Raw genomic sequence first — 105,892 nt, forward strand, 5'->3', positions numbered from 1 at the left:
GAGGCTCAGTGCCAGGACGTGCTTTCATCAACCGTGATCGAGTGAGTGCAGACCATCGACTATTCAATGATTACTTTTCAGAAACCCCGATGTATGATGAAGCCATGTTCCGTCGGAGATATCGGATGTCTCGCTCATTATTCCTCCGCATAAAGGATGCTGTTCAAGGTCATGACAACTACTTCGAGCAACGGGTGGATCGCGCCGGCAAACTAGGTTTGTCACCCCTTCAAAAGATAACAGCTGCATTTCGGATGCTGGCATACGGTGTTCCGGCAGATGCCACAGACGAGTACGTCAAAATAGGAGAGTCAACGGCGATTGAAAGCATGAAGAAGTTTTGCCGGGCAATCGTTGAGGTATTTTCTGAGCAATATTTAAGATCACCAACAACCAATGATATTGCTAGACTTCTGCATGTTGGTCAACAACGTGGTTTTCCAGGAATGTTAGGAAGTTTAGATTGTATGCACTGGAAATGGAAAAATTGTCCCACTGGATGGGCCGGCCAATACACGGGTCGCGGTGGAAAGCCTACTATTATACTTGAAGCTGTAGCAGATTATGATCTTTGGATATGGCATGCTTATTTTGGTATGCCAGGGAGCAATAATGATATCAATGTGCTAGATTCTTCCCATTTATTTTCCAATCTCACTCAAGGTATCGCTCCTCCTGCCCATTATGTCATACAAGGAATAGAGTATAATATGGGTTACTATTTGGCTGATAGTATATATCCAAAATGGTCAACCATCGTGCAAACTATCCGAGAGCCACGTGGCCAAAAAAAAAAGTATTTTGCAATGAAGCAAGAAGCGTGCAGAAAAGACGTAGAACGTGCATTCGGGGTTCTCCAACAACGATTTGAAATTGTTGCCGGACCGACACGATTTTGGAGAAAAGACGTCTTACAAGATATAATGACTGCATGCATAATTATGCATAACATGATAATTGAAGATGAACGAGATCTTAGTGCTCCAATAAGAGTTGCGGGAGAAACACCACCAGCGAATGTTGAAATGGTGGGGGATGATGACACAAGATTTGAGCAATTCGTTAATCGTTATAGACAAATAAGAGATAAAGATGCACACATCGCACTTCGGAATGCATTGATTGAGCACTTGTGGGAAGAGTATTCTAATTCCGAGTCATAATTGTTTGTGTTAAAGTTACTTTTATTTGTTGTGTTGTAGTTTGTTTTACTTTATTTTAATTGAGTTGTGTTGTAATTTTTTTATTTTAATTGTATTGTGTTGTATTTTATTTTTTGTGTTGTGATTTTTATTAAATAATTTTTTTTTTTATTTAATGTGTATTTATATTTATAATTTTAATTAATTTATAGACTAATATTTTACTCATTATCATAATTCTTCTAAGTTATCTAATTAGTAATAATAATAAAAAATATAGGGGTATAAGTATAAATAGGAAATAAAGGGGGAAAAAATAGAGTGAAAAATAGAGTGGAAAATAGAGTTCGGTTGGAGAGAAATCACTGTTTACAGAAAAATAGAGTGAGAAATAGAGTGAGAAATAGAGTGATCGGTTGGAGATGGCCTAAATTGGTCCAATATTCCAGAAGAGAATAGTGATTTCACTTTTTCTCAAGTAAATGCAGTACTTGAAGATGGGTTTTCTTTTGCTGATGGGACCTATTGTAAAAGACATGATTTTATGAGGCGTCCAAAGAATAAGATGGCTAAGTTAGCTTCTCATCTTTTGCAACTTGATAGCATGAACATCAGCGACTTCACATCACTTTTCTTAATTATCCTTGACAATCACTGACTTCATTTTACCTAAAAAAACAAACAAAACAAAATGGCCTAGAATAAATTTTTCTGAGTGTAACAAGATGAAGTATTAGTGTAACGAGTTACAAAATGAGAAGTTTCCTAAAACGAAAGGAAGTCTCCTAAAATAAACTTTTTAAGGGATATTTAATTCACTTATTGAAGATGTTTTATGACGCTTAAAGACGCCCCACAACGCTTAAGGGGTCTTTATATTTTATTTTATCGTAGGAATGGTATATATGTCTAAATGAAGGATGAAACTGAAATTTAAATAAAAGTTCAACTAAGTGACATACTACTAAGATTATTCATGAAAAAATACCGCTTAAAATGTTTATTTTACGAAGTGTGCCTTTTGCACTGTCATGATAATTATTGGAGCATTAGGCCTGTTTTAGACTTAGTCTGTTCTTGTAGCTCAAAGTTCTCTGGTTGGGTCATTTCGCTTTGCTTATTTTTCTTGAATGTGTGCTTATTTTCCTTGTATGTGTCGTTTAATTTTTATTCAGTATACCTATTTTGTTTCCCTTCTTAAATGTTGTTTAGTAGTTTTCATTTTTTTTATAATAAATTTTACTATTGCCCTCTGAACTATGACGTCGGTAACAATTTGTCTCTGGTATTCTGATTTGTGCCAACTGTTTACCTTGAACTTATGTTTTTTATCAAAAGTAATCTTTCCGATAATTTTCGCACTGGTCTGTTAGTTTTTTCGCCACGTGAGTTTATTTCTTTGTGTAATGTCTAAAATATCCTTAATGAACTTATCATGAAAAAAAAACTTACTGAATACAAAGAACTTTTTATTCCCATTACATTATGATAAACAATCAAATGATCAATAAAATAAATTAAATAATAATACAATGTCAAAGAATCCACGCCCAACTAAGAAACCTGACGAGCTGGACGAGGATGCCGTCTTCGAGGGCGGCGGAGACCGTGACAGCGAGGTACGACCGGCGCAGGTCTCCACTCATGATCTTTCTTGATTTGATTCTGTTGTTCTTGAATTTTTTGGGTTTCGGTTTCGTTTCCTTGGTTGAGTTCATCGGCGAATTCTGTAACTTTAAATTCCTCTTTTCACATAACCTAGAAAGAAATAAATAGAAAAAAATTGAATCCTTTTTTTTATTTATACAGGAACAACTCTTCTTGATCCTCGTTTCAAAATGTTCAGGTTCACGAAATCCCCGGCGACTGGAATCTTCAAACAGAAACCAGTAGACCCGGGATTCACAATCTCCCATAGCACAAACCCATTCGACGACGACGACAAGCCCAAGAACGCGCTAAATCCCTCGCGAATAATCTCCTCGGAGCCGATGCTGGTTCCGCCGGAGTTCGAGGACGACCTCAAGAGGGAGAAGTATAAGAACGGGTTTCGAGACTCGAAGAGAGGGAATTTCGCATCCGAGTCGGCCGAGTCGAGCCCGGACTCGTCGTCTGCGCCTTCAAAGTCCCTCCTCGGCGATCGCGAATCTGGTGGACGAGGTCGGAGGCGCGTTGAACCACGCGGAGGGGCTTCCGATGAGCCATCAAACCAAATGAAGATGATCATCACATTGAACTGCGATTTTGGGGTTTTTGATATTTGGGGTTTCCAATTTACGAGTTAAACAAAAGAAAAAGAAAAATCCTCACCTGTTTTCATCCTTAAATTATGGAACCTCCTTCGATTCAGATTCATGGATTTTGTTTTTTATGGAACTTAAATTTAACGAATGAAATTGTGTTAAACAAATGATAAAACAAAATTGTGTTAAACAAACTCCTCCACTGAAAGTGAAACAAATGATAAAACAAAATTGTGTTAAACAAATGAAAAAATATATATATATATATTAGGATTACGATAATACCCTCTTAATGAGGTACACGTGTGTCACACGTGTTAAAAAAACTAACTGACCAGTGCAAAAATTAACAGAATGATTACTTATGATAAAAAACATAAGTTCAAGGTAAACAGTTGACACAAATCAAAATATCATGGGCAAATTGTTACCGACGTCATAGTTCAGGGGGCAATAGTGAAATTTATTCTTTTTTTTTTTACACAACAGGTATGTCGTTTGTTAGTCTGTTGTTTTTACTCTTTTGTTGTCAAATGACTCAGCTATATAAGCTGATATCATGTACAAAGTTCAATGAATCGAATGAATTCATATTCACTCTAATTCTCATTCAAAGAACAGAGTTTCTAATTCCGCAAATTCGATTATCTAAAACCTAGAAATTCAATGATAATGAATGAATCGAAAGTTGTTGACATCCAGACTCACATACGCAGTAACAATATTTTATCGGCTTATGTTGTATATATTCAATATTACCAACTCCAAATGTCACAACCTCAAATATTTTTATCACAAACTTGAGTTTCTTTTAAACTATTATACAATTCAGTATTGACATAGTAATTATTTGTCGTTTTTTGTTAATGTAATGAACTTATCATTGTATGTATGAAACTTGTTTTTGTATTCAGTTTATGAATACTCATCGGTAACGTTTATTTGTTATTTTCTCATTCACGTGGTAGGCAGTTTACTAATATATAGAGAAATATGATATATTCATCAGTGTTGTCGGTCGTTCTCAAAAAATCTGATAACATTTAATTTTGTGCGACTTGCATTGAATTCTGAATTTTAAGACTCAACGGGCCGGGTCACTAAAAAACCCATCAAAGGCCCGCTCAAAAAAAGCCCTTCAAACTCACGCGAAGCAGAGCTCACATGCGCACGGCGCGCAAAGGGCATGGCGTGCCGCGCCTCCCCTCAGCGCGCCGCGCCATGTGCTCTTCAAAAGAGCATCGTGTGCGCCTCTAAAAAGAAGTGCGCACGGCACGCATTAACGTCGGCGCACCGCGCCTTCTACGTGACGCGGTGCGTCGAGCTCCCTGCTCCCGCGCTCTCCAAATCATGCCGCACGCCTCATAAGATGCGTCCAGAGGCCTTCCGCAGTCTCCACATCCACTATAAATACCTCTCCTCAGAGAGGGTCAAGTACAAATTCATTATCTCTCAAGATCACTCGATTCCAGAGTTCTAAAACGCTTCTGATGACCCTCCGCACTTCGTTTCCTCTGTCGATGACATCTATATAAAAACATTCAAGTAACGAATATTGGTCCCCCCATCTCACATAGCAATCAAATTAATGTTAAGCGTCGGAGCACGTGACAGAGGCACTGTCTCTGCGCCCCTCTAAGCTTGATTTTCCTTTCTTTTTATTCTCAAATCTCCGCGACGAGCGAAGAACACCTTCGAGCTAGAGGAGCGACGTGACTTTTGAATTCCCACCTTGATCCGGCCTTGGGTCGAACCGCCTGAAGTTTTAAATCGGTTTTCAATTCCATGTGACAACAATCAGTAACGGAAATTCCAACCTTGGTAAAAATATTATAATAAAATTTGATATTAAATAAATCGTATTTTTTTTATCTTTAGTTTATAACTTAGTTAAGTAAGCTTGGATAATGAGTATGCACCTTTTTTTTTTAAATCTTGTTTTTTTTCATTCTTACATTCATGTATAGTGTAAAATTGGTTACTTGAATATATAAGCACATATTGCAAAAAATCAATGATGAAATTCTTTTTTCTGTCTTTGGTATTGAACCCATACACTTATGTATAAGAGGAGCTCATGGAGAATGGTTGGAGCTACCTAATTTAAGGCGTACGCACTTCACGAATAGTTTGGGAACTAAAATAAAAGAACATGCAGAGAGACACAGGAAGGGTAGTAAGTTGACAACTGCATACATCTTGTATCACTTAATGGGGTTTGGGAATGATCATTCATGGGATGTGCTTCGTACACATAAGAAAACATTAATGATTATTTTACCATTCTACATGAGATTGGCATGATTTTGTGAAACAGTGAGTTTGGTACTCCCTTATATGCCAGAGTTTTCCAAGCTAAAAGTTTGGAAATCATATCCGTATTATCAACTACGTAATTTAATAACAAATGAGAAAAAAAAAAAGGAAAGAAATAGAACGAGGCTTTGTACAACATAATATGTTAAGAGTAACCCTTTAATTAGTGGATTTTCCATGTGCTTCATTCATAACCATGTAGAACGTTACTTCACTTCCGCCATCATATCAATACACTTCCGAATCATCAATCCCTCAAAAGAAAAGCCTCGTACACCTAGAAAACAAAATATGCAAAACTAGAAGAAATCACAAGGATCTCTGTTTGCGTGTATATTTCCTGAACCTGTACCCTATCTACTTCTCTCAGTTCCAAAACCCACGTAAACTATTTTTTTCCCATATGGTCAAGGTCTGCACTGAGAGAGCAACTTTAAAAACCGCCGTGTTAGTCTAATTGCTTGGTAACTTAACTAATCTCAAACCAGACGTTTTTTTCGAATATAGAACTTCGAGAACAAGTGCCCATCATCTAGCCTCCTCGCCGAGTTTGTGCACAAATCTTGGTTGCTTTTGATAACATCAAAATACGGCTTGATCATGCAATTCTGTTTTTTCCTCACCTACACGTAGAAACGATAAAATAAGTTAACCATAAAGGAAAATAAGCCTAGTGTTTCAGGAAGAAATGTTCAGTACCACCAGAGCGATATCAGCGAGGCTAATTTCGGTATCAGCCTTGTCAGCCGTAGAACACCTTGTTGAGGGGAAAAAAACGATTAGATCTCAAGTCAGTAAAACAATCACAACGCTGGATTATAAAAACTTGGAGAAGAAAGGGAACGTAACAGTAATATCATATTTGGGAAACATGGCATTTGCATCACCTTTTCCTTTGTTGGAAAGGGGAAAACTCTAAAAAAAATCGAAAGCGCTTGTCCCAACCATTTTCTCGTAGAAAACTATTGCTAATTACATCCCAGTGGAACTACATCAATGTCTCTATACGTCAACAGCTACAGTGAAGTTTGGCCATTTTGTGGGACTTCTATGCCTAAGGTATAAAGGATGTGTTTTGTAATAATAAAAAGCCTCTCTTTGAAACTAGTGTACAAATTATACACGATCAATACTAAGCACTTATATAAAGATGAGACATGCGATTAAAATTCTCGGCAGTTGGACTGGACATTATTTACAAGCTTTTATCATTACAATTAGATTATATTTATCAGTAATCGGGAGAGAATACATATACACTGCTGACGAGATTAATTATCACAAAATTCTTCTCTGCATCTGAATAATATATTACATCTGAAGGAATAACAGCAATCCTTTTTATGGTCTAAAATACGCCGATTAACCTGAGATTAAAAGGCATAAGTCCTCTCTTTGGAAAATGTGAGTTACTTTGACAAATTTATTATTCGCCTTCCATTTTGTTAGAGCAAGTGAGAAGTAAGACATACTCTGGCTGTCCTTGTGATGCAAATTGGTCATCTTCAGTTTGTTGAGCCTGATAAACTTCAGAAACGGCACTTGATCTATCAATGTCAGCATTCTCTCCGTCATCACAGACAGTTCCACTTAATCCAGGTCGCACCACTGCATAGTAGTGCACCGGATTCAGTTTTATATCAAACAATTAGCAAACTAGCCATATTTACACTTTAGCCAACCTTTGGTAAATATTTGGTAAATAGCCAACCTTTATTACGGTTACAACTATTTACATTATTATTTACAACTGATTACACAAAAGTTGGCTATTTACCAAATATTTACTGGCTAAATAGCAAATCATACATGTAAATATGGCTATATATCTACTGGACCCTTTTTAGTTTTGAAATAGACAAGTTCGTTTTTCCGATTTTTCTCATCATCCAGAGGTGGAGAAGCAAATAATTACCATTTAGCGGACGTAATTCAGTCAGACGGTCGTTTGTTAGTCGTTTCTGACACATGGTAGTACCCTGAAAATCCAGAAATGTATAATCCAGAAAGTGTAGCCTCTCAGAAGCTGTCATCTCTGAGAATCCGAATGAACCGGTCCAGGTGCTTAGCACACTAGGAACAGCAGGCAAAACCAATCTTTCAACTCCTAATTGTGTGAGCTTCTGAAAGGTTAAAAAAAATGGGGACAGTGATGAGAAAATTAACAAAATGATAAAACAAATCCATGAGTTGCAGCTTAATTAAGGAAAGCATTTGATAACTTTCTACAAAGCAGAGAAGAAGAAAAAAAGATACATCAGCTCATACAAGATAAAGGTAGGATAAGGGGGGAAATAGTAAGATTTTTTCAGTTAACTGACCAAAAAAGAAACATTAATAGACTAGTAAAGAAATGATATCTTGACCTTGTATGCACAGTGATCACATTTATAACCTATCCACAAGAGATGAAAAATTTAATTTCAGATTACTTAACTAAGCCAGAACTAATAACAATTCTCTACTAAAGGAAAAAAAAAAAAAAAAACACACACACACACACACACATAAGATCTTTAACCTACTTGGTAAACTAGATTCACAAAACCACTATAGTTTTGGTAAATTAGGTTCACAAGTTCAGTATTCCTTACCTGGGAAGGTCACATCTTTTGTGTGTATCATAAGATTTAGAAAAGATTTGTAATTATTGAATGAAAATGTGTGAATAGCAACTTCAATTTTTAAGATCTTTTACATGCTACGTGGGGCTTTTGAATCCATCACAATGTTATCATAATCCTGAACAGGTGAAATAGTTTCGCTCCATATTTGGATTCCAAGAAAAGTACCGAGTATTGTTTTTCAACAGATGCACAAAGACACACTCTGATACCTTTTCAAGCTCCTCCATTAGTATGCGACACATTCCAAGTCGACGGTATTGAAATCGCGTACCAACTAGAGGAACTTCAGCTACTTCCTTCCCATGGATTCTTTGGCAAAAGGCAGATAGAAGAGCTATTAATTACATACTAACAGAAGAAGGAAACCGCAATGTTCCGTTTTATATTAAGAGTAAAAAGATGTGAAACAAACAAGAGGCTAGGATTATTCTAAACCAAAGGCAGAGGAGGAAAAAAATTTAATAATGGAAAAGAAAGCAGAAAAAGGGAGATATAAAGCATACCTTACATTAGCCACAGATATTAATTCATCATTTCTTGTTAAGATGGCCGTATAAAAGCCTTTGAAGTTCAGACGTTGAAGCTCCGACCTGTAGTTCCAAAGAATAAGGAAAAAAAAAAGGTTAAAATAGCCAGTTTGGCGCAAGAGTGGAGTTTTTTTTTTTTTGGATTATAGCACTTGAACAGGGTAATCAAGCACTTCAAAAGTCCAGTAGTTAAAGATATTACTCGATACACATCAACAACTCTAAACAGATTGGCTTTCAAACGCACAATGATCAGATCTTATGGAATGTGACATAAGAACCTGAATCTGATATCCTAAATGAAACCTTGCATTATTTAAAAAAGAAGGAAACAAGATTCAACTTCAAAAAGGTAAGTTTAGCAACAACAGTAAGATAATTGAACCGTGAAAAAAAGATATTAAATTATCCAGGAACAGTATAAAGTTCAACTCAAATCTCTGTGATTATAAAGCACTTCAAATCACGCATCGCGCGAAGAAACACCTATAAAGAAAACCAAGATCAAAATGAGAATAGCAGTTGCAAAAGTAGGAAAATAGGTATTTCTCACTCTCTGCTGAAAATAACATCTTCCATTAGATCTCTCCTGGTACGAGCCTCTCTAACAGGCTTAAAGCACTCGTGCATCACAGTAAGGGCAACATCAAGTTTGATATGAGTCTCCACGGCGTCGATTTCAGAGTCAGTTTTGTGGCTATTGGTCTTCGTGGTTTTCAATAAAGACCAGGTTAGGTTGTTTGTATCCAAATCGGTCTGCTTTCCTAGAAGCTTTTGTAGTTTATAATGTATCTGAAAATGTGAACGTAAAAAATATCTCAGAAGAAAGAATGCGACCGATAACAGAAAAAAAAAAAAAAAAAAAACACTACTTCAAGTGGGCACAATGCTTTCTATTCTTCTAGCATCCTGAAGCATAAGAAAAAAATAAACCAACTACTTCAAGTGGCCTGTATTAGATTATTTGTACCAAGCAAATAAGATGTAATGAAAACAATAGCGAAACTGCCAGCTTTTTATCAGAGATTTAAGCAGCCATTATGAAAATGTTATGATGAACAATGAACTGCAGATTCATCTCTTTTTACCATCACTTCCCTGAAGATTAATTTGTATGTGAGACCAAGGAAGCCAAATTGTCTTTCCTCAGTGGTACTAACTTAAGAAATGCTACAGGTTTTATGACACCCAATTCTAGAACAGTTAATTTGGGCTGCAGAAAATTCTTGAGCAACAAAGACTTTATTATAGTCCTCGTCCATTAGTTTACAGTCGAATATTGCCAGATGATAAATCCAACATATATAAATTCGTAGCTGAGAATCAGTTTTGAAAAAGAAATTAACACTAACGCATCTAGGGAATACCTTTTTACAAGTTTTACCGCAAAACCAATTTTTCGGAGGATCGTCTTCTATTTTTGCCAGTTGTCTGGTATTCAAGCACCCAATGTGATCTATCAAGTAAATGGAAACAGAAATTAGAGGTATTGCAATATACAAATCCAGTTTAAAAGGTATGTAACATACATTTGAGCTCGCATTGACTGCAAGTGAGAATACTTTCATCCTTAGTATGCTCCTTATCCTTTTCGAAATTGCTTGCTCCACATTTCCTACAATGGCACGATCGACAGAACCAATCCCCTTCAGGAATATCCTATCAAAATGAAACAATATTCGATTCAAGTCGATATAGAAGCCATATAAATATCTCAGGATAACAATAAATATAAAAACAATAATAACGAGGCGTAGAAAGCTACCTTCAGTCCCAAACAATTCTTATGAAAAGCGGCCGGGCATCGATCGCACAACATCAATTCCCCTCCATATTGGCATACAGAGCAAATGTGGTCATTCTCACCCTTACGCCACTCGCTCTTCATTTTAGCGTGCGATTCAGTTGCGAAGCTTTTTCTCTGAGAAACGGATAGCTTTGCGCAATCGTATATAGACCGGCCATCATCCAAAAAAATATTGGCCGCGGCTTTGCGGCGATTTTTTTTGCCAGCATGGACTACAAAGCCGCTCAAAGTAAATATCTTCATGCAACAGCTACACTTGATCCCTACACCATTTATTCTTCCTTCCACCGACTTACGCTTATTCTTTCTGCTGACGCAACGTACTTTCGTTCTTGGCAGTATCGAACCGTTGTCTATCAGCCAAGAGAGTACACTCAGTCGATTCCTGTGGGAGGAACTCGGTATAACCACATCTCGGACACGTTTGCTTGACCTCAAAACACAAGTCGGGCGCGTTTCATCCTCTGCAACTTTCGGTTTGATAGCTGTGGATGATGTTGAATTTCGACACTTTGGTTGACTCCGAGATCCGCTCTTCATGGGACCATTTTGCGCAACATCTCTTTCGGCGTGCATGTTTATTCGCGATTGAAACAAATGAGTTGCAAAATCATATAAATAACTGTCTCTTTTCCTACGGGCCTTCCGAATCCCTTTGACCTTCACTTTCCGAAGACCTAGGGAAGCCTCTTCTGATAACGCTTTCGAGTGGGTTTGTGCATTGCCAGTAGAAGCACCCTTACTTCCAAGGATGAACTTTATTCGAGAGGTACGCTTACAGGCAGAAGTGGTAGTGTTCTTCATTTCACACCAAGCTTTGCAGGCAGATTTAAGGGAGTATATCCTACTTCCCACTGGAGGTATGTACACATCATACTTTCTCCCATTCTTAATAGCACATTTGCTGATAATCCATCCATATGCCAAAAGTTGTGCCTTCGCTTTTGGTCCAAGATTACTATATATGCTGGGAGGAACAGTACCCCCATTCCGGCAATAATCCGTGTATAGTTCCAAGCAATAATCTGGGTCCGGTGGAGAGGCAGGGAACGGTGCAGCTTGAGGACTAATATTTGGGTTTCGGCTCTCCCGTGGTTCTTCAAGAGGCCGAAGAGCGCTTGGTGAATCTTTTATTATCCTAGGTTCATCTCCGTAGGGTGAAGAAATTAGATCGGCGGTGGATGTGGTCAAGTGATTGCACACTTCAATCAGAGAATACAAACATTTTCCACCTGGTGGGGTGTACCGTTTTCTAGCCATTCCATTCTCCTTTGAATGCTCGATTTTCCAGCCCAAATACGAAATATGCTTCCAAACATCTTTGAACAGAGAAGCACGCTTTTTTAATCTCTGCGATTTTTTTCTAAACCAGTTGAGGTACTCGTCAACGGCCCCGGGGCAGAACTCGGCAGCGGGAAGCATATCCGAGCTGACAGGTTTATAAGCTCCAGTTTTAACAGACACTGAATTTCCACGCCCTGCAATGATCTCGCTGGAATACTTGGTATTAATGTCCTCCATAGGACTCTCGTCATGATTGCATTGCGAGCTCGGCGAAACCTGAGTTAGATTACCCAATCCTTCTATAGGCTGAGATGTATTTGAAGCAATCGAACAAATCACAGCTGACACATCAAAGTTCGCAAGAGAAGCTACACCGCTCATCACATCGGGTTGTCGAAGCCAATCATTGGTAATTTCATCAACAGGTACAAAAGCCTCGGAACCATCCAAACCAGTCCGAGCCGATCCCGACACATCACGCGCAACCGAGTCCATCAAATTCGGCACCAAGCTCCTGGAACATTTTAATATCCGACACAGCTCTTCAGCCAAAAGCTCCAGATAAAAATCACAAACCTCCATCACCATGTCCTTCCACAACTTTCTCGCGCCGCAAGTCCACTCTCTCACCTTCTCGAAGTCCCTTCTCTCCCTCACCTCGTACCAAATCTGCTTCATGGAGACGGGAAGAGCGTGGCCGTGCTCTTGCTCGAACTCCTCGACCACCTCGAGAAGAGCCCAACTCCCGCGCCGTTCCCATTCCCCGGTAGCCTCGTCCCAGTCCCAAGTGATCCTCAAGAGATCGATCTCCATCACCAGCTCGTCCCCCAAGTCGGGGAAGAAAACTCTCCTCTTCGACGCACCGTCTTCGTGGTCGAAAACCACGCCTTCCCACCAAGCGTCATTATACTCGGCGTCCACACAGAGGCCGTAATGGAGGTCCCAAATCCGCACCGGAGCCGGGGGAGGCAAAGGCCTGATTATCCCTCGGCTGTGAAGAAGACTATGCCATTCTTCTCCGGCGCCGTCGAGGACCGGAGACACTCTCACAGTTTCTATGAGCTCGCCGGAATTTTCGTCAGAGAGGAGGTGGTCGTACCTGATGCTGCGGTGGCGTTTCTTGTCACATGCAACGACAATGCCTGAGTGCCACGACCCTCTAAACCCGTCCTCAACGCTTCTCACCTGTGAATTTTGGTCATCGGTGTGGTGTACGGACATTTAAAGTCATGATTAAAGCAAGCAAACAGTATAGCGAGTGATAATTTTGGAAAGAACGAAATAGCTTTCATTTTTATATTAAAAAAATGTTGCCTTGGAATCGGAAACCTAGAAATTAAAAGAGTCCGAAAGAATTCTCTAACACAGATGCCATGAATGAGAAAGGAAAAATCGTCGAAGAATATAATAATGAGGTTTAATAATGATAACGAGTAATGATTACATGAAAAAACGACGGCTGTGTGTACGATACTACGATTAAAAAAATCGAATAAAAAATTCAGAAAGAAATAACGAGAGCAAGATAAAGAACTTGATTTTCGTGAGATAACGACAAACGGAAAATATTAAAAAAGAAAAAAAAAAAAAAAAAAAAGAAGGAAAGAAAGATACCTCGACTCTTTCATCGAGAAGAAGCTTTCTATGATCATTCAAGGCCTCGCGCTTTCTTTTCTTCCGAGAAATTCGTGATTCTTCAGAGTCCACGACCGCCATTGAAGCACAGGTACAGAGCTGCAAGCGATATGAGTATTAATATTCTTAGAAAGTCAGGCACTGCGTAAATTTGTCTTGTTTTAGCTTTAAAGCGGCGTGGGTTCAGGGAGGACCGAAAAGGAGAGAGAGAGAGAGAGAGAGAGAGAGAGAGAGAGAGAGAGAGAGAGAGAGAGAGAGAAAATCGGAGCGAGAGAGAGAGAGAGGGAAAATCGGAGCGAGAGAGAGAGAGAGAGAGAGATTTCGAAAATGAGAATGAGGCTGAAATAGTGAGGTGTCTCTACATCATTCGTGGAATAAGTTTGGGCTCTCTCTCTCTCGCTCTCTCACAAGTCTCTGAACTCAAAACTTTCTCACCAAGCAAGAGAACTTTATGCCACGTGGCAAAAATTAATGTGTGTGGGCAACTTCAGGGTTTCACTTTATTATACATCCCCAAAAAGAAAAATAAGAAACCCTACCGCTGCTTTTTTTTTTCTTTTTCTTTTTTGGGATAACACTTCAGCTGCTCATTATGGTTCAACTCAAAAAATAATTTTATTTAATGCAACTCCGTAAAAAGCTGATTTGTTTTTCTTTCTTTTTATAGCATCATTAAACTTTATTCTGAAAAAAAAGTCCATTTTGCAGAATTGAAGGGCTATCTTGCAATTGCACGTCGTTTACATGTTTTCTTCTTGAAAATTCACGTTGCAGGAGTGACTTGCAACTACATGAAATTTGTCTGTAAATTGTTTACAAAATTCTCAAGAAATGACCACTATTTTTTTTGCTCAAAAGAAATTACCACTATTTAGTCATGGATATAAAGATGAAGTTGTACTGGAAATATTTTATGTCTAAAATTCATTAATCGCTTCTAATTTCAAAACTATAATTATTTATTAACAAATTTATAAATAAATATCTGTGTTTATTAACAAATATGACAATAAATAATTATATTTATTGAAAAACTTTATCATAGTTTTAGAATTAGTATAAATTAATGAATTTTTGTAAAAAAAAAAATTTTAAATGGTCATAGTTTTTTAATTCTCTCTTAAAAATATGTTGACTATTTAATGTTTTGATTTCCTTGTTTGTTTCACAAATGGATATTTGGTTTGAACTTGTGCTTTCTAATATTTTTATCATCATTATAATGATATTAAGATTGGATTGAGACCAGGAGATGATAATAATTGTGTAAAGTTTGAAGAAGTAGTGCACTAGTTCAAAGAAGGGAGTTTTCCAAAACTAGGAGTAAAAAAAATGCAAATGACTTTTTTTTTAAAAGGTCACAAATAGGACCTCTGACACTTTTTTCATTTATGTAATTACCATTATATCCTTATTTATTTACTTTTTGAAAATATCAATGTCTCATGGACCCCACTCTCACCTACCCCCTCTCTCTCTCTATTATTTGTCCTTATATGTTATAATAAAGTATACAAAATAATTAATATAATAGACACATTTTTTTATCACGAAATTCTGAGAATTCTGAGAATTCGTGGCGTATTTATCACGAAAATGAGAATTCGTGACCTTTATGTCACGAAAAAAATTAGAATTTCGTGACACTTTGATGGAATTTAATGATAAAACTCTTGTATTTCATTAAATACGGCGTAGAGGACCAATGATTATTATAAATATAAAAATGAAAATTTGAAAATAATAAAGTACACACATAAATAATTAATAAAATAGATACATTTTTTTATAAAATTAGTTTTTAATAAATAATTAATAAAATAGACACATTTTTTATTTTTTAAAATAATTTTGTGTTAATTTTCATGAAAATAATAAAGTACACACATAAATAATTAATAAAATAGACACATTTTTTATTTTTATGAAATTAGTTTTTAATAAATAATAACACGAAACAATAAAATATTGTGACTTTCCTGTCACTAAACAAATGGATTTGTGACTTTTCTGTCACGAAAAATGGGGATTTCGTGACTTTTCTGTCACGAAAAATGGGGATTTCATGAATTTCCTGTCACGAAACATTGGGATTTCGTGACGTAGCTGTCGCGAAAAAAACTCTTCAAGTCACGAAACAGTAAATTGTGAATGAGGTTTACTTACCTAGAAGATTACAATTTCATCATTTCAAATGGGAAAAGAATGTTAATACTCTAAACATATGAACATAGGTGAATGAGGTTTACTTACCTAGAAGATTATGAGGACATAAGTGTCCTTTATTGTGAAGTGTTGAAATGACACACATTAATTTGTACAATTTCATCATTTCAAATGGACAAAGAATGTCAAGTAGTCTAAACATATGAACATAGGTTAATGAGGTTTAACGTCATGTCGTCCGACATGTCGTTTTCCCCGCTAACTTATCTTTAACGTGGAAATTGATTGATAACTCATGTATTAGCATTGTTAGTCCTCCAAATCAACTCATCTAACAGTCTAGAAGCAAGTTTATGAGGACTAAACGAGATCAAATGAACAAAAGAGAGCATGTTTCATGTAATTGACACGTATATCTGCCACGAAAAATTGGAATTTAGTGACTTCTATGTCACGAAAAATGGGGATTTCGTGACTTATCTGTCACAAAAAATGGGGATTGCGTGACTTTCCTGTCACGAAAAATGGGGATTTCGTGACTTTCCTGTCACGAAAAATGGGGATTTCGTGACTATCCTGTCACGAAAAATTGAGATTTCGTGACATATCTATCACGAAAAAAACTCTTCAAGTCACGAAACAGTACGTTTTCATGACATTTCAATCACGAAATTGGATACTTTGATGAAATTTAATGAGAAATCTGTCCTTTATTTCATTAAATACGTCTTAAGGGACCAATGTTTGTTATAAATATAAAAATAAAAAAATTGAAAAAATACACGGTAAGTCAAACTCTACTTACTTAGAAGATCATGATGAAAGAATGTGTCATGTATTGTGAAGTGTTGTTGACATACATTAATTTGTACCATTTCATCATTTCAAATGGGAAAACAATGTTAATAGTCTAAACATATGAACATATGTGATGACGTTTAACGTCATGTTGTCCGTTATGTCGATTTTCCGTCTAACTTCTCTTTATTGTGTGGATTTTATTGATAACGCATGTATTAGGATTGTTAGTCCTCCCAATTCCATTCATTTAACAGTTTAGAAGCAAGTTTATGATGACCAAATGAGATCAAAGGATCAAAATATAGCATGTTTCACGTAATTGGCTCGGATTTCGTGAATTCTCTTCCACGAAATTCTGAGAATTCGTGACGTATTTGTCACGAAAAATGGGAATTCGTTACCTTTATGCCACGAAAAATTAGAATTTCGTGACTTCTATGTCACGAAAAATGGGGATTTCGTGACTTATCTGTCACGAAAAATGGGGATTGCGTGACTTTCCTGTCATGAAAAATGGGGATTTCGTGACTTATTTGTCACGAAAAATGGGAATTCGTTACCTTTATGCCACGAAAAATTAGAATTTCGTGACTTCTATGTCACGAAAAATGGGGATTTCGTGACTTATCTGTCACGAAAAATGGGGATTGCGTGACTTTCCTGTCATGAAAAATGGGGATTTCGTGACTTTCCTGTCACGAAAAATGGGGATTTCGTGACTATCCTGTCACGAAATATTGAGATTTCGTGATGTATCTATCACGAAACAAACTCTTCCAGTCACGAAACAGTACATTTTCATGACATTTCAATCACAAAATTGGATACTTTGATGAAATTTAATGAGAAATCTCACTTTTATTTCATTAAATACGTAAATATAAAAATAAAAGAATTGAAAAAATACATGGTAAGTCAAACTCTACTTACTTAGAAGATCATGATGAAAAAATACATAGTTAGTCAAGCTCTACTTACCTAGAAGATATTGAGGAACTAATGTGTCTTGTATTGTGAAGTGTGGTTGACATACATTTATTTGTCCCATTTCATCATTTCAAATTAATGGGACAAAGTGTCAAGTAGTCTAAAACAAATGAACATAGGTAAATGAGATTTACTGTCATGTCGTCTGGCATGTCGTTTTTCCCTCCAACTTCTCCTTAATGTGGGGATCTATTGATAACACCTATATTAGCGTTGTTAGTCCTCCAAATCAACTCATTTAACAGTCTAGAAGCAAGTTTATGAGGAACAAACGAGATCAAAAGAGCAAAAGAGAGCATGTTTCACGTAATTGACTGAGAATTCGTGACGTCTTTGTCACGAAAAAAAGGAAATTCGTGACTTTTATGTCACGAAAAATAGGAATTTCGTGACTTCTACGTCACAAAATATTGAGATTTCGTGACTTATTTATCACGAAAAATAAGGATTTCGTGACTTATCTGTCACGAAACAAAGCTCTTTAAGTCACGAAATAGTACGTTTTCGTGACATACCATTCACGAAATGAGATACTTTGATGGAATTTAATGACAAATCTCTCTTTTATTTTATTAAATACGTCTTAGGTGACCAATATTTGTTATAAATATAAAAATAAAAAATTTGAAAAAATACGTAGTTAGTCAAGCTCTACTTACCTAGAAGATATTGAGGAACTAATGTGTCTTGTATTGTGAAGTGTGGTTGACATACATTTATTTGTCCCATTTCATCATTTCAAATTAATGGGACAAAGTGTCAAGTAGTCTAAAACAAATGAACATAGGTAAATGAGATTTACTGTCATGTCGTCTGGCATGTCGTTTTTCCCTCCAACTTCTCCTTAATGTGGGGATCTATTGATAACACCTATATTAGCGTTGTTAGTCCTCCAAATCAACTCATGTAACAGTCTAGAAGCAAGTATATGAGGAACAAACGAGATCAAAAGAGCAAAAGAGAGCATGTTTCACGTAATTGACTGAGAATTCGTGACGTCTTTGTCACGAAAAAAAGGAAATTCGTGACTTTTATGTCACGAAAAATAGGAATTTCGTGACTTCTACGTCACAAAATATTGAGATTTCGTGACTTATTTATCACGAAAAATAAGGATTTCGTGACTTATCTGTCACGAAACAAAGCTCTTTAAGTCACGAAATAGTACGTTTTCGTGACATACCATTCACGAAATGAGATACTTTGATGGAATTTAATGACAAATCTCTCTTTTATTTTATTAAATACGTCTTAGGTGACCAATATTTGTTATAAATATAAAAATAAAAAATTTGAAAAAATACGTAGTTAGTCAAGCTATACTTACCTAGAAGATATTGAGGAACTAATGTGTCTTGTATTGTGAAGTGTTGTTGACATACATTTATTTTTCCCATTTTATCATTTCAAATTAATGGGACAAAGTGTCAAGTAGTCTAAAACAAATGAACATAAGTAAATGAGATTTACTGTCATGACGTCTGGCATGTCGTTTTCCCCTCCAACTTCTCCTTAATGTGGGGATTTATTGATAACACGTGTATTAGCGTTGTTAGTTCTCCAAATCAACTTATTTAACAGTTTAGAAGCAAGTATATGAGGAACAAACGAGATCAAAAGAGCAAAAGAGAGCATGTTTCACGTAATTGACTGAGAATTCGTGACGTCTTTATCACGAAAAAAGGAAATTCGTGACTTTTATGTCACTAAAAATAGGAATTTTGTGACTTCTACGTCACAAAATATTGGGATTTCGTGACTTATTTGTCATGAAAAATAAGGATTTCGTGATTTATCTGTCACGAAACAATACGTTTTCGTGACATACCATTCACGAAATGAGATACTTTGATGAAATTTAATGACAAATCTCTCTTTTATTTTATTAAATACGTCTTAGGTGACCAATATTTGTTATAAATATAAAAATAAAAAATTTGAAAAGATACGTAGTTAGTCAAGCTCTACTTACCTAGAAGATATTGAGGAACTAATGTGTCTTGTATTGTGAAGTGTTGTTGACATACATTTATTTGTCCCATTTTATAATTTCAAATTAATGGGACAAAGTGTCAAGTAGTCTAAAACAAATGAACATAAGTAAATGAGATTTACTGTCATGTCGTCTGGCATGTCGTTTTCCCCTCCAACTTCTCCTTAATGTGAGGATTTATTGATAACACGTGTATTAGCGTTGTTAGTTCTCCAAATCAACTTATTTAACAGTTTAGAAGCAAGTATATGAGGAACAAACGAGATCAAAAGAGCAAAAGAGAGCATGTTTCACGTAATTGACTGAGAATTTGTGACGTCTTTATCACGAAAAAAGGAAAATCGTGACTTTTATGTCACGAAAAATAGGAATTTCGTGACTTCTATGTCACAAAATATTGAGATTTCGTGACTTATTTGTCACGAAATATAAGGATTTCGTGACTTATCTGTCACGAAACAAAGCTCTTTAAGTCACGAAATAGTACGTTTTCGTGACATACCATTCACGAAATGAGATATTTTGATGGAATTTAATGAAAAATCTCTCTTTTATTTTATTAAATACGTCTTAGGTGACCAATATTTGTTATAAATATAAAAATAAAAAATTTGAAAAAATACGTAGTTAGTCAAGCTCTACTTACCTAGAAGATATTGAGGAACTAATGTGTCTTGTATTGTGAAGTGTGGTTGACATACATTTATTTGTCCCATTTCATCATTTCAAATTAATGGGACAAAGTGTCAAGTAGTCTAAAACAAATGAACATAGGTAAATGAGATTTACTGTCATGTCGTCTGGCATGTCGTTTTTCCCTCCAACCAGGGCCGGCCCAATATAATTTGAGGCCTTAGACAAAATTTAAAAATGAGGCCTCTTAAAAAATACATTATATAAAATAGGTTAATATTGATCAAATTATGAGTCTTCAATATTATGAAAATGGGCCTTTTTTTAACCTATATCATTGTTGAAAATTTGGAGGCCTTAGGCATAGGCCTAACTTGCCAAGGGCAAGGGCCGGCCCTGCCTCCAACTTCTCCTTAATGTGGGGATCTATTGATAACACCTATATTAGCGTTGTTAGTCCTCCAAATCAACTCATGTAACAGTCTAGAAGCAAGTATATGAGGAACAAACGAGATCAAAAGAGCAAAAGAGAGCATGTTTCACGTAATTGACTGAGAATTCGTGACGTCTTTGTCACGAAAAAAAGGAAATTCGTGACTTTTATGTCACGAAAAATAGGAATTTCGTGACTTCTACGTCACAAAATATTGAGATTTCGTGACTTATTTGTCACGAAAAATAAGGATTTCGTGACTTATCTGTCACGAAGCAAAGTTCTTTAAGTCCCGAAACAGTACGTTTTCGTGACATACCATTCACGAAATGAGATACTTTGATGGAATTTAATGACAAATCTCTCTTTTATTTTATTAAATACGTCTTAGGTGACCAATATTTGTTATAAATATAAAAATAAAAAATTTGAAAAAATACGTAGTTAGTCAAACTCTACTTACCTAGAAGATATTGAGGAACTAATGTGTCTTGTATTGTGAAGTGTTGTTGACATACATTTATTTGTCCCATTTTATCATTTCAAATTAATGGGAAAAGTGTCAAGTAGTCTAAAACAAATGAACATAAGTAAATGAGATTTACTGTCATGTCGTCTGGCATGTCGTTTTCCCCTCCAACTTCTCCTTAATGTGGGGATTTATTGATAACACGTGTATTAGCGTTGTTAGTCCTCCAAATCAACTCATGTAACAGTCTAGAAGCTCTACTTACGTAGAAGATATTGAGGAACTAATGTGTCTTGTATTGTGAAGTGTTGTTGACATACATTTATTTGTCACTTTTTATCAAGAGATCAGAAACTGAATTAAGACATCAAAGCTTAACTCAGGGGAATTCATAAAATATATATATATATATATATATATATATATATATATATATATATATATATATATAGGCCTGCAATTGACTAAAGCATGGAATACTAGCAATATAGGCCTCTGCCGAGACTGTATTTCTCAATCTTGTATCTGTTCATCCACATAAAAAAACAGTGCTCGGAATATATAAATATGATCAAGTAATTCAACATAAATTATATAATTGGGTGGACAAAGAAAATACAAGACGCACCTTGGCACAGCCAGACTGATGACATTGTGACCTTTCCGATTTGCCCTAAGCAAATAACTAACAGAGTTAAATACGATAATCTATTTAAGTTCAATAAAAAAAAATGTTCATAAAACCATACGTGTGAAATTATCCAATGAAAACCTTTTTTTTTCTTTCTATTATCTGTTTTTTTTTTTTCAAGGGAAATTCTGTTATCTGATTTTCCCAGTGGCTTACTCAAAAATTTAATCTGGCGTCTGTAGATAGGCAATCTACCTGTTGCAAATATCGAGTGACCGAACAATGAATCCTTAAAGCGAAATGGCCATTTGAGAATCGGAACCAGAGCGGTAATGGATGAGGTTTTTTTTGCTTTGAACTCGAGTGGAGGTTGACTGTCACTGGAAAGAGAGAATGTTCGAACAGTGAAAATGGATAAAGTAGTCCTTTAACAAAACCTCTCGTCTTTGGCCCCTGGGGTTTATCCTTCTAAATTGGAGAGAGAGAGAGAGAAAGGTGAGACAGTCAGAATTAATAAAAGGAAAGAAAAATAAATATGAAATAAAACATAGGGAACTGTAATTAAAAAGTAAAAGTAAGGATAAAATTGTAATTACATAAATAAAAAAAATGGCTAAGGTCCTATTTGTGACCTTTTTGAAAAAAAGTCCAAAAAAGTAAAAACCCTTTTTTTTACTCCTATTTAGGGCAATTTCCCTTCAAAGAATCGTTTTGTAGGTCGATTGAGCTTCAATGTGGAAACTTTTGAAAGTGAAGCCCAATATATTCAACATTTAAGCCCAAGCCCATACGACAAGGATGGGTGGGCAGCGTAGCTTGGTACTGAAAAAGACACATGTAGATTAATTTAAAAAATTGGACAAAATAGCCATTTGAAACTTATTGATTAGCAAAATAGCCAAAGTTTCGACTCTTCAACAAAATAGCCAAATTTACGTTTTCAAAATTTTTATGATAGCCATGATTAAAATTTTTTACAATTATTATGAGCAATTTATCACTTTCAAAAAAATTAATCTTTGGGTCAAATTTTTTTTTTAAAATCAGATTACTGCACATTTTAGTTATTCCACTCATTTTAAGACAAACCTTAGCTATTTTGCAAATTCATAACTTCAAATTTGTTATTTAGCTACATCATCCTTAATTTAATAGAATCCATTCCAATCTGTCCAATAGATCAGAAGAAACCCGCTAACCTGTATAAAGCTTAGGATTTGCAAACATTGAGCGATTTCTTTTTCCTATGTGTAATCTTGAGTGTTGTGAATATTGTTTGGAGACTCGATTCAATCTCCTTAAACAAGAAAATTAGTTCTTTGCGTGGGTTGTTGTGAGTAAACGTTATAAACACTCTGAGAAATTATTGTGGTGAAATTGTAAGGCGAGTTTATGATTTCTGATAGTGTAATTGATTTCAAAATCTAGCGCACGGCGTTTTTTCGATAGTACCTTAATATGGATATAGTTTGAGCAAACCACAGTAAAAAAAAAAAATGTTGTGTTGCTCTTTTCTTTGTTTAATATTTTTAAATATGACAACACGATAATACTTAGAATATCTAGGACGAGAATTTACAACTGTTTCAAAAAAAAAAAAAAAAAAAAAAAAAATGCACCACAAGGCAACTTCTACTATTTAAACAATGTAGTGTAGATCACATTTACGAAAAATAAAGATCTTATTATTAACAAAATCCAAACGGTTTATACGCCTCTATCCCAATACTCCGTGACTGACTTCTTGCATTGTTTAAGCATATGCATGGCTTGTGGGAATCAGTACAGAGTCCAGAGAGATATAATTATATTTTTTACATTCAAACAATTACGAAATGAGAGCAATAACATTAAGTAGCATTTTGTAGTGATCAAGACCCAATTATTAGGTCCCCACTTGTTATTGGATCTTCGCAGAATAATAACACATACGAACATGAAAAAGAGCAACACTTTTTTTCGTTTTTCGAACTACAATTTCACTACAGACTTTACATTTCTCGATATCATCTTATCATGATTTTAACGTGATATCTAAAAGGAAAAATCTTATAATTTAAAACATGCATCACTTTCGGGGAGGAGGACGCTGCGACGATCCTGAGCATTCCGTGTGGTGGTGAGGGTACTCCTGATGTGCGTCGCTGGCATTTCACTGAGAACGGAGAGTACTCCGTCAAGAGCGGCTACCGTGTCGCGATGGAGAGAGCCAGTACCCCGGTCGCCAGCTCTTCAGATCCGACGGTGATGGAGAAGTGGTAGACGAAGTTCTGACAGTTGAGAGTTCCTCCTAAGGTGAAACTCTTCTGTTTGCGAGTCTGTTTAGGCCAGATCCCGACCAGAGCAGTCTTAGCCAAGAAGAGGATCACCTCTGACGACAGCTGCCCTGTCTGTCAGGAGGCGAGATAGACTGTTTTCCACGCGTTTTGGGGTTGCAGGTGGAGCAGGAGAGTCTGGAAAGAGGTGGGCTTCGGCCACATTCTTCCGCCTTTCAGAGACGGCGACGTTTTCGACGCTATCCTCAGAGCGGTGGAGACCCTTGAGGTTCGTTTCCATGAGTTTTTCATTACTATTATTTGGGAACTTTGGAACCACAGGAACAATGTCTTGGCCGGGAGATCAGCTTGGAGCCAGCCACAGCTAGTCCAGTGGACGGTGAGCTTCCTCGAGGAGTACAGAGCGGCTGCGGTTGGGGAGACTCCAACGAGCACGAGGGTGACTACGACCCACAGATGGACCCCCCTTACGGACGGGACCCTCTCGATTAACGTCGACGCGGCTCTCGCTCGCGACCGTGGAGGCTTCGGTGTCAGTTGTATAGTTCGAGACCACTCCGGAGAGGTGATCGCCTCGCAGACGCTTTTCCTGGCTAGGGGGTTCTCCCCCCTGCTTGCGGAAGCGTATGCTGTCCTCCAGGGCATAGAGCTAGTTCGCAGCGTCGGCGACAGGAGAGCGGAGATCCAGTCTGACTGCTTGGGATGGTGAGGATGATCGATGAGGGCGTGACGCCTGCGACAGAGCTTGGGACGATCTTGCACCGCATCTTCAGAGAGGTGAGGGAGCTTGAGGTTTTTCGCATTATGCATATTTCTCGCCTTTGTAATGTTGCTGCGCATAATCTAGCGCGCTATGCGGTCAACCATCACTCGTCCTCGACCTGGTTGGGTTTAGTCCCGCCTTGTTCGGAAGAGGCCATTAGGGCCGATGATCGCGAGTTGAGGTCCCGCACGGCCTCCTAGGGCCCTGTTTGTTTGTTTGAGCTTATTTCTGTTTTCTTTACCGTTGGTTTCTGTTTCTTTCTTATCTTTGTAACCACGGTTTTCCTCCGCCATACGTGAGGGTTTTTATGATATTCCGTGGCACCGACCACGTTTCCTCAAAAAAAAAAAAAACATGCATCACTTTTTATATTTCACTCATAATTTCAAAACATTTAATTAATTATTTTTCTTTTTTCAAACAAAAATTATTCTCATATTTCAGAAATTTAGTCAACAATTATTGAAATTTGACCGCCAATTATTGAAATCTGATCAACAACTATTAAAATATGATTAATTGTTATTAAAATCTGGTTAAAATATACAAAATATTGAAATTTGGTCAATAGTTATTAAAATATGATTAATAAATATTGAAATTTTGTTAACTGGTATTAAAATCTGATTAACTATTAGTAAAAATAATTTATGAAAAATTAAAATGTTCAACGGTTAATATTAAAAAAATTTACAAAAAATGGTTATTTTATAGAATTTGCACCCCCTAAAAAAAAAAAAAAAAAAAAAAACAACAACATGATTGTGCTCGCTTCACTAACATACGACAAATTTTTGGACGATTTTTAATTTGACACTAGGAATGTCAGTTTAATCCGAAACCCGTTAACCCGTCGGGTATCCGAGTTAAACGGGCCAGGTGATACCCGTTCAAATGGGTTAACGGGTTAACGGGTAATACACGTTATCATTTTTAGCGGGTACGGATCGGGTGACGGAAATAACATACCCGATCCGTTAACCCGACCCGTAAACATTAAAAAAAACCCTAGAATTTTGATATAACTTATACGTACTCTCACACGTATAATTTCAGCTTTTATACTACTATATAACTTATGTAGTAGTGACAATTTTTTTTCTTATAATATGAGTCAATTTTTTATTAAAAAAAACGGGTTAACGGGTTAACAGGTGCATATTTTTGGCACCTGTTACCCGCCCCGTTTAAATAAACGGGTTAACGGGTATGGGCTAACGGGTATTTTTTTTTGCCAAGTACGAGTATGATAATGGTGTACCCGTTAAAACCCGTATCCGTTGCCATTACTATTTGACATCACACCACCATATAATGTTCTTCCTGTGTCGTACAACGCGCACATATAGAGGTGGACCTAGCTTAGGTACTGGGGGGAATGCCGACATTTAAAAAATTAAAAATTTTACTTTAAAAGTCTGATATTTTTGCCTAAAAATATATAATATATTTTTTGTTTTTTTCTGAATTTTTTTTTTCACATACTCTTTATAAAATTGAGAATAATATTTCTAAATCAATATACCCTCCTGCTAGTGCGCATATACTATATTATATATTATAAAAGTGTATATATATTATGTATCTATATTATAAATATAATAAATAGAGTGATTTTGTGAGGGAAAAAAAACAAATATCAGAAATTCATATTATAGAAGCTAAAGTCGAGGACATAAATAAAGCTTATAGATCAAACAAAAACAATTTTTATTTTTTATTTTGTTTTTTGTGTGTCTAGCTTTTTCCAATCCCAAGGACTAGATATTAAAAAGAAAGGGAAAAAAAAGGTTATATAAGTTAAAACAGTGGAGTAGTCACACCATGCACCCACTTTATAGTTTTTGTTTGTTTTGGATGATTACTGACAAGAAGAAAATATGCAAGCTTTCTTGAACCTTTGAAGGCCAACCTTGTAGCCGAGAGTCTTGATGTCTCGTTGAACTTGCGCTTGAAAGTCGGTGTATGTGAATGGCCTGTATTTTGAGCTTTTTATCACACTTCCTTCGCCTGGGAATACAAAATAGCATATCGATACTCGCTCTTTGCCTTTGTTCGCCCTCACTCTGTGTTTCACACTCTTGTATTTATCTTCGCTAATCGCCTACACAATAATTCAAAAATCATATGAAAAGAAACAAAGAACCAAAAATGCTAAACCCTTTTGATTGATTCTGCATCTGATCTAACAAGATTTATTTTCCCACCTTTGATTGATAAGCCAATATTTTTCTTATACATGTTAAGGAAGCACTTTTAATAGACTCATAATATTCGTGTTTATTATCGTAATTTAGCTTTAGATTTGGAAGCACATTTTATTTTGAAAATTTACAAGAATTATATAGTGTTTTTTAAAGAGCAACACTTTAAATAAAATATTGATTATTTTAAATATTTACAATTTTTTTTAAAAAAAATGTATATAGTTATTTGATATTTTATTCACTATAAATAAAACAGTAAACAGTAAATTAATTTAAATAGAACCTCAAACAAACAGTATACAATTTTTAAAAAGATACTAATGAACATCTAAAAAGATAATAGTTTACAACTTATTTTAGACATGCTGTTCTTGCTGTAAGTTTAAAAAAAATGTCTTAATTTCCATTTTTTATGTATACTTTTTTTACTTGAACTTTTGAGGAGTTCTAAGATATAGTGACCAAATAAATAAATAAATAAGTAATCTGCGCCAGAAAGGGCATAGGTTCAAAATTCATTACGGTTATTAGTATCTTACCTGCATCATATCTCCGAGATTAACGATGAGAGTGTTGGAGAGAGGTTTGACGCTAAACCATTGGTCGTCTTTGAAGACTTCAAGCCCACCAACTTGGTCTTGGCTTAGTACGGACAGAACCGAGCTGTCCGTGTGAACGTCCATTCCCCACGACGAAGGTCCTCCTTCGGCTTCTTCGCCGGAGTTGTTAGGCGGGTAACGATAAATCCTCAACAGCCCTGTCGATTCGCAAAACAAGTTGGTTTTCGATTCGCCAAGATCGAGACTCTCCGACATGGCTTCGTATATGGCTGTCCCAACCCTCCCAAGGTGTTTCCCGTACTCTTCAAGCACACCTCTAGTGCGTATAAAACTATAAAGATATGTTGTCGTTTTTCATCATAAAGTCGAAAAAAAAAGAAGATAATTGCACAGAGTAAGTGGACAAATCTTGCTGTCATTTCCCATGCATATATATAAATCAAAAGCTTTCAAGGAAAAACATAGATATTATTATTTGTAAAGTATATAGACCTGTAAGAAGCGAGAGCATTATTGTCATGGTGTCGATTATGAGGAGGTTGAATCTGAGAGAGTTGAGAGACATTGACGCTAAGTCCTTCCACCCAATTGATATTCCTTCCGTTGGATAGGGCAGTCCCTGACGGGGTTAGAGCTGGGGTGCCCCAGAAATACGACATCGGAGTGGCCGAGAACATGTCGTTTTTGTCCTCAAACGACAGAGATAGCAGATCTCGGGTACGCTCTTGGAGTTGACTCAGAAGAGTCAGAGGAATCCCATGGTTGACCAGCCTGAAGACACCCCAGTCTCTACACGCCTCTCCAAGCCTCGCCATGCCTTCCTCGTCGCGCTCAACGAGGCTTCGGAGATCGATGCAAGGTATTGTGTCCGAAACGACGACGTTGGAGTCGCCGGAGTTCAGGGTCTCCGGCGACGGTTTGGATTCGCCCGGGAGGCGAAAAATCGGAGGGTACGACTCGAGGCTTGTGGTGGTCATGTTGGTTGATGATTTTGTGCTCTGAGTGTGTGTGTGTGTGTGTGTGTGTGAATAATCCACACACATATATGAAACTTATTATTACGAGTGCGTGTGACCAAGGAATATGTTCTATTCACGTTTATATCTGTTGCACTGAAACTACGTGCAACTTGTCTCTTAGATCAACACGTGTCAGTCCCTCGCTCGTCGTCCAACCTGGCCCACGTTAATTTACAAAACAACAAACGTATTATTTTTCTATTCCTTTCATGATACTATAAATAACAACAAACAAATGTAAACAGAATCACGGAGATACACGGAATGTTGAGACTAAACAAAAAATTATAAAATCAAAACCTCAATAGGAAAAAAAATAAATAGAAAAAATTTCTGAAGAAGATAAGAATGAAGGCTTGTTTCGGTGGTCCGAAATGAGAGATGCCCTTTGTCTTTTATAGACTCGGTCCATAACGATTTTGGACAAAACCGTTGCAATATGATGTCAAGTTAATAATATACCCATCAGGTTAAAATACTAATATCTTTGATAACTTGGAGGTTGCAAACGTTTAAACTTTCAAACATTCAAATTTATTAAGGAAAAATTCGGGGAAAAAACTTAACTTCGGATAGGACCAAATCAATTTATCGAGCCCACCTAACATGGACTTGTGTGCATCATAGCCCATCAGGACTCGAACCTTTCATTAAGTGAAGTCTATATATTCATTATAAAATCCACATATGTGAGATTTTATTGCTCTCCAGGACACATTAATTTATATCTTGTGGTGTTTTTTCACACCATCAATTTTCATTCATGCTATTATGTCGATTTTAGAACATAAATAATTGATATTATATCTTCTCTAAAAAGAACAAAAATTTACTCTAGAATCCGTATCTCATGAGTGGATATGCCACTCACATATTTTCTATAAATCAGTCACATAATTACATAATAAAATATCTTTATAACGGGCTGTATAAATTGAGATTCCTAATAAGCGTGTAAAGGTATACGATTCATGAACGACGTAAATAAATAGATACGTTGGCTATTATCAAAATAAATATTTTCTATAAATATTTTCTAACAGTTTATTTTGATAAATAAATAAATTACAAAATTTATCAGAGGTCGGCTATATCCTTAAAATCAAATTATGTTTTAAATTGGATAATTGTTGTTGGATTACTCTATTTTAAATTGGGATACAGACTTACTTTAAGACCTTTTTAGCGCAATGGCAGTGCTTCTAATATTGTAACTGATGGTCTGATATCATCATGTGCGATATTATTGAGCAAAGAGTTTGTATTCTTTTATTGGAATGTGTATATATATATATATATATATATATATATATATATATATATATATATATATTTAGTGAATGAATGTATACTTGTATATACATATACATATTGGGGACTTGGGGGTAGTATTTTCACAAAGTTATTCGGATAGAAATAGAGATGTAGAATAATTAGGTCATCAAAAGAGTTTTGATAGTTTTTCTGGGTCATTCATGCATTTACTTTTTGGTTCGGTGGTGGAACTAGATGTATACATAAATGGATATACATAGTGGTTATGGTATAAATTTCTTGAGCCTTATCAACATGTGCTATATATAGCAATAATACAAAACTTACACGTTGCCACTTTGACTTTCGATATTCCCAAACATAGAGTATATTTTGTGTATATTGTATGGTATCCCTTGTTGCCAAAAGTAGAAGACTAATGCACCCACCATAGGATAATGTTTTTAAAATATATCGAGTTTTAAATGTTTTTAAAATATTTTTTTTTAAAACTATAAATATTATTTTCTTTTATAAATGATACTACAAACAATAAACAAAATTGATGATGAATAAAATAATAATAAAATTTTCAAAAAAACTATTTAAATATCAAGAAAATAAATGTTTACCCCTTAAAAAAATTATTTCGCGATAAAAATTATAAGCACGTTATTCTTGTGATTAGTTTAAAAAAAGGGCATTGTAGCGAAATAGCCAAAATGAAACTATAAAATTTGTTTTTAGCCTATGTTTCACAACTTTTAGGAAAATAGCCAACATGATTATGTGGCAATAATTAAGGTCTTATTTACCCTTATTTATTAATAAATTCGTCATTTTCTCTCTCCTATTTTTTTCCTACACTTTTTTTTACATAAAAACTTCAAAAAATCATATCTATCTCATATGAACTCGAAATTGAGTGATTACAAATCCTACGGATTCGTGATGCCGAGATCTTCAAAAATAGATCCATTGTGTTTGATGAAAAATAATTTTTAATACCATAGATGTAGAAAAATCTACCTTAAATATGGAAATAATTGACATTTTTTGAAATTATCAAAAAATAAATGGAAATGTAAATAAGATGCATTAAAAATAATTTTTATCAAACACAATGGGTCTATTTTTGAAGATCTCGATGCCACGAATTTGTAGGATTTGAAATCAGTCAATTTCGAGTTCGTATGAGAAAGATACAAATTTTTGAAGTTTTGATGCAAAAAAAATTATTTGAAAATAAATAGGATAGAGAAAGTGACGAATTTATTAATAAATAAGGGCAAATAAGACCTTAATTATCGCCACATAAGCCATTTGACTATATCCTTAAAAATTATCAAACATAGGCTAGATCCAAAATCACATGTTTAAAGTGGCCTAATTAGTTACAAATCTCTTAAAAAAATATCATCGTATGTAATATTACCTTTAATTTTTTTTAGAGTTAGCCATAGGCTCATTTAGAGCAAGGCTTTACCATTATAATTTAATTATATAATAATTAAGAAAATAACTCAAATTATACGCCATATTAATTATGAGAGAGTTAGATTGAGTTGGACTGTAATTTTAGTATCAATAGTTAGACTGTAATTTTTAATTGAGAGTAGCTATACTTCATAATTTTTTTGCTACGCACAATTAAATTGATACTTTATTTTGTTTTTTCATCTATTCATTCTAATAGACCTTTTTTGTAATAAAATTTATAATTGATTCGAAAACTAAAAACGAGGAGTATGAAATATTCCCATAAACGCAATACACTGAGAATATTTATAGAATATTCGTAGGATTAAATCTCTAACAATAGGATTATCCTTTAGTGGACATTAAACATTCACCCCTACTAACAGATCTTATCCATAATATAATATTTTTACTTGAATTTGTTTCTAGAAGAAAAAGTCTCAATAAATAAAAGAATAAATGACATATATTCCCCCTGTATTCCAGTTCTTATTACAACATACCCCTCGCAATATAAAAACTCGATCTTTACCCCTCAATATCATGTTTAGTGGCATTACAGTTCTTCTGTCTATTTTCAGTGTTAAACGTCAGTTAAAAAGACACGTTTTTGTCACGTGATTCACTCAACGTATGAAATTATCAAATTACCCTTTAATAAGGACTTCTCTTATTTAAAAAATATATAAAAAAAATTACCTTTTAATTATCAAAGTTCTTCTTCTTCTACTTGAGAGGGAGAGAGCTGATAATGAATTTCTTTTCTCTCCGTCGAGTCTCCGACGATGCCCAAGCCACGTCTTGGTTTTTTTTTTTTTTTTTTTTAATTTCTTCACTATTTTTACCCAGAAAAACTATTTCCCCTCATCATCCATGGTTACCCAGAAGAACTTGAGGGATTTTATTTCTTAGTTCCCAAATTTCAATGTATACTCTTTCATATAATCATCGCCAAGGGGATCGTTTGTGTAAGCTATGAATGAAATTACAATATATTCTACATCCTTTTGAAACATCGTCGACATCGAGGCTGTAGTCTTCGATTTTGGTGGCAACGGTGTCTCCGCTCTTCTTCTCTACCGCACGATGCTGTTGAAGATTCCGATCAGTAGCGCAAATCCATTTTGACACCACGTATTGAAGAATTTGGATTCTCTTCATTGACCTCTAATCTAGAGCTTTTGTTGTGTCGAAAAAGGGTAAGGTTTTTGGGTATGGTAGCGGTGAATTGGCGCGTGCGGTGAAATTGACCGGAGAGATATTTGGTGGCTAAGTTAGACTTATAAAAATTTGGTCGCTCTCCAAATGATCAACTATGCGTTCTCTAACGCCAGGTCCAACAAAACAGGTCTCGCAGTCATACCCGATTCGAAACTCCCATTTTTATATTTGTTTTTTTTTTTTTTGGTTTTCTATATGAATTTCGTAGATGATTTGTACGGACAAACTCAAAGGCGCTTGTGTTCATGGAAATGTCCACATTATCCTCTGAAAGGTTCACTTTTTATTTTCCTAATTAGCATAACATTTCTTCTCTTCCATTTTTTTTTCTTCTGTGAAAAAAAATGAATGTGTTTGTCAGGGGTAACTCTGAGACTTTAGAAAAGCTCAAGGTAATTCAAGGTTTGAAAATTTCTTCACTTTGGGGTTAAAGGTAATTCTATATTCGAGTTCGGGTATGGCGACGAGCTCGACGAGGAAGTGAATGGTGGTGTTGAACACAACCGGGCGCTTTGAGCGACGAATTTTTCGGGCTCGAATGGGCAAGGGCAAATCTGGGCTCAGTGACGGTGGATTCGGGTTGATGAGGTTGGGCTCGTTGACGGTGAGGCTAGAGTTTTCGATTTTGGCGACGGCGGTGTCTCCGCTGACGGATCTGGATTGGTTGAACTCGACGGAGATGAACGCAACGGCGATAGTCAATCTCTCGAGTGAAATGATAATCTCAATAAGTGATAAACTTATTTAAAATATCTAGTTTTATATTCTTTATTAAACTTATTTTCTTTATTTTAGAATATGTAATCAGATAGTATTTGGACTTTACAAAAATGTTCTTCACTTAACTTCAGTGATAAACACGTGGTCAATTAATTGACGGTGGGAGAGAAACCGTCAACAAAAGGACTATAATGCCACGAAGCATGATATTGAGAGGCAAAGATCGAGATTTTATATTACGGGGGGAACATTGTAGCAAGGACTGTAGTTCAGGGGGCAAACTTGTCATAGGTTTAAATTTTAGAATAAATCTCATTTTTACCCACTGGACTCGTACCTTCGTTACATTTTGCCCCCTGGACTTGAAAATGTTGCAAAACTCAACTCAAAACTCAAATACGTGTTACAAGGCCTCACTTCCGTTAGTATTTGGACGTTAAGTTATCACGTTTTGATGACGTGGCATGATTTTAAAGGATATAATAGTATTTTTGGTTATTCTAAATACTTTTGATATTTAAAATTGTTTATCAAATTGTTATTATATCAGTTCGTGTCACAACATAGGATAAAGAAAAAAAAAATGAGGACGCAGAAGAAGAGGGGTCGGAGAAGGAAGCAAACCCATTCACTTCACGCGATTTCCAGCGTTTCTCTTCTTCTCCGACGTGAATTCTCGGCCTCCCTCATTTTCTCGCGAGTTCTCACTTTCTTCTTCTTGATTTCGCTCAGCCCTCACCCATGCTATCTCTCCTGCTCACTCTCTCTGTCGCTCTCTTCTTCTTTCCCTCTCGCTCATCTTCTTCTTCTTTCTTTCTTTTTTTTTTCTTCGGTCGTGGTTCTTTATTCATTCTCTTCTGCATATTTTTTTTTTCTTTTTCCTATGTTTCTTCTCCGGGGCGTGACAGTTTGATTTTGATTGTTCATCAAAGCTTCACCGTGAATCCATGGACAGAGGGAAGTGATTTTCGCCTGATATCTTCAGTGATTCACATAGCTAGGTAAAAACCCATGAAAATCCCCGTTTTTCCTTCGAAAATGAGGGTTTTCTTATTTCATATTTGGGGCATTTGCTTCTATGTTGATTCTGCGATTTATAGTATTTACTTGAGTTTGGATTTTTCTCGAATTTGTGGAAATTGTGAGAAAGGAATATCAGTTTCCAAAATTGTTTGTTTGGTCCGAATGTCTCTGTGTTTATATGATAGTTTAAATTTTGAAATCGGGGCTTTAGTTTCATCGAGTTGATTTCTTAATTGTGATTCTGTTGGGCTCGGGTTCTATTTGATTACGTGAGATGGAATTGTAATATCTTCGGTCGCTGACTTAGGTGGCGAGTCACGCTTAGAAATACTTTATCCGGAGAAGTAACAACAATCGTCAGCGACGCAGAGCTAGTTTCTTCGGTGAATAAGAGCAGAGCTCGGATTGCTATTGGTGTTGCGATTTGGGGTTTTCTTTGTGTTTTCATATGGAAAGCTCTAGAGAGGCGAGCAATAAGGTCATCAATGCTTCGGTGGGAGGGTTGGTTCAGGAGAGAAGAAAAAGAAGAAGAAATGGAGGGGAGATGCCTCAGAGAAAGAGAAAGAGAAGAAAAGAAGAGAAATAAGTTTTTTTTAATTTATTATTATAAAAATAATAAAACGAGGGTATATTGATAATTGCACATATTTTAAATCTCACGTGACAAAAAACGTGACATTTAACGTCCAAAATTAGACAGAAGTGGCAACGTGTAATAACGTCATTAGTTAAGAGATTCTCAATTTAACATTTTCGAGTAGATGAGATGAAATGTAACCGAGGTACGAGTCCAATGAGTAAAAATGAGATTTATTTTAAATTTTAAATGGACTCCGAGCCCATATTAAAATAGGTAAATAGTTTATTACTTAATAATTAATTCGTAAAATACCTTTGACGAATCTAAGACATGCGTTATTTGAATTGTAAAGTCAACATGTAAGTAACCGAACATTATTACGTAACATCTCTATTTATCTTGATAAAATTGACCCGATGACTATCAACCTAATAAATCAAGCTCAAATTAATACGACTAAAAGCTGAAAGCTCTTTCCACTTTTAAAGATTTTATCTATCTCATTGTTATTCCTCTAAAAACTAGGATTGCACTATTGAAATGATTTAAAATACTTTACTCCATATAAGATTGTGCACTGACCAAAAGTTGGTTAATTACAATTCTAACGTCTCTAAAATACTATTTAATTACAGTATTCTACCATATATTCCTCAATAATAGCTTATTAAGATTAAGAGGTAGTATATAATTGTTAACTTAAATCTAATGGTAATTCAACTCCACCTCAACGTATATAGCGAAGTCGCAATATCAAATCTCATAAACTGCAAATACCAATTTTTTTTTTTAATTTTACATTTGTTCTGCAAGTGGTTTATCATCTCTTAAGTCCATTACACTTTAAAAATAACTTTGAACCTCATGTATTGATAATAGGTATATGTAATGTAATTATAACTTATAATGCCCCGTAGATATTTTTTAAAAGCGAGTGACACACACACACGTCATATCTGAAAGTCAATATAGTTGGCCAATATAAGCAAAATTCTCGCACGATACTGGAGCTTCTTCCGATTTCCGCGGAATTTCAATCTTTGAATGTGACCCACTCAAAATATTATTTAAATTACATAATCAATTTAATAATTATGCTATTATAATTAATGAATGCAATAGCATAATAAAATTGATAAACTATAAAATTTGATATTACGCGGTTGAAGACTTGAAGTTATCAAATTATGTCTGACTTTGCTTAACAGCTTGTCTCTCTTCGACTTAGTGGGTTGCCAGTCATCGAATGGCATTTTTGTAATTTTTAAAGGGCTAAAAGATAGTGGCAAATTTTTAATTTACTGAGTTCTCAATGTTATATTCTTATTCAATCAGAGTTGTACACATGTAACTTTGTAACCTTGAAGGGCAACATCGTCCGTAGATTGAATAGTAAATTGTGTTTGGGTGGACAGTGAAATTTATCCTGCCCTTTACAATAGATTAGATGGATCAGGGAAACAAAGTGAATAAATTCACGATGACACTAAATGCTAAAGTCAAGAAAGAGATACGGACATGCCTATGGATCATCACACTAATCAAAACAATTCTAGTTCTTCCATTATTCGATGATTTTATAGGACTATATATATGATGTAAATAAGGACATAGTTATATAAGTCAAAACAAAGACAGTGAAGTCACACCCACTTTATAGTTTTTGTTTGTTTTGGATAATAACTGACAGGTTCAAGTTTATATATGAGCTTGCTTGAACCTTTGAAGGCCAACCTTGTAGCCAAGAGTCTTGATGTCTCGTTGAACTTGCGCTTGAAAGTCGGTGTAAGTGAAAGGCTTGTATCTCGAGCTTTTTATCACACTCCCTTCGCCGGGGAATACAAAATAGCATATCGAAACTCGCTCTTTGCCTTTGTTCGCCCTCACTCTGTGTTTCACACTCTTGTATTTATCGTCGCTAATCGCCTACACGGTAATTAAAAAATCATTGAAACTATACGAAGAACAAAAAAATGCTAAACAAATATATAACTAATTATACATAACTCATAGAGCCACAGTTTATATAAAAAAAATATATGACAAAGTACAAAGGATCTAGCAAGATTTATGACATAATACCAACTCAAAAAGTTAAAAAGAGCTAGCACCTTGCTCAATTAAGGATCTTGATGATACATGTTAAAAAGTTTATATAATATAAAATCTTAAATTAATTATTAACTGTATTTTAGTTGCAAACTGGAAGCTCGTAACAATGAAGCCTAAAAACAAATTATAAGAGTATATAAGGAGACGACTTTGAATCACGGCAAAATAAAAAATCATCGAAAAAAATAATTTTATGCAAAGATGCTTTAAGCTTGTAGTACACCGGTACAAAGTTAATTTATGTGAGTGGAGCTTTAGGCCCCTTGAATTTAGATGTGCTTTGTTCATTTTTAGTATAAGAAAAAATGAATTTTATATATATATATATATATATATATATATATATATTAAATCATTTGAAGGATATTCATGAAATAATAAAATCCCTTGAATAAGATACTTTAACGTTTCAAGGAGTTAAGAATTTAATATTGACTAGCTATATTATTTCTTGACAAGTTGATGGAATCATGGAAGTAATTATTTTTATTATAGACTTTCAGTTATTTTCTTGACAAGTTGATAGAAGTAACTTTTTTTATGATATACTTTTTGTTATTTGTTGACAAGTTGATGCATATGGAAGTAATTACATTTATGATATGCTTTTTTTCTAAAGTGAAAACGGTGTCAATAAAAAATAAACAAATATATAACATTAACCGCCCTAATAAATGTATGCCTTCGTTTATGTGCTAGTAATATGTATGTACTTACCTGCATCATATCTCCGAGATTAACGATGAGAGTGTTGGAGAGAGGTTTGACGCTAAACCATTGGTCGTCTTTGAAGATTTCAAGCCCACCAACTTGGTCTTGGCTTAGTACGGACAGAACCGAGCTGTCCGTGTGAACGCCCATTCCCCACGACGAAGATCCTCCTTCGGCTTCGCCGGAGTTATTAGGCGGGTATCGATAAATCCTCAATAGCCCTGTCGATTCGCAATACAAGTTGGCTTTCGATTCGGTCGCACGACCAATTTTATCGAGATTTTCCAACATGACTTTGAATATGGCCGTCCCAAGCCTCCCCATGTGTTTCCCATACTCTTCAAGCACACCTCTACAATTGCATATTCAATATTTGTGAAGTTATTGTCGTTTGTTTTATCACTAGATGCAAATGATTATTGGGAAAAATGAAACAAATAAATTAATTGATATAATTGACAAATAATTTAATGAATAGTCATTTATATTCAAACGCACACACATATAAATATATCATTACACATTTCTCATGCATAACCCACATGTCAAACGAACGCTATCATAAGAAAAACTATTAATAATAAAAAAGCTAAAAAAGATAGATCCAAATCAAAATATATATCCCAACCCCGTCAATATATATTGATATAAAGTTGAACATCAATTTTATATATAGTAAAAAAAATATAAGAAAACTAATTTAATATACCTGTAAGAAGCGAGAGCATTGGCATGGTGTTGATTACGAGGAGGTTGAATCTGAGAGAGTTGAGAGACATTGACGCTAAGTCCTTCCACCCAATTGATATTCCTTCCGTTGGATAGGGAAGTCCCTGACGGGGTTAGAGCTGGGGTGCCCCAGAAATACGACATCGGAGTGGCCGAGAACATGTCGTTTTTGTCCTCAAACGACAGAGATAGCAGATCTCGGGTACGCTCTTGGAGTTGACTCAGAAGAGTCGGAGGAATCCCATGGTTGACCAGCCTGAAGACACCCCAGTCTCTACACGCCTCTCCAAGCCTCGCCATGCCTTCCTCGTCGCGCTCAACGAGGCTTCGGAGATCGATACAAGGTATGGGGTCCGAAACGACGACGTTGGAGTCGCCGGAGTTCAGGGTCTTCGGCGACGGTGGTTTCGATTGGCGGAAGATAGGAGGGTACGACTCGAGGCTTAGGGTGGTCATCTCGCTGTGGGTTCTTTTTGTGTTTGAGTTTGAGTTTGTGAATAGCCACACGCACTGACGCACATATTTATAATGTATCGATAATGTGAGTAAAAAATAAAAATCATTTTAGGGGTGTGTGAGTGTAACTGTAAACCAAGGAACACATTTTTTTTTTTTTTTTTTTTAATTGTTCTTTCGAGAGTAACGTTTTTTGTTTGTTGCACTGTAATTAATATGTGCAACTTGTCTCTTAGATCGACACGTGTCAATAGGTCCCTCCCTTTGTTGTCCAACCTGGCCCTACAAATCAACCACGTGATTTAGACACAATAACTAAAAAATATATAGCAGCCAGAGATTCCAGTCCCAATCTGGTCGCCTTGTTGATGTCTTTGTTGGGGGCGGAGGTTGGACGGCGGCAGTGACGAAGCCAGGATTTTCATTTAGGGGGGCTAATTTGTAAAAAAAAAATTAGGGGGGGTTAATTTGTAAATTTTAAGAGTAAAAAATTGTAAAAAAAAAATGAAAAGTGAGTAAAAAATGCAAAAAAAAAAAATTGAGGAGGGCTTACAGCTGGCTTCGTGCCTGGACGGCGGTCAACATATCCTCTCATCCGTCGGCCGCTGATTCATTCATCGCCTCCCTTTGCAAGGTGGACAGCCACCGCCATCAGATGGATGATTTATGGAATATTCCGATCCTTTTTAGTTGGATTTTTCGTTTAGTTTTATGGTCTCTTATTTTATTTTTATAGGATTAATTACATAAATTCCACGTGAACTTAGGTCGAGTCAAAAACCATCTCATCAACTTCATTTAGCCACAAAAATGACTCTGAACTCTCGTTTTGCTATAAGAGTTCCCCTTCCGTCCAAGAAATTCCATTACCATCCACATTTTGAGCATCTGACTCTCACGTGACCAATATTTAAAGGACAAATTAATAATCTTGTTAAAATAAATAAATAATTTTTTTTAAAATTAAATAAAAAATAAACAAATTAAAAAGAAAAGTAAATCATTATTAAACCACTTCTTTTTTTTTTTTCTATCTCTCTCTCTCATCGGCAAACACATCTTGGACTTGGGACGAGGCAAGTCAACGACAGTTATGGCAACTCTGGTGGACGATCGTTGGCTATATAGCAATCCCAAGCATTTTAGTTGGCTAGTTACCTAATTTTTTTGTTTTTTTAATGAGTTACCTAAAGCTTAAAAGTTAGGACATTTGTATATCAGTTGATATTTTATTTTATTTCAAAAATCAATCTAGTTACTTAATTAATAAGATAAATCTTGTATAAAATAATGGACTTCACTTGTCACGTAGTCGAATTGACTATTTTGTGACTTTATTTGAAAAATATAGTCAGATACAATTAATAAGTTTTATGTGGTTTAAATCGTTATAATTTTTTAAAAGCCAAACACATATTTATAAAGAGAAAAAAAAACAAGTAGTTAAAATATTGATAATATCGTAAAAACCGAATCCAATAAACCGTCACCTTTTGACAATTTAGCTTATTTACAAAATAAGTAAAAAAATTATTATCTGAACAACTAAGAACTTTAAGGTTGTATATATATTGTGTAGATTCTCTTATTTATATTTAGAACTTTCATTTTCTATAGACTTGGTAGTAAATAATCATAAGTAGACTTTTTGTTTATACGCTTTTTAAGAATGGACTTTTGCCATGTTATTTGATAAAATTGTCCCTCCAACACCCTCGTTTGACAACCTCCGACGATCTCTAACAAACTTGCAGATAATTTTTTTTAAATCACATCTTAAATTCTCTCAACTCTATCAATGAAGAAAATATTGAATTTCATCGAATTAATCGATTAAGGGGATAATAACTCATTGGGAAATTGAATATGTTCTTCAATAATAGAGTTCAAAATAAATAAAAATATCTCACTCTTGTTCGTCTACGGTCGTCAGAGATTTTCGAAAATCGCCGGAAGAGTGAAAACCAAAAGAGTTAGAGAGAGGAAATGAGACTACGAGGAAAAATATTTAGAGAGACAACTAAAAACATTATAAAAGTTCTCATTAAAAAAATATTATAAAATATATTTTTGAAAGTGTATAAATAATATGTTTGTAATTATTTACTACTTAGGAAAGTAAATTGTTATTTATGTTTAGTAGTCATGTCGTGGACGTGTGTACGCTTCATGATTTATGAATATGAAGTAATGGGAGGGACCATTTTATAAATTCTCACATGATTGCAAGAGCCGAATTTTAATTCATTTTAAATAGGGGAAATGGTGGCAAAAATACTTAAAGTTTAGACAAAACACTACTTATATACTCATTCTTTTTTTTCTTGGGCAAAAATACTCAAAGTTTCAGATTTAGTTACACGTAAGTACTTTACCGTTAAAATTTCCGTTTGAACTTAACGGTCCAAGTAGTAACGGACCCAGAATAACGTAACATGTGGTATTTTTGCCAAAGAAAAAAAACTTTGAGTATTTAAGTAGTATTTTAACCAAACATTGAGTATTATTACCACCATTTCCCCTTTTAAATATAGTATCTGGATGGGACAAGTTGAAGTTGTCCTATTGTTTGTTGTTTCCTTCTATTTTGGTGGTCATCTTTTCAGTTCATCTATAAAAATCTAAAAAGCGTCGTATAGTTGCCTGATATTGGAGAATATATACTACGGCTGTCAATTGTTACTCATTATTGGCGAGAATCCCTAAAAGGGCCTTTATGTTACATTATGTTTCAAAAGAAAAGAAGAAGAGAAAAAAAAAAAAAAAAAGCTAAGAGACTACGTAGAAGAGAAACTAGTTGTTTGTTTGGTATATCATACGAAGGAAGCATGAGTGGATGAAATGTTTTACTTTTAGGTTAATTTAATATTTTCCCAAGTAAAATAAAAATTAATTAACAACATTTTCAATCAATCAACGTCTTCTAAGTTTTAAGTAAATTTTAAGTAAATAGTCAACATTTTGATCAGACATTTCAGTCAATATAAACGTGTAAATATTTGATAATAATGACTATTTATCAAAAACTTTTTAAAAATTGGTCGAGACTGTAAATAAAGTTATATATCTAATTAGCAAACTAGTCAACTAAAATTAGATGAATTTCTAATTAACCAACGTTTTGTAAATTTTAGATAAATAGCCAATGTTTTCTAAGTTTTAAGTAAATTTTAGGTAAATAACCAACATTTTGGTAAGACATTTCATTCATTTTATGCGTGTAAATATTTGATAATGACTATTTATCAAAAGCTTTCTAAAGATTGGCCAAGACTGTAAATAAAGTTATGTATCTAATTAGCAAACTAGTCAACTAAAACTAGATGAATTTTTAATTAGCCAACGTTTTGTAAATTTTAGATAAATAGGCAACGTTTTCTAAGTTTTAAATAAATTTTAGGTAAATAGCCAACACTTTGATAAGATATTTCAGTCAATTTACGCGTGTAAATATTTGCCCATGACTATTTACAAAAACTTACTAAAAGTTGGTTAAATGACAAACTGAAACTGTAAATAAAGTTATATAACTAATGGACCCATTAATTAATTTTCATAATCTAAAACCTAGGTCTTCTATCAGCCCTCTTTTCCCATACCACACAAGGCCCTTAAGAATGATGGAAGAGGAATAAAAAAAGTGATGTGTATACTATTGTACACAATAATTTTATACTAAATGTTATCATTTCTAGCAAACAACTTTATAGTCATTTTCTACCGCAAAATATACTTCTAGTATCTCCTAGCTTCCCAATCTTTCCCACTAGCAATGATATAGTGTCATTGTCTTATTTCCCTTGAGAGTTGAAATTGAAAAAAAAAAAAAAAAAAAAAAAAGTTACTGGAAGTTGGAGTCGTGTCTTGATTATAATAGCACACACTTTGAATCTAGAGGAACTGCTTTTTTGCTTATTATTCTTCTTGTTGTTCCTTGAACTGCTTTTAAACGCTTGTGGTTTATTCTTTTTTGTTGTTCTTTGGATGAATGAAAGTTGTAGAATCCTTCCGGAATTCATTTTCTGTGGCCCTTGCTTGTTCTTCTCAATAGTTCTCGACCTCTCAAGCAAAAGCAAGATAGTAATGTCTTGATATTTTGCCGTACCAAAAGCGAAAAGGAAAACCTCTTTATGTCTTTACAGATGTTCGTTGCAATAACATTCTGTTGTATAATAGCCAATAGGCATTATTTGTAGTAGTGCTATTATAAGCTTATACAACTGTATTATTACAAATATTTAGCTAAAGTTAGTTAAATAACTACAAAACTATAAAGTAAGAAGTTATTCTCAATAATTTTTAGATAAAATTTAATAATTATGGTTGAATATCAAGATGTTAAAAATTGGACCAACACCTCAAAGCCAAATATCCTACTTGCATTCAAACTCTCAAATGGTATTTTACGATGATAATCTGAAAAATGAATAAATACGTACTAAAGGGCATTAGAGAGAGCTTATGTTCGGGCACTTTTATGCTCAAGTCAATTATCAAATGTGCAATTTGCTTTATAGGGAACACACAAGTAAGTTGGTAAGCGTTTTAATCTCAAATTATTTATATAATTAGAGTCTACGTTTTCTCCATGCGGACTGGTAGATTCATTAAACATGCGGGTTTTTTTGTTTTTTTTAAGGCAACTTTGCTATTTGTGGAGATTGAACCCACGACCTCCACTTTAAAATTTGTGTGAAATTACCAACTAGACTATGTTTGAAGACCCGAATGTTTGCACGTAATTGTGGATATCATCATAACATATCTTATATCTTGGTGCACTTGTGGATGTAACCGTTGCTCAAAATTGAAAGTCTACTTGAGTTACTCACTCAATTTATGGATGATTTCAATAGGTTTAAAATAGCGTGCTAAAAGTTTTAGTTGTCGTTTGATCTTCCACGTTAAAATATTCTTTCGCGCGTTTTTTTATAAGGTCGCTTATTAGGGAGGTGATGCCCAATAAAGCGGACGAGCTTTTTTTTTATTTTAATAATTATATTTCCATGTTTTGAAAAATTGATGTAAATGAAGAATAATTTTCTTCTTGTATTGTTGGTGCAGTAACTTTTGAGATGGTTTTCTTTTTTCATTTTTTTTTTATAAAAAAAAAAACAACAAGAAGTTCACTTCATTATGCAAAGACCCTCATTTTGTTGAGCTTTTTTTTATATGCGAGATTAACCCACAATTTACATAAAATTTTGAAGCTATTTAATGCTCAATGTCCAAGTTACCCTCTATTCTAAACCAACTTATCAAAGACTCAATGAACTTGAACTTGGGGCATCGCATCATTAGATGCTCTTTTGCGCATTGAGTGTCGTTTTGTTTTATCTAGGTTCGCGTGTGTCGCATGCCGGATTTTTAAGCTCCATAAATTTTCCAAATATTACTCGGATTAAAGTGTTGAAACATTTGTTGTCAATCGTATTCAGATTTGATGGGGGAATTGGTAGGATGTTTTATGTCTCATTAAAATTATTTGTAATAAGTTTTTTTTGTTTAATTATGATTGAAACAATATGATAGTAAAATTTTAATTTGAAGTTATTGCGTTGAAATGAATCCGATCTATATAAATTACTACATATTTTTAACAAGCAATAGGCTCCGACGTTGCTCGGGAGGTTTGATAAATTTTAATTTAGATAATAATGTAAACAGTTTGTAATTGTTGATTGTCACTTGTCATATGTAAAAGTTAGCATTTTTTTACCACTTTTTAATATATATATTTAAGCCATTTTAATTAAATAATAACTTAGATATAAAAAAAATTAGAAATAGTAAGTTGTAATTATGAACACACTTTTTTTTAGCAATACAAAAATTATGATTAACCAACATCATTACTTATATGTTCATTAGTTTTAAATAATTATACTGATCATAAGTAATTTGAATTATAAAACTATTAATCGGCTAATAATTTTATCGTTTTCAAGTTAGTTTAGAGAATTTTCATTTTTAGAGTCGTTTATGGAATTTTCGTTTTTTAGAGTTGTTTCTGGAATTTTCGTTTTTTAAAGTCGTTTTTGGAATTTTGTTATACGGTTATTTATGTAATTTTAAAACTTAAATAGGTATTTTTGGAAAATTAAGAGTTACTAGTAAAATCCTTAATGTCCAATTATTTATTGACAAATTATAAATAATACTTTAATTTATTAAATGAAATGTTAATCATTAGTGGGCTCAGATTGACTGAAGTGTAAAGGCCCAATTTTTATATTTGGGCTTTGTCTTCTCCGGATGCCTCTGGTTGATTATTGGCGATTCATAACCAAAAGTTGCACAGAAACGCCATTAACGCCGACCACAATTCTTCCTTCCCCGCCAGACTTTAGCCCGACATCAACTCTTCACTCTTCACCTCAGGTCAGCTCTCTTTATCTTCAGCAATCAATCATCTTTTTCTTCTTCATTTCCAACATACTTATGTGTATCATTTTCGCGTTTTAGGGTTTCTTTTTTGTTAGCCTGAACTATCTGCAAAAAATAAAAAAAATCGTAGCTTAAAACATCAACTATTTGTTATTCTTACTGTTGTATAAGCATTTATTTCTCTCACACATGAAACCGACCGCAAATTGTTCGATGAAATGCGTGATTTAGGTTGGATTAGTTGTATTGGTTAGGTAAATGCATTTGCGAAGAAGACCATATGTTTATACTGTCCTATAGCCGTATAGAAATAGTTTGGCGGTGCAGCTAGAAGAATCGAATGTGCAGTGAAAGAGAATTGAAAGTAGATTTAGTACAGGAGATATTGTCATCTTCGTCCATGAGTTGAGACATTTCGCTCTAACAAAAAAAATAAAAAATATTGAAACCAGAGTCAATATAGGCTATTTTATTGCTTGATTTCTTTATATTCTTACCGAATGATCAGAAACATGAGTGAACTTTACATTGCCAATTGGCTATCATCGAGCTCAGAGAACTTGACATGGTCTATAAGCTTGCTCATCTCATTTCCAATTGATTTGAGATGGAGCTAAATATGTGGTTTCAGGTTAACCTCGATTGAGACTAACCTTACACTGAAATCCTTAAAAGAAAAGAAATTGACATCGCTTAATCAAATGAACAAATAAATAAAAATTAAATCGTCCAAGTTAAAAGTCTGTCAGACCCAACAAAATTCCACGAGTCCCTGGCATTATCGGCATGGAAACTACTCTAGCAGCCCCAATTTTTTTTTTTTTTTTTTTTTTCTGTTTCGGGGGAACTGAACCGGGGATTGATAAGGTCCTAATAATCGCCCTTACCACTAGACCAACCTTTAGGGGTTAAAACTCGGTAAATAAGATGGAATTACGAGAAATAAAATCAAATTATGGACCCACTAGACCCAATTAAAGACTGACCCAAACTTAAGCCAGACAAGCCATTCTACATAAGAAGTTTCTGGGGTGTAGAAGAACATATTGTTATGCATTAGTTACTTCATAAACCATAACATAGCAAGTTATATATATAAAATAAAATAAATAAAAAAACTTGTCCCATAACACGGATCAAGTTGTGTGTGTGTCTAGTGATGGCGAAGCATCACCCGGATCTGATAATGTGCCGGAAGCAGCCGGGGATAGCGATCGGGCGGCTGTGCGAGAAGTGCGACGGGAAGTGCGTGATATGCGACTCGTACGTGAGGCCGTGCACGCTAGTTAGGGTGTGCGACGAGTGCAACTACGGGTCGTTCCAAGGGCGGTGCGTAATCTGCGGCGGTGTCGGAATCTCCGACGCCTACTACTGCAAGGAGTGCACTCAGCAGGAGAAGGACCGCGACGGCTGCCCCAAGATCGTCAACCTCGGCAGCGCCAAGACCGACCTCTTCTACGAGCGCAAAAAATACGGCTTCAAAAAAAGATGATTCAAATTTTATTTTTATTTTTATTGTTTTTGTTATTTGAGAGTAAAAAGAGAGTACTGTGAGAGAGACAGACCTGTGATTGTAGAGATTGATATTTGCATTGATCTTCTATCTCCATAATATGGCTTTATGGTACACGCTACTACTATTACTCTCGTCCTTGCTCTTTTTCAGATTTGCTATGCAAGATTGTGGTTTGCCTTGAATGTCTGAGACTATCCCAAATCCAAGGTGCTTTGTAAAAAAAAAAAAGGTCTTTGTGAAATAGCTATTTATTTTTAATTTTTATCTCATAGTATAATGTATGCGCAGGCCGTCTAATGTATTATTAGGCTTTAGGCAAGAATGAAAAAATTAGGACCTTTTAAAATACATATAAAATTTATTAGAAAGAAATTGGGATTGGACGTAGAGTTACCTTTCTATATATATATATATATATATATATATATATATATATGAGACATTTTTTCCTAAAATTTTGGGGTTTTTTTTCCACTAAAAACTTGAGGCCCTATGTCATTGCCTAAATGACCTAATGGTGGAGCTGGCCCTTGCGTATACGTCATGTTTTAATTTGAGTTATTTTCTTAATTTTTAGATTGTTAGGCTAGGATTTTAATGTTTGGAAAAAAATCTCATGACGCATTTAATTTAATATTCACAGATAAACGATTGGTAGCGAAAGTTTGTTCAATTTGTAAGATATTTCCAAAAATCACTCCTGGCATTAAAAAATGTTCTGTTAATTTTGTGATAATCACCTGATTTAATTAAAAAAATACTAAGTAAAAAAACTACTAGTCCAAAATTGCAATGAATAGATGCGGAATAAGGGTGATGTAGTTAAACAATCAATTTAAAATTATGAATTTAGTGAAATAACTAAAATGTGCAGCAATTTAGTTTCAAAAAAAAAAAATTGATCCAAAAATTAATTTTTTTGAAAGTGATAAATTTTTTCATAAAAAATTTTAATCTTAACTATCAAAACAATTTTGAAAACGTATATTTGACTACTTTGCTGAAAAGTTGAAACTTTGACTATTTTGCTAAACAATAAGTTTCAAATGGTTATTTTGTACCATTTTTCTTAAAAAAATATTATGTAATGTAATCAAAGTAAATCAAAGGAAAGAAAGGAAAAAAGGGAAAAAAAAAAAAAAAAATTGTTTGTACTGACCCATTGAAAATGTTAGAGTACATTGCATTGCTTACCACGAAATCATTGTTTTACATTTTTCTATTGATCATATCTATCTCATTAATTAGAACGGATGTATCTCATTGAATGAATAAGATTTATCCCATTCAATAGATTGATCTTTTTAAATCAATCATATTTTTATTTCCAAACACACGTATAAGTACAAGCCAAATGTGTGTACAATTTGCAAGTGTATCAAACATTGATAGCGTTGAGAGAGAGTATGGCTAAAGTCGCTCACTTGTTGTTCATCATTGCCGTCGCTTCTTCCGCGACACTGTCTTTCGCTCGTAACACAGGTTTTTATTATATTACTGTTTCTCACTATTTGTTTTGAATTATTTCTTTCTTACTTTTTACAATCTATGGTTAATCAATTGCAAATATAAAATTTGTTAAAGACGTGGGTGTGGGTTCGGTAGAGGTGACAGACAATCATTATTCTCGACCCGACCCGACCCCTAATACTCCCCGTCCTCAAAAGCTTATCCACGAAGGTTGAAAATTTTCCCAGTCACTATTGGGAAATAAGTATTTTTTTTATCCCCCTAAAAAAATTGGTCATGTCATGTTAATTAAAATACACTAATAATACATGATTAATTTTTTGCTATACTTATTTCATCAGACTCCGTGGCGGTGGATGATTATCGACCCGACCCGCCACCTAGTCGCCCTCGTCGTCCTCCAGGGTCGCCACCAAAAATGCTTATTAATAAAGGTTAGAAATGTCAATTTAATTTTTTTTCTTACCAAAAAAAAAAAAGATATTTGGTCACAGTGATTTTTATCTCATCGTATGGCATATGGGATACTAGAACTTTAATTAAGCTAAATAGTTATGCTAAAATTTTAACATCATGTATACGTTTATTCTCCCGTAAGATTTTCATATAAAGATACAAAATTTAAAAAAAAAATCATATCGTTGTGACGCATTTAATTTAATATTCATTATTTAATCATATTTGCTGTATATATACTTATTTTAACAGAGTCCGTAGTGGTGGATGATTACGCAGAACCCGGCCCAAATCCAAGGCACAACCCAAGGCCTAACCCGCCACACCGCCCTCCTTCTGCGATGACTAAACACATAGGTTGATCTTTTTTCTCCATGGAAAGTGTATAGACATATATATAAATTTTAGTGATTCTGATCATAATATATATTCTATAGGAAAATAGTTTTAGTCATTATAATTTATGAATGTTATTAGTATTTAATTTTCAATTTTGTAGGAAATAAGTTATGTATATGGTTGTAGACACATATGTCATATTATATTGACTAATTAATTTTTTTTTTTTTTTCGGTAGTGAATGGTCACAAAGTTGCATTAGAGCCGGTTGTCGTTGAAGATTACCATGATCCTGGTGAAAACCCTAGGCACGATCCGCGCCATCCTCCACCGGCTAATCACAACTGAAACCTAATTATCAGCGTTGTAATACATGGCATGAAGACAAATAAAAATGTCCCAAATCTACCCAATAATACATATATGTAATGGCCTTTATTAATACATATGTGCAATTTTTATCCCATCGTTTAACATTGTGTAATCTTATTAGCTTTTTCATTCAGATGCTGAAGCTTTTAAATTTTAGATAAATTTTGAATAAATCATAATCTAAATGGCTATTTTCATTAAAATTTAAGTACGAAGAATCCGGTATGCTTAGATATATTCTTTTATGGATAAATGATGTAATGGATAAAGGAGAAGTAAAGATAAACTGAGTTTTTATACTGTAATAAATAAAATTTATGCCACTTAAAGTGTCCAAAACATTGCGAGTATTGTGCCTCTTGTAAAGGAGATATTTTCGTAGATTCTATTCTATAAATCTATAAACTTATATATAAGATCTAGATAATTAGGGCACTAGCTAATTTGAAACGTGATAATTTTAATATAGTCAACATTTTAAAAGTTTTAATTAACTAGTCATGAGATTTTAGTATTATACTTAAATACCCTTAATTATTTTCGAAAAAAAATAAGTAACCACTTCCCTAATTACAGTTAATTAATTCTTTCTCAAATTTTAAAAAAAAATCGTCATACTTCAATCCATCCATTTTCGAAAAAAAATAGAATTTGTATTGCACCTATATCTCAGAACCAATACATTTATTAACAAAAATTAACGAAAATTTACAAATTCAGACGTAAAAAAAAATCTAAACATCATATGAAACTAATACTTATTAATGTAAATTAACGAAAATTTACTTAGATTTAAAAGTAAAAAATATGAAACCATACAAAACAAACTACTATTAACGATAATTAACAAAAATATATTTAGAAAAGTGATGGTGTTCAAAAGCATTAATACAAGTGGTGGTGTTCACATATACACGTCGTTTTAATTTTTTTTTTTTTTTTTTTAAGGTAAACATCATTTTAAAGTTTTTTTTTAAAGATAAACATCGTTTAAAAGTTACGAAATAAATACTCAATGTCGATTTTTTCATCTCTCAGAGACATTTAATAGTATGAAATGACACGTGTCAACATCTGCTAATTTTGATAAAATTAAAAATTAATTGATTAATTTTTATTATATTTAAATATTAAATCTCTCTCTCTCTCTCTCTCTCTCTCTCTCTCTCTCTCTCTCTCTCTCTCTCTCTCTCTCTCTCTCTCTCTCTCTCTCTCTCTCTCTCTCTCTCTCTCTCTCTCTCTCTCTCTGTTTTCAAATATATATTGAAGAGTTTGACCTCTACGTTTTTTTCTCATACTACATACATGACTAGGACACAAAAAATAGAACTAATATAAATTAAATCTGATATCTGTTTGGTGTTCATTATCCCGTTAATTTTTTTTATCAAAATTATTCCCGTCATATTGTAATGTTGTTTTAATTCTATTCCATAAAAAATTAGCTTCTATTGTTCTTTATATATAAAAAAAGGGTAATCTAGCAACGTAGCCAATTTCAAACATGGTTTTATGGATGTAGCCAACGTTTGGTACATTTTGTAATCTAACCATTTACAGAAATAAACGGTTAGAAAATATCGAAAACATCCTTATGTAACATAAATCATAGAAACCAAATACTAGCCAACGTTTCAGCCAGCCGAAGTTTATCGTGCGGAAAATAAACGGAAATTAACTGAAATTAACTAAGCAACAGAGATTAACAAAAAATTAGAAAGAAATAAACGCTCAATAACCAACTTTGCCAAATATAGAATTTTTTTAAAATTCTAAATATATACACGTGTATTAACTTCGAAAATTCGTTTTGAAAATTTGATCGGCTTGTGAATAACACCGTATTAAATGCGTATTAAAGGAAAGGAAAGAAATATCGATTGATAACACCATCGACCTCTACCTGCACATATGTAAATTTATCATAATTAACATAAATTAACAAAGCAGCGGAGATTAACAAAAAAGAAAGAAATATCAATTGATAACACCATCGACCTCTACCTGCACATATGTAAATTTACTATAATTAACATAAATTAACAAAGCAGCGGAGATTAACAAAAAATTAGAGAGAAATAAGAAAACGCTCAATAACAAACTTTGCCAAATATAGATTTTTTTTTTAAATTCTAAATATATACACGTGTATTAACTTCGAAAATTTTGGTTGATCAAACGTGGGCTACAAGTTTTGTAAGCAAATTCTAGTAGAGGATATTATAGTAATTAACATCTTACATAATTAAGACACGTCATCATTATTGGCTAGAGTGAAAATTTGGACGAAACGTTGGCTAGATTACAATTTCAACGTTTCAGATGGCTTAGTTTGACTAATTTTTTAAAAAAAAATAAAACTTGCGAGGGACGGCGAGATTCTGATCGGAGCTCCTAAAGCAAAGAGCTCTTCCATGGACACTCTGCTTTGTGTCCTTAGCGAGGACAATAAGAACGTCATGATCGCCGCTGCTCAGACGAGTGGTTATGGCGGTGGTCCAGACCCTAGATTCGCCGAGATCTTCGCCACAGTTGAATGAGAAGGCCATGGCGCCGATCGCTAGAGTTTAACTCGTCGAAAGCAGAAAGCAAGTCATAGATTGTCATAGTCTGAGCTCCTCTGTTTTTTCGGTCCTCCTATCTAATTTTTTTATTTCATCATTCATGTGATGGAGAGAGAATGATGTGTTTTCTTAAATAATATATCTTTAAATTATCAAAATCACTAAATATTGACACGTGTATACCATCCAAAGTTGACACTCTTGATAATAACAGAGAGACAAAAATCGACATTGTGTATTTAGCCCGCAATTTTAAAACAACATATATATAAAAGTGATACAATTCGCAAACATCAAGTATTTTTTGCCGCCATTTTTTCATAAAATTATTTAGTAAAAGTTGTTTTGCTTTTTTTGGAATTTATATAGATTTTACAAAATATATGCAATATATGCAGCACATAGGGGAAACAAAAAAAAAGTGTAAATTAATTGTATTAAATGTTTGATACTCATTTAATTGTATTAAATGTATATGTTTGATACTCACTTAATTGTATTAAATGTTTATGTTTGATACTCATTTAATTGTATTAAATGTTTGATACTCATAAATGAATAAATCCAAGTTGATAAGTTTTCCAGTTACATGTATGTATTTATACTTTTGGGTGGTAGTACTATATATATAAATGAGCTACAATATATAGTGATATGAATTTCTTGATAGGCTTATCAACATGTGTCATATCTGACTTTGAAACCTCTCAAGTATATCCAATAATCCAAACATAGAACACATTTAATATGATATTGATCCCCTATTGCCCAACGTAGAAGAAAATTTCAATATAGGAGACAATAAAATCATGACATTAAAAGGTTTCCAAATGCAATCCCTCCCAGATTCTAAAAATTACCTATATATATGTATAAGTAATCACGTAGCTTATTGTATATTGTTTTAAACAGAAAAAAGACGGTTATCATATTCAAACCGATCTAGAGATGGCTTTTGGATCTCGCTCCTTCTCTTTTGCGTGCTCTTTAGAGGTGATTTTGCTTCTACTTTGTACTTCGGCCTTTGTTTGCTTCGCACGCAACACACCTTCAGGTCCGTACAACATTATGTACATTCGTTAAAGCTTTATGATGAATCGCTTACCATTATTCAACAATATAATACGTAAAAAATTTATTGTTAGTGAAGCATTTCGTATAGAGCAATGCTATTTGTCCAGACTCGTGAACCGTGACGATCCACTCACGTGTTGACACGTGGCAGTTCGTTGCCACGTGTCAACGCGTGAGTGGATCGTCACGGTTCACGAGTCTGGACAAAAATCAATTCCGTTTCGTATATGTCCTACGATGATAAATCTATTATATTAAAAAAATAAACTAATCTTGTCAATCCCTATATAATTTCTCGTTTCATCCATAGCTCTTTTATAACTTGTAACAAAAAAATAAAATTAATTTGAAAACCTTCTCATATATATTGACTTGAACTTTTTATTATTTATTATCATAATTATTACAAAAATTATATGCATCATTGGTCAACGAACCATTGATGTGAAACATGCGTAAGTCGCACTTGCTATCTCACATTAGTGGTCCGCTGATCGATGATGAATATCATAGTTCTCTAATTATTAATAAGAAAACATGATTTTGCGCAGACGATGAGATGTCGAGTGTGGTCCTAAATCCAGACTACGATGGGCCAAGAACTCATCCTCCATATGGCCCGCCGCATAAAGAAGGCCGTTCAACTTTAGATGATGGGCCTAGTGAAATGCTAAATATGGTGGACTACGCCGGGCCTAGAACTCACCCTCCTCACTTTTCGCCTCCGAAGAAACACTCCAACATAAACCACCATGGACCCAAATCTCAACCAAAGCCCAATTTCAGTCAGTTAACCATACCATCCCAATCAAAAAAATTTGATGCAGACGATGAGATGTCGAGTGTAATCATAAATCCAGACTACGATGGGCCGAGAACCCATCCTCCACATGGCCCGCCGCATAAGGAAGGCCGTTCAACTTTAGATAATGGGCCTGCTGAAATGTTATATATGGTGGACTACAATAAGCCCAAAATTCACCATCCCCACTTTTCGCCTCCGACGAAACACTCCAAGATAGACCACCATGGGCCCAAATATCACCCCAATCCCGATTTCAGTAAGTTAACCATACCATCCAGATCACAAGATTTTGACGCAGACGATGAGATGTCGAGTGTGATCATAAATCCAAACTACGATGGGCCGAGAACCCATCCTCCACATGGCCCGCCGCATAAGGAAGGCCGTTCAACTTTAGATAATGGGCCTGCTGAAATGTTATATATGGTGGACTACAATAAGCCCAAAATTCACCCTCCCCAATTTTCGCCTCCGACGAAATACTCCAAGACATACCATCACGGGCCCAAATCTCACCCAAAGCCGAGTTTTAGTTAGTTTATCATATCATCTAGATCACCTCCGCTGCGATCAAAGTAGATATAATTTTATATGCATAAATAAATATTTTAATAATGTAAGGACTATGTTTGAGCTATTTCTATATTTGTGTGGATTCTACATATACCACATTTAATTGTGTTTACATGTCGAGAATATATGTATTAGTTGTCAACCATGTTGGAACTTTGAAAGTAATAATTTTATTTACCTAGTAAGATATTTATGATCGATAGTTGATCAAGATCTACGTACACAGGTTGTGGATGTCTTTACTTAAGTTGGAAGTAAGATCCGAGCGAGAAGCATAAAATATTATAGAGAAATAGCGTTTTTCTTTTGGCCAATTACAAGACTCTGTATTTAAAATTATCCCAAATATAAAATATTTTAAGAAATTTTTTATTACAATTAGTCAAATTCTTTTAGCTTTTAATAATATATTAGCAAAAGTTTGATTTTATTAAGAAAAATAGTCGATCAGGTCGAAGTACACTTAATATAATTTACTACAGTGTGCTGAGCTATTGTTTTTAATAAAATAAAACTGTAACTATTTTTTTTAAATAGATGAGTGAGTTATTATACCACGGATTTAATAATAATATTATTTATATAGATTAAAGTTATAGATCAGAACTTGGATATACCACTGTTAAGATTAAGGACACAGAATCATAATTAAATTTGGCTTTAAAACTAGAAAATGGTGAATCAAGTATTTTATTTTCCTATCATTGAGACATTAATATAGATCTTTGTCACAAGAATCCAACATTGATCAATATTCCGAGAAAAAAAAAACATTGATCAATATATTTAAACAAACATCTACCTAGAAAATATTCTTTGACATTTTAATTATTAATGAAATATAAAATCATATCGTAGGTATATTCATTCATATACATATATAATAGTCTATCTTATATCTATTAGAGACAAGTCTCTCTCCTTAAGTCAAACTTAAAGGTGAACAGTGCATACAGGACACAGCCTGTTAAGTTTATAAAATAGGTTTTGATTTTACGGATATATAGAGTATCGACGGATATTCTATAACAATTTTAATACCGACTACCGATTATATCGGTGATATATCGATGATATATCGATTATCGACGGATATATCGACAAAAATCTTATAACAAAATATAATAAAATATGTACAACTATTTATCTTTTTAAATTTCTAATAAAACAATCAAATTTAATATATACCTATAACTTTTTTCTTATAGATATACATTATTAATATTTACATTACTTTCTCAATATTAAAAAATGTAATAAAATATATTTATTTCAAAGAAATTGTAATATTTTTTCTACTACATTACAAATATTCTTTAAAATACTAAAAAAGAATAGTATTATATATATAATTATTTAGTCTATTAGTAATTTAGTATAGATATTATATCTATATATAATACGTTATTTGTCATACATATATTTATATGTATTATAAAATATAAATAAGGAAATATTGATAATATCATTATACTAAGTAAAATTAATAAGTAAAAGATATAAATAATAAGAAATAATAAATAAAAAATAAAGAAAAAAATAAAAATAAAAAACAAACAAATAAAACGATATTTTCAAATTTGAACGATATTTTGTCGATATTTTTAACTACTAAAAATAAACGATATTTTATCGATGTATCATTGATATTTTAACGATTTTATAAAACGATAACGATTACAATGGATATTTTACCGAGACTCTTTAAAAAACGATATATCACCGATATTTTGAACATTGGTTTGAAGTGATAAAATACAAAAGAGATGCGCCAAAGTCATAAATAAATAATCACTTTACATTTATGGAAGTAATAAAATACAAAAGAGATGCCCCAAAATCATAAATAAATATAGAGAATTTGACAGCAATAATATATTTATCAAAATCCAACAAAAACTAAAAAATTAACACATCTATTACTACTTGAGGTATACAAAGACGCATATACCCTTCTTCCTCTTTTCATTTTCTTGATTTAAAAAAAAAAGTCCATCTCTCCCTTTCATCTTTTGGTGCTTTTGAGAAGAAAAAAAAATGAAACGAACAAAACGCAAAAACGAGAGAGAGAGAGAGAGAGAGAGAGAGAGAGAGAGAGAGAGAGAGCTCACATCGGAATCAAACCTAAATCTCTCTCCGACTGGCTCCGATTGCGGATCCCGACGGAGAGCTTTTCTTCATTGGGAATCAAAACAGGTACGAAGAACGTCCACAATCTCGGGCTCGAAAGCCCAGAAGGAAAAACAACGCTCGCCGATTCGGTTCCTCCGAAGGAAAAATCCCGCTCTCGTTAACCTCAGATCCCGTGGCACTGGCGGTGAAGTGCCTTATGAGAGATTTCGGGATCTAAGGTTCACGCGAGAGAGATTTCTCCTTCGGAGGACCGAATCGGCGAGCGTGGTTTTGCCTTCGGAGATTTTTAGTCAGAGATTGTGGATGTTCTGCGTACCTGTTTTGATTCCCCATGAAGAAAAGCTCTCCGTCGAGAGCCTCGGTCGGAGAAAGTTGAAGAGGGAGTTAGGTCAGTTCAGAGGTGAGGTGATAAATGGAGAAAACCTCTCTCTCTCGATTCTGCGTTTTTTTTTTCGTTCTATTTTACTTCTCAAAAGCAACAGAAGAATGAAAGAGAGAGATTGACTTTTTTTTAGATCAGGAAAATTAAACAATGGAGAAGGGTATATGAGTCTTTGTATAACTCATTTAGTAATAAATGTGTCATTTTTTTAGTTTTGATTAATTTTTGATAAGTTGACACCAAATGATATTATTGCTATCAAATTCCCATAAATAAAATACTCCATTTCTTTTCTCAAAGCAAAAAATAAATAAATAAAATAAAAAGGTACTCCATTATTTTTAGAGGCAAAACAGAGGAAGAGCGAGAACGTGATCGCCATCAAATATAATAAATTGAAATTGTCAACTCCTTAGTTGAGTTTTAGAAAGTGATCTCGGTTTATCTTTTAGCTGAATTAGCATTTTCGCTGTGTACACGTTTTGACCCACCACACATATACAAATACTGCAGAAATACTTACAGACATGTTGTCATAATTTATCTCTCTCCTGCTTCCTCCTTAAATATATGTTGCAGAGAGAGAGAGAGAGAGAGATGGGATTCGGAGCTCGGTTCTTCTGCTTGTGTCTCTTGCTTTGCTATTCATTGCTGATCGGTTCTGCCTCTAGAACCACTTTTCATTTATCAGGTATTTTATACAATTCGAAATTTCCTAATCGTTATTTTGTTGCCGTTTATATAATTAACTTCAAAGCTCAAAACTTTTTAGGTTTCCGATGAGAAAATTTCTATATATTTATACATTTGTATCCAGCAAATTACTTAAATTTGAAGATAGCTGTAAGTTTGATTTGTAAATGTAAAACTAATTCAAACCTAGAGAATCGGTAAATGTAGCATAAATATGCTGCTAATCGACTAGCTATAGTCCGTTTAAATTAAGAAATAGGATCTTCAATATCAGGTGACATTCAAGAATTTGCATTGAAGTTTGTGGATGCTCACATGATTACTACTTCATATTCATATCGCATGGTGCATATTATAAATCTCATATATATAATATATATATATATATATATATATATATGCCTTCCGTACTTGTCTTCAATATCTATCCCTGTCCGTGACTCTTCAAATCAAATTCAAAGCACTCGTGAGTGTCAATTCCAGATTATATAAATTCAGTATGATTTTAAAACATAAAACACTAGTCCGTATTCTGATTAACTTAATTAATAATTACCTCGAATATTAAGATCAAAATGATGACTCCTAATATTATGTGCATTGTAATTGTTATATAAATACAGGAAGTGAAAGCTTAGGGGTTGGATCAAGATCACTACTTGGAGTGAGAGTGAACGACTATGATGAGCCCGCGGCGAATAGCAACCACGATCCTCGGGTTTCTTCTAAACCCAGACATAAGCCCAAATCCACCCGGAGAACTTAGCTAGCTAGCTAGCTTACTGTGTGTATGTATCTATGTATATTATATACACACAATGTCCCGCTACGTACTTTGGCTACTACTCGTCTGGTTGCTGTTATTACTTTTTTACGCACCATACGTGTGATATTAATGTATTTGCTAACAAAATATTTCTCTACCTGGTTATGTTTTTTGTAATAAGGCATGATAGCTAATTGTCTTGTATAGACTTCTGTTAGCCACATATTACGTATTCGTGTAAGACATTGATCAAATATGCGAATGCCATGCCACGATCATGTGCCATGATATATGTGTACATAAATGCATATGTGTACAAATGAGGTGGTTATTCAAGCAATAACTAAAATAATTAGTTGAACGATTAACTACTTACGCAAGATTAATAAAGCAAGCAGTCGTAGAAAAACATTAAAAGAAACCGAAAAATGATAACTTAATTAAGTCACAAATCACTTAATCTGGAGCACGATGTGAGCCTGATCGTGAAAATAAAATTCACTAATGATGAATCAGAGGTACAAGGATTCATGTATATTGAAATTATTTAATGTTAACGTTAACATTGGATCAATACTAAGAGTATGTGATTCGGTTTAGAGTCGGATCCAATAAACACATGTCTGTTGAGATATGGAGAAGTCTTATATTCTCACCGTCTTTGTCTCGATAATCGTCCGGTTCCTCGTCGCTTCGTCAATGGTTGGCCTTTATCTTCTTGTTGTTTTCGAGTCTTTGAGTTCCTCGTGCTCTTTGAATCGGGCCTTCGATTTTTCACATTTTTTGTGTTCGCCGTGTTCTTGCTTCCTACTGTTCGTCGTTTTCTTCGTGAGTTTCGTGTTCTTCACCCGAGTAGCAAGCAACATGAACTAGAGGGGTATATAGGGTTTTCCCTCGACGCATGCTCCAAGCTCAACATTAGTCAAGATAGAGGGTCTAAGTCTCGACTCGAGTGTCGAGAGAGAAAATATTTCTCTAGTGAGAGAAAGTGAGATGAGAGAGAGGCATATGTTTTTCAAGTCTATAAGGATTTACATTGCGTATGAGTAAATTGGATATTTATAGTTTTTCGCCTTGAGATATGATTGGCCTTAGAGTCATAAGATACTTTTGCTAGTGAGAGGTATTCGACGCGGATACTCCGCGTAGGTGCTCGGTGCGGGTGCTCCCAGTGGGCACCCGGCGGTGGCATCTTGGTGTCGCACTTCAAGGATTCGGCTTGCGAACTTCATTCGATAATATGGCTCAAAGATATGGTCATGAGTTATTGTCATTCTCAAGGACTTAACTCAAACCTAGGTCCTCATTGTTGTTTTTGGATATGAGAGCCATTTTTCTACCATAGAAAAATGACATCATAACACTTAATGTGTAATGAGATGGTTATTCTAATAGGCGAAGCAATTAGTTGATCACCTAACTACTTATGCGATATTAATGAAGTAAACTGTAAAACGATTGAAAAATAGTAAAAGATTAATTTGGTCCAAAATGTCACTGATATGTCAACAATGTTGACATCTATGTCAACAATGTTGACACCTAATAGTGAATGACAAAAATAGATGTCAACATTGTTGACATAGATGGTAGCATTTTGGGTCAAATTAGTCTTTTGGTGGAAAGTGGAAAAATGTTATGAAATTGGTGGCAAATGAGACAATTTTTCAAGTTTTAAATTCTAATAATTTTTATATTTATTTATTTTTAAATATATATCAGTCAGTCCATTAATGCCATATTTAGCTGTTAATATGGTAAATAATTTTACCAGTAACTCAAGAGATTGAGATTCGACATAATTAGCGACAATCTTCCAAATAAATGGCTGGTCTAAAAAAACCTTAGAGCATCTTTAATGGTTTGTAGCTTAACAATTGTGAGGACTTGCTAGCAATTAGCAAAAATTGTAAACTAGTTGCTTACCATTGTTTTGCACTTTATCTACTAGCTTAACTAAGCTACTTTGCTTAACTAAGCTACTAGCTTAGCAAAAAAATGGACCAATTTTTTAATTTTTTTTTATTTAATAAGTGGGAATTGAATAGAATATAATAATAAAATATTAATTATTGACATGTGGGATAAAGTTAAGCTAAGATAGTGATTTAGCTTACCAATAGAGAACAAATTTGCTTAAATTAGTTGTAGCTTAAATTGCTTACGTGGCAAGTTAAGCAAATATGGTATTTGCTTACCACTAAAGATGCTCTTAGCCGCCGAAAAAAAAAAAAAAAAACACTATATTATTAAGTGGAGCCTCTCAGATTCATTTCTGTAAGAAAGTCCCAATCACAATCAGCAATAAAGAGCAGACTCGGTCTCTTTGTCTTTATCACACGAGCGCACGTGTCACTGCCACGTAATCACCACTCCCACTCTCTCACACAACACCAAATCTTTTCCCTTTCCTTCCAAACAACTCACCGCCACCAATCAACCACTGCACGACCTTTTTCATTCTCTTCTTTCACAGATCTCGAATCTCTCGTCAAACCAAAACCATGGCTTGGGTGAGAAGCCTCGCCAAGAGAGCCGCGAACCCGTACGCCACGTCGCCGGCCTCGCTCCTCCGCCTTCTGTCATCCTCCACCGCCGCTGCGCCGGAGCCGCCGGCGGTGTCGGCGTGCGCGGGGCTGGGACCGACGAAGGCCGGAGAGAAGCCGCGCGTGGTGGTGGTCGGGTCGGGATGGGCTGGCTGTCGTCTGATGAAGGGCTTGGACACCGAGAAGTACGACGTGGTCTGCGTTTCGCCGAGGAACCACATGGTCTTCACGCCTCTCCTCGCCTCCACCTGCGTCGGAACTCTCGAGTTCCGCTCCGTCGCCGAGCCGATCGCCAGGATTCAGCCAGCCATCTCTCGCGAGCCTGGCTCGTTCTTCTTCCTCGCCAAATGCACCTCCGTCGATCCCCAATCTCACCAGGTAGGTACTCACTCATTGCCCTTGCTCTGTTTCCACGGTGTCTGAGTCGTGGATTGAATCGGAACCGAAGGTGCAATGCGAGACCGTAACCGATGGACTGTCTGAGACTACATTGGATCCGTGGAAGTTCAACATCTCCTACGATAAGCTCGTGATCGCATTGGGAGCCGAGGCTACGACTTTCGGGATCCGCGGCGTGTTGGAGCACGCTATCTTCCTTCGCGAGGTTCACCACGCTCAGGAGATTCGCCGGAAGCTCTTGCTCAATCTCATGCTCTCCGATGTCCCCGGTACGTTTCGACTCAAAACTTTGAAGCTACCGCCGACACTGAATTTTTCGAGCTTTCTTTGAAGGCGTTTCGGAGGCGGAGAAAGGTAGGCTCTTGCACTGCGTTGTCGTGGGAGGCGGTCCCACGGGTGTGGAGTTCAGCGGAGAGCTCAGCGATTTCATCACCAGGGACGTTCACCAGAGATACTCTCACGTCAAGAACTATATCCACGTCACCCTCATCGAGGTTTGTTCGCTGTGGCTTTACTAAATAGCCTTTTCTTGTTTCGACGATGCTTGTCTGTCTGCGCAGGCCAACGAAATCTTGTCTTCGTTTGACGATCGGCTACGCCACTACGCCACCAAGCAGTTGACAAAGGTGAGCGATCCCTGATCCGCGAGGCGTAATTTTCTTCTGATGAATCTGTGATCGTAAATTGTTAATTTTTTTTTTTTACCTCCGCAGACAGGAGTTCGGCTTGTTCGGGGGGTCGTGAAGGATGTCCAAGAACGGAAAATAATTCTGGACGATGGCACGGAGGTCCCTTATGGGCTGTTAGTGTGGTCAACGGGCGTTGGACCATCGGCTTTTGTGAAAGCCCTGGATCTTCCTAAAGCCCCTGGTGGAAGGTTATTCGTTGTTCCCTCGTATAAAAGAATCTATCTTTCCATGCAGTATCTTAATTCTTCTTTGCCTGCTATGTATGGAAAAGAAAAAAAGAATGAGTCTTTCTTTGAAAAGTCGAATTTCTATGAATGCTTTTTTCTTTCTTTTAACATGTGTTTGCTTGTTTGTTGCGTTCATATGTTTTTTACTTTATTTTTTATACAGGATTGGAGTGGATGAGTGGCTTCGTGTTCCTTCTGTGGAAGACATATTTGCAATCGGTGATTGCAGTGGCTTCCTTGAGAGTACTGGAAAACCGACCCTACCCGCTCTGGCTCAGGTAAGTTATATTAACATGAGGATGAGTTCAGATTTTTTTTTTTTTTTTTTTTTTTTTTCTGTTTCGTTTCGTCGTTCAGCATTTATATTAAGACATGCTTTTATGTTAAAAATAAAAAATAAAAAAAGGTAGCAGAGAGGCAAGGAAAATATCTAGCCAAGTTACTGAACCACATTGGTCAATCCGGTGGAGGTTACGCCAACGGCACAAAGGAAATGGAACTTGGTGACCAGTTTGTTTACAAGCATTTAGGAAGCATGGCTACTATTGGCAGATACAAGGCTCTTGTGGACCTCAGAACAGCCAAGGTAATTTTATTTTTTATTTTTTCGAGCGGAGTTGTATTAGTTTTGCCCTGGTTGTGATTCGGAGTTTAGATCATGTTTCATCAATGGTTGTGAATGTACAGGAGGCAAAAGGTATATCAATGGCTGGTTTTCTTAGTTGGTTCATTTGGCGTTCGGCGTATCTAACGCGGGTGATCAGCTGGAGGAATCGATTCTATGTGGCGATTAACTGGGCTACCACTTTTGTGTTCGGTCGCGACATAAGCAGAATTTAAATTTCAAGAAGGTTTTTTTTTTTTTTTTTTTTTTTTTTTTTTTTTTATCATGCTGCAGAAAAAATCACTATCTGCCCAGACAAAAAGTTGCATTTTACATGAGATGTTATTGATTTTGTTTTTTTAACTAAAAGTTTATTTCACTGCTTGCAGGGAAAACGATCACATGGGATATTCCGAGCTTGGTGTATCATACAAAATGAAACGAAATATGACTCGCACTATTCCATGGAAAGTTTTTCTGAAGTTTTTAAGTTATGACTAGTTCCTCGAACTGTATATGTCAGTTTTATTTTCTTAATTTAATCCATCCTTTTTGTTTAAGCTCTCATCTCTGATACCACGTTCGTCTGTAAATGTATTACTAAGAAACAAGTCAGATAACTCTCATTTATATAATTATAGCGAAGCAACAGCTACAGATACTTCGAAGCTCGAATCTTACTTTGTTTCTGATTTTTTTTTTCTTCCCCTTTTTTCGACTTTGAATAGTATCACTGTTTTTGCACGCAAGGTCATCAGCCATTTTTTCTAAAATCAGAGAAGGTTAAGAAGCTAATTTATTAAACTGAACTCGTCTCAGGGAATGAGGAAGTTCTAATTTCAGCTAAAAATTTATCATACAACAACGGAAATCCAGCATCATAAAATTTCCTTCTATTCTTACATTTATATCAATCTCTAAGTGAGTTATCATGTAAAGAGCAAATCATTGGTGTGTCACACTCAAGAGTTGAACGTGTGTTTACATTGCCATTTTTGAATTAACAAGCCTTTTTGCAACAAGGTCCTTCAGTTCGATCTCTCCTGGGAATCTACCCTCCTTTAGTTTTGAGAAAACCTGCAACGCAAACAGTAATGAATGATCAGAGGATTTAGAGGTCATCAATAGTCTTTATGACGGATAGAAGCAAAATATTATGATGCTGACTCTTAAATTAAGAACACACGCCATGTCTATTATCAGTAAGGATTATTTCCTGAAAGCCCAACCAGAAAACATCAAGCATGACTAGTCACTATACTCGACCCCAAAGAAAAACATTAAGAGTTCGATTTAAGATGGTGGTAACTTAAAACCAACTACCTTATGCTAACACCTACGCACAGGAGGCACATAAACCATAAAGTTCGTTTAAATATCGAATTTGATTCAAATAAAAGTTAGCGGAATTCACAGCATTAACCCTTTGGGTTTTAAGTTTAAATATCGAATTTGATTCAAATATAAGTTAGCGGAATTCACAGCACTAACCCTTTGGGTTTTATGGGATCATATATAACAGATTTTCAAGCACAGAATCAATATCTCATGCCCATACTAGCATCTGCCAAAGTAATATGCTGCACCTTTTTCAGTTTTGTTCTCTTTCTTTCTTTTCAGATTTCTACTTATGAACTGCTAAGAGTTAAAAACCTGTTCCTTTTAAGATTATGCCTTCAACAGGAATAGACTAACAGACAAAAAATTAACCACGTTAGAATCCAGACCACTTACTACACAAAAATACCCGGCAGTACAGACTAGCACCAATTCTGCTAGTAGGTTTATGTTAGGTGGTTAGGTCTTGGTCTCAGTTATAGTATCAAGCTAATCCTGTAGTTATAACTCTTAGTGAAGAAGTAGTGAGGTTTTCTCTCTGAAATCTCCCAGACACTATTTCCTTCTCTTCCGCATTTTATCCCACCAAGCACCAACTATAGAGCACAAAACGAATAGAAACAAAATTTCTCTTTCTTGCAAATTTGGTGTCCATAGGATATCGTCCGACTCGTAACTCGTGTCATCATACACATTCATCTGATCTATCACACACAACCCAAGTATATAATAAGAGAGAAGAGATTACTTACCAACTCATCGTTGAGGAACACTTCAAAAGCACCAGTATTCTGGAGGAAGGACTGCACGGCATTGCCGAGAAGCCATGAGGTGGCAATGGTCCCGAATCGATTTGCGCGCAGAGAGTAGAACCACGCCGGAGGAGCCATGAATCCCAGCATCGGAAATATCTGATCGCCGGCAAGAACAAGCCCTACGACCCCGACCTGCGCAACCGGAACCAGCTTGCTCACTAATCGCTTGGGAAGCGGTGGAGGGTGATTGGCGAGACCAATCTCAATCCCGGGAAAAGCCGTCTCCAACATCTTTTGCATCGTCACAGCATTTCCCCTGAGATCAAGAAAACAACATATAAAAATAAAAGAAAAAAGCACGGCCTGGTCATCGTAGGTCTGGATTTTGCTTCTAATGATAAACTACAGTTTCAGCGGGTAGGAATTTAAAATGAGGTTAACCAAGTTCGCGATCCTAAAAACTGGTTGCGAAAAGCGATCTTTTACACACATTATTGAGCTATCGAGTAATCAGTTTTGATTGCGCAAGTTTATTATATATCAGAAAGAAAAAAAAAATTTCAAAGAAACAAACCACCATGGATCGATTAAATTCCCTTTGCAATTCAATAGAGATCCCAAAACACGGGAAGTCAAACGAAAATAAAAGTTGACAAGTACCTATACGAACAAGAAGAGCAGAAACTGATGTCGATCCTGTTTTCGAGTCCGATATCGGCGATGACAGTTTCCTCCTGATATTAAAGGCATAAACAATCAAGCGAGCTAGAACACTCATAATATTGCTGTGACAACATTGCCTGGGAATAATCGTAATTACCTTAAGAGGAAAATTTAGGGCTTGCTGAGAAACTGAGGATTGTTGTTGTTTCTGGTGGCGGAGGTGCGGTGGAACATGGTCGGGGTGGTGCGGTGGAACATGGTGGTGGTGGTGGTGCGGCGGACCATGGTGGTGGTGGTGCGGCGGACCATGGTGGTGGTGGTGCGGCGGAGGCGGCCGCGGAGAGAAGAGGCTTACGAGATCGGAGAAGAAGAGAAAGAGAGGTAGTCCGACGAGAAGAATTTGAGCTCGATCCATTTCTGATTCTCCCACTGATCGATCAATGGAGAAGAAAGACCAGAAGAGCGTAGGAAGAAGGGAATCAAAGAATCCAAATTCGGGCGTGTTTGGCTGCATGGATACTCTTATTCCACCTTCGAGTGGGCTATTTTGCTTCTTTAGGCCCATTGGGCTTCAAGGGTTTAGTGGGAATTGAACGCAAGCCTGATTGACTGCAGAATTCAATGATCACCATGTTCTGTTGAAGCATCGTTCTCAAAAAGAACCTCTAATTCACTTTTCTGACCAAATGCAATAAACATCTTCACCACTATGCACGTTTTTCAGGGGATATTTCACGGTAACTGTAGGAAATACTAAAGAAAATAACAATTTTATTTTCGAGTAAATAAGACAACCTTTGGAAGAAATAAAAGGATAACTAAAAAGCATGTTCTAAATTATTATTGAGAAATAAATAGAAACGTGATGAGAAAATTTTTGATTCATAATTACATGAACTAAAACCCAAAAATTAGAAATAGATTCTAAACAATAGTTATAAGAAAAACTAAATTAAAAAACTATATTATATAATAAACCGAGAAATAAATTATGTAGATGAACAACGTTATAAGAAGAAGTAGATAAAAACAGGAATCGTTGAGGACCGTTAGACGGTTTTCTTAAAGCAATATTACTCTCCCACGGTGTTTGGATCTAGAGCAATTTACCTCTCAGGATACAATAAAGTTATTAGAAGAATAAGGCACCAGAATGTGCTTCTGACAAGCTAAAAAATAGTAACCGAAGCAATCAAAGAAAAACAGACAGAATATCACAAACGTAGAGGAAAGTATAGAGAGAATGAGTGAGTAGTACTTCTATTTTTTGTGTGTTCTGAATGATAGAGGAGAGCTGTATTTATAGGCTGAAGCTCACCGATTTGAACAGCCAAAAAACGTCTCCATAATGGCTAATTGATGCACTTTATTTGACTGTTACACAACAGTTCAGATAACATTTCTTGGCTGTTTATACAACAGCAAAAAACGTTTTGATCAGGGAAAAACTGTAGGGTTTAATGCATGGATATGATTGCTATTTAATTAAAATATTTAACACATAAAAAATAAGGCAATCAGCCCAAGCCCAAATCCAAACCCAAAGCCTGAGACATTCCCGAAACCCGAAACCCGGACCCGGTTCGACTCGGCGGCGGCGCGTGTGAGGGGTTAAGAGATAACCCACACACACTATCCTCTCTTGCACTTGGATGACCACTAAATAAAGATGATAGTAGAAATACACTACGCAACTCATCTCCCCAATCAATGTGAGACTTTTTCCCTACACATTCTACACACAACTTATTTACAATAAATGTGTGTTAATTAACATAATTTAAACATCAATTTCTCATTCATTATATATCTGTTTTTGGCAATTTAATACATTAATTCATACTCCTATCCGCAAAGAATACGAATCCGCAAGAATTATTAAATTTCGTTGTGTGGACCCCACTCAAATCTTTATCACAAAACACTCTCTCAAATTGATATTTCTATCAATTCTTCCAACAGTAACATCAGATTAGTTCCATCATGGATTGTCCGAGCAGTTATGTTTTGACACGCAACCAGTTTGGCCGCTTTAACTTTTGTAAGGACTTCAGGTACAGGTCAAAGCCATTTTAGATATTTATGTATTCTTTTGTTTTCAAACCAGATATTTGTTATTACAGGCTTCAAGCATAATGGCTGTGCTCTAATCGCAATAATGCAACCAAATTAACATTTTGTGTGTGTGTATATTTCACTGTTTCGTTGATGAAGTATACATAAGTGACAATACACAAGTACAACAATCTTTAAGTAAGACAGATTAATCCACCACAAGGTTGTTCAGGAAATGAGAAGCCGCGGACAAAATTCTATTTACCTTGGCACAGTTGAGGTGTTTCAGGTGATGAACGAAAGGGAGCTCTTAAAGCCCCAGGCAACTCTGTGTCTCAAGCATTTCGAGGCTCCTCTCTTTATATTAAAATTTATAGAAATAGTCTTCAAGAGTTAAATATTTGCAAAAGTTCTTAACAAACCTTAGAAAAATCCTATAATTTGTTTCAAAGTAAATTAAAACATATTTATGGTCACATGGAAATTTTTTAATTCAATTGAACATGGAACCGATAGATTTTCGGTAAAAATTGAGAACTTGCCACATTTACTACCATTTCAATAATATTTTCTAATAATTCACTAAAAACTAATTTTGGCAAAAAATACTACTTGACTTTGTTTGGAAAACCCAAAATATCATTCTCTTTAATATTACTTACATTTTGATCAAAAACTAAAACTCAATTAATATTTATCTTTATAGGAAGAAGGTATAGGAAGAACTACCATAGTATAAATATAAATACTAGTAAGAACATGAGCAGAGTGATCTTACCTCCCGCCGATAAAATTAGCCTTCCAACCAGCAAGCTTTTTCCGAACATTAGCAATCCGGCTAGTGAAATACTCGGATTTTCCTCTTCCCTTAAAAAGAGGAACGCCCAAACATTTGAAAGAAAAAGTGGATTGAGTGAAGCCAATCGTCCTCTTAATATGGTCACCATAGGAATGATTCATTTTATCACTAGCAATGAACATACTTTTCCCAACATTAACCAAGCTGCCCGAAGACATGTTCATAATATTCAAAAATTATTTTAAGGCGTTGAAGTGAGCTTTTAGAGCTATTAGTAAACAGAATCATATCGTCTGCAAACATTAGATGGCTTACTATAATAGAGGAACGAGGAACATGGTAGCGAACCTTGAACAATCTCATGATGGATCCTTCTATTAAGAGCTTCTTGAACAATTATGAAAAGACTAGGAGATAATATGTCTCCTTGTTTTAACTCCGGGTGGATTTAAAGGAGGTAGTGTTTTCCCCTTTTATGAGAATGAAATAGACTCTGTTATATTTTAGATATCATTAGACTAGAGCTCAAGTAATATGAATGATAATTTATTTTTTTAATTTAGCTATACATTTTTTTTTGTATATAATTTATAAAAGGTGTTTTTCTCTCCAAGAACTTTAGTTCCTCTTTCCGCCATCACTCCCTGGGACCCGGAGGTCAGTCACACGACTCTGACCCGGGGGTAGGCGTGGGTCACATTCCTTTCGCGAGTGTTGTTCTTTCTTCCCCGACGTTCTCTCCATATATCCGAGCTTTCTTCGGAGGTTTATCTTGACGCCGTTAGTTTTTCGGTCAGGGCCGGCCCGAAGCTTAAGCCACTTAGGGTATGGCCGAAGGCCCCAAAATTGTGGTGGAAAAAATGCCAAAAAAAGGCCTTTAATTTTAGAAGGAAAAAAAACCTCAAATTTTTGGGAAAATAAGCCATTATACCTAATTTATTTTTAATTTATGTTTAAAAAATCCTAATTTTCTTACTCGTGCTTAAGGCCACATAATAGTTTGGGCCGACCAGCCCGGAAGGAGTTGGCGCGGTTCCAAATATTGGGATTCGGCTCAGGGTCTGAGTTTTTTGGTACGGGCGTGGGCACGTGGTTGAAGGAGTTCATTATGGCTCGGTCTCATATCTGGAGTTTTCGTATATGGGCTTGGTCAACGGTAGGGGCAAGGGTCTCGATTCCGGGCGCTTCAATCCCGTTCTCATAAGGATGTGGCTCCGATGTGGGTTTTTTTCTTTGTCGACTGCGTAGATGTAGAGGCCGGCTTTTTCCGGTGCTTATGGATAGGCTTCGAAGGTGGGGGGATGGGTTGGCCGAAGGTAACTGCAATGGACGGGTGATGAATAGTTTTTAAATTTTCAGTTTTATTTGTGCTAGTTTAGCAATTTTAGTTTGTGTATCCGTTTGAGTAGTTTTATTTGTGCTTGTTTAGTGTTTTAGTTTCTGATTTGTGAGGTTGTATGGTCATCATGTGGGTATTTTTGAGTTCCAAGTCGAGTTAGTCTTCTTGGTTTTGATTTCTAAAAGGGAAAGAAGGAAGGAAAATGTGTCCTTCCAGATTCTAGTTCCTCGAGGTTGAAGTTGGTTTAGGTATCTGAAAAGGAAAAACAAATTTCTTCTATAATACGAGACATATTATTATTTTTCGAAAAATGCATGCAACTTGGGTACTCAATTTTTTTTCTCTTATATATTATATCAAACAAATAAGGATATCATACATATTGTATTTAAATATTAAAATTGTTGACAGACAGAATTAGTACAACAATTGTCTCACGAAGAGCATTTGGTTTCAAGCATGCGCAGTCTCGAGAATTTCAAGTGTCTAAGTAAGATTATCTCTAAATATAGATGAATCTAATACAAGAGAGCAAGTAATAAATGATGTTAAATGATAGGTGAATCTTTAGGTGAGTGTTGGTGTGTGTCGAAAATTGTCCTTCCTTTTAGCCATCTCTTCTTGTATTTATAGGTCTTGGGATCGAGTACGTAGGGTGATCAATCCCACGTCCCAGGCGGTTATCAGGTAACCGCTTACAGAACATGCGTAATGGGTGGTTATTTTCTTACCGGTTCAGCATAACCGTTGAGGTGAGTGTTTTACTTAAGTTTAAATTTGTTTACACAAATTTGTATTTGGTTTTACTAGTTTTTGACCTATCATATTATCTTCTCTCCAAAGTTCTGCTTGATAGAGTTCGTTATTAGATTATGAATAGATTGTTCCTCCTTTTTAGTGAATCTTTGAACTTATTTGACTCGAGTTCGGTGCCGAATTTTTTATGTTCTCGATGCCTCCGTGCTCATGTTCATACTCTGGTAACAACAATCATTTTCATTAAACAACAAAAACACCGAGTCATCATGTTGTCTAAAAAAGTTGCATCTTTCCCATCATAGGACAATTTTCACCAACCAGAAGTCTCATCCAAAGTTTTTTTTTTGTTTTTTTGTTTTTGTTTTTTTTTTGGGAGTCTCATCCTAAAAGTTGAATGAAGTTATATAGAACCACTCCAAAAGTTAGATAGTTATAATTATGTCTATCTAATGCTCTCTCTCTCTTTTATATTTGTCCGAAACCGTGTAAAATTACCCAACATTTGTACAATTTATACATCAATGTCGTAGCCCTATAATCATCGCGTTGAGCTTAAGAACAGACAAGATAGCCAACCTAAACCTCATGTCAGCACACATACAAATCCATCTCGATATATATATATATATATATATATATATATATATATATTAAGAGTAAATATATATATTTATATTTATATATATATATATATATATTAAGAGTAAATATATATATTTATATATATATATATATATATATATATATATATTTTGAAGAGGAATGATACAAGAGTAAATATATATACGAATATAAAATTCCAAAAAATATGAGAATTTTATTATGTTACCACACAAACATACCCCAGAATCAAATAAATATAAACAATGTGTCAGGTGGGATTCGATCTGCGTTCTATTCGTAGGAGAAAAAGTGGTTTTAGCATTTGCCCCAAACAAATTTAGGTTGTAAATTATTAATATTGTAAAGAGTAAAGTTTGGTTTTAAATCATAAACCAATTATTAATTTATTATCTAGTGAAACTTTCCATTTGAAAGCACGTACAAACCTGATCAACAAATAGTTACACAATTTTAAGTTTATCGCTTCATTTCCATTCAAATTGTTTGTACATATATGTCAAATTTCGTTATCATCTTTTTTTTTTGGAATAAGTTGCATTATATTTATATCTCTATCTAATATAAGACGTATACGTAAATCCTAATAGAGTAGACTGTCTATGATTAATAGAATCTTAGCATCTAATGGAGAGAACATCATAATTGTTTCAAGGTTAACTGCAAGATGCTTAATATTTATAATAAAAAGTCAGAATATATTTTATACATTAACATTTGTGATCCAAAAAATACAATAACATGACGAAAAGAAGGAGAAGCTGCCATACATCTGTGACTAAACGTGGCTTAACGGGAGTTACCGCGCCTCCCGTCCCGCCCCCGCCCGGACTCCCGTTAATTCGCCGAACGGGAGTCCCGTCCCGTTATATAACGGGACGGAGGCGGTAAATGTCTAACGGGATCCGCGGATCCCGTTAGGCATTAAAAAAAAAAATTTAAAAAAAGAATTTAATAAATAAAATGAAAGGATTAAAGTGAAAAGATTTGGAATAAGTGGGTAGAAATGAAAAATATGAATGTTGTTAAATAATTAAAAATGGGTAAAAAAACAATAAACAAGAATGTGAAATTAAAAATTGGCCTCCTAAAAAACCTCACCGACCCCTAAAAAGGTGCGACGGCGAGGAAAAAGAGCACCCCTTTCCTCGTTAAATGTTTGAAAATGTATCCCGGACAAGGGCCGGGATATCCCTTTGTTATACACGATACTTTAACCATTTATGTTTACGTTTGCAAAATCAACTTCAAAATCGTCTAGAATATCGAAGCACATGAATGTTTCTTGTGCTCGATTTCGATGTTGAATCCAATCTTTTCCGCACGTCAATGCTTCGACCATCTCCGGTTTCAGGCTGCATCTTCTATCGTCGATGATCCGGCCCGCGCTGCTAAAAGCCGCCTCAGAGGACACAGTTGAAACTGGGATGATGAGGATGTCTTGTGCCATAGATGACAAGATCGGAAACCTCCTCACATTCTGCCTCCACCAAACCAAGAGGTCGATGGCTTCGTCGTCCGACCTAACCCAATCGTTCCTATCGTACTCTTGGATCTCCGGATGGGACCGTGCGTCGGTTGCGCTTGACCTCGTCTGACTTGTCCCAGCTTCTTGTTGTTGAGGAGACGGGCTGTACGCGGGCGCGTTGACGAAGACATTCGTGTATTGGTGTCCTCTCGGATATTGCGTCTGTGATTGAGAAGGTTGCGCTCGGTATTGCGGTAGAAGTTTCGCCTCGTAAACCTTGAAAAGATCAAAAAAAGCTTGCACGATCCTCGGAAGATCAAGTGCAACGTAATCTTGGTCCACAAAATGGTTTCTTATGTATTTCAAAAAAAATTTTAAACCTCCAATTTTACATCGGACGTCTAGAATGGCTCCAAAACCGTATAGTAATGGAACCTTTCCAGCCCCCCAATATTAAACTTTGCTGTCATTGCTTGAATAGAATCTTGAAAAATAGTTTCGTTTTTATTTTTATCAAGATGCACAGCTATTGCGGTCATAGTATGAAGACCGAGAAAAGAAGTGGGAGTGTAAACAGCAGAAAGATAACAAGTTTCTTTATAAAAAATGTCGAGAAAAGAAACAAATGATTCAGCCATCCTAATATCCAAATCAGATATAGCGTTTTCGCCATGTACGCTGTTAATGTAAGAAACAATAACATCGACGTAACGCTCGGATAAGAAGTTGGTCAGCATAAGAAAGGTTGAATTCCACCTAATTTTGTTATCTAGGTGAAATGTGCGTTCTTGAAGGCCGTTTAGTCTAAGCCGTCTCTTAAGCTCATCTACTCTAGAGGTTGAACTATTTATCCAACTTATGTAATTCCTAATCTTGTTTATCGAAGGGTCGTAACTAGCGGCTCCGGCTTGAACTATGAGGTTGATGATGTGGGTAGCACAACGTTGATGTATAAGGGTTTCGTCTGCGTTAAGTTTTTGGGTCAACTCCCTAATCATGGCGTTGTTGCTAGTGACATTATCTAAGGTCACAGATATAACCCTATTGTTCAAACCCCACTCAGCTAAAACACTAACTATGGTATCTAAGATGTTCTCACCAGTGTGAGAACCTTCTATCCTCCTAAATGCTATGATACGTTTGTTCAGGTTCCAATCGTCGTCTATGTTATGGACTACAACGCTCATAAAGTCCATCTTAGATTGACCGGTCCATATATCCGATGTTAAGGCTACGCTATATCTACCAGAGGATATTGAGTCTTTCATTTGTTCCTTTTCTCCTAAAAACCATTTTAGGATATCGGATCTCAAGGCTTTCCTAGACATTAGTTGTACGTTTGGAATAAAAGAACTAATGAATCTAACAAAGCCTTGAGATTCGATATGACTAAAAGATTGATCGGTTGATACAAAATATTCAACTAAATCACGTCTAAATCTTAAAGGATCGATGTTACTTACTTGGGTTGTAGAGGCTCCAGATTGTGTCCCCCCCTGGCAGTGTCTGTGATGACTCCACAATAGCGACGTCCCAACTCTAGTGTTATGAGCGCTAAAGATTTTGCCACAAACGTGACATTTTCCGGCTTTTTCACCGTTGGCAACCACCTCTTCAAAGAACGTCCAGACAACAGACCTCGCTCGACGTCGTGATGCTTGTGCTTGTTGAGGTTGTTGTTGTTGTTGCGGTGGTTGTTGTTGTTGAGGTGGTTGTTTTTGTTGTTGTTCTTCTCGGGCACGTCGTCTTTGTCGGGTATCCTCTTGTTGCTCACGTTGTCGAGGTCGTGGAACTTGAGTTCGAGGCTGAGGTGGTGGCGGTGGGACGTCTTCTTCTTCATCCTCCTCCTCTTCATCATCATGTTGTTCATTTGGATCTTGGGTTTCGTCGTCGTCTTCTTCTTCATTTGGATTTTGGGATTGATGATAATGTTCCTCGAACACTTGAAACTCTTGAAAAGCGGCTTCGGATGGCGGTATTTGTGCTTGATATGCTTGCTCGGGATCCATTTGAGGATAATATGGCATTTGTGTGTTTGGAATTTCGGTGAATTCCGTATTGTGGAAAGTAGGAGCAACATAATTTGGATCGAAAGAGTATTGGGTGTTTGGGTCGGGGGCGTTTTGAGACAAATGCAACCAATTTTCTTCAAAACGGTGCATTCGTTCACCTCGGGAAGCTCTTCCCCTTCGACCTCCTCGGTTGTGGGATGATGATGCCATGAGAAAATGAAAGCTTTAGAGAGTAAAATTGAGAGAGTTTGAGAGAATTAGAGAGAGAGATTGAGAGAATTTGAGAGAGTTTGAGAGAGTTTGAGTGAAAGGTGTGAAGAAAATGAATGAAATGGGGGGGTATTTATAGATTTTAGAAATAAGTGGGAAAAAAAAATATAAAAAAAAACCTCATTTTCGGCTCCAACGGCTAAAATCCAACGTTCATATTCAAACGGCTCTTTTTTTTCGGCCGTTGGATCTTTGATCCAACGGCCGAGATTAAAAAAAAAGAAAAAAAAAGCAACGGTCGCTAACGGGATCCGCGGATCCCGTTAGCTACAGTAACGGGACGGGACTCCCGTCCGTTAAGGTTAACGGGACCTCCCGTCCCGTTACCTCTATTACCGGTAGCGGGGATTCCGTCCCGTCCCGCTACCGGTAAGCCACGTTTATCTGTGACCAACATGATCTGTCATTTATCTGAGGAAGCTCGCTTCATTCTTTTAGTCCAGTTTTATTAGTTCGTCTCCAATTGCAAAATGCTAAATAGATTGCAGTAAACTATTTATATATATATATACACACATATATATATATATATATATATATATATATATATATATATATATATATATATATATATATGTACATGTATTCATGACTTGAATGGATTGTTGTTTCCCAGCTCATAAAATTTCAATAAATATTTGGACCATTGAAGTTGCTTCCTCGTTTTTTCACCCTATATAGTACGTACCAGACAACGTTGTCAAAAGAAGGACACTGATTATCAATCAACAAAATTACAGTTCTACCACCGGACCGGACAAAGGTAAAAATAATATTAATAATAATTAAATCATAAAGTAATCTGCGTTAACCAGTCTATTTATAGAGAATGGCAGAAAAACAATACATCATCATTAATAACATGCGACGACTGTGATAGTAATTACTTTCGATGGTCAATTAATCACAAGGTTTTTTTTTTTTTTTTTTTTTTTTGAAAATAGTAGGTCGAGGCTTTCTAATAGAATAATGGCATAACACCCAAAGGTACAAACATCGTACATCTTTTGACAACAAATGACGATACCTCAAGATAGTGATGATTCAAGATTAGAATCGTGTGAACGCACATCGTGTGTGAACTTCCATCAAGCGGAAGATTTATCACACTGAATTTCGAGCAACTTAATAGCTCTTTCAACATTCCCTCAGAGGTTATTGGATGAACCAAAACGCTCGAGGACCACCGATTGTGGACAAAGACGTTCGAGAGTTCATACCACCAAAAAGCTAATAGAAAACTCGAACTCCTAACCCGCAAGGAGACTAAGACCTCTTCGGGACACAAAAACACACTCAACAATAGTGGACATAACAACACAATCTAGAAAAAACACAGGTTCAAAATAAGCTAGTCTAAGCAAACGAACATTCAAACAGAGCAGAGAAATTAAAAGACTACTTTGACTCAACCCATCTCCTTCCCGCCACAAATCAGCCACATTTACGAAGCCTTCAATGAGCGAGAAAAGGCCCAGTGAGAAGCTCCGCCACGTCCGGAGAGGTGCGTCATCGTGAACCTCCATATGAACCGAGCACCAAAGTTTCAATGCCTTGTTGAGGAGCGACGTGAGACCGGGATCGGCGCGGCGGACCAACACTCCGGAACTTCCTCCGATGGGAGTAGGGCTCCCCACCGGAAACACCAGAAGAAGCACAACCACAAGGAGTGTTGTAGAGAGCCCGCCGAACCAATCTGAAAAGGATATCCACAACAAAAAGAGGCTTTCGGGCTCATCCACGAGGAGAGGCTCAGAGAAACTCACAGATCTCAAATCTTGAGAGGGACACGCCGGCGAGTCAGAGCAACACCGCGATAACGTAACCGGAGATCTGGAGAAGTTCAGAGGCGACGCCGACAGCACAACCAAGGAGGCAGCGGTGGTCATGGTCGGAGAGGTGGAGAAGGAAGCCAGAAGAAAACAAAGAAAAAACTCAAATTTGTTTCGCCGGAAAAGCTCCGAGTCCGAGAAGCACCGGAGATGGACGAGGCTCCCCCCAGGTTGGAGTGGCGCCGCTGACGACGCCGGCAACCCGGGGAAAGCGGCGGCCGAGCTCGATGTGAAAGGGTTTGAAAACCCTAGTAAAATTATATCTGGGTTTTTAGAGAGAGAGAGATGGATAGAAGTTTTTTGTTCAAAGAATTAATACCCTACTTTTCAACCAAAATAATCGCAAGGTTTTTTATTTTAATTAGAATTGAACTTCTTTTTTCTTTTCTAAGTATTGACTAAATTTTAGTAAATAGCCTATTTAATGTCACAAATTTTAGGTCGCTCGAGATGAGTTGCAAATGAGCTGGAAAGACGACAAGTTTACCACTAAAGGTGGCCATATAAAGTCCTGCAGCAACTCATCTTTCGTATTATTAGTATCATATGAAAAATAAAAGATAAAAAATCATTTATGAAATATGGTATCGAGATTTTTGTCTCAAAATCATCCGAAAAATGGGACAGATCGAGATCTCCATTTAGCATCATCTAGTACCATTTTTTAAAGTTATTTTTTTATTAATTGTAAATATGAGATTTTTTTTTAATTACATTCATGATTAAAGTAAAAGAAACAAAATATGAAAATTCCGGAACCGCGAAATATGGTACCTGGAATTGTTGGTACCGTAGAAAATGGTTCCGGATTTTTTGGTATCGTTTTTTACGGTTCCGAAAGTCTTATTTCTCGCAAAATATGAGACGGGATCAGGAATCTCACTTCTCGGGTGTCACGTAGCCAATTTTATCTACCAAAAAAAAAAAAAGAGGACAAGTTTATATATGTTTTATTGAGCTGATTCTTAGATATATATTGCTTGTTTGTCAATTTCTGAACGTAATTTTCAGCTCTCGTTTAAAATCCATGTGCTTCTTTCGAGCATTTGACCATCATATGTTCTCTTTAAACACATTTATTTTTCCATAAATAGATTCTTGCGTGAGAAGGAGAGGGGCTAAAATGAAATTTTCCTAATTAAATTAATGACAAAACAACAATAGTACTAAAAATAAAATAAAATAACTCAAATTTGAGGAGTACCTAGATTTTGTCCGACGGACTCCGACCTTATCTAGACCTTGGTATTAGTTTATATTCAGGCACATTTGAGGAGTACCTAGATTTTGTCCGACGGACTCCGACCTTATCATCTAGACCTTAGTCTTTGATCCTATATTTTGAATGATAATATACTTATAGGTATTTTATGCATACAAATACTGTGCTATACTGCTATATAGACTACACAATCAAAGAAGATTTAGGTGTACTCAGGCCGGCTTATCCTCAAGAGAGAAAATGAGTAATTGTTTTTATGGATAAATTTTACAAATATTTTATTTTTTAAAGAAATTTTTAACTAACTAGGTCATTCCAAACATCACGTTTGGGATATAATCAACGTTTGAATTTTTTTAAGAAAATAGCCAAACAGATGAGGTGTCATTTGAATAAGTCAGTCAAATTTTCTATTTTGTCATTCCACCCATTTTTTTTATATAGTGATTCGTCACTTTCTCTCTCATACAATTTTGTTTTCCTCATCAAAACTTCCAAAATCTATATCTTCCTCATATGAACTCGAAATTGAGTGATTCCAAATCATACAATGGAGAAGACGTGGATTTTTGAAGTTTTGATGAGAAAAAAGCTGTATGAGAGAGAGTGACAAATCACTGTAACAAAAAAAAAACGGCTGGAATAACAAAATTGAAAATTTGCTGGCTTATTCAAGTGTCACCTCATCTGTTTGACTAATTTCTTATAAGTTTGCAAACGTTGGCTACATTTCAATTTTATAATTTAGTTTTGAGTACAAATCTACGATGTCCATTTTTAAATATCTTCAATTTTGAAATATCCCATAAATACCCTATATTATTAACTTCCAAGTAATTTGGCCGTTATTTTTACTGATACTCTAAACTACTAGGAAAAAGTTAAATGAAACTCTACACACTAAAAAACATAAAGTAAAATCATAAACAAATAAAAATCTGTAAAAGAAGATATTCTCAAAATAAGAAGAAAAGGAAAGGTATTTTCGGAAAATGGCTCTAAAGTTTATAAGATCGAGATACAGGAATTTAAGAAACGGCCTCAATCTTATTGATCAAGATCTGTTTTTAGCTAAAATATGTGAGAATATGCTACATTTAAATTCTTAATTAATTATTGTATTGCCAAATAATCGTACGTGGCTTATTTCCTTAACTTTGGAGGGCCAAATCTTAATATTCTTGGGTATACGCGTCAAAGCCTTAATTGATCAGTCTAACTCAGTTTATGGTTTGTCTTCCTTTTGGAATTCCTTTCGGACCCTTGTTGTTGGAAATTTTTCTCGCCATACCTAATCCTTGGATTACCAAAGTCTAGTTTCCTTTTTGGCGCTTTCCCAATTAGTTCATACTTGGAGATTATCAGCACTAACAAGCGCCTGATTACATCAATGCTGTAAAATTAAATCCACTTAATTGGTACAAAACGTTTACCACTCATATCTATATTATTGTTCTTCTTCAAGTTATATGTTTAAGTGGGTAGGTTTCACTCTTCAACATAGTTTCATAAGTTTTCAAGTATTGTCATGCATAATTTTTTTTGGTTCGTGTGTGTTCTTGTAGATAAAAGTTCCCATAATTTTTGGTAAAAAGTTGAAATTTTCGCCTAAAGTACAAGCAATTTTCAACAGTTCTTGTTAGTTTGAACTTTGAATTCTTCCGTGTGGATTTTATCAGATTCTAATGGTTTCTTTTAATTTTCGATGATTTTATCAAGTCTATAGTGGACTTTTCAATGAAATGTTAATATTTTGATGACTTTATTCATTTAAAAGTATTTGAGTCTTTGTGTGTGTGTGTGCGTGTGTGTGCGTGTGTGTGTGTGTCAATTTGTATGCAATAGTGTTTCAATTAGAGGCTATATGGTTTATTGAAGCTCAAGTTTCTCATTATAAACACCTATTTACGGCAGGACCCAAAAACACGAAAGATGATTATAATTAATTGTCAAATAAAATGTATAACCACATATTTTAATAATAGTAATATATTAAGGAAGTATATTATATAATTTTTATTATTTTAAAAAAGATACATCCCAATTTTTATTCCTAAAAATACCTATTACTTTTTTATGCTTTCAACTTCATTGATCACATTAAAAATATATATATATATATATATAAAAACCCTTCTCTTAGCACATATTAAGTGTTGATTATCAACACACGTATCACATTGTACCATTTAAATCATGAATTCTCCACCGCCCACCATTAATTAGCATTACGATGTGATTCTAAGTCGTTATTTTGATGATGTACTCTCGGGGAGGCATAAAATAATGTTTTAAAGTTAAACAACGAAAACATCAAAGACTTAATTGATCATATGAAGGCATAAAAAAAATGTACTCTCAAATACATTGCATGAAGGTCACGCATTGAAGACCTCGTGTGAAATGTAATTACGTGCACAATATTCGACTTTCCTCATTGGCTTTCGTGTCTCGCTCTCTCTCCACGCGTATATAAAGACACACACACGCACATATATACATACATACATGAAGACCTAAAACGGCACACAACATTTGCACTGAAAGACCGTACTAATACCAACTCGAACAAACTTCTCTCTTCTCTTATCGTTCTTCACAAACCTAACCCCACACACGGAGAGAGAGACCCCATTGTTGGTATTTCAAGTCAAGAATGGGCGAAATGACGGAAAAGGACAGCTTGGAGTTCAACCCCGGTGCTCCACCGCCGTTTCGTATAGGAGAGATCCGAGCCGCGATTCCTAAGCACTGCTGGGTCAAGAATCCCTGGCGCTCTCTCGCCTACGTCATCAGGGACTTTTTAGTCATTTTTGCTCTCGCTTACGTGGCGCTCTATTTCGACTCCGTTTTCCTCGTCTGGCCTCTCTACTGGGCTGCCCAGGGAACCATGTTCTGGGCTCTCTTCGTTCTCGGCCACGATTGGTACGTGAATCACTCTGTATATATATATGTAGTGCTCGGATAATGATTTATTTATTTATTTACTTTTGGTCTGATTTTTTTAAATGTATTGTTTATTAGTGGCCATGGAAGCTTTTCCGAGAGCGCGACGATGAACAGCGTGGTTGGGCATTTTCTTCACTCTGCGATTCTCGTGCCGTACAATGGATGGTACTTATTGACTTATCGGGATAAATAAATAATTTGATTTTTTATTGTATCAAATTTAATATATTTTTAGTAATAAGGAAGTGTGGTTTTCAAAAAAAAAAAAAAGTAATAAGGAAGTGTGATTAATTTATTGTGTAAATGTGGCTTTACTTTTTGCAGGCGAATCAGTCACAGGACTCATCATCAGAACCACGGACACGTTGAGAATGACGAGTCATGGGTTCCTGTGAGTATTTCTTTTTCTTTTTTTGAAGGAAGTTCCTGTGAGTATTTCAATAATAATAAACTATTCTTAGATATTCACTGTTTTTATTTTTGTCTCTTTCTGATTATTATAAAATTATATATATAGTTGACTGAGAATTTGTACAAGAGATTGGACAAAACGACGAAGACGTTGAGGTTCACTGTCCCATTCCCATTCTTCGCGTACCCATTTTATCTGGTAATACTAATAACAACCCATTTCTTCTCCGATTAATTAATTGCAGTTGAAAATTGGGAAAAATCGTTGATTTTATTTTGTTATCATCTGTTTTCAGTGGAACAGAAGCCCAGGGAAAGAGGGGTCTCATTTTAACCCACGTAGCAAATTGTTCGCTCCAAATGAGAGAAACAGTGTAATTATTTCCACCACTTGCTGGTCACTTATAGCTGCCTCGCTTCTCTTTATGTCGTTTTTGGTGGGTCCTCTTCTGGTGCTCAAGCTCTACGCTGTCCCTTACTGGGTGAGGTTTTGCTATTTAGACAAATATATATATATAAATAATGATGTAATGTACTCTGTTTATCTCTGAACAGATTAATGTTTTAATTTTTTTTTAATTTAATCTTAGGTTTTTGTTATGTGGTTGGATGTTGTGACGTATTTGCACCACCATGGTTATGAGCAAAAACTTCCTTGGTACCGCGGCGAGGTAAAAAAAAAGGGAAATGCTCTGTGACACGGGTCACGACAATGAACGATCCACACACATTTTGACACGTGGCACTGTGATGCCACGTGTCAAAATGTGTGTGGATCGTTCATTGTCGTGACCCGTGTCGCACAACAATGCTAAAAAAAAACATCCCTACTAGCTATGACATGATGATTTTCTTTTTTTCCATTTTTTTTTTTTTTTTTTGAAATTTTAAAAATTTGTGTGGTTTCAAGGAATGGAGTTATTTGAGAGGAGGTCTAACGACCGTTGATCGCGATTACGGAGTGTTCAATAAAATTCATCACGATATCGGCACTCATGTCATTCACCACCTTTTCCCTCAAATCCCTCACTATCACCTGGTGGAAGCGGTAAATGAAAAAGAACATCCGTTTCATATCAAAATCATTTTTAAAAATAGAAATATTTTTCTTCTAACAACGACTCTAATTAAGCTCATGTTGGGCTTTCATTGCCTCCGTCCCTGTTTATATTAGAGTTGTTATTTTACAAACGTTACATTAATTTGTACTTACAAGTTCAATTGATATGAATTTTGAATGAGACAAATGTCACAAGTTCTAACCATGGGAAGATTGTTAAAAACTTGTTCTTGAAATGTTATGTTGAGTATGGTCTTCATTTAATAATTTTTATATAATTAGTTGATTGATTAATTTAAATTTTTACAGACAAAGGCGGCGAAGACGGTGTTGGGGAAATATTACCGGGAGCCAAAGAAATCGGGAGCGATCCCGGTGCACTTGTTGAAGAATATATTAACGAGCATGAGCGAGGATCACTACGTGAGTAACCATGGTGACATTGTGTATTATCAGAGAGATTATCATGATCTTCCTCATAAACTATCATCAAATAGCAAAACCCAGTAGCAATTGGTCAATTGATTTACGCTCCCTCTTTGAATTTGCCTTGTATTCTTCATGATGCTTCAATCGATCTTCTTAAGACTCTTGCTTTGTCTTCAAGTGGCATATTTGTTATTGTCTCTCTTGTCTTTAATTTCAAATTTTGATGATGGCCTACGAGCTACACCATTGTCTTTCTTAATGAATAGAAGTGTTCGTTTTTCAAGGGAACTTTTTCTCAATTATGAACTCACGGTCTCAAACTGGTATGAGGGGAGGTAATCAGTACTTGAGTTATCTCACTGATATGAAAAGAAGTTATTTCCATTTTGAATCTAATAATTGATAACTCGATTTTAGTTTTGCACAAGTGATCTATTTGTTAATCATATTGCTAATAATAGGCAAAAAATTAATAAGATAAATTGCATAAAATTATTAAAATAAATAAACAATGAAACTAATATAATAAGCATGTAGACATGAAATAAAATCAAATAAATAAGCTAAAACAACTAAACTGGATATCGCCTAAAAAACGGTAAAGGAACGGAAATAGAGAACACGTCGAGACTTGTTCGACAATTTTCTTAAAACGTTTTTACTCTCCCACATGATGCTGGAAAACGAGCAATCATCTCCCAAGATACAACGACATATGAGTTTAACAAGGCACCACCGTGTTCAACTTCGGCGAACTTGAATATGTGCCAGAAAACTACCACCACCGCGAGAGAATTGAGAGGAAAGTTATAGATATTTTGTGTGTGTTTGGTTTGTGCCTTTCAGCCTTTATCTTGGCTCTTTTTTCCACCCCGAATGATAGAAACATCTAGCCTTATATAGGCACAAAAGTTAAATGGTTATGGACATATGCTAATGCACCATGAATCCAGTCTAATGCTCATCAATTTTGAACTTTTTGATCAGCCATAATGCATGGTGTTATCAGCATTTTAGTGCACTTTAACCACCATTAAAATGAAAGAAGAAAAAAAAACATTTGTAACGTATTACATATTAATGAAGGAATCAACCAAAAAATTATACTTCAGCCAAGCCAAGCTCGGCTCGGAACAACATGACTGACCGAACGGACGGCGGCGGCGGCACGTGCACGTGTGTGTTGGACATGGGCTTGCCTACGCTCCAATCTTTTCACATATAAGCGCAACAATATTCACATAACTAATCCATGTGAGACTCTTATACGTGCACACCATTCACAACACACTTAAAATTTCTTTTACGGTTTTTTTTCAACACATTTTGAGCATCAATTTCTCATTCACCTTAGCTCCAATTTTTGCAAATAAGTAACTGATCTTATACCTCTCGCAACACATTTCATTTTAAATTCCTATCTTTACTTTTGTTCGAAGTAAGTAACATGTAAAAAGTAAAAATAAATAATATAATCTAAAAAAAACAATAAATGGTACTAAATGAGAATCCCATCCTTACTGATACCATTTTTAGAAAAACAGTTCTTTCCTATTTCACAAATGATACCAAGAAAACGAGAAATCATGTAATGCGAGGATCCCATGTGACCACCTTTAGTTTAGTTGGGGTTCCTTAAATAACCAAATGCTAGAAGTTTATTTAACTTGTAAACGGTAGTTCTATAACTTGAATGATTCTCGGCTTATTAATTGAGAAAATTATGAGTTTTAGAACAACTAATAGGGGTTGATAATTTGGGTACAATCTCGATGTACAAAAGAATAAGTGCACCATTCAAACAAATTTTGAATTTATTAGTTATGACTTTTGAGTCTTCATTTCATCGACAATAACTCGAACTAAATTATTGGTCTTAGCTTTTATTTTAGGATACAGATATATATTAAATGAGCAGGTTACACATCTATTAGAAAATAGCCACTTGCCTACCCTACAGATGTAATGGAAATGAATGTGATTAATAGAATTTCCCAAGTGAGTACTAAGGATTCAAATATGGTTATTGATCACGTGAAACCCCAAATTTAACGAATTTAAAATTTCATAATTGTTACTCACATAATTCGAGATGACCGAGAAGGTTACTTAGAGTCCTGAGAACAAGATATATCAAGTACAAAGTTCGAGTCAAATATGCTCGAGAACTTATGAAAGATAAGAAACGACTCATTCATAAGTCAAGAACAGCCCCTACCGAGCAAAACTTCGAAGAGAAGAGAAGCCGATAAGTCAAAGACTAGTCAAAACAAAACAAACACGTGTATATAAGCAGAATAAAAGTCAAAACGACCACCTCAACAGTTATGACCGAGAGAAACACGAAGAACAACCACCCACTACTCACATAAACTCAGAACAGTTATTGGGTAACTGTCGGAGACGTGTGACTGATCACCCCACGTATTCGACTCAAGACATCTATAAATAGAATAAGCGCTTAAAGGAATAGGCACTTCACTTTTTCAAGCACATACAAGCCATAGTTTTCACATTTCGAAACTCTCATTTGCTTTCTTTCTTCTACGAGATTAGTCTGTAGTTTAGAAAAGTCTTGCCTAAACACTTGGAATCTTCGGTACTGCGTTCTCGATACCTAGTGTCTTTCGTGAGATATTAGTGTACTAATTTTTCAGGTCAACAATAATTATATGTGAAATTCTAAATTATAAATTAGAGCTACGTGTGAATATGGTTATAGAGATTTCTTTTTATGTTTAATTTTTAGTTTGGAATTTAAATCCAAAGCAACTTATTTGGAGTTTATACATATATACTTACATTTTAATTTAAATATATGTATATGATTATTACATAGGCACTTATGAATAAATAATGAGTGAAAAAAATTGTTATATTAAGAATACATATATGATATATGTTATATATATATATATATTATGTGTATACATGTTTTTGGTTAAAAGTGTTGGAGATCAATAAATATATAATGTGACGTTAGAGTATATATATATGGTAAGAAATAAAAGAAAGAAGTCAGCGTGTATATTTTTTTTGAAATAGAAGAAAAAAAAAAGATACGATTTGAGTAATTTGTTAGAAACTTGTGTGGCTACGTGTAAAACAAGCATGTTTTTTTTTTTTTTTTTTTTTTTTTTTTTTTTTTTTTTTTTTTTTTTTTTAAGAGTAGGATCTATTGAAGGATTAATATGATATATATTATGTTAACAAAAAAAATATATATATATATTGCATTACTTTTTATGTCAGCTTCTCTCCCTCGCGACTCTCTCTCCCTATTCCTCCTTTTTACTTTTTCACCATAAAACCCTAGCCACCAAATACATAAATGTTTTCTCTATTAGTTCTCGAATTTTATACGCGTTAAACACTAATTATTTTACAACCGTCTGAAAAAAATTAGGTATGTAATTCGTGTTCCTTCTTAAATTAATTTTTATTTTATTTATGGCTCTTTTTATAAAAAGAGTTTATAGATCAAAATAAGATTTTGGTTTCGGATTCAATCAAAATCAATTTTAATACGCTTATCATGGATTCAAAAATAATTCTTTTTCGTTGATTTTTTTTTAAGTTAGATTTGGAGATATTTACGTCAATTTACACGTGTAAATATATGAACGTTGCTATACATCTAAAATTTAAGAAACGTTGATTATATAAGAATGTAATACTCTAAATATGTTTATATATTTAATGGAATCTAATTGTATTGAGACATCGAATTAATCAACAAAAACACCATGTCATCATGTTGTCTAAAAAAAAAAGTTGCACCTTTCCCATCATAAGACAATTTTCACCAACCAGATAAATTCTCATCCTAAAAGTTGAATGAAGCTATACAGTAACCGCTCCTAAAGTTAGATCATTATAATTATGTCTGAGTCTAATTGCTCTCTCTCTCTCTCTCTCTCTCTCTCTCTCTCTCTCTCTCTCTCTCTCTCTCTCTCTCTCATGTTTGTCCGAAACCGTGTGAAACTACCCAATATTTTGTACAATTTAAATAACAATGCCGTAGCTCTATAATCATCTCGTAGAGCTTGAGCGCATACAAGATAATTATATTAATTATAAAAAAAATTAGCAAAATAATCAACTTAAATGTTTGAATTTAGTAAAGTAGCAAATATTTCGTAAATATTAAGTAAATAGTCACTGCATTTTATTTACAAGCGTATATTTACTGTGAAAGTATCACGGGGTTCCATCTCAAAACCAATTGGTAATGAGAGGAGTAACTCATGACTTTTATAAGCTCTTGTTAGTTCACATTCACTTTCGATGTGGGATTCCTAACACGCCCCCTCAAGATGGCGGCTCTTTGCATTCGCTCATCTTAGGCCGAATCCCAACGATTGGATCGGATACCCGTTTGGGCTTAATGGGCTCTGATACCATGTGAAAGTATCACGGGGTTCCATCTCAAAACCAATTGGTAATGAGAGGAGTAACCCATGACTTTTATAAGCTCTTGTTAGTTCTCATTCACTTTCGATGTGGGATTCCTAACATTTACAAAAATACCCATAAATAAGTTCAAAAATTTCTGGGTATTAATGAATATTTTTGTAAATATACGCTTGTAAATAAGCGTAAATAAAATATAATGGCTATTAACCTAAAATTTACGAAATATTGACTATTTTATAAAAGCAAACGTTTAAATCGATTATATACTTAATGGACCTTATATTATTCTAAGTTTATATCGTGTCATTTCCATTTAAATTGTTTGTACATATATGTCAAATTTCGTTATTTTATATCCTTCAAAAAAAAAAAAAGTTATTATATCTCTATCATAGCTATCCGTAAAACCTAAGAGCACAATATCTATGATTTATAAAATCTTATCATCTAATGAAGAGATCTTCATAATTGTTTTAAGTTTAACTTCAAATGAATAATATTAATTTATAATAATAATAAATCAGCCTTTTTGGAATATATACAATAACATTATAATAAGAAGACAAAAAGAATGAGAAGTTGCCATGTATACATTAACATATGTTATAATAATATTGATTAAAAAAAATGTATAACATATAGGCTAACATATAATATATTGTGGAAAGCTCACTTCATATTTTTTTTTTAAGTCCAGTTTTATTAGTTTGTCTTCAATTCCGGGACATTCCTGAATCCTGAAACAGATTGAAGAAACTATGTATGTATTTAAATATATATATATATATATATATATATATATATATATATATATATATATATATATATATATTCATGACGGACTGTTGTGTCACAGGTTCATAAAATTTTCCATAAATTCTTGCACCATTAAAGTTCCTTCCTCATATATTTTCTAGCACAACGCTGTCAAAAGAAGGATCACTGATTATCAATCAACAAAATTACAGCTCTAACACGGGACCCGGAATAGAAACAGGCCAAGAAAAAAACAATTTTTTTTTCTTAATTCATAAAGTAATCTGCGCTAACCAGTTTCTTGATAGAGACTGTGATAGAAACAACACATCGTTAAACATGCGACGACTGTGAGAAAAAATAATTACTGTCCATGCTCATTTAATGGCAAGGTTTTGGAGTTCGAATGGAACTTCTATTTAATGTCACGAATTTAATGTAGCTCGAGAAGAGTTTGCAAATGAGCTGGAAAGGCGACAAGTCTGCCACGAAAAGAGAGGATAAGTTTGTGGTTCGTTGGTCTGGTTCTTGGTATCACATATATAAAAGGTAGAGAATGAAGACAGAGAAGAGAAGTTTATCTTCTTATTAAAGATCAATTACAGTATCTAGCCTAAAGGGGATGGAGGTACCAAAGTGGAAAGAAACTTATTTTCCTTCTAGAACTCTATTCTAGAAAGGCATACATGAAAAATGAAAAGTAAAAGATAAAGTATTCTATCCCTTATCACACACGTATGACAGCAATGATCCGTTTAGATAATCGGTTTACCACAGGCCACCATTAATTATCATTACGATTTGATTCAAGTTATTTTGATAATGTTCGGAGGAAAAGATAAGATTTTAAAGTTAACCAACGAAAGATACGTGTTTTTCATTATCGTTGATGAACCCTAATATTACCTCCAAAATACAATCATGAATCATAGATAACGGAAAAATACCAAGACTTTCATCAATCAACCTCCTACTATATACACATTGTACCTTACATAAAAAGATAAAATAAAAAAAGCTCTACATATTTGAGTACATTGCATGAAGGCGGATTTCGTTTCTCGCTCGACCTCTCTCTCTCTCTCTCCACACATGATGTATAAACACACACACATACATACATACATACATACATACATGCATGCATAAAAGCTAGACCTAAAACGGCACACAACATTTGCACTGGAACATCGTACTAATACCAACTCGAACAGATTCTTCTTTTCTTCTCTTCTCTCTCTCTTTACAGTGTATTTAAGTATACCGACATAAGGAATGGGCGAAATGACGGTAAAGGGCGCAGCTTGGAGTTCGACCCCGGCGCTCCACCGCCGTTTCGGATAGGAGACATCCGCGCCGCCATTCCGAAGCACTGCTGGGTCAAGAGCACGTGGCGCTCTCTCGCCTACGTCTTCTGGGACATTTTCGTCATTTTAGCTCTCGCCTACGTGGCGCTCTATTTCGACTCCATTTTCCTCGTCTGGCCTCTCTACTGGGCTGCCCAGGGAACCATGTTCTGGGCTATCTTCGTTGTCGGCCACGATTGGTACGCCACGTGTATCGCTCTGTACATATATGTAGCGCTCGCATTATTTCTATGATTACTCTGGTCTAATTTTTGTAAATGTATTATTTTATTAGTGGGCATGGAAGCTTTTCCGAAAGCGCGACGATGAACAGCGTGGTTGGGCATTTTCTTCACTCTGTGGTTCTCGTGCCGTACAATGGATGGTAGTTATTCGATTAATAAACTGTTTTTTTTATTTATTGTATTCAATTAGTACATGCATGCTCTTTGTAATAAGGATGTGTTATTAATTTATTATGTAAACGTTGCTTTACTTTTTGCAGGAGAATCAGTCACAGGAATCATCATCAGGGTCAAGGACACGTTGAGAAAGACGAGTCATGGGTTCCTGTGCGTATTTCAATAATAATAAAACTATTCTTAGATATTCACTAATTATTTTTTCGTCTCTTTCTGATTATAAAATTATATACTAGTTTTCTGAGAGTTTGTATAAGAGCTTGGACAAAACGACGAAGATGTTGAGATTCACTGTCCCATTCCCATTCTTCGCGTTCCCATTTTAATTTATCTGGTAATACTAATAACAACCAATTTATTCTCCAAGTAATTAATTGTAGTTGAAAATCCGTTGATTTTATTTTGTTATCATCTGTTTTCAGTGGAACAGAAGCCCAGGGAAAGAGGGGTCTCATTTTAACCCACGTAGCAAATTGTTCGCTCCAAATGAGAGAAACAGTGTAATTATTTCCACCACTTGCTGGTCACTTATGGCTGCCTTGCTTCTCTTTATGTCGTTTTTGGTGGGTCCTCTTCTAGTGCTCAAGCTCTACGCTGTCCCTTACTTGGTGAGTTTTGCAATATACCCAATTTTTAAAATTTATTTTCTTTATGAAAAATTTTGGACACAAAAAAATTACTAATGTTATAACATGTTTAATTTAATCTCAGGTCTTTGTTATGTGGTTGGATATTGTGACTTATTTGAACCACAATGGTTATGAGAAAAAACTTCCTTGGTACCGCGGCGAGGTATAAAATTTTCTAGACACGACATGGTCATTAATTCTATTCCAATTTTTTCTCATGGTGGCGGTGGGGCTGAGGCCGAGGCTCTGTCCTCAGCTCCCCGATACCTATTTCGGAAACGCGGTGACGATGGTGATTGCGAGTTCAACAGCCGGAGATATTAGCAATAATCTCTCTGGATTTGAGGTGGCGGCGCGGAGGATCAATGAGGCGATATCGTCCCAGACTCCAGCGGAGATGAGGCGGTGCCTAGCGGAGTCGGCGCGGAGAGTGGTGATGGTGGGGAGCAGGGTTTGGTCTCCGCCGAACATGATGGTGACCGGAGGGTTTGAGGCGTTTTCGTGGACGGGCTTATGACGCCGATGCCTGGATCCTCCGGAGATGGGAGTGTCGAGTTTGAGGTTTGCCTGTCGCCTCCCTCGCTGCTTGCTCTGGCTCAAGTTCGGCGGAGACCAAACCCTGCTCCCCACCATCACCACTCTCCGCGCCGACTCCGCTAGGCACCGCCTCACCTCCGCTGGAGTCTGGGACGATATCGCCTCATTGATCCTCCGCGCCGCCACCTCAAATCCAGAGAGATTATTGCTAATATCTCCGGCTGTTGAACTCGCAATCACCATCGTCACCGCGTTTCCGAAATAGGTATCGGGGAATTGAGGACGGAGCCTCGGCCTCAGCCCCACCGCCACCATGAGAAAAAATTGGAATAGAATTAATGACCATGTCGTGTCTAGAAAATTTTATACCTCGCCGCGGTACCAAGGAAGTTTTTTCTCATAACCATTGTGGTTCAAATAAGTCACAATATCCAACCACATAACAAAGACCTAAGATTAAATTAAACATGTTATAACATTAGTAATTTTTTTGTGTCCAAAATTTTTCATAAAGAAAATAAATTTTAAAAATTGGGTATATTGCAAAACTCACCAAGTAAGGGACAGCATAGAGCTTGAGCACTAGAAGAGGACCCACCAAAAACGACATAAAGAGAAGCAAGGCAGCCATAAGTGACTAGCAAGTGGTGGAAATAATTACACTGTTTCTCTCATTTGGAGCGAACAATTTGCTACGTGGGTTAAAATGAGACCCCTCTGTTGTCAATGGTGCCCACAAGAAGAGTTGTAGTCTTTATTTTGTACATTTGATGTAATAAAGTCTCATGAAGAGTCTTGCTTGTAATTGCCTATCTATTCATTAATAAAGTTGAAACGTTCATTCATTCTTTCTTTGTTTGAAGCTTTATGATAAAACCTTAGTCTTTTAGTCCATAAACAAACTTAACAACTTACGAAGAGACAAATGTAGATTTGCATGAACAAACTCTTCGTAGTTTGCTTAAAACGATATATTCGCAATCTTAGGGTCAAAGGACTATTGACCTCAGTATGATTGTTAGAAGAATCTATGATGTCTGGTTATGAGGCATTGAGAGTTGGGGACTCTATAGTTCTTCTAGGTATCTTCCGAAGGTACTGAATTGACCAGTGCACTTCTAGAGACAATATAAGAACAAACCATTTAACCTCTTATGTCTCGAAGTCACTATGTATGAATTGCATCATGCTTACCTTAATCCTGAAATGAGACATGCCATTTCACACCTTAGTATTCTCATTTGAGAAAGTCAAAGTTCGGACTCACTATGTGATTCCGAACAAGGCCTATTGGTGAAGTACTAAGTTGTGAGTCTGTCATGAGTAACTTTGTGAAGTTCTCATAGATATGGAATTCATGTACAAGATTGCTGAAATGCAATGTATGTCACCTCATGCTTTGTTCCTTGGAGTGTGAATAAATGAACTGGCCAGTGTCCAAATTGAGTCCTGACTCTTTTGGATGAAACAATGTGACTTGTTAGCTCCTCGTCAATACATTGTTTCTAACTTATTCACAAGCGACAAAGGAGTTGAGGAAATAACAGCTAGAAGGGTAAAATGGTAATTTAGTAAATCCCGACTAGCTGATGACATTCATGAAGGGTAAACATAGATAATATACAGTGGATCCGCTCATCATAATTAGGTCGAATTCTTGAGTAGAAAATAAATTCATTTGAACCGAGAGATTTTCAGTGTCAGCTCTTTAGTGGAGTCAGTTGGCATTAAGCTAAACTTGGAAAAGGTTTGTGAACTTTTGAGTCCAAGTGTTTAGCTCAAGCTTTGTTCATTTGGGTCCATGAGGTCACTGTCACGAATCACATCGATAGGAATAGTTAAACTGGAAGCTAAGTCAAAACAAGAACGAAAATTGTCAAAAGGGTATTTTTGTCTTTTGAGACATAGGATGAAATGAATGTCAATAAAAAAAAAATTTGACAAGTTCATTTGATGACTTAATGTCACTCGGCCATAACTTGATTATTGGGCCTTGTGAATTAATTTCATTTCATAAGAGTTTTATTGAAAATTCTTAATGGGCCTTTTTCATGTTCTCATGAATAAATGAAGAAGCTTCTAGAAGCTCCTTCTAGAGACATGTTGGGCGCCCAACATACCTAAGGAAAGAGAGTTTATTTTGTGCATAAATGTATTTAGATACTTGCCAAAAGAAAAAGAGGAAACAAATTTTGCATATGGGATGCATAAGGAATCGGCCATGTTGAGAGAAAAGGCAAGCCTTGAACAAAATAGGAAACAAATCAAGGCTTCTAGAAGACTTGTTTTGGCCGTGTGTCTCAAGTAGGAAATAGGGAAATTAGCTCATGAATATGTGATATTCTATAGAAGAGGAAACTACCTTATTGAAGTTGAGACCTCTCCTATAAATAGGAACCTCATTTCCTCACATTTCATTCATCCAAGTTTAAGAGATTTGAGAGACTCTCTCTCTAGAACTTGTGGCCGAAAATCCTCTCTCTCTCTAGTTTATTTTCGATTTTTTCTTGTCTTGGCACCTAGGTCCTCACTTGACCTAGTGTTTAGCTCTGCGACTTCGAGACTCGTTCTTAAGTCGTAGTGTTTAAAAGTGCCCACTCACTGATTCCTTCTTTTCGAGTGATTTAGTGATAGAAACTTTCGTGGTTGCTCGAGGTGCCGAGGAAAGAAAGAGAGACGTGCTGCGAGGGGAGACGAGCGTTGCAAACTTTCCAAAAGCTTCTTCAAAGTTCAAGCTTCAAGAAAGGTTAGTAAACTTCTAGCTCATATTAGTTTTTAATTACATGTACTTGCTTCTTTGTCTAGGTTAGTAAAAACTGTTTTTACTTGAAAAGAAATTTTTTAAAATTCCGCCGCTTCCCGAAGCGTTTAATCTTTTTCTTAAACCCTAGATCAATTCCAACACCCTCTTTCCCTGGGCTTCTGTTCCACTGAAAACAGATGATAACAAAATAAAATCAACGGATTTTCAACTACAATTAATTACCTGGAGAATAAATGGGTTGTTATTAGTATTACCAGATAAAATGGGAACGCGAAGAATGGGAATGGGACAGTGAATCTCAACATCTTCGTCGTTTTGTCCAAGCTCTTATACAAACTCTCAGAAAGCTAGTATATAATTTTATAATCAGAAAGAGACGAAAAAATAATTAGTGAATATCTAAGAATAGTTTTATTATTATTGAAATACGCACAGGAACCCATGACTCGTCTTTCTCAACGTGTCCTTGACCCTGATGATGATTCATGTGACTGATTCTCCTGCAAAAAGTAAAGCAACGTTTACATAATAAATTAATAACACATCCTTATTACAAAGAGCATGCATGTACTAATTGAATACAATAAATAAATAAAAAACAGTTTATTAATCCAATAACTACCATCCATTGTACGGCACGAGAACCACAGAGTGACGAAAATGCCCAACCACGCTGTTCATCGTCGCGCTTTCGGAAAAGCTTCCATGCCCACTAATAAAATAATACATTTACAAAAATTAGACCAGAGTAATCAAAGAAATAATGCGAGCGCTACATATATGTACAGAGCGATACACGTGGCGTACCAATCGTGGCCGATAACGAAGATAGCCCAGAACTGTTGGAAGGAAGTTTTGGGTAGGTGGAGAAAGTGTTTAGATATTTTTTGTGTTTAGGGAGGAGGTTTAGAAATTTGGAGGCTTGGGTAAAAACTAGAGAGAGAGAATTTCTTTGTAGAATGGAGAACTTTTTATTTGGCTTGATTCAAAAGTGTAGGATTACATCTCTATTTATACTAGTCTATGGAATTCTCTAGATACAACATTTTCTAGAGAATTCTCCTAATTAATTACTATCCTAGATATTTCAAGATTATTCTAGAATTTGTTCTCTCTAAACTCTCTAGACATATCAAGAATATTCTAGATAATAAGACTACTTAACTAGGCCCAAAATACTAAAGGCCCAAATTACAATTAGAAATAATTAGGCCCAAATACTATAACCCAAAATCAAGTTTAATTATTCAACACCCCCTCTTAAACTTGATTTTGCTACTCCAAGTAAAGTTCTTAACTTGACAAAGTATTCGCGCTTGAGGGGCTTGGTGAAGATATCGGCTACTTGGTCACGGGTCTTCACGTACTCCAATTGCACCTCTTTTTGGGTAACACACTCTCTAATGTAGTGATAGCGTGTGTCAATGTGCTTACTCCGATCATGGAAGACTGGGTTCTTCGCCAAGGCTATTGCTGACTTGTTGTCCACGAAGATCTTAGTCGGCTCCTCTTGTGGCAAACTCAACTCCTTCAATAAGTTTCGTAGCCAAATTGCGTGACAGACACATGAAGTGGCAGCTACGTACTCCGCCTCGCAAGTAGAAAGAGTGACAATTGGTTGTTTCTTCGACATCCACGTGAAGGCTGTGTTTCCAATGTAGAACACGAAGCCAGTTGTGCTTTTTCGATCGTCTATGTCTCCACCCCAGTCGCTATCGCTATATCCAAGAAGCTTGTAATCATTAGAAACAGTGTAGTACAAGCCAAAGTTTGTCGTACCTTTGATATAGCGAAGAATCCTCTTTGCCGCCTTCAAATGAGTGGTAGTTGGATGCTCCATGTGTCGACTGACAACTCCGACTGCATACAAGATGCCAGGCCTCGTACACGTCAAGTATCGCAGGCTTCCAACCAAACTCTTGAAGAGTGTTGGATCCACTTTTTTCTCCTTCCTCGTGGTTTGACAACTTGATTCCACATTCCATTGGCGTGCTGACTGGGTTTGAGTCATCCATCTTGAACTTCTTGAGCACCTCTTTGGCATAGCCTTCTTGACTGATTAGGATTCCATGGTCTTCTTGTTTTACTTCAATGCCGAGGTAGTAAGACATGAATCCAATGTCAGTCATCTCAAACTCCTTCGTCATCTCTTTCTTGAATTCCTGGAACATGCTTGGATTGCTCCCTGTGAAGATCAAGTCATCTACATACAAGCATACAATCAATATATCATCGTTTTGAATTTTGGTATAAAGTGCATGCTCGTATGGACACTTGATGAAGCCTCTTCCTTTGAAATACTTATCGATTCGAGCATTCCAAGCTCTTGGGGCTTGCTTCAGCCCATAGAGCGCCTTCTTCAGCCTCAAGACTTTGTCTTCTTCTCCTTTAACTTCATAGCCTTGTGGTTGCTCGATGTAGATTTCTTCATCAGGAACTCCATTTAAGAATGCCGATTTGACATCCATCTGATGTATCCTCCATTTGTTTTGAGCTGCTATAGATATGATTAGTCTAACAGTCTTTAATCGAGCAACAGGAGCAAATACCTCGTCATAGTCGATGCCGGCTCTTTGGCTGTATCCTTTCGCCACCAATCTCGCCTTGTATCTTTCAACTTCTCCTTTGGAATTCTTCTTTGCCTTGTAGACCCATTTCACACTGATCGCCTTATGCCCATTTGGAAGTGAAGCTAACTCCCAGGTATCATTCTTCTTTATTGCCTTGATCTCTTCATCCATGGCGTTTCTCCAAGTCTTCTTTTCCAAAGCTTCTTGAAAGTTCATAGGCTCGCAGTCCGCAAATAGACAAAAGAGCGTAAGGTTGTCTTGATTTTCTGTTACCTCGTATAACTCTTGTAAGCTTCTAAAGTGGGGAGTCCTTTCACTTGAACTTTCGCCTTCTTGAGAACTCGGAGTTGGTGAAGTCGGTGGGGTAGCCGCGTCTTCTCTTGGTTGCTCTGGCTGCTCCACATCATCTTCTTCAAATTGTGGAAAGAAGTTAAAATTTTCATTGCTCGATCTCCAATCCCATTCTCCTTCTTCATCGAAGATGACATTTCGGTTGATGATTGTCTTCCCCGTATCTGGATTGTAGAGCTTGTAGCCTTTGGAGTTGTTGTCGTAGCCGATGAAGATGTACTTCTCGCTCTTGTCATCTAGCTTGCTTCGCTTCTCGTCTGGTACATGAGCGTGAGCTATGCTTCCAAAGACTCTGAGATGAGAAATTTCGGGCTTCCTTCCACTCCATGCTTCTTGTGGTGTTTTTCCCAGAACGCTTCTCGTCGGGGATCGATTTGAGAGATAAACCGCACTCGCGACTGCTTCCGCCCATAACTCCTTTGGTAGTCTCTTGCTCTTGAGCATACTTCTCGCCATCTCAAGGATTGTTCTATTCTTCCTCTCCGCCACTCCGTTTTGTTGGGGGGATCTTGGTACCGTTAGCTGTCGCCGAATACCATTGTCTTCGCAATACTTTTGGAACTCGTTTGAAGTGAACTCTCCTCCTCGGTCGGATCTCATGGCTTTGATCACAAGGCCACTTTCCTTCTCAACATGGGCTTTGAACTTTTTGAAGTTCTCAAACACTTCGGATTTCTCCTTCAAGAAATATACCCATGTTTTTCTTGAATAATCATCAATAAAGAGAAGGAAGTAGTTACTCTTACCAAGTGATCTTGGCTTGATCGGACCGTACACATCTGTGTGTATGAGTTCCAACGGCTTCTGAGCTCTTGAGCTTGACTCCTTTGGAAAGCTCATTTTGAATTGCTTTCCGAGTAGACATCCTTCACAGACTTGATTTGGGTGGCTGATGGAGGGCAATCCTTTGACCATTTCCTTCTTGGAGAGCAGCTCCAATCCTCCAAAGTTGAGGTGCCCAAATCGAAGATGCCAAAGCCACGACTCCTCCTTGTAGCACATCTTGAGACATTGTGCGACGTCATTTTGAATGTTGAGGATGAACATCCTGTTTCTTGTCATTGGCGCCTTAGCAATGAATTTGTTCGCATTGTCTCTTATAGAAAGGTTACTATCTTTCAATCGAATATCATAACCTTTCTCTAAGAGTTGCCCTAGGCTCAAGATGTTGCTCTTCATGCTTGGCACGTAGTAGACATTGGAAATGAATTGATGATCGCCATTCTTCAATCGAATGAGAATGTTTCCTTTACCTTTCACCGCCACCTTTGATTCACCTCCGAAAGCAACGTTCCCCTTCACCGATTCGTCAAGCTCTACGAACTTGTTTTTTCGCCCGTACATGTGGTTGCTCGCACCACTATCAAGGTACCATTGTGTATCTCATCCCCTTTCGTTGTCCTTGTGAGCCAATAGTAACGTCGCGTCTTCTTGAGTTCTTTCTTCGACGTAGTTGGCCTTCTCTTCAACTCTGTTGTTGCGCGGAGCTCTACATTCGGAAGCATAATGCCCAAACTTCTCACAGTTGTAGCATTTGATCTGTGACTTGTTATACCTTGGTTTTGTGGCTCCTCTCCCACGACCTCTGGATGAGCTTTCTCCTCTTTGGTTGTTGTTGTCGTCATGGGGCCTCCAACCTCGTCCACGTCCTCGTCCTTGACCGCCACCTCTTCTTTGTTGGCTTCCACCGCGATCTTCATTTGTCGAATCGACTAGTGTCTTGAGTGCTTGCTCCACGATATCTTCCTTCTTCTTTTTCTTTTCTTCATAAGCTTGAAGCGACCCGATGAGTTGCTCCATTGTCATGGCCTCCAAGTCCTTCGTCTCTTCGATGACAGTGACGATATGCTCGAACTTCGAATCCATGGATCTAAGAACCTTCTCCATGATTCTCACGTCATCTATCTTCTCGCCGTTTCTTTTGAGCTTATTGGTAACCGTCAAGACTCTCGAGAAATAATCGGAGACGAGTTCACCTTCTCTCATGTGCAAGGCTTCAAACTCTCCTCTTAAAGTTTGAAGACGTACCTTCTTGACTTGATCCGCTCCCTTGTAAGAGGTTCGAAGCTTCTCCCAAGCTTCTTTGGCCGACTTTGCTCCCGAGATCTTCTCAAACGTGTCTTCATCTAACCCTTGGTAGATTAGACAGAGAGCCTTCTTGTCTCTCTTCCTTGAGTATCTCAAACTATCATTTTGAGTTTGCGATAGACTACCTTCGTTCTCCGGGTCGGCGTGGCCTTTCTCAACTATCTCCCACACGTCGTGTGCACCAAGGAGAGCCACCATTCTAAGACTCCAGTTGTCGTAGTTGCTCTTTGTGAGCATAGGGACTTGGAAGGGAACACCAGTATTTGCCATCTTTAGGAGGATCTTGTAGCTCTGATACCACTTTGTTGGAAGGAAGTTTTGGGTAGGTGGAGAAAGTGTTTAGATATTTTTTGTGTTTAGGGAGGAGGTTTAGAAATTTGGAGGCTTGGGTAAAAACTAGAGAGAGAGAATTTCTTTGTAGAATGGAGAACTTTTTATTTGGCTTGATTCAAAAGTGTAGGATTACATCCCTATTTATACTAGTCTATGGAATTCTCTAGATACAACATTTTCTAGATAATTCTCCTAATTAATTACTATCCTAGATATTTCAAGATTATTCTAGAATTTGTTCTCTCTAAACTCTCTAGACATATCAAGAATATTCTAGATAATAAGACGCCCAAAATACTAAAGGCCCAAATTACAATTAGAAATAATTAGGCCCAAATACTATAACCCAAAATCAAGTTTAATTATTCAACAAGAACATGGTTCCCTGGGCAGCCCAGTAGAGAGGCCAGACGAGGAAAATGGAGTCGAAATAGAGCGCCACGTAGGCGAGAGCTAAAATGACGAAAATGTCCCAGAAGACGTAGGCGAGAGAGCGCCACGTGCTCTTGACCCAGCAGTGCTTCGGAATGGCGGCGCGGATGTCTCCTATCCGAAACGGCGTTGGAGCGCCGGGGTCGAACTCCAAGCTGCCCTTTTCCGTCATTTCGCCCATTCCTTATGTCGGTATACTTTTTTTTTTTTTTTTTTGAGGGAAGAAGCTTTCATTGAAAATCACATTAAAAACTGAATGTCTTTTCCGTCATTTCGCCCATTCCTTATGTCGGTATACTTAAATACACTGTAAAGAGAAAGAGTTGAGAAGAAAAGAAGAATCTGTTCGAGTTGGTATTAGTACGATGTTCCAGTGCAAATGTTGTGTGCCGTTTTAGGTCTAGCTTTTATGCATGCATGTATGTATGTATGTATGTATGTATGTGTGTGTGTTTATACATCATGTGTGGAGAGAGAGAGAGAGAGGTCGAGCGAGAAACGAAATCCGCCTTCATGCAATGTACTCAAATATGTAGAGCTTTTTTTATTTTATCTTTTTATGTAAGGTACAATGTGTATATAGTAGGAGGTTGATTGATGAAAGTCTTGGTATTTTTCCGTTATCTATGATTCATGATTGTATTTTGGAGGTAATATTAGGGTTCATCAACGATAATGAAAAACACGTATCTTTCGTTGGTTAACTTTAAAATCTTATCTTTTCCTCCGAACATTATCAAAATAACTTGAATCAAATCGTAATGATAATTAATGGTGGCCTGTGGTAAACCGATTATCTAAACGGATCATTGCTGTCATACGTGTGTGATAAGGGATAGAATACTTTATCTTTTACTTTTCATTTTTCATGTATGCCTTTCTAGAATAGAGTTCTAGAAGGAAAATAAGTTTCTTTCCACTTTGGTACCTCCATCCCCTTTAGGCTAGATACTGTAATTGATCTTTAATAAGAAGATAAACTTCTCTTCTCTGTCTTCATTCTCTACCTTTTATATATGTGATACCAAGAACCAGACCAACGAACCACAAACTTATCCTCTCTTTTCGTGGCAGACTTGTCGCCTTTCCAGCTCATTTGCAAACTCTTCTCGAGCTACATTAAATTCGTGACATTAAATAGAAGTTCCATTCGAACTCCAAAACCTTGCCATTAAATGAGCATGGACAGTAATTATTTTTTCTCACAGTCGTCGCATGTTTAACGATGTGTTGTTTCTATCACAGTCTCTATCAAGAAACTGGTTAGCGCAGATTACTTTATGAATTAAGAAAAAAAAATGGTTTTTTCTTGGCCTGTTTCTATTCCGGGTCCCGTGTTAGAGCTGTAATTTTGTTGATTGATAATCAGTGATCCTTCTTTTGACAGCATTGTGCTAGAAAATATATGAGGAAGGAACTTTAATGGTGCAAGAATTTATGGAAAATTTTATGAACCTGTGACACAACAGTCCGTCATGAATGAATATATATATATATATATATATATATATATATATATTTATTTAAATGCATACATAGTTTCTTCAATCTGTTTCAGGATTCAGAATGTCCCGGAATTGAAGAGAAACTAATAAAACTGGACTTAAAAAAAATATGAAGTGAGCTTTCCACAATATATTATATGTTAGCCTATATGTTATACATTTTTTTAATCAATATTATTATAACATATGTTAATGTATACATGGCAACTTCTCATTCTTTTTGTCTTCTTATTGTAATGTTATTGTATATATTCCAAAAAGGCTGATTTATTATTATTATAAATTAATATTATTCATTTTGAAGTTAAACTTAAAACAATTATGATGATCTCTTCATTAGATGATAAGATTTTATTAATCATAGATATTGTGCTCTATTAGGTTTTACGGATAGCTATGATAGATATATATATAATAAGTTTCTTTTGTTTTGTTTTTTTTTTTTTTATGGATATAATAACGAAATTTGACATATATGTACAAACAATTTAAATGGAAATGACACCATATAAACTTAGAATAATATAAGGGTCAATTAGGTATATAGTCAATTTAAATGTTTGCTTTTACAAAATAGTCAACATTTCGTAAATCTTAAGTGAATAGTCATTATATTTTATTTACAAGCGTATATTTACAAAAATATCCATTAATACTCAGAAATTTTTGAACTTATTTAAGGGTATTTTTGTAAATATACGTTTGTAAATAAAATATGCCGTCGTTTTAACAATGTAAAAACGATACCCCGAGAGCAAAAACGACAAGAATTGACAAAGTTCAAGACCTAACTATCGACGTGTTGAAACCATCGTCATGCAAACCATCGGCGACCTACAACCTTTTGCAAAGCAAGACTATCGGCGAAAGGAAGAATCATTGAACTATCGGCGGCCATACTATCGGCGAAGTTCAAGATCAAACTATCGGCGTCCTAAAAATCTTCGGCAAAGTAAGACCATCGGCGAACTTATGACCGAGACTATCGGCGAGCTTCATGACCTAGACTATCGGCGTGAAAACTATCGGCGTCGAACTATCGGCGTGAAAACTATCGGCGTCGAACTATCGGCGTGAAAACTATCGGCGTGTAACTATCGGCGTGAAAACTATCGGCGTCGAACTATCGGCATGAACTCGGACTATCGGCACGCGAGACCTTCGGCGAGATGAACCATCGTCATCGGCATGATACCATCGGCCAAATACTATCGGCATAGCAAGAATGGCCAAATAAAACCATCGGCCATGGACTTGGGCCATACCAAAAGTGGCTTCTTTGGTCTAAATTGCCCTCTATGCCCATTCACACTCCAAAATGAAAAGCTATAAATACCCATCTACCATTCATTCACAGGTAAGTCTTTCTCGACTTAGAAAATCTCTGTTTCACTCCCGACTCACTATATTTTTCTCTCTCGACACTCGAAACGAGAGATAAGCCCCCTACCTCGACTAATGTTGAGCGTCGGAGCGCGCGCCAGGGGAAACCCCTCCGCGTCCCTCTAGTTCACGTTTCTCGTCTTTTTAGGCGAAGAACACGACGAACACGAAAAACGTGAAGAACTCGAAGATCGTGAAGAACCTGAAGAACACGACGGACTAGAAGGACTCGTTGAACCCGAAGAACGCGAAGAACCCGAAGATCGTGAAGAACCCGAAGAACACGACGGACTCGAAGGACTCGTCGAACACGAAGAGCGCGAAGAACTCGACGAATCCGAAGATCGCGAAGAACCCGACGAACTCGACGAACACGAAGGTGAACTAATCACGGAGTGACGGGAAACCGGAAACCTCTTTCCGGCGAGGTAAAGACTACGAGACGAGAAGATTTCACCACACCCAACCTACGTGCGGTCATAGGGTCCGGCCCTAGACCGAACCACGGACGGTTTTAAGTGTTGACCCAAAAACGGCGTTAACAATTACTTTGGTCTAATTTTTGTAAATGTATTATTTTATTAGTGGGCATGGAAGCTTTTCCGAAAGCGCGACGATGAAAAGCGTGGTTGGGCATTTTCTTCACTCTGTGGTTCTCGTGCCGTACAATGGATGGTAGTTATTGGATTAATAAACTGTTTTTTTTTATTTATTGTATTCAATTAGTACATGCATGCTCTTTGTAATAAGGATGTGTTATTAATTTATTATGTAAACGTTGCTTTACTTTTTGCAGGAGAATCAGTCACAGGAATCATCATCAGGGTCAAGGACACGTTGAGAAAGACGAGTCATGGGTTCCTGTGCGTATTTCAATAATAATAAAACTATTCTTAGATATTCATTAATTATTTTTTTCGTCTCTTTCTGATTATAAAACTATATACTAGTTTTCTGAGAGTTTGTATAAGATCTTGGACAAAACGACGAAGATGTTGAGATTCACTGTCCCATTCCCATTCTTCGCGTTCCCATTTTATCTGGTAACAAGTAACAACCCATTTATTCTCCAAGTAATTAATTGTAGTTGAAAATCCGTTGATTTTATTTTTTTTAACATCTGTTTTCAGTGGAACAGAAGCCCAGGGAAAGAGGGGTCTCATTTTAACCCACGTAGCAAATTGTTCGCTCCAAATGAGAGAAACAGTGTAATTATTTCCACCACTTGCTGGTCACTTATGGCTGCCTTGCTTCTCTTTATGTCCTTTTTGGTGGGTCCTCTTCTAGTGCTCAAGCTCTACGCTGTCCCTTACTTGGTGAGTTTTGCAATATACCCAATTTTTAAAATTTATTTTCTTTATGAAAAATTTTGGACACAAAAAAATTACTAATGTTATAAAATGTTTAATTTAATCTTAGGTCTTTGTCATGTGGTTGGATATTGTGACTTATTTGAACCACAATGGTTATGAGAAAAAACTTCCTTGGTACCGCGGCGAGGTATAAAATTTTCTAGATACGACATGGTCATTAATTCTATTCCAATTTTTTTAATTTTAAATTTGTGTGGTTTCAACAAGGAATGGAGCTATTTGAGAGGAGGACTAACGAGCGTGGATCGCGATGACGGAGTGTTTAGTAAAATCCAACACGATATCGGCACCCATGTCATTCACCACATCTGCCCTCAAATTCCTCACTATCACCTTGTCGAAGCGGTAAATTAAAAAAAAAAATCCCTGTTATATACCACCGTTTATATTGGGATGACCTTTTTTTAAAATGTTACATTAATTCGTTCTTAAAATTATTTTGAGCGAGACAAATGTCACAAGTAGAAATCATGGGAATATTATTTAAAAATTTGTTCTTGAATGAGTATGGTCTTTAGTTATTTAATAATTTGTATATATACATATTAGTTGATTGATTGGTATTAACTTTGCAGACAAAGGCGGCAAAGACGGTGTTGGGGAAATATTACCGGGAGCCAAAGAAATCGGGAGCGATCCCATTTCACTTGCTGAAGACTATTACAACAAGCATGAGTGAGGATCACTACGTGAGTGACCATGGTGACGTTGTGTATTATCAAAGAGATTACTATGATCTTCCCCATAAACTATCACCAAACAAAATCAAGTGGGATTTAGCAATTGATAATTTGGGTACAATCTTGAAGTACAACAGAATAAGTACGCCATTCACAAAATCGCAGGTTTCTCTCTCTAGCAAAAACGCTCTGAGAAAACCCTAGTTTTCTTGCCGCCGCCCCTCTGGGCTTCGGTTGCCGGCGCTGAGCAATCCATCGGCTCGGCTCGGCTCCGACCCGGAGGGGAGGACGATACGCTCTTTGCGTGCCTTCGTTCCTTGCGTGCCTCCGCTCTTTCGGTGTCTCCCCTTGTCTTCGGTCGGCGTCGTCATCGTCTCCGCAGTGGATCTGTCTCCCAGCGACCCTCTCCTCCTCTCCTTTCCTTCCCGCTGGTTTCTTCCTCTCACGCCGGCCTCCGATGTGGTCTCGCAGCTCTCCCGTCAGATCTGCAACCAGATCTGCATCCAGTTCCGCCGTCGCCTTGTTTCCTTGGCCGCGTCCACTCGTCCGTCAAGATCCTCTGCTCCAGCCCCTCATCTTCCCGGCTCTCCGCGTTTCCATCGTCGTCGCTCTCTGGAGGTGCTCCGCGCCGTGGGTTCGAGTCGTTGATGCTTGCCGCCGAGTGACAGGTTGTTTGGGTCTTGGTTACGTTTGGTTCTGTGGGTGGTGTGTCTTGTATTTGACTTTGGTTTGTATTTTTCCTGTTTTTTTTGCTTTTTGCAATTTCTGTCTGGTTTCTGAAGTTGGATTAGCCATCGTTCAGCCTTCCGTAATGGAATTCCTGTTAGACATGCGTTTATGCAGGTTTGAGACTCTCTTCCGAGGTCTTGTGCTCTTGGTTGTTCGGGTTTGCCTATCAACCATAGAGGTTTTTGTCAAAGAGCTGATGTTGTGCTCGATTAGTTGTGTGCTTTGTTGGTTTTCCACTGTTGGATTCCAAGCCACGTTTAAACCCCATGATCGCTTTCATTTGTTCATATCGATGGGTTCGATTCAATCCGAGATCATAAGCATCTCTGTATTGGGACTTTCAAAGTCTGCATTAGTGTTTGTAATCACTTCTGTCTAATGGAATTTTCGGTTTTCCCTCAAAAAAAAAAAAGTACGCCATTCACAGTTATGAATTTATCAATAATGAGTTCCGTGGGGGCTCTTTTTTGGCGATCGAAACTGGAAATTCCGGCCACTTCTGATTCTGACGTCCAACTTTGTATGTCACCAATCAAATATATAGTTTGCATTGCGTTCGTATATTTTCGTATTCAATATTATCAAATAGAACAACAACAACCTCATACATTTTTCTTTATAAAAACAAAAACAAAACAAAAAAACACAGCAACTAGTCACTTGCGTCTCTTTTATGCTATTATATTGAGTATTTTAATTTTACTTATCTTTTTAGTTTTTGTTAATGTAATGAAATTAAGGTTATGTATAATGAATTTTGTATGCTGATGTTTAAGATATAAATAAATGTAGGATTT

The 105,892-nt window shown here is 35.8% G+C and overlaps 9 protein-coding genes across 10 annotated transcripts; 5 read left to right on the forward strand and 4 right to left on the reverse strand.

The window, feature by feature from the left end:
* Positions 1-5,707: 5,707 nt before the first annotated feature.
* On the reverse strand, positions 5,708-13,814 carry LOC149381726 (PHD finger transcription factor). Its single transcript, XM_089600724.1, has 11 exons — positions 13,561-13,814; positions 10,621-13,131; positions 10,385-10,514; positions 10,223-10,311; positions 9,409-9,647; positions 8,832-8,918; positions 8,538-8,637; positions 7,617-7,824; positions 7,174-7,309; positions 6,401-6,458; positions 5,708-6,324 (listed from the first exon to the last, which is right to left on the reverse strand). The coding sequence occupies exons 1-11, from the start codon at positions 13,660-13,662 to the stop codon at positions 6,181-6,183; spliced, it is 3,804 nt and encodes a 1,267-aa protein (XP_089456850.1). The 5' UTR covers positions 13,663-13,814; the 3' UTR covers positions 5,708-6,180.
* A 12,605-nt stretch (positions 13,815-26,419) lies between these two features.
* On the reverse strand, positions 26,420-28,556 carry LOC149381727 (gibberellin 2-beta-dioxygenase 8-like). The gene is made up of 3 exons (XM_089601021.1): positions 27,993-28,556; positions 27,480-27,831; positions 26,420-26,837 (listed from the first exon to the last, which is right to left on the reverse strand). The coding sequence occupies exons 1-3, from the start codon at positions 28,541-28,543 to the stop codon at positions 26,595-26,597; spliced, it is 1,146 nt and encodes a 381-aa protein (XP_089457147.1). The 5' UTR covers positions 28,544-28,556; the 3' UTR covers positions 26,420-26,594.
* A 7,699-nt stretch (positions 28,557-36,255) lies between these two features.
* LOC149381728 (gibberellin 2-beta-dioxygenase 6-like) lies at positions 36,256-38,831 on the reverse strand. Its single transcript, XM_089601542.1, has 3 exons — positions 38,329-38,831; positions 37,626-37,971; positions 36,256-36,722 (listed from the first exon to the last, which is right to left on the reverse strand). Exons 1-3 carry the CDS (start codon positions 38,802-38,804, stop codon positions 36,495-36,497), a joined length of 1,050 nt encoding a protein of 349 aa, XP_089457668.1. The 5' UTR covers positions 38,805-38,831; the 3' UTR covers positions 36,256-36,494.
* A 6,191-nt stretch (positions 38,832-45,022) lies between these two features.
* Positions 45,023-46,889, forward strand: LOC149381729 (PHD finger-like domain-containing protein 5A). Of its 2 annotated transcripts, none has more exons than XM_089602180.1 (2): positions 45,023-45,185; positions 46,333-46,889. In XM_089602180.1, the coding sequence occupies exons 1-2, from the start codon at positions 45,060-45,062 to the stop codon at positions 46,681-46,683; spliced, it is 477 nt and encodes a 158-aa protein (XP_089458306.1). In that variant the 5' UTR covers positions 45,023-45,059; the 3' UTR covers positions 46,684-46,889. The 2 variants fall into 2 exon arrangements, with proteins under 2 accessions (XP_089458306.1, XP_089458307.1); XM_089602181.1 differs by having other exon boundaries at positions 45,031-45,185; positions 46,349-46,889.
* A 1,203-nt stretch (positions 46,890-48,092) lies between these two features.
* Positions 48,093-49,400, forward strand: PSY1 (plant peptide containing sulfated tyrosine 1). The gene is made up of 4 exons (XM_089629991.1): positions 48,093-48,189; positions 48,519-48,611; positions 48,886-48,990; positions 49,211-49,400. Exons 1-4 carry the CDS (start codon positions 48,114-48,116, stop codon positions 49,318-49,320), a joined length of 384 nt encoding a protein of 127 aa, XP_089486117.1. The 5' UTR covers positions 48,093-48,113; the 3' UTR covers positions 49,321-49,400.
* Positions 49,401-60,634: 11,234 nt separating this feature from the next.
* LOC149381731 (internal alternative NAD(P)H-ubiquinone oxidoreductase A2, mitochondrial-like) lies at positions 60,635-63,543 on the forward strand. Its single transcript, XM_089630319.1, has 9 exons — positions 60,635-61,258; positions 61,329-61,548; positions 61,613-61,773; positions 61,840-61,905; positions 61,993-62,156; positions 62,359-62,473; positions 62,602-62,781; positions 62,883-63,046; positions 63,189-63,543. Exons 1-8 carry the CDS (start codon positions 60,839-60,841, stop codon positions 63,033-63,035), a joined length of 1,479 nt encoding a protein of 492 aa, XP_089486445.1. The 5' UTR covers positions 60,635-60,838; the 3' UTR covers positions 63,036-63,046; positions 63,189-63,543.
* Positions 63,544-63,619: 76 nt separating this feature from the next.
* Positions 63,620-66,049, reverse strand: LOC149381732 (Selenoprotein, Rdx type). The gene is made up of 4 exons (XM_089630320.1): positions 65,713-66,049; positions 65,553-65,626; positions 64,890-65,208; positions 63,620-63,876 (listed from the first exon to the last, which is right to left on the reverse strand). Exons 1-4 carry the CDS (start codon positions 65,968-65,970, stop codon positions 63,781-63,783), a joined length of 747 nt encoding a protein of 248 aa, XP_089486446.1. The 5' UTR covers positions 65,971-66,049; the 3' UTR covers positions 63,620-63,780.
* A 14,361-nt stretch (positions 66,050-80,410) lies between these two features.
* FAD3 (fatty acid desaturase 3) lies at positions 80,411-83,080 on the forward strand. Its single transcript, XM_089630053.1, has 8 exons — positions 80,411-80,857; positions 80,957-81,046; positions 81,206-81,272; positions 81,399-81,491; positions 81,589-81,774; positions 81,883-81,963; positions 82,203-82,340; positions 82,662-83,080. Exons 1-8 carry the CDS (start codon positions 80,589-80,591, stop codon positions 82,860-82,862), a joined length of 1,125 nt encoding a protein of 374 aa, XP_089486179.1. The 5' UTR covers positions 80,411-80,588; the 3' UTR covers positions 82,863-83,080.
* Positions 83,081-88,575: 5,495 nt separating this feature from the next.
* LOC149381734 (omega-3 fatty acid desaturase, endoplasmic reticulum-like) lies at positions 88,576-105,474 on the forward strand. The gene is made up of 12 exons (XM_089601418.1): positions 88,576-88,581; positions 88,731-88,804; positions 89,203-89,499; positions 89,595-89,684; positions 89,805-89,871; positions 103,264-103,356; positions 103,444-103,629; positions 103,733-103,813; positions 103,894-104,031; positions 104,262-104,508; positions 104,571-104,984; positions 105,149-105,474. The coding sequence occupies exons 1-12, from the start codon at positions 88,576-88,578 to the stop codon at positions 105,472-105,474; spliced, it is 2,019 nt and encodes a 672-aa protein (XP_089457544.1).
* The last annotated feature ends 418 nt before the right edge of the window (positions 105,475-105,892 follow it).

Source organism: Urtica dioica, chromosome 11 (assembly GCF_054948205.1).
Source record: "Urtica dioica subsp. dioica isolate 48M chromosome 11, U.dioica_male_clone48M_v1_H2, whole genome shotgun sequence".
Lineage (NCBI taxonomy): Eukaryota > Viridiplantae > Streptophyta > Magnoliopsida > Rosales > Urticaceae > Urtica > Urtica dioica.

What these genes read in the sequence shown, in the direction of transcription:
- LOC149381729 (XM_089602180.1), top strand. Translation starts at nt 45,060, where the DNA reads ATGCCTCTGGTTGATTATTGGCGATTCATAACCAAAAGTTGCACAGAA. An exon ending in CTCTTCACTCTTCACCTCAG is followed by an intron (nt 45,186 to 46,332) that starts GTCAGCTCTCTT and finishes ACACGGATCAAG; the next exon opens with TTGTGTGTGTGTCTAGTGAT.
- LOC149381728 (XM_089601542.1), bottom strand. Translation starts at nt 38,804, where the DNA reads ATGACCACCCTAAGCCTCGAGTCGTACCCTCCTATCTTCCGCCAATCG. An exon ending in AATGCTCTCGCTTCTTACAG is followed by an intron (nt 37,972 to 38,328) that starts GTATATTAAATT and finishes ATGCAATTGTAG; the next exon opens with AGGTGTGCTTGAAGAGTATG. An exon ending in ATCTCGGAGATATGATGCAG is followed by an intron (nt 36,723 to 37,625) that starts GTAAGTACATAC and finishes ATTACCGTGTAG; the next exon opens with GCGATTAGCGACGATAAATA.
- LOC149381734 (XM_089601418.1), top strand. An exon ending in TCTACGCTGTCCCTTACTTG is followed by an intron (nt 103,630 to 103,732) that starts GTGAGTTTTGCA and finishes ATTTAATCTTAG; the next exon opens with GTCTTTGTCATGTGGTTGGA. An exon ending in ACTATCACCTTGTCGAAGCG is followed by an intron (nt 104,032 to 104,261) that starts GTAAATTAAAAA and finishes TTAACTTTGCAG; the next exon opens with ACAAAGGCGGCAAAGACGGT.
- LOC149381726 (XM_089600724.1), bottom strand. Translation starts at nt 13,662, where the DNA reads ATGGCGGTCGTGGACTCTGAAGAATCACGAATTTCTCGGAAGAAAAGA. An exon ending in TTCTCGATGAAAGAGTCGAG is followed by an intron (nt 13,132 to 13,560) that starts GTATCTTTCTTT and finishes CAAAATTCACAG; the next exon opens with GTGAGAAGCGTTGAGGACGG. An exon ending in GATGTTATTTTCAGCAGAGA is followed by an intron (nt 8,919 to 9,408) that starts GTGAGAAATACC and finishes TTGGAACTACAG; the next exon opens with GTCGGAGCTTCAACGTCTGA.
- LOC149381731 (XM_089630319.1), top strand. Translation starts at nt 60,839, where the DNA reads ATGGCTTGGGTGAGAAGCCTCGCCAAGAGAGCCGCGAACCCGTACGCC. An exon ending in CCTAAAGCCCCTGGTGGAAG is followed by an intron (nt 62,157 to 62,358) that starts GTTATTCGTTGT and finishes TTTTTTATACAG; the next exon opens with GATTGGAGTGGATGAGTGGC. An exon ending in CCCTACCCGCTCTGGCTCAG is followed by an intron (nt 62,474 to 62,601) that starts GTAAGTTATATT and finishes AAATAAAAAAAG; the next exon opens with GTAGCAGAGAGGCAAGGAAA.
- LOC149381727 (XM_089601021.1), bottom strand. Translation starts at nt 28,543, where the DNA reads ATGTGTGTGGATTATTCACACACACACACACACACACACACTCAGAGC. An exon ending in AATGCTCTCGCTTCTTACAG is followed by an intron (nt 27,832 to 27,992) that starts GTCTATATACTT and finishes ATATCTTTATAG; the next exon opens with TTTTATACGCACTAGAGGTG. An exon ending in ATCTCGGAGATATGATGCAG is followed by an intron (nt 26,838 to 27,479) that starts GTAAGATACTAA and finishes ATTATTGTGTAG; the next exon opens with GCGATTAGCGAAGATAAATA.
- LOC149381732 (XM_089630320.1), bottom strand. Translation starts at nt 65,970, where the DNA reads ATGGATCGAGCTCAAATTCTTCTCGTCGGACTACCTCTCTTTCTCTTC. An exon ending in CCCTAAATTTTCCTCTTAAG is followed by an intron (nt 65,627 to 65,712) that starts GTAATTACGATT and finishes CTTTAATATCAG; the next exon opens with GAGGAAACTGTCATCGCCGA. An exon ending in TGTTCCTCAACGATGAGTTG is followed by an intron (nt 63,877 to 64,889) that starts GTAAGTAATCTC and finishes TTTGCGTTGCAG; the next exon opens with GTTTTCTCAAAACTAAAGGA.
- FAD3 (XM_089630053.1), top strand. Translation starts at nt 80,589, where the DNA reads ATGGGCGAAATGACGGAAAAGGACAGCTTGGAGTTCAACCCCGGTGCT. An exon ending in TTCGTTCTCGGCCACGATTG is followed by an intron (nt 80,858 to 80,956) that starts GTACGTGAATCA and finishes ATTGTTTATTAG; the next exon opens with TGGCCATGGAAGCTTTTCCG. An exon ending in ACTATCACCTGGTGGAAGCG is followed by an intron (nt 82,341 to 82,661) that starts GTAAATGAAAAA and finishes AAATTTTTACAG; the next exon opens with ACAAAGGCGGCGAAGACGGT.
- PSY1 (XM_089629991.1), top strand. Translation starts at nt 48,114, where the DNA reads ATGGCTAAAGTCGCTCACTTGTTGTTCATCATTGCCGTCGCTTCTTCC. An exon ending in GTCTTTCGCTCGTAACACAG is followed by an intron (nt 48,190 to 48,518) that starts GTTTTTATTATA and finishes TTATTTCATCAG; the next exon opens with ACTCCGTGGCGGTGGATGAT. An exon ending in AAAAATGCTTATTAATAAAG is followed by an intron (nt 48,612 to 48,885) that starts GTTAGAAATGTC and finishes TTATTTTAACAG; the next exon opens with AGTCCGTAGTGGTGGATGAT.